The sequence below is a fragment of the Leptosomus discolor genome, chromosome 8 (genome assembly GCF_034619465.1).
Source record: "Leptosomus discolor isolate bLepDis1 chromosome 8, bLepDis1.hap2, whole genome shotgun sequence".
Lineage (NCBI taxonomy): Eukaryota > Metazoa > Chordata > Aves > Leptosomiformes > Leptosomidae > Leptosomus > Leptosomus discolor.
This window is the reverse complement of record NC_141398.1, coordinates 45,969,023-46,112,623: the sequence shown is the minus strand read 5'-3', so window position 1 is coordinate 46,112,623 and position 143,601 is coordinate 45,969,023. Positions and strand designations below refer to the sequence as shown.

The window sequence follows — 143,601 nt, the reverse complement described above, 5'->3', positions numbered from 1 at the left end:
TGCATCCTTTTGCAAAACAGTTTGATTACCGACTAGCACATTTATGCACAAAATACCCTTGCAAGCTGACAGCAATTTGCAGAACTGTCAAATTCAGCAACCAAAGTGCATCTGATGCTTAAAACCTCATGCCAAGGCAAGCCCTGGCCCCACAAATTGCAGTCGAGTAATTCCTCAATTACAATTACACAGGAGTGGAAACCTACAAGTTACTGTTACCAGCATCTCAGCACTTCACTTTACAGAACTGCTTCCAAAAGTCCCACGTTGCAGCATAAGAATCTCCAGTTTAATCAACAGGAATGATGCATGCTTGCCAGCCTCAGCCCCACAGCAGACCAGGTACCAACCACTCCCCAAAGCCAGCAGCACAGAGCAAACTTTTAAGGACATTAGTGTTGACATCACTCCTCATCACTTGTAACAAGGGACAGGCGTGTGTTTTGATGTTCACAACTGTGTTATGGTTTTGGGGTTCAGGACCACGTGGCTCTAATGACACTGAGCAAGATATAACTCTTCCTCACAGACAACTGAAAAAGCCCTTGGCAGATAAGGTTTTACTGGCAGTAGGGCAGAAGAAGGGTCTGTGCCGAGGAAAATTACTTTTCATGGGCTTCATCTGTGAAGTAAAGCTTCAGAACAGGCCAGTGTTTCACTCCATCACTGCAACCACCACGCTGTCACCAAGGCATTTATTTTGTAAGCCAACAAAGACTCAACCCCTCCTACTTTTACTCTGTCCTCATTGATCTGAAACAACCTTCCTTTAAGCCACGAACTTTCTCCCCAACCACCAGCTCTGAGGTTAATATCTTCAAGTTTGCACAAACTAATGGTCAAAACAAATCAGTATATTGTATTGCAAATCATAAATCCCACATCAGGGGACAGTCCACAGCTATGCTGGAGTTACAGCTGTAGGAATTACAGCAAGTTTCTGCCAGGCTGAACCTGAGACCTGATAATACAGCACAGGGGCCACCTGACCTGCAGATGTGCTGGCATCCAGTTTTGGTTTGCAATCACTTAATTTTAAATAACATGCATCTAAGAGTTGTCAACATTTGATACTTCTGTCAAAGTCAGTCACTCCTTTAAAGTCAGCATCGCTCCCAGTTAAATGTGCAGACAAGTTGCCATTTTGCCCTTTCATGACAGGCACACACCGATTCATTCTATTTTAGTGTGTAATCTTTCTGAATGAAAAAGGATGCACAAATCTCAGTAGTGGTTAATAATAGCAAAGCTGCTATACAAGTGAAATAAATATACAGAAAAGAGAAAAATGGTAAAATATTTTAAGTCCTAAATGCTACACACATATCCACATAATTTATGCTTGTTTTCTTCTCAGTTGAATTGGGAAACCTGTGACCTCAGAGTGCCTTTATTTATTACATCTCAATTATTTCCATGGAAACGTGTACTGTGGCAATCTACTGAGTTGCCAGCTCCCTAGACCACAAAATGTATATGACGGACTTTTTAAAGCAGATGATATGGATGAATATAAAGGAGGAAATTCTTTACGCTACATACACGTCTGAGTTGTTTCCTATTATCCAAAATTTCACCTAGATTCAGCTCATTCCTTAGACTCCCTGTTAGGCACATCATGCTAAGACCTGTAATTTACAGCCAGTTTAGGGTGAAGCTGAAAACACATTTTTTTGTGCCTAGAGACTACAGAAATATTTAGAACCTTTAAAAACTGGGCTTCACCCAGCTCACTGTTGCAAAGATGTTCTAGATATTTCTATATTACAGAGATAATGATTCTTAGCTATGACTTGCCAGTACTTGCTTCAATTCATAAAAATGCTCTTGTAAATAGTGATCAGTTCTGTATTAGAATTAAGGCCAACATTTCATTATGAAGATCAACCCCTTGCAAGACATACTGATGCCTGAAAAGTAATGAGGTAGAAAACAAATGATTAATAAACGGTAAATGCCTAACGTTAGTATGGCACGAGATGTCGATGTTTACTAACTGAGCTTCTAGAGCAAACACAGTTTTCACTGGCATAGAACTATTTCCTGAATATTAAATGTGACACTTTAGTACAGGAAAATATTTTAAACGCCAGAGGCCTGGCCACTAAACGTGATCCCCTCATGCAAGGGAAGTCACGACCCAAGGCCTGCACCTCTGTTCTCAGACTGCGATCCTTTTAGTTTCAAACAACATATTTCAGAGCATCCCCTAGAAATAGCCCTAGCTCTGCCCTTTCTTCTGCCCACGGACCGTAACATTCATCTACCAATTACTGAAGTAGCTCCTTTAGCAGAGATTGTCCGGGATTGCAGAGGGTCACAATGCCACGCTGCAAACCTGCCGACAGCACAATGCTAAAAGGTACTGGGGGAAAAGTGATTAAGGGTTTTGTATAAAGATGAAGGACTGACTTTACAAAAACTTCATAAACATTTGAAGCACATACAACTTACATTGCAATCGTCTGTTAAACAGTGGATATTTCAGAAATAATATAAAATGGCCCTGGATAGGGTTTCTGTTCATCCTTTAGCTGGTCGATTAACTGCATGTTAATTTTGTCCACCCATAAGTTATTTGATTACAAACACTTTAGACTTTTTGCTTCATCTTTTGGGCATCCGAAGTTATGATCCTTTTGTGCCTCTACAACAAAGCCCCCGGACCACTGAGTTTGCGACTTCTGCTTTGTGCAGAGGACAATAAAACCTTACCCAACATCAGCTAACCTCCTCGTGGCTGGGAGCGAAAGGCTTCGGAAATCACGCCTTCCCCTCTCGCACCCATTCACTTAAAAGTCAAAAAGCTGGCAAGGCGTTCAATACGGCGCGGGGCTGGTCCCAGCCCTCCCTTTACGTTTCGCTAGCAGCTGTTTTCTTACAGAGGTAAACAGGACGTTTTAAACACCCTTTCGCTGTGGATGGGGAAGAATACGTGAAGTTTAATGTTCAAGCTTTATTAATGCAGCTCTTACTAGATTGGGCTGTTGTTTCTTCAAGCCCAAGCAAGTTTTCAACCCATAACTATCAAATCGGTTTTAATTCTCCCCTTCTTTCACCACCCTTACGCGCATTGGACAGCGGGAGGAAACAGACGCCGCTACTATTCCCTGTCATAAAGAAACACTAAATTTCAAGCTAACCGGCTAAAACACAAGCGTGCTCCATTCCTCCCTTCCCCAGCCCACTGACGCGCCACCGCGCCCGAGCATCACCGCGAAACTTTCCTCCCTCCCCGCCTCAACGGTGCTACCGGCTTTTTTCAGCAATTATCGCGACACGTGTCGCCAGCGAGTCTCGGCCGGCACCGCGGTACCCACACGATACACACACACCACCACCCCCCCGGAACGGACGGCGGGCGGGCGGGCTTCCCACGCGGGGCATCGCCCCACGTGGGGAGCCCGCCCGCCCGCCGTCCGTTCCGAGGCGGGGGGGGGGGGGGCTCCGCCACCACCGGCCCGTACCGGGGGGGGGGGGGGGGGGGGGGGGATTTGCAATCCCCGCCAAGCCGGGACCCGGTCCTGATTGGCCGCGTCGCGGCGGCGGAGGCGGCGGCGGCGGCTGCCCGGGGCCGGGCGGCGGCGGCGGAGGATGCCTTACCTTTCACCGAGCGGGGCTTGGCTTGCTTCCTCCTGGACATGTCCGGGCGCCGTGGCTCGTCCTCCTCCTCCTCGTCTTCCTCCCGTCCCTGCCTTCCCTTCCTCTCCCTGCTTTCTCTTTTCCCCCCCACCCTCCCCCCACCTCCAAACTTTGCGAGGCGAAGCGGCAGCAGCAGCAGCGAAATCGATTATTTGATTTTCTCACTTCTTTTGCCTGTTGCAATGCGGCAAGTTCAACTCCTTTTTCCACCCCCTCGGGCACGTTCCCCCCGGGGAAAAAAAAAAAAAAAAAAAAAATAAAATCACACGAGCAACAGTTGCAGTATTTTTTTTCCTGTTTTTTTTTTTTTCCTTACCCCCCCTTGGATGTGCAAATACTACCGATGCAAAGAGCCCGGCCCGCGCCCCCACCCGCCTTTTTGTTCTCTTTAAAGTTTGCAGGCGCCCTGCGGCTCTCAGTCCGGCTCGCACTTTCGGAATAATAATAAAAAAAAAAAAAAAAAAAAAAGAAAAGAAAGGAAAAAAAAAAGCGGAGCCCTGCGCGGGGTCCCTGGGTTTGGGGTGGGGGAGGGCGCGCGGGGAGAATTAAGTGTCTAAACCCACGACGAGCACCGGCCCCGGCAATCCGGGGCGCTCCAGGGGTGCGACCTTGTTGCGATTTTCCTAAATCCTCCCCCGGCCGCGCTCGGCCCCCTCCCTCCCTCTCTGTCCGCTCGCCCCCGGCTGCCTCTGCCTTCCTCGCCCCCGCCGCTGGCCGGGGAGGGCGACGAGTCCTTTTTTATGCTGGCCGCGGGGGCCGAGGGGCGGCCGCCCCGTGTCCCCGGCGCGGCGCGGCCGGCCGTGCGCGGCGCGGAGCTGGGCGGGCGGGCGGGTGGGCTCCCCGCGGCCGGCCGCGCTCGCCGCCGCCTTCCCCTGCACGCACGCACTTCGCGGAACAAGGTAAGTGCTTCTTTGCATCGATGCCGGGGCCGCTAGCTGCCTCCATGGGTTATTCGCTGGAAGGTGGCACCGCTCCTGCCTTCATAGCTGCCGCTGCTGCCGCTGCTGCCCTGGGTTTTTATTTTCTTTAGCTCTCGCCAGCCTCCCTCTCTTTTCTTTGTCCTGGCTCCTTTTCCTCCTCCTGATCTTGCTGCTGGGGCTGCAGTGCAGACACACATAATAAAGCCAGGCTTGGCTGGAAATGTAGCTGAGTCCCAGCAGGAGGATGTGAGGAGTGGAGTCCCGGCGGGGGAGCGCTCTGATCCCGTAGGGAGCCCCGCGCAGCCTGCGCCGATCAGACGGAGAGAGAGCCAACAGCACCGAGCCATGGACGGCCCGGGAAATACAGCGGCCGCCCGCAAAACGCGGACCGCCGCCGCGGACCGGACTCGCCGCCGCCGCGCGGAGTGGCGCGGAGCGGCGCGGAACCGCGCGGAACTTTCCCCCACCCCCCCGCCCGGCCGGCGGTGGCTCCGCGGCCGGTGCCACAGCGCGCAGCCCCCCGTGGAGGCGGGTCGACTTGCCTTTGATCCGCACCGGAGGTAGGGGGGGGTGTGAAGTCTCCCCGCAAACCGACCGGCTCGGCGGCCGCGGGAAAAGTTGTGGGGGTTTTTAAACACATCCCCCCCCCCGCCGCTCGGCTGCTCCTGGAGAGCTGAAAGGGAAGATTTATTTACTTTGCCTTTCCCAACGTGTTAAATTTAGCAGGAGCTGGAGTTGCCTGCACCTCTCTGCTGGGAAGGTTTCTTCTAGAAAAATCCTAAGTGTTTTAAACTTGTTATCCTACGGAGCGCTCGGTGCCAAGTTATGAATGAAATTGCTCAAGATAAATGCTCGAGGAGTTTCTTCTCCCACTCAGACGGGGCTTGATGGTTTCACACAGTTGTTGCTGCCTTGTAGAAAATTCTAATGCTTCGTTTACCGGACCCTGACCAGCACGCGAGTCCCCAAGCGTCCTCTGCCCTGCATGTGATGGGCCTGTGCCATCATCACATCCCAGATGATTGCACACCCAGACATCAAAAGAGAAGGTGTCTTGAATGGAAGGAATACGGGGTGGGTTTTTTTAAGATCCTGTGAAAATAGCCCTGGCAGAAGTGCCCCGATCTGGCCGCCCGGGCCAGGCCCCCAGGCAGCAAGAAGAGTGCAGTGCTGTGCCCAGCTTGCGTGGGCTCGGATCAGACAGAGGGATGCAGGGGACTGTGTGGAGGCACTGCTTTCCTGCTGATGATCTCCACCTGCAAAACATCTTCCTCTTTATTTTTTTCTTTTTTTTTTTTTTCCCCCCCACCAAAAGAAACGCAAACAACTGAGGAATGAGTTTGTCATTTGACCAAGTGAATTCCGTATAGAAGTGTAAAGATTTATCTTAACGCAGCATTGCATTTGAATGGCTGTTTAGTGGTAATTTTCTGGTTTCTTAAGGTTTGACAGAAACTATTTGGTTTATTAATATCATAATAAAGGTTTACAGTTCCCTCCTACTGTACAACTCCAGATTACCACAATAGATGGGACATACAGTAAAAAAAGTGTTTCCTATAACATTGCTATAATCAAGATATACTTCCTCTACATCACTGCCCTAAGTATCAAATCGGGGGTTCAGAAAGGCTAACCCAGGTCAAGGATGGGTTGCTAAAGAACCCATGGCCCCAGTTCTGATCCAATAAAAAAGGGGGATAACTCTAGACAATGGAGATTCACCGCTACAGAACATGATGTGATATCAGTTTCCATAAAGAAATAAGCAGGGTTGACAAGGAAAAAAAATGTTGTGATACTGATATACTGAAAAACATAACCAGGATCATGGTAAATCTGGTCAGCATGACCCTAGACTCATATCCATTCAGCATCAACGTTCGATCAGGAACTGAATTACTACTGTATCCTTGTCTTATTGGAGAGACTTAATCCCCAGGCTATCAAATTGTTTCTGTTCTCTCACTGGCCCAATGAATATTTAATTATTCTTACAAAGCAGAACAGCTTCAGCAGGACAGATTCTCAGCCCAGAATGTGCCGGCGGTTGGGCACTCTCAGAGGAGTTCAGAGACCCAAATTCAAATCCCCGTGCAATCAGGCAAAGAGGGGATTTCAACCTTAGTTTTACACATTCCACTTGGCAAGTAATTCCCAAGCCCTGTTGCCACCCTGAGCCCCTTTGCCATCCAGCCCTCTGCCCCCACATTTTCTATACTTTTTTTTAAAAATAATTTTAAATGCTGCAATTCAGATGAACTGTTTCTACAACTTTTCCCCCTTTTTTTTGATTCATTAATAAAGCTGTAAATTTTCATTTTAAATTATTTTCTTTTACCTTTTCACTTGCCAGAGGGCCAGTGAGAAGATTTACTTGCAAGTCCCTATCTGGTTCAGAGCAGCTGCTGGCAAGATGAGGAGCCCTGGTCTGAGCATCCCAAACCCCTCCCATGAATATGGTTCAAGTTCACTCTCACAGCTGTCGTCAAAGCAGCAGCACCCTTGAAACCACTGCTTTCCATGCTGGCATCTGTTGAAAAATACCCCGTTTATAACAAGAGAGAAAGTGAGCGGGAAGGCAGGTTTGACATTAAAAAAAAATGAAACACATACATAAATATGTCTTTAAATTTAGCACACACATATATAATTATTAATTCATCCCTCTCTATTATCTTCAAACCCAGCAATACACAGACTTCCTCCAGGCCCTGCTCTGTAAGTACATCTCTGTTCCACAGAGTTTTTCAACATGTGCCTAAATGCTTTGCTGCCCTATTGTCACAACACATCATTTGTGTAGCTCCTCCAGATATATGTACAGGGAGTTTATGTGGTTCCCCTAGCCTCTGGTCCCGGAGCCACTCTTGAGCAAAGAAAGCCCCGTAACCCTGCTGAGCCCCCCAGAGAAATGCAGAGTTCACCCATCCAGGCTCTCTTCCCACTGCCAGAACTTAAACTCACATTGTCATTAAAATAGATACATTCCGAGAGCGCTAATAACAAGGGAAGACTTCACAGGCTTTATTAAAATATTTAAGGCAAATGACACCAGCCTGTGTGCTAATTTAATAAAAATACATTTAATAATTTAATTTAATTATGGTAATTTAAGAATGCAATAAAAATACATTTTGAATCTATTATCAATCTTGTTTTCTCACAGATGCCTTTCCTTTTTATTCTGGGGAATTTTAATAAAAGCACAAAGCCGAGAGTGCCAAAGTGCAGAGCTGTTCTCTCCGGGAGAGAACCAAGAGCCCTCCTGCAGCTCTGGATGACGTCCGTGCCTCGTCAGGTCGCTGGGGTGATTTGGATGCTGGATTCTCTGCTTGAAACCCCTTTTGGGGATGTCACTGTCCTATATTCTACATGACACAGCTCCTATACTTTACACAACGCAGCTGCTGGTGAGAGGGAACTGGCACTGAGATGCAGCAGAGACACCCAAGCTCAGCACGGCTTGTCTGAAGATGGGCTTTGCTGGTGGAGGCAACCGACAGCTTCACAGCATCTGCCACATCCTCCATCAAATTTCCCATCCGAGTCCCGTGAGGCTGACACAGAGGCACCGAGCACCGATCCAGGGGCTGTGGTGGGCCCTGCCCCTCCACTTGCTGCCATGCTACTCCTCAGAGACACCAGCGCTTGTACAAATATGCTCCCTTTTCACGTAAGGGAAAACTGATACACGCATTCACTGTTCAGGCCAACTAACTTAAGCAGATGATTTCATTTTGCCCTGCCCTCTTCTGCCACGTGCGTGCACAGTAAACATAATTTTTAAAGTTTTATGACATTTTCAGGAAGGTACTACCCATAGCAATAGTAACAACAAGGTCTTTTCTCTTTGGAAAGTGGTTACACCATCCCGCTCTCTTGGGATATTATTCCATCCACACTGGACAGAGAGTGTCCAGAATATTAGCACTTTGGCTTGAGTTTGCCCAGAACAATTGTGTTTAAGGCAGAGAGTTGACACAGACCGTGTTATCTCATGGCAGCATTATAGGAAATGGATGGTTCGGCCTTACTCTGGGAAATGCAGGCAGGACTACCAGCCTCTCTATAACATATAGATTTATTGGCATTCAATACTGAAAGCAAAACCCTATACATTTCTATATATAGACATAATTATTTCAAAAGTGTTTCAGAATGAGTTTGAAACTGCAAGTTACATAAAAATAGCGCAGTTGTGTAAAGGCAAAAATAAAAACCTCATGAAAGCTGGGATGTTCAACGAGGACTAAGGGAGTTTTAGGCACCCAATGGACCAAGCCTGCTTCGAGAAATCCAGCCTCAGTAAGGACTTAAACTTCCTAAAGATAAAAAGAGGAGTATCCTCAACACATAAAAGGACTGACCCGGTGGACACTAAATGACCAGGCAGCACAGGGAAGCTCATCTTAACTGTGGAGCAGCCAGTAACAGAATCAACCTTAAAGAATCTATCATATGCATAGACCTAATTAAGAGATGCCACATAATATCTAACAGAACATGGCAAAATGCTAATGCCCCAGAAAAACCCATACAGCACATCTGATCGGAGGGTTTATGTGCAGCTAAAAAGACCAGGCGAAATGGGAATTGGCCCGTGCCGAGACCTGGTGTCCACAGCACCTCCACCCTCGCCAGCTCTCGACACGGCAAGAACTGGCCTGGCTGAGGTTTGGCAGAGGTGGGCAAACACCTGAGCATTCTGGAGTGCAAAGGAATACAGGCACATGCACGAAACTATTAAAGGACTGGATTATTTCTTGAAAAGAGAGAATGTTTCCAAAGCACAGGGCACAATGCACTCATTCAGCGGAGTCAAATGTCACAGTGGATACAGCTGCAAGACAGTGTTGCTCTTTATTTACAGTAAAATATGTCAAATAGGGAACACAAAGGCATCGTCGGGATAAACATGGGACTGGAGCACACAAAGGCAGGCGGCATCCACAGCGCATCAGACAACCTGAATAAAAGCCCCAACTACAATACCAGCACAGTTTCTATGGTGTTCTTGAGTTCATGCGTCCGAATGCTTTACATAAATAAATAACTGGCATCCCACGTTTCAGTCATAAGAGAGGACTGACATAGCCTGAAATTTGGGCTACAGAGCAGTAGAAACCAGAGGCACTCCAGAGGGAAGATGTGCACAGAAAGGAAAGCCTTCACATGAAGAGTCATTCGTGTGTCTGCAGGCAGGATCCAGAGCACAGAGTTTACACTTTGTGAAGCTACAGTGGAAAGGGATTGAGAGCACTTATCCAAGAGCACTGAAAAACAAAGGGAAAGTTTCACTGTGAAACATATTTTACTACACACAGGACTACAAGCCTGTTCCATGTGCATTCATGCCATGTGCACCAGCATTACCATTCACACATCTCTAATAAGCATGGTGGTTTAAAATTATTTTTCACCTGCATACAGCACTTACTTCTATCAATCATTTTTCCTTGTGTTAAAAAAGACGTCCCATAGTCTGAAATCAAGGCAGAGTAAGTGGTGCGGTTAGTGACACTTTTTGAAAAATACTATCATACACTGGAGCTGAATTTAGCTCAAATATCACAAAATACCCATCTGTAGAGGAATCGCACACACACACCCCTGCACAGTTACAGGAAAACAATCATTACTGATAATAGTGCTAAAGATATAGGCCATGCAATACCTTACAAATACAAGCAGGTATTTTTCCCTTTCCATAGTTCACCAAGCAAAGTATTCATTTTGGCCTCGGTTCCAATTAGATTCTGCAGGAAACGGTGTGGGAGTCAGGCAGAGGTTCTGCACTTTGTGACAAAACTGCCTTTAGCACAAAGAATTTTCCAGGCTCTGCACCTGCCTTTTGAATATTTATGTAAAGATAACTTATAGCATTATAATGTTACTTAATAACTTACAATGTTTAGTATAAGAAAGTGTGATGAAAGTACCTCTCTGTGATTGACTTATTCTGGGTTCCTTTTGTCCGGACTGGACATGGGTCTGTACTGCTTCTCAAAGGACATGAGGAATAAAAAATACATTCTCAATTTGAATTAGTTAAAAGAGGGTGAAGCCCTGGTGTACGCAAGGTGCTTGATGGCACTGGGCCGAGCTGGCTGATGGAGGTACATCAGGGTCTCTCTCCAGCTGCTGGCTCCAGCACAAGCCCCTGGCCCTCTCCCTCTCCTTGGTGTCAACTCAGCCCTGCCAAGCTCTGAAAAGGCATTTCTGCAATGAGGATGGGTCACTGCATCTCTTTCCTCATGAGAGCAGTTCACTGTGCCCACTGAGACCCCTTCTTAGCAGGGTTGTGATCAAAGAGCTCATTCACTTTATGGGGCTTTGTTACTTGGGTGGAACCTCCCCTCATACTCAACAGGCATCTTCACTGCTGTCTGACCAGCAGCCGTGGCAAAAGACACGATACAGGATTTATGACTCTATTTACATCTCTGCCAGCGTGGCTGACTAGGATAACGTTGAGATACAAAGTCATCTCAAATGGCAAGGGCAGTGCGCAACGCATGGAGAGGCCAGAGGAGAGGAGCGACACAGTGCGAGGGCAGCACCAGGAGCTCAGCAAGGGGCTCCAGGAGCTCCAGATCAAGCCATGGCAGCAGTCTTCGGGGTTAATTCTCCACCAGTACAAAGCCATTTAAGTGCACTCTTTAAGCTGAATGCTGTGTACTTTTACATAACTGAAGGAGAACAAATACTCCATTAGCAGATAATTAGCACTTGGACGCAGAGTACTTATTTAAGGTATTATGGATCACCTCCAGCATTAGGAGTGATTCATGTCCCCCATATATTCAGCCATCCTTGTTTCTTTTTATGATCATAAATATCTGTGCCATGTATCTGTGTAATGTTTATGAGATGTTCAGAATTACACTCTAGAGACAGAAGATTTCTCTTTATCCAGAGAAAAGGTTTAGCAATGTTAATAACAGTGGGCCCATCGCCTTTCCTCACACCTTGCAGTCAAGAAGTTCCATTCAGGCTAGACAGGGATCATCTCTAGAAGTGTAAGGTGGATTTCCAAAGCCGTTAAGCCTGGTCCCAGCAGGGTATTAGGAAGTGCTGGGAGGCCTCGGGGCAAACTCACCCCGGGAACTGGACCTGGCAGCACCCACACCATGGAAACCGTCTCAAAATGCCATATCAAAGACTGCCAAACGCAAACCGGGCAGCAGCCATCTGGATTGGTCTCCTAACAGCAGCCAAACAGCAACCTGTCGCCAGGGTCTAGGCTCTCACAAGCATTTTACACAGGCAAGCACAGCTCGTCTAAAAATTCCTATATTTCCAAAGGCTTCTACCCCACTGGTATATTCCCATTAAAATAACCTCTCCTCACCTCTGTTACCTCATAAACCAAACAAAAATAGTAATCCTCGACCGCATTTCCAATCCCACCATCATTAGCCTGCCATCTACTACTACTGCTCCTTCTTAAAAAAGCATGCACCAAGTAGAGGTCCCTGCCCTTTGCACCAAAACCTTCTCACCCTCAAGATTGTCTCTACCATGAAAACCATCACTGACAGCTTTGGCAACCCGTGCCAGGAGGCCGGTGCTCACAACTGCAGTATAATGTGTCCCAGCTCAGCCCCGCCCCTGCCCGACGTCCTGTCCCAGGGGAGCAGCAGTGTCCCCTCTGCCTCTGCACCCCCAGAGCTGCTCACAAGTCCAGGAAAGCAAAGTCCAAACAGCGGCTTCACATTAAACCAAGCAGCTTGAGGACGGACAGCCAAACTGCTGCTGTCACCTCCTCTTCCAGCTCCTTCCCACTGCACTGAAGAAAACAAAACTGAAACACAAATCAAGTCCTATTCTACAAAATTAATAGTTTCCACTTGCTTTTCTGTGTCTGCTTTCACTCTGTAATTACGCAAAAAGACACGGCGTACTGTGTGGTGCTATTGATTAACAAACCCCACAGCTACACAGGCAGACCCCCAGGCAGTTTTGAAAGTGGCATTTTAAAGAAAGTTTGTTCTTTAATATCGAGATATTTATGGTCCCCCTCTCCGAATTGGTGTGATAACGTGAATGAGCTTGTGGTGGGGAGCAGGTGGCAGTGTGAGAACATGCAGTTTTTATTCCTGTGAAAAAATTCTATAGAAATTAATAGTAAATTATCTCCTCGCTATTGAATAATGTGGGATGATGCCAAAAACCCAGGGAAAAGATCTCATTCTCTATTAAATTCGTTAAGATTTGTCAACCAGTTTCTATAGAGTCTGCCCAGGTTTTCACAGATCTCTCTCGGTTTCATCTCTCCACAGGGTTTTGGAAGGGTCACATTATCAGCCCCACTGATGTCCTGTTTAAATCCTACGATTGGCAGTGTTTATTCTTCTCCTATTAGGACTCCTTTCTCAGATAGAAAGGAATAAGCCTTATCAGCGATAAGGCTTACAGTCAGCTGGGCAAAATAGGAGAGGCCAGAGGAGATTAAGAGAACTGGATTTGTTCACTTTTTTTTTTTTTTTTTTTTTTTAAAAATCCTAAAGCACATTTTTAAATGCAGCAGCGCAAATTCTCAAAACGTGTATAACAATACCACTCTAAAAATTGCCCTGCTGTTTGTTTATTTTATTTGGCTATCTTGCCCAATATTAATGTTGCATCCTCCAACCAGCCACCGAATGCCCAGGGCCCCGGTGCGTGGCGTTTCCCAGAGGCAGGCACAAACATCCAAGAGGGCTACAAAACACTGCCACCCCTGAAGCCTACACAACTACTCCGGGCAACAGCCACTGCTGTCTTGGGGTGAGCCTCTGCCGCCGGACCGGCCTCCCGAGGACTGCTGGGTGGCCCTGGGCTTTCTGGGGTCGGCACTGCCACAGGGGTCCTTGCCGGGTCCCCATGTGGCACTGCACGGCACGGCACGGCACGCTGCAGCAGCATCAGGGCAGCTCCAACACCGCCGCGCCGCTGCCCGGGGCGGTGGGCGCAGAGGGGCAGGCTCTGGCCGGCGGCAGCGATGGGCTGCAGTGCTGGGCGGCCCTGCCTGCGGCTCCCGGGGGGCAACCGAGCCCAAAGCGGCCGTCGGCTTGGGAGCCATCTCCACTTCGGGAACAGCACGACGTGACGTCCCGGCACGTCTTCTCGGGAGGGAAAAACCCGCACCGCAGCCCCACGAAGACACGCCGTGGGAACGGAGCCGCGTGCCTTTCAGAGGCCGTAGCGGCGGGACCGTGCCCAGCCGCGGGCGGCGGCCCGGAGGAGCTCCTCGGGGGCGCAGCCAGGGGCGCGGGGCCACGCTGGGAGCAGCTGGACGGGCCGCGAATTCCTGCCGGCGGCCGGCCCGGCGGGGCCTAGCAACGGGAGCCGGGGGAGGAACGCGGCGCAGCGGGGGCTGTGAGAAAGGCAGCGGCGCCGCGGGGCGGGGGCGAGGGGGGCGCGGGCGGGGGCGAGCGGCGGAGGCGGCGGAGGCAGCGGCGGCGAGGCCGGGGGTGCGCAGCGCCGGCAGCGGGGGCGCTCCCGCTGTCAGCCGGCCGCTGCGATGCGTGCCAGCCCGCACCTGGGCTCGGCCCCCTCGGAGCAACCCACGGCCTCTGCCGAGCACAAAAGCGGTTTGGTTCCAGCAGCGCACACGCCTGCTGCGCCCGGGAAACCCAGCCGTCACCAACGCCTTCCCCGGGAGAGCAGCCGACGCCGAGAGCCCGGCATGGTGCCGGCAGTCGGCAGAGCCGGCCCGGCCCCCGGCCGCGGCCCCGCTGGGCTCCGCCTTCGCTCCGGGCGCGGGCGGCCGCGGGGGCTGCGCCCCGGCGGAGCCGGCCGGGGAGGGACGGTGCGTGCGGATGACCGAAGACGGCCCCCGGGGAGCCTGCGGCGCACACGCCTGCCCGCTGCCGCCGGCTCCGCCGCAGGAGCGGCGGCCGCCTGCTGCTCTCCCCACAGAACCTCACCGCTGCCGGCCTGAGGCACAGATTAACTGTGTGGGCCCCCTCCTCCCCGCCCCCATTTTTAGGCTGTCGGTCTTTCACAGCGCCGCTTTCTTGGCCGAGGATCTATAATGGCATCGCTCCCAGGCGCAGAGCGCGGGGGTCGCCGCGCCGCTCCCCGGGTACGCAGGTTTCCTTTGAAGTGCCGTGGCACCGGGGTGGATCCTCCGCTCGGCGCAGCCATGGCTGTTTCTAACAGGGTCCAGCTCCCAAGATGAACGAGCCCTCGCTGGAGGCAGTCATTGCTCTGCCACTAGATTTCATGTCAGAAAAGATGTTTTACTGCATGTGAGTGGTGTTCCTCTGCATGAAGAAAATGTTAATCAAACTGCAGAGGAGACACAATAGCTGTACAGATACATTAAATATCTAGTTACTAGTGATGAATAATTAATAAAGTTAATCTACTTCACCATACTCTGCTCAAGTCATACCCTTACAACCAATCAATAGCAATAAGACGTAACATTTGTATGAGGCTTCGCTTTCTCCGAGTGCTGTGTGATCACTAATAACCAACAGCTGAGCACTCCCGATACCACAGGCCAGCGAAAACTTTGGGAAGTTTTGATTACATTAACGAATCTGCTTTTAGTTTGTGAAATGCCTCTGAAGTGCTCTGGCATATCTAGTAGGCACATAGGCTGGGGTTTCCCAATGAAGTTAGGGAAGCTAATTGCCGGGCTTCTGTTGACTTTCAGTGGAAACAAATTCCCAGCAAATTCAGGCCTTTTCAAACCCTCAGCCTTCATACTTTGAAAGCTACACATACATAGTGCCAGGTTTTTAACACTTTGCTAATTTTAGCCATGAACATGGTCCTCTCCTATATAAGAAAGAAAAAATATGAAAGAACCTGGTTTAGGAACTGCAGAAGATTGCTTAATTGTATAAAGTTTACAAAACTTGTATAAAGTTTACAGAACTGTCTGTTTCAGCATTGGCAGACATCTGCACCTGAAAGAGCTTTTGGGCTCAAGGCTACCACAGGACTCTGAGTCATTTCAGATGGCAGCAACAACCATCCTGCTTTCCTCAGGAGTTGAATTAAAATAGTTCTCGACACACAGCAGTTTGTTTCTTCTTCAGGATTTGTAGAGAGAGATTCGGCCCCCACAGGGTGAGACACGGCGTGTGGGGCTGGAGCTACTCCCAGCACTCGCCTGGGTTCCCTGGGTTGGAACGCACACAGGGGAAGGAGCACCAGCCCCTTGGAGGCAGTGACTGAGTTGAAGCTGACACTGTTTTCCTGCAGACCACCTCCTTCCAGCTGGTCCAGGCTGCCACTGCCACAGCTGCCCCCAGGCTTTCAGTGGGGTCAGCCAGCCTGCCGGCTGCTCCCTCAGGCAGCTCCACGGCAGGAGTTAAAAGATGGATTGTCCCCCTGAGGGTCCCTGGCACCAGCCCCGGGATGGCCACGGAAGTGTGCCTGTGGGTTTCGTCCCGCTGCTCTGGGTTCTGGGGGACTGCTCCTAAACCCAGGCCGTTGCCCTGCTACAAGCCCACCCTTCCCCTGTGCAATTGGCTCCGACGGTGCGTGTGAGCAGGCCCACAGTGTAGCCGTACTTGCACTCAGGTGCACACCCCGCTGCAGCCCGTACAGGCTGCGGGTCTGTGCTCGTGTGGTGCGGATGGCCACCCCTAGCACCGAGCACCGGGGCCACGCTGGTGTGACCGAACTAAAGAGCCGCAGGAGGAAGAACACAAGAGCTTTGTAGAAACATGTATCTTTACATGAGAGTTCTTTGTATATACAAAAAATCCCACCCTGCTGTGCTAGGAGAAAAAAATCCTGTGGGCATTTCAGACCAACCTATTTCATTAATGCAAAGTGCCAGATTCAACATGTGAGCCAGCCTGAAAAACAAGAGGCTGGGAAGGAGGAACATATCCACAGTAAGCACTCAGCAGGCCCGTCGGTCACATTGCCCCTGGCTGGGGATCAGAAATAGAGGTGGGCAAGTGATAGCAATGCAAAACAAAGATGTCTGTAATTTGGAGTGGTTTTTGCCAGGTCTGCCTGGGGCTGTACTGTACCTGCCTTCTACTTACTGTCAAATGACCTGAGTGTTCCTGGGCAAAACAGTGATAGCAAGCATGTTTTGGACATGGAAAATGTCCACGGCAACTGCTGCCCATATTTGCACACCTGAGTGTGTACACTTGAAACATGGCTGCGCACACCCCAGCTGGACCCGTCTGCAACACTATAGGCTTTACATGTCCAGTTGCTAACTGCCCCATACAGTGTGGGTGTGAAATATTCTAAGAGTCCAGTGTACAATTTCAGGAGATTTCAAATTATTTCAGAATAACCACGTTTCAGAAAACAACTGTAAAATGAACTCTCAAGAAAAGACATGTGAAAAATTTAAACCCCAACTCATTGAATATTCACAGTGATGTATTTGCTCAGCTCTAACCAGTGTCCGAAGAAGGCTGACAAATGCTGCTTACAAGCAGTTCAAACAGCAGGATGGGTCAAAGTAAAAAAGAAAGTTAAATCCCAGGGTATCAGCAGTCAGTAAAGGGAATTAGTTGTCCAACAACAAGGAAAAAAAAAGTTGGGATAAAAGACTTTCCTAGATACATACAACCAGCCTATTCTGATGGCTGTCTCTGGAGGTGCAGACACTGAAGGTCTCACTGGGTAGAGCCAGACCTCCAGATGCTCTCCCCAGGGGCACGCAGTGAGGAGGCACTGGTCTGCCCTCGCCAGGTGCTCTCATCCACCCCTCACCTGAAGAAACTAGGTGCCTTTGAGGTCTCTGCCTCTCTAATGCTGTCAGAAGTTGGTACAGATATGCACACACAGAAGACGGCTGCAGAGTCCTGTTTCACTACAAAACCACGCTGCAAAATCCTCTTGCTATTTTTAGTTAGTAGAAAATATGCCCGTGCAGGCAGGGCATAGAGGACCAGAGGAATACCGGCAGAGATGGGAGCTAGAGCAGAGACAGAAGTTAGGCTCTGGAGCTGACAGAAGCGTGACTGGGTTTTTGGTGAATATTGTACAACCTCAGGGCAGTGCCATGGGACTCAGGCTCTGTGTCCATATGAAGCGCAGTTGCCTCTAAAACTGTGCGTTTGAGCATACGCCACAAGGAAAACAAGGCTCTTGAATCACTCTGGCTCTGTTTCACCACTGAGGAAATGGAGCCGATAACTGCTGTGTCTCTCTGGGGAATGCTCCACGACTCAGGCTGTATTTGGGTCATAAGAGACTTCAAAGGTCCTTTGAGCAAAAGCACTGAAGTGCTGCAAAATACAACAGGCACTGGTAGACAGCAACCTGGCAGTAAGGTATGCCAGAACTACAAAATTCTCATCTTTCCTCCCCAGCTGATTCTGTCGGCCCTGCAATCACTCTTGCAGCTCTTCCTTGAACTCTTCCCTGTTCTTGCTATTTTGTTGGTGCACAGTGGGATGCCCAGACCTATCGTGCGATGAGATCCCCACGCATCCAGGTGGTGTCAGAGGGGTGCAAGACCCAGCCCTGCTGGCACCCCCTGTTCCCAGCACCTGTGGTCTGTGGTGACGAGCCACATGTCCCTCAGGAGCCCCAGACCTCACATGAGGAAGAAAAAAGAAAATCTGAAAATTATGGAAGACACCATCAGAAACCAAGCCATGGAAAGAGCTGGCAAAGAGTTAGTTACTAAATATTTTAAACTGCAATAAACCTGACATTTTAGAGGGCTCTGGTCCATTATTTTTGTTCAAATTACATGTCCATCTGCTGATAGATACCTCCGCAGCCATAAACACAGAACATGAGAAGGACAGTGAAAGAAAAATCTTGCTGAACAAGGGAGTTACATACTGTAGGAATGCAGGAGCCTGTGATCTGCGTTATTTCTTTGCTTAAGGCCACCTAGCAACAGCGCATAGGTTAATCCTCCACAGACTGAACAGACAGCATCAGCCAACAGGAAAACAAAACATCCCTGCTAGAAAAAAAATCAGAACAAGAATTACCCATTTGCAAGAGGGTTGTAGGAACAGGCAGCAACAAATAAGAAAGAGGTATACATGATACTCCTGCAAAAGGAAGATTTCCCTGTAAATAGAGTTATTGTCCACCTGGTTATTAAAAATACAAAAAGAGCTTTACAACATTTACAGAAAAGCTCTGCGGGAGCTGCAGGAGCCCTGCTCTGCAGGGAGCTGGGGGGATGAGCTGGACCGTGGTCAAGGCTGGTTGCCATCTTAGAGAGCACCTTTAAATGATAAATAGAGTGTCCTCTAAAATAATAAATAAATCTTTGGAGCTGTAACCCTTCTGCCAGGGGTTAGCAGCACCTGCAAGGGCAGGTTTAGATCTCTATGAGCATCTCTTGGATGTTAGGACATACCATCACCACCTTAAAGCCGTTGTTTGCAGTGTCTCAGCCTCTGCTTTGCAGCTCTGCCAGGCTCCCCCACACCAGGACATTCTGTTAAAGGGGCCTGGAAATGCAGAATTAACTCACTAGGAGATCCCCACCATGTCAGGGCTGCCCCACACAGCCTCTGTGCCCTGGAGAAGATACCCTGTGGGACTCACTGGCCCCAACACCTGCTGTGCTTGCAGTGCCTGTGTTTTGGCAGCGCACAGGGTGGCCCTGGCAAAGCTATAGCCCGGGAGCTGTGCTGTCCCCCTGCCTGGCATTGCCCCTGCCTGTGCCGCCCCTCCCACTCCCAAGGGGCAGCCACCAGCGTTGGGATTTTGGAAGAAAACACAGTGGGAGGCCACCGGTCCTTGCCAGCCTGCTGCAGCGCTGCCTGCCTTCCCTGCTGCCCCAAGCTGAGTGTCACCTGCTGCTCACCAGTGCCAGCACAGCCGGCACTGTCCCCAGGGAAGCTTCTGACCCAGCTTTTTTGAGAGACCTTTGCGGCATGGCACACCTTCCCGTGCTCACTGAGGGATGGCAGCCAACATGGTTCCACACGTACCTGTGTGTCTGGGATGTGATTTATTAAGGGGCTTGTTGTTGCTCCTTTTCTGCTGTTCACCAACAGATGGTAGCAGCACTGCTGCTGTCACGCCGGGCCAGGAGCTGCTCGCAGGAGGAGACAATTTCTGCTCTGAAACTTTTCCTACTTGAAAAGTCATGCTTGCCCATCCTCTTGCACCTCACCAGCTGTGTTTCCAGAGCCAGCTTGGAGAGCAAAGCAAGTATCTCCCAGCACAGCACATTCTCAATTCAGGGCTCTAGAGAGGGATGTGGGCAGTTGATGGGGTTGTGGCTCTGTTCACTAAGGCTGGTGAATCAAAACGTGCTGAGTACACCAGCAATCCCTGGGTAACCCAAACCTCCTGGGCTGCGTGGGGCTGCAGCAGTGCATCCTGCCTAGCTCTGCCCACAATGAGCCGCTCCCAAACGGTGAGCAACACCCAGCTTGAAGACAGGCACCAGCAAGGCCCAAATTAATTAATTCATGTATTATTTACAAATTTAATTATTGGGCAAAATCCAAGCGTCTCCTGCCACTGGCCGCACTGGCCGCTCACACCGGACAGGGCCCCAAGCCATTCACTGCCTTTGCTGAGCGAGCGCCGAAGCCAGCTGGAGCTTTGCCTAAGCAAGGTCTGGCTAAGACGGAGCTAAGTACAGACCTCAGGATTTGGTCTGCGGCGAAGCTGCTCTGTGGAGGAAAAACAAACAAACAACAAGTCTGCTCTAGAGGCTTCCCCTAATTCTGTAAAGTGCTTTGAGGCTTGTGAGCGGCTCTGTATAATCAATAACACCATTAACAAAAAGGTGGCCAAATGGCAGCTACCTCTGATTAAAATAGAGCCCTTGGTGTATTGCAACAAACAGCCATGTAGCCATTTCTCTGATCAGAAGCAGGTCTTTCCCAGTGTCATATAATTCATGTTAAAATCACAGCAATAAGGCAGACTTCCTTGCAGCTGTTCAGAAGTCTTTGGAGGCTGCCATTATACTTCACCTTTTTAATGCTTTATGTATTACAGCTTTATTTTCACCTAAGGCTGTGATCCTAAGCTTCCTCACAGCCTTATCTACAACTCATATTTCAAAGCCTAATTTTCCTGCCCCCAAACGTAGAATAAAATAGCTTGCAAAAAGGGCTGCAAGGAAGCTGCAAGTTCTGCGGTTTTACAGCCCTTCTCCATCAGATCTGTATAGGTAGTATTCCTCACGGAGCCAAAAACTTCCTGGAGAAGTACTGTAGCTAGAAGATATTTCTTGACCTGGCGTACACTCTGTCCACCCTGGCTGGCAGAGAGATTATGAAATTTTAATTGGACTGAGAGCAAGATATCACTATAATTGGAGCCCAAGTGCCTGCACGAGCCTGAGAGCTAGGACTTGCTGGAAATCCTCGACAGCCGCCAGCAGCCCCAGTGCCCAAACATGCTTGTGCCCCTGCGCGGAGGCGATACACAGCCTCCTCTCTACTTGTGCTGCAGCCACTGGTTCCCTTCCAGAAATAAAAGGTTTTGCAAAGGAAGGATGCTCAGGCCCATCTGGGTTTACGCTTCCCCTGTGGCGGTGCGAGTAGCAGCATGAGGAACCACGAGAACGTCCCAGCTCATCCTAGCACGAGCTGAAGTTTGCCTTCAGGAACACACGTTCCTCATCACAAAATGACTCTCTGCTGCAGCACTGGCAGTGGTCTCTTGCTCCACTGAGCTGCGGTCCCCTTTTCCAGCACCTGGCCAACAGGACAAGCCTGCCATAGCTGTATGTGCGCAGCAGCCCCGCGGCAGGCACAGCTTGCCCTGCAGCATGGCATCTCAGGTCTATGCACTGGCTGGTTTTGTACCACCATCTGGTAGGACATAAACCAAGCACTGACTTCCACCACCTCTGAAAGGTAGGCAGGGGCCTTTGGTTGGAAGAGATGGGCATGCTGAAGGAATGCAAATGGCGGGATTATTTATTATTCACAGAGATGCTCAGCCTGTAGCGTGTCGCCTGGCTCCATGTAATCGTACAAATCACTCAGCTGAGTCAGTGATCTAACTGTAGACCCCACAGCTCAGGGACTCAGATGATCCCAGAAGGACTGTGTTCAAACATTCATGCCCAGATGACACTTGCTCCCACGCTTACTTTTTAAATCTTTGCCAGACACGATGAGAGATCATTCTGCGTATGTCACATATAAAATAAGATCTCAGTTTTACCAGGAAGCCCACACTGAAGACTCTTCAGGAAAAAAGGACACAACTACAATATAACAGCCTGAATGCTTAGCAGAGATTGTCTTTACCTAAAGGTCAAAGCAAACCTCCCTTGCATAACATGCTTTTTCTCCTAGGTAAGTACAAATCCAAGCTCTGAGGTAGCCAAGTGCTCCCCCTTCCTAATAGCCATCTGCTAATAGAGCAGCATGCGGCTCTCCCCGCTCTAGCCATCCCTGCTGCGAAGGGCTTATCGCATTACTGCTACTCTGTGAAATCTTGACTCCTGACATTGGCGCTATGAAGGCGGCTGTTGAAGCACTGTCTTTATGGTGCAGCTCAGCAAAAGCTTTGGCTTCATTTCTACCTGTAATGCCACAAAACCTCAACAGACGAACGGCCCCACCTCAGGGCAAGGAACCAGCTTTGCTAAGTGATCTTCTTGGCAATGGTCTTCATTTATGCCGGTGCATGGGACAGGAGACCAGGACCTCCCCGACACTCTGTGGTTGCTGTACCAAGGCCTCGCTCCTCATTGCTGGTCTGTGCTATTCAGGGGACTGGCACTGCCACGGAAAGGCTCTGATGTTACTGACAGGCTGTGACAGTCATTCATTGTCCTAAGAAAAGGAGTATTTTTGGAAACGTAACAATGAACCAAGGAAGTAGAAAGACAATTTAAAGTGGTTGCATTGGGCAGAGATGTCCTAGGGGACACCTGAGCATGCTTTCTGCTGCAAGCTGCTGTTTCAAAACTGCTGGGCAAGTTCCTGGCCCTGACTAAAGGCAATTGCACAACTGGAGTTTGCTTCGGTCAGGTCTCCAGCACCAGCACTGGAGCATGCTTGGGGACTAAGGATGAAATTTAATTTGGTTTATGTGTCTGATCTCCTTCAGCATCAGGATTGCTAAACAGAAAAAATAATTTTAAAAAATAGGTACTTAAAGGATGGACTGTTTGAGATGTAGTATTCGTTGAGGCAGAGCTGGGAACAACATGTGTGACCCCAAGGGATGTCCCGTCCCATTCAGTGCTGGCCTCCTCCCCATGTTCTCTCACCTCCCCTTGGTCCACATCTCCCATCATCCCAGCAGAGCTGCAAATCTGCACCCCTGCACCAGGCACGGCCAGGCCACGCTTTGCCTGATGCCCCTGGCCAGCCTCCAGCCCACCTGTGTGGGAATCACAAAGCGAAAGCAAACAAAATAACCAGAAAGAAAATGCTTCACATTTTTGTTGCAGTTTTCATCTGAACAAAGCATTTTGCAAGCCATGCTGAATTCGATTAACGAAGCCTTCATTTCTTAATTTGTTAAGAAACAGAGTCTGCTTTATGATCTCATAATTGAAATCAAATTGTAAGGTATTGACTACATTCACTTTTTTCTCTTTTGTGAGAAAATTAATAAAAAAGAACATTAAAAACCTCAGTCTGTACTAAGTGTGAAGGGAAGGAAATCCACTGCTTTGATATAATAAGCTATCTGTATTTCTGCTTAAGCATTTTCCAGTCATGGCATCCAGCAGGCATACTCTGCAAATCTGAAGCCAGAATGAGGTCCCTGCCCCAGGAGTGCGTACATCATTTGGGGAAGAAAGTGCCCTGGAAGCTCAAATCTGCAGCCAGTGCTCCTCCCGCAGTGACGGGGTGGCCCAGGAATGGACCTGCCCAAGCAACTGGGGACCAAAGTCAAACAGTACCAACCCCTCAGTTAGCATAAATAATTGGTTTTCTAACATGAAGGCCCCCACAGTGACTTTCCCATCGAGGAACTATGTGCTACTAAGAAAATTAAAGGTTGAAGGTTCATTACTGGGACAAGTAGAGCACGAACTTTTGCAAAATGCCTCATCGATTAGCATCATCTCTTGACCTAAAAGAGAAACTCTAAGGACAGCTGATAGGAAGTTGATTCCTGCTGGGGTTTATTGCTATTAAGTATTATTATTATTGATTTTGGCTCTTTATTTTCCTTTATTTAAAAAAAAAAAAAAAAAAAAGAAAAGAAAAAAAAAAAAGAGGAGGAAAGAAGGAGAAGTTCACTGGGCTTTCCATCAGCCTGGCTCCAGGTAAGGCTGTTCACACTGCAAGGCAAAATAGAGTTGCACATACAGATGCTATTAATACTTCCTTTCTAATTAAATTGCACAAGAAATTGTGCAGGATATTTCTGTCCCCATACTCATTCTAGTCCCATCGTCTTTTGATTAACTATCCTCATGCACTAGGAATTAAGGTGTGACCTCTAACTTTTTTTGAGAGATGTGCTGTTTTTAATATTAACAGCTCCATCTTTTCATTGTTCCTTGAGCAGGGTTGGGAGGAGAAATATAATTACACACAATGGGGGTATAATTCATACATTAAAAGTGACATTAAAATGATAGGTAGCAAAATATAACAATATAACAGCTTGTCTGTCACTCTTTTATGGATTGCTGGCACCCTCCAACCCCATTACAAACATGTCCCTGGAGGGAGTGCAGCAAGAAGACATGAGCAGGATTAACACCAGTGGAGATCTCACAGTGCTCGGTGCCAGGGGGCTCCCTTGGCAGAGATATCTGGTTTAAACTCCTGTCGGGTCTCTGCTTCCCGTGGGCACCCCATCCACGAGCCAGCTGCTGCAGCCCACATCACTGGCACCCGCAGGTCCTGCTCTCCCAGAGAGGAACCGCCCCAACATTGCAGATTCCTGAAGCAGAGTCCCAGCGCTCCCATTAGGAGATAACGTTATGCAGTTTGATGTATCTGGGGCATGGGAGGCCCTCCTACATAGCACACAGGAGAGCAGCTCTGCTGTCCGCAACATTACTTCCTTCCCAGAAAAATGAGCTGGCCCTGGCAGCGAGGAAGCCAAGCACCCGTCAGCAGGGAGGCACGTCGAAAGGGCTGTTTGCGCGGAGCCAGGCTGTGGGTACCAGCCACCCACGGGGCAGAGGATGTCCTGGCTCAGCTACGGCTCTGCCACGGCGATACGCCTGGCCTGGCAAGTCGTTTGGGTTTTGCCTGCCTGCAGAAGCTGCAGCCCAGTTTCACTTATACTGCTTGTACACGGCTGCAGAGAAACTGGTGCAAACCCCCATACATGCAAATTCGGGGATTTTTTCTGCTTAGCTGCAGGGTACTCCCTGTCAGCATAACCTAAATGCAAAATGCTGTTTGGAAACTGAATTAGGGCATCATCTGCTGAAGACACCAGTGTCCAGCATCCTTCTCCTCTGCATGGCTGCCAGGCATCCCCCCAGGGTTCCTGCACGAGCTCACAAGAAGATGGATTTGTGCAAGCCAGCCACTGTTGATCTGCCCTAATGCGACGCATTTGGGCTGAAGTGAATATAGAACACATCCACGTGGGTGGGAGCTGTCCCCGAGGCAGGGAGGTACAGCCTCCTCGCAAGCCCAGCTGGCTCCAGAGGAGGATGCTGCCCATGGGCAGGCAAACTCCAGACAGTGTACGCCGCCCTCAGACCACAGAGAGCTTTCTTCTGAGTGCAAGCACTTTGGCCAATGACCACCATGCTTTATCTGGTAAGAAAATCAAATTAACTTAAGCATATGCTTATATTTAAGTGTAACTGACTCCTTGGTTAATCCCCACAAACAGAAATCTGCGACCACTCCTCTCTCGATAACCTTCTTATGACACCGGGGCCACACTGCATCAGCTGCTTGAGCTTCGCAAAGTCCCGGTCTTCACAGTCCTCAAACACAATCAGTAAATGTTGTTTCTGACAGCAATTAGCTAATGTTCAATTAAAATTTTTTTCAGGTCCAGTTTTGAGACCTGAAGAGCTTGATGGATTAAATACAAGTGCAAAAACATCAGTGGAAAATGCATCTAGCGCTGTTGCTGGGGCAGTCTGAAAAGGTGCAGCTCCACATAGGAAAAAAGGTGAAAATCCAGAAAGATACAGCCTGAAACCTTAACACAGCAGCCAGTGAAAATTCAGCAGCAGGAGCTTCACCAGACCCACAATATTCTAGTTAAAATATGCAAATCATTCATTTTTGCCTGGATAGTGAAATGTGTATTTTAAGATAGGCCTGTTTGGGAGACCACCAGCCCTTCCTGCTCCCTGCCTCCTACACCTACAAGTCTCATTTAGACTCCAGTTAATGAACAGGGAGGTGAGACTGTTGGGGGTCCCGATGCAGTGAGCAGAGTTTCCTTGCCCTGAGTTACCCTGCAAATTTTACTGCAGGATTTTTGCCATTGTTGTATTTGTTTTCAGAAAAATGGACGATGGGAGGCTCCACATCCAGGGTGCACACCTTGCTCTTTCCAAGCCCCTTCCCAGCCACTGCCCCATGCCTCCAGCCTGCCAATACAACCTGTTCCTCCATGCACAGGAGCTGGTTTCATCCCAGCTTTTTCTTTTCTTTTCTTTTTTTTCTTTTTCAAACACAGAATATTTTAGTCCATCCTTTAGCACTCCTTACCGTATAAAACGTAAGGAATTAACTGACACCAGAAGCAAGGTTTTGCTACGTTAATTACAGCAGCCCCAGTTCTTTTGGAGCTGCATGGAGCAGCGCACATCGCAGCAGCCCCTGTGGAAAACAGATCACCGACACCACGTTGCGCTTTCTTAGGCTGCGGCACCAAAAGCAACCCAAAGGAATTAGGTTTTCTTGATGTCTAAAATTAACTGGAGAAAATAGTACTTGCTATGGTGGCTACCCCAAGTAAAAGCATTGGATGCTTTTTGTGGCAGAAATTTAAACTGGTTTGATCTGTAATATCCACATCAAGGAAAACCATTGTCGCTGTGGCGCAACAGCCTGCCCAAACAGCAGCATGGGGGTGACTGCTTCAGCACCCATCCCTCCCCTGGGATCCCCATCCCACATGAGGTCCTGCTTTCACTGTTGGCTCATCCTGCAGGCCAGGGCCAAGCACCCACCTCAAAATGGGGAACAAATCTCAGTCCTCAAACACACTCAGTGTTAAACAAAATCACTTTCGATGTTACCATAACTTTCAAGTCAGCTGGCAAACGCTGGTTATATAGAGCAGTCACAGACATGCCATTTCAGGCTCCACAAACATAGAAACTAAAACAAATTTCTACCGCACCATGCTGTGATAAATGGACATCATGTTAATTTCTGGAAACCTACAAAATGGTAAATGTAAATCCGAAAAATAATGCACTCCTGGAAAATGTAGGACAGTTGGGATGTGAAGTTAAATTTTGTGATTTAAAGCTAGTTGTAGTTCTACTCAGTCTTCGAGCTACATTTTATTTTCCTTGGGTTGCTTCCTTGTTGGACAAAAAGGTAAAGGCAGGGTGGCTCTCCCCTTGAACCTTTCTGTGAGTAAGCTGCTTTTTAAACAACAAAAAATTAAAATAGTGGGTATGTGTTTATCCCAAAGTATTTGTTCTTCTTTTTCCCCGCACAGTCATACCCACAACTACCATTTCACACTTCTGAATCCTGCCCAGCCTGAAGAAAGACTCTTTAATGGTACCTGTACTACGGATAGACCTTCAAAGTGCCCTACCACCATTCAGTGCCCCAGGAAGCCCTATGCGATCGGCAGCCCAGTATGATCACACAGCATGGGGAGCAACAAACTAGAAAAAATCACCCCAGTACTCCAACTTTAAGAAGCTCTTACATTAAAGGCTAAATGTGTCTGTCTGTCTGTCTGTCTGCCTGCCTGCCTGCCTACCTAGTAATTATGACAAGATTATCACCATGGCACTCAGGAAAACAGACAGCTAGGAAGTGATTGGTAAATTATTTTTTCATACATATATAAAACTACCCTTTTATTAAACAAAATATTTACATAGTTAAGATATTTTTGAGCCTCATGCTTCCATACTCCATGAATCTCTTACCTGGATATGAACATTTTCATGCTTTATTGTTAACATAAGATTTAAGGGCATATCTAAGGGTTTAGGCAGTGGAAGTGGAAAGCTCTCCATGGAGCGTAAGTCATTAGCTTCAGCTTACAGCAGCTGAGCACTGAGCCTTTGGAGTAAAAACCAGGGGACTGGGTTTATTCAGGGTGTCCTGCAAGTGCCGAAGGGGAGCAGTGCCACGTGGTGCAGGTCTGGCCCTGATGCATGAGCCCCAAAGGGTCTGTGGTCATGCAGTGTCCTGGGCACCTAGAGTTGCTGTATCATCACCATGTTGGCATGTCACCCCATAACTTTATTTATTAAATAGCATCTTTGCATTTTTTCTTTTTGCACATCCAAACATCCTCACGCGACTTGAGAGGGCTGTTCAATATATGTGGCTTGGCAGAAAATAAAAGCTAGAAAATAAGATATAATGCCCTCTTTTTCCAAGACAGCCCTGGGTCAACCTCTACACTTGTCTGTTCATTTGGGTTTTTTTCCTATACACATTCTACTTGCAATCAGCCAGCACTCAGGCTGTTCACCCTTGGACTTGTAAGAGCAATTTCAGTGCACAGATTTAAAGGCTGCTTTTGAAAACAGGTCCAGCAAGACTGACATGTAATCTCCTCAGTAGGGCCAGGCAAAGTTCTTGCAAGCTACTGACAAGCACAAGCATTAGGCTAAATATCTTACAAATGCAATTTAAATACATCAGGCTTTCTACACAAGACAACGGCACTGGAGCTCAAGGAACGTGAGAGTTAGAGGTGGACACAACATGTAGGCTTTGTACCTATACAACGCCCCACTCCTGGTGGATGGGATCAGATTCATTTCACCTCCATGCATCTCTGAGAAGCCACCTCTATGGTATTAACACCAGCTGCGGACAAGGTGGGTCCCCTGTCCATGTTTATCCTGTACCTGGGACTAAACTGTAACACCTGCTCTGTCACCTGATGACTCCTCACCAGCCAGGGAGGGGAATCAGGAGAAGGAGAAGAAACCCATGGGTTGAAGTGAAAACATATTTAATGAAACACGACCAATACCAACAAAGGTATACAAAGTTATACTTAATCAAATTAATATGCAGCCATCACAATCAACAGGAGAGCAGTCCTCAGGAGCAGAGAGAAGCCAGAGAAGGAGTATAAGGAACCTTCCCCCTTTATAATGACCATGACATGGTGTGGGCTACACCTGTAGCTAACTCAGGTCAGCTGCCCTGCATGATTTAAAACTGCTAATGGCCTGCTTAGCATAGCTGGACTGTGATTGTGCCCCAGCTAAACCAGGGCAATCCCCTCCCTCCCTGGTGGCACAGGGTGGCAACCAGCAAGTGCCCAGGGCCTGGGAGGGTGTGCATCCAGCCCCAGCCATGCTCTTGGTTCAACTGCTGGTGTTTCCTTCAGTGGGAGTGAGGTGAGACCTTTGAAAAGGAACTTGAAGGAGGTGAGAGGAGCCTCGGACGTGGCTCCATCCCTGCTCAGCAGTGTCAGCAGCAGAAACACTATGTACCAGCACAACTGCCCACCATGAGCTGCAGAAAGTCCAGAGGAGAACAGCAAAAACCATGAGCAGCTTAAAAACATGACCTAGGAGGACAGGTTTAATTGCATGACTATTTGTCTAGAGGAGAAGAGGCTTGGGAAGGACACACTTACAATCTCCCTGGAGGTAAAGGGTTTTGCAAAGAAGAGCAAACCAGTCCTGCTCCAGGTCCAGGGCAAAGATGATGCACTCTAACAGCAGCAGGGGAGATTCGAGCCTGGCATTGAGGAAGAACTTTTCCATTAGAAGTGCAGGAACAAGTTATCTCTAGAGACGCTCCAGCCCTTTTCTCTTTGTTTTTCCCTGCCAGGTGCGGCAAGTAGCTAGCAATAGTCTAGATACACCTGGTCCTGTGTCACAGTGGGGAGACAGACTGAGCTGTTCCCAAGATCTGCTCCAAACTTGTACTCCTGTGGTTATCTGGTCCTAAATCTTCCCAAATCCTTTCATGTCAAATTTTATCAACACAACTGTTTGAGTTTTAAGTGGATAATCCGCTCAGCCCAGCCAAGCCAAGTGGTGCATTTCAGAGAGTTACAGGCTCCTTGTTCGGGAGTTTTTAAGACTTTAAGGTTTGTGTGCTTTCTGGATAAGCATGGTGGTGGAGACAGCACTGTGATGTGAGGGCGTTGCTGGCAATGAGCTCCAGAGATCACCTCACACAATTTACATTTCCCTGCAAAATTTGGGTGCTGCCCCAGGTAGCCAGAGCACCCCACTACCACCGCCTGCCAGGAGCCAAGGCTTCATGAAAGGAAGGCATTCTGAGGTGGCTCAGAAGTCACACATGCTTACAGGTGACAGACAAACATGACAAATCTGGAACAGAGCTGATAAATCCCCCCTCTGAGTAGACAGCACGGTTTTCTGTTTTGCCTTTGCAAGCTTCAGTAGCCCGCCTCTCACATACAGCATAAATGAATCTGTGTTTTGGGGAGGATCGCTGCAAATGAGCTGAGCATCTGGAGCTCCCATGACAGTAAATGGCAATCGCAGGCACCTGGCTTCTCTGGAAATGGACGGCGTTTTACCTTTCCTTTCATAACAGCAAGAAGTTAACACAGAAACCAAGAGGATAGTCCTTATACCCTCCAAAGTGCATTTACAGCCTGATGGAGAGGTAGCGGACAGAGAGCTCTCAGCCCCCAGGTGCTGGCGGAGGACATGCTGCAGCCATCACCACCAGCCCTCCTGCCCCAGTATTTCTCATGGCACATCACGTTGCTGCTGTTAGCAACCCAGCCTCTGGGCCAGCATGGCCATAGACCTATTGGACACATCCTGCAGCTTCTTCTAGCCATGATAGATCTGTTCTAAAAACACACTTCCTCTTTACAGAACTGTTTAGTCGTTCTGAGTAATTATTCCCTGTGATACTGTTTTCCATAGTTTTAAGAGCCAGTGATTTGTTTTACTGCTGTCCATCTATTAGATTTTCATCTCCTCAGGAACACAAGCGCCAAGAAAGGGGATGGTTCTGACTCCCTGCGATTGCACATGAAGCATCGGCAATAAAAACTTGCAGCAAGTTTTCATTTTTTGCTTTCTTGAGCTAAGTTTCTGGAGAACTGACATCCATTTGTCAAAAGCCATTATTATGAAGTGATACCTAAGAGCGCTGATATTGACTTACTGTCGCTGTGAAATTTCTTCTCATCTCTTTCCAACAGAGCTGAACACAAAGCTGGCTCTGTCTCCAGGGAGCAATTCAAATAAACTTTTAAGCTAGTACCAATGCCCAATGCACCTCCTCCCAGGACTGGTGAGACTTCAAGAAATTCGCTGGGAAGAGCTGTGCAAGAGCCGCTGTGGAGAGCTGTGAGATGCACTCCCCTCTGATCCGGAGGGGATGATACTCCAGGGGCCGTCTTACGACGTCTGGGCAGTGGTCACCTAGGGGGTGAGTTATCACTTTCACCCACACACAGATCTCCCAGGAAACGGCAAAACAGCCTCTGCAGCACAAAAGCATCCTCTAAATTAAGAAATTGAGCTGAAAGAAGAACACAGCATTTCCAGGACCTGCAGCTGGAGGTGGTGATTATGCAGCAGAGGGTAGGGCTGGCTGTGACCGAACACAGGTATGTATTTCCCCACTTTTTCTATTCGGCAGAGCAAACCAATGTCTCATCAGAGGAACAGAAAGCCAAGAGTGAGGCAAACCAAAGCTTGCCATCTGCCTCAGGCAGGCTTGGCTAATTCGGGTGTGTAATGCTCTGTGCCTCCTGCCACATGCTTCGCGCAGGCCATGCAGGTAGGCTGCCGTCCCAGGCAGGCAGTGGCGAGGAGCCAGTGCACCCGTGCACCAAGAGCCTGTATTATGGAAATAGCAGTCTGTGATCGTAGGCAGTCTGCTGCCGCAGGGGCAGGAAAAGTTTTGGCCGTCTTTTTCCCTTGTCATCTCTGCCTGCCGTTATCCCTCCTTGTGCTGGAATAAGGAGGTCAGCCAGACCCACACAATTAGAGGAAATTGTATAAGGTTGACCTTGTACCCTGCCAGATCCTTTCAAGCGTGGGCAGTCTTTATCAGTAGCAGCATAGAAAACACAGAAGAGATGTGCTTATAGGTGGGAGAATGAGATTGTTAAGACATTTTTTCCCCTCTACTCTCCACAAACTAAGATAGTACCTCTGCCACTTGGGTGAACTTAGGTTATTCCCACTCATATCTGGCAGCCCGTGGTTTCCTCCTTCATCTTGACTTCTGCTATTTTCATTCTGTGATGTCTGTACTTTTGCACTATTGGGAGTGGATTGTGTGTGGATCACTAACTTTTGGACAGGTCAGCTATCTCAGCCTGAGCACCACTAGATGGATACTAATAAGAGGAAACGAATAGATCAAAGAAAATTCTCTCTTTTTCTCCTCATATCCCTCTCCCAGGCACGCTGCTTTCTTCTGCTCTTGTTGTTGCTGCCCTTTCTCACTCTGCATTTATGTTCTGATTTCCGCAGATGGTGCTGTACCAAGAAGAAGTGAAGATTGACTTTTTAGGTCTGCTGGAACTACACGAATGAGCCTGCGTGGAGCCTCCCCTTCAAAAGGGATGATGTAAAAGAGATAATAGATGCTACAAACCACGCACAAAATTTAACAAAACAATTAGAGCCATGGCTGTTATGAGACAAGTGACAGTGTTGTGGGGAATGCATCAGCGGAGTGTGGAAGTGGCCGTTTGAAGGAGAGATCTAAACCCTGGAGTGCATGGGATCCTCCAGTCCAATTAAGTCATTTGACAGCTGGACGTGGCCCTGATGAATCTAGGTAAGTGTACCATGTTTGTTACTTCCTTGGCAGAAGATAAGGTGCAGGAGTCCCGTAAGAGCTGAGCAAACACCCCTTCATTTTGTATAGCTTTAGGAGGCCCAAGAATGGAAACCTGAGGGGTCGCTGTGGCTGCTACAATAGTTTTTATGAGGACGTTGTCCAAACATAAGATCAATTCCCCTTTACTTATAAGTGGTGGAAGCTGGTCCAGGGCATGACTGACCATAACAACTGTATATTTGCCCTACTTGCCAATAGACCATACGTAACTCAACCCAGTGACACCAGTGAGTTGGTCATGCAAAAGTATTGGGGACCAAAGTCTCTCTGGCCATGCTGACTGTGGCTGGAGACATGCACGTGTCTCAGCTGCATTGGCACAGCTGTCTCTGATGACCTAATTTGGCCAGCAAAATCTTCGCTACCGATGGCAATCCCTGAAAAGGAATTGCTCCAGCCTGACTGCCGGGCTAGCTCACTATGGCCACAGTTAAGAAAAAACATCCCTTTACCAGTAAAAGGAGTAAATCAGATTTGGAATTATCAGGAATCAATAAACCTGGATTCCCAAAACACTGTTTCTACAGCTCTGGTACTCTGAGGGCAAACAGCAAGTATCTCACGTGGTAGAAGGACTGGGCTGGGTGAAAGCTCCTGTTTCTGCTGCACTGGCAGATTACAGGAGACCAGGCTCTAAAGCTGAGAAATGTGGTGGTTTGGACCCGTGAACTCAAAATAGTCAGGCCCTGGGAGCTTTGTGGAAGTCTATCTGCATCAGGACTCAGGATGCTTTCCCAAAGCAGTTTGGGTTACCTTCTTTGGAAATACATGAAGTCAAAATTTCCCCACGTGGCAAAGGTTTGCCAGGCCACTGAGCATTTGGTATGGCCCATAGAGCAGGGTGGCAAATCTGCTGATTTCCAGCAGCGGAGTCAGTTTGTGGGTAGTTAAAGACACACAGAACACTTGCCTAACCCCCTCCTGATCTGGCTTTTGCTATTTCTCTTTTTTTTTTTTTTTTTCCCCCAATTTAAGCATCAGCAATAAGAATAGTGGTGTGGCACAAGGAACAAGGAAGGATACACGAACTCCACCCAGTCCAGCCCAAAGTGCTGACCCTTCCTTGGCCACATTATTAACAGGCCTGGGCACAGCAAGCAGGTGCTGTAGGTGCCATGATCTGCAAAGGAGCCCTGAGACACAGCCCACATCAGAGACATCTTCCTAAGCTTGTGATTAGACACAGTGGAGGGAAGCAAACCAGAAGTGCATGACAAATTAATGGCTTTGCAATTTGTCACTACAGCAATGGTGTGAGTTCGGGTATGCAAACCAGACTGCCTGGTACCAGCCTCAAGGCACTCTGGGCAGATGATATGTGCAACATATTCTTGAAAGACAGAGACTTTCAGAAAGAGCTTTCAAATCTGTTTTCAAAAATTGTAAGCCCTTATTAACCTAATTCTTCTAATTAATTAAGCATCATCTGTATTATCTTAGTAAAGGAGTACAGAAACACTGAGGTTTGGTGACCACTTGCTTCCTAGACTCATTTATACACAGGGTATTTGTTTAAAGCTGTTTTAATAGCCATACTTGCCTGTGCTAAGTAAAATGGAATGATCCTTCCATTAGTCCAACTTGGACACGGCATCTCACTTGTGGTTTCCATTTTTCAGATGCATTAGTAACTACAGCCCATATTAAATCCCATCATCAAGGACTCACTCCAGGTCTGGTTATTAACAAGCCAGTGGGAAGCTCTGCAGACTTCTGCAAAGGCAGCCTGACCCCAGCGCACAGAGGCAGCGGGAGATACGCCCAGGGCTGGTCCGTGCAGTCCTGTGCCCCCTGGGCCACTTCTGGGGACGGGAGCTGGCTGCCTGCCAGGGCAAGCTCAGGCATCTCCTCCTGGGGCTGCACATCCCCTTAAGAGACATACCCTTCAACAGGCAGCGTGTATGTAATTCTATATACATGGGTCAAATATACACACACAAAAGTACACATGACCTGTGGCAGCACAGGCTGGCAGGGGCATGGTCAGGGGCCAGGGCACTGGCTGAGCACCCAAGGAGAGGTTGGAGGAGCCCCACATTATACTGTGGGGCTCCTCCACCTGCCAGCACACCCCATGGCTGTACGCTAGTACACCCCAAAACCTCATACCCGTGCTGAGGCTGGCCCAGCAGCCAGTCACCAGCTCGTGCTGCGGCCACCTGCCATCACTCACTTCAGCCCAGCAGCCCCAGCCTTTGCTCCATGCTCTCAGCTCCTGTTTTCCAAATACAGGTTTCATGCGGTATTTCAAACAGTAAATACCAGTCACCCCTGACACTGCTTTAAATTCTCATTCAATATTTGCATGTGAGGCTGTATTTTCACTGGTGGCTGTACTGAGAAATTGTGGTAGATTTAAATTTTTCCAACACAACTGTTTTCCTGAGTGTTTTCTGCTAGCTGAAAAGTAGTACGTGGGGGAAAAAGCAACAACAAAAAAAAATCAAAATTCTAAATACACCGGATCAGGACCATGATCACAACATGGCAGGGTAGTCCCACCCTTGTGTCAAAGAGCTGACAACCACCCACCTATAGCAGATGTCTCAGCCCAGCCATCCTCCTTCGGTCATGATCTAACAATGATATTGCACCAAGTGTGAAATTAGGATACTACAGTTTGCTGAAGAAGGTGATGCCCACTTTGTCAACAGCACTGGTGGAAATGTTTCCACCTCCAAATTTTTTCTGAGCACATCAACCCTTCCTGCCCAAAGCAGGGAGGTTGATGCTGTTTTCTAAACACCTCTGGTGAAAGATGAGGCAGGTAGAGATGTGCAACCTGAAATTATTTTGGTGCAGGTGCCAGGGAGACCTTACAAGGACTGGACCGCGGGTGAGGACCTGCCTCTGATCCCAGCAGTACCTGCAGGAAGCACAGCCAGCCTCAGCTGTCAGTGTGCCACCAGAGCAGGCTGATGGCCACCACAGTCCCTCATTGCCTAGGCAGAGACAAGCCAAAACTCATGAAAACTACCCCAGACCACTTTGTCCCAAAGCAGCATGGGAACACTCATACGTTCCTGTATGCCACTGGGGCCCCTCTGGGGGAGGGAAGGGACATCAAAGAGTGGGAATATTGTTCCTACTGCAAGGAGATGTCAGCTTGGATTTACCCCTGTCCTACCAAGCCATAGCTCACCATTTCCAGCAGCCATTTTTGGAGGAATTGGCTGCCTCAGGGCTGCCCATAGCAAGCCCCTGCATCCTGCCAAGCCGCCACGTGGCACAGCCCTCCTGCCAGCCCGTGCTTGGCCACCCCCGCGTCTCCGAGCTCTCCCCGTTTGCTAACATCCCCATTAGCTGGTAATGACTAACATTTAGAAAACATATTTCCTCCCACATGGTTCCAGAGGGGTTTGCAAACTGAGCGACAAGAGCTCGGCACAGGGACTGCTCTGCTCTCTGGGGCAAAGTGCCGTGGTGGCTCCAGGGTGCACCGCAGCCCAGGGAAAGCCCCATGCACCAGCACTGCTGTGGGATGGCGGCGATGCCAGCAAGCGGCTTGGCACTGGCGATGGATTCCTGCATGCAGAGCTGCCCCTGCAGGGGAGGTAGCCCCCAAACCAGACCAGCATCTCCCAGCCATCAGCTGTCATTGGTGTCCCCAGGCAGCACTGCCTCCTGGCATGGTCAGTGCCCAGTGGGTGAAGGCTGCCCAGGGACCACCAGCACTATGGGGGGCTTTGCACCACCGGCACCCACTGCCCCACACCTGCTGTGGGGGCCAGGAAAGCTGGCGAGACAACAACGTGACAAAACTTCTGCTACTTTCCTAATTTTCTAAATGTCCAGCCATTAAGCGTTTATTTCAAATTCCTTGCCATGGAGTCATTACGCATTCAGGTGGAGAGGAAAGAGAACTCCACAGGAGGCTGACAGTAATTCTGCATTAGTTAAGCATTAGCTGACAGATGTACAAAGCAAAGCCATTACTCCCGTCAGCCGCTCTGCCCCAGCTCCTGTCCCTATTGTGGGGCTACTCCAACCAACAGCTTCAGAGTGCCACGTAAACGCAGGGACGAAAGCCTGGCAAGAGGGGGGGTCAGTTGTGATTAGAGATGAATGAAAGTGAGGGTAAGGATTTTGTCTCGAACACAGTTTGGCAAAGTGTTACCGTTGCATTTATGTATTTCAGTGTTTTTCTTTTGAAGCAATGTCATGGATACAAACGTTTCCAAATGTACACAGGCCATTTAGAATGGGTGTGTCAGAAGTACTGCTCACATAGATTTCAGGTTGCTAAATACTAAATACATTTGAAATTATTTGAAATTCAGCCCATTAGTAATGATACTGTAAAACCGCAAGAACTCCTTAGAAAATTTAGCCTCCAAATAGCTTTGACTAACTTACTACATACTAATCACTAAGTACTATTAACAGGAAAAGAAATACATGAAGAGATCACTGGGTACAGCCAGGACCCAAAATTGGATAAAAGATCAATGCTGCTTTTCTGCAGAGTAAACTTTAAAAAACATTAAATATATAGAAAATCAACACAAACTGCAATTCCTTATGATTACTGTTATTGGGTACAAAATCAAAGATATGTGGAGCAAACAATTAATTCTCTGTAGTATTCCTGTACCCCTCCATCATCAGCCTGTCTGAGCCCCGCACAAGCCTGAGCACTGTCCCATCATCAGAGACAGAGACCCCGCAGCTAAGAAACATGCTCAGGGCTATCAGGAAGATGGTGTCTGGTGTCTGGTGTCTCAGACAAGTCCTTGCCTGACAGGCAGACCAAGTCTCAGATAAGTCCTTCCTATCACATACTATGTAATGCAAAATTATGTCCAGGAACCTAAATAGCATGTTGTAAAGTGCTTAAAGATCTACTAAGACAAAGAAAACCCCCACAGCCCTCTATTCTTGCTGCTTACCAGATGACACCCATGGTAGAAGGTTTTGCACAAGCAAGTGCTAAGATACAGCGGCAACAGGACCTGCATTGCCTGTGTGTCACTCTGTGTAAGGTCCCCCACAAGCACAGAAAATAAGGTTCATAAAGAATTAAAATTTACCACTCTCTATGATCCTGATGAGACTCAGATGAATACTTATGTCCAAACATCTGAACAAGATCTGCTGAACTTTCAGTGCAATTAATTCCTCCTGGTACCAGTTCTTGCTATTTTTACCCCCAATACTGTCACTGCCATGCAGTTTTGGTCCTTGCCCTCTCTGTGGATGGACAGTGTCAGCAGTGAAGATGTTTCCCTCTAACACACCTCAGAACAGCTTTCGTCTGCTTTTAGTTTCTTCTACAAATGGGCTATACGACAAGAGGGAAGCAAGGATGGCTGGGGCAGCATCATAAGCCGGTGGTGCCTCGATGGCTGTGTGTGCCTGAGCCCTCCAACAGCGCCGGGCTGCCTGCAGGGCTGCTTTGGGCTGCTCTGCCCCAAGTCCAGCAGCTCAAGCCAAAACAAATCCTTTCTGTGAACTAAACTAATAGCAGAGGAGAAAAGAACAGTGAATTTTGATAACCAGAAACCTCCTATTGTATCTTTTCAGTTTTAAGTTTAAATCTAATTCACAGATGAAAGACCTTATAAGCCCATCATTCCCTTTAGGATCTGCATGGAAAGGCACAGAACAAAGCTCACACCTACTGGACTTCCTAACAGTCCTGCAGTGCTTCTTGCCCAACACAGGAAGACTTCTGCTCTCTCCCACCTTTAACTACCTGGACTTCACTCACCTTTTAATGACTGGCTTCAATATTTTATTGCCCTGTACCATTTTCTGTTAAACCACCCTTTATCTTTTCCCTCTTGCCCGTTAGATGCTCCCCCTTAATAAATTATTAAAGCATGTATTTAGATCACAGAAGCAAAGAAATTAGATTACATTGATCCACAACAATCTGCTCCCACAGTTTCTTCATGAGACCATGCTTCATTCAAGTCAGACCTCAACACCGAGCTCTCACCCCCAACATTTTCATCAGCTCAGCGTGTGGCTAACCTGGGAGTCATGGTGGGCACGTGGCAGGGGGCACCCTGCATGGTGGGGTGGCATGGCCGTGTCCTTGCTGGGTGGGTGCTTTGCAGGATGAAAGGAGGTCCCCGGGATCATCAAACTTGAGAAGGCGTGTTTCCTCCTTCTTGCATTCTTTTCCTCTTTGGCAGCATTTTTCTTAAAGAAGACACCAGACGGATTTTTAATTATTTTCAAGACTTTCATGAAATACCAATGTGTCCGTACAGCCCCGCACGCTGGCACGGGTGGCTGCGGTTCCCTCCCAGGGACAGTGTGTTGCCGCAGGCCTGTGATGGTGGTGGCATAACCTCATCCCACAGCACTGCAGTGGGGACAGGCAGCTGTGGAAGGGTCTCCTACATGCAAATGCATTGGGAAGTGGTTGTAAGGGAACTTCTATCCATTTTTATCCACAGGCAAAAATTTTTTAACATCCCTCCCAAACCTGGTCCTTCTCCAAAACACTCCAGTTATTTCATCCTGCTGTGTCACTTTTTTGACACAACTTAATTTCAAATGGAAACCAGCAAAATGGCCAGAGAAGTGTTACCTGCAGGGCAGCACAGATAAACACTACCAGTACCAAAACCAGCCTGCACCTTCAGGGAGCTCATAGTTCTGCCATCAGGAGGGGTCAAGGCACCCCATCCCATGGGGAAAGGTTGTGACTGGCAGGCAGGCTGGGGTGACCACTGGGGCCCCCCGGCTCTTTCTGCACAGGACAGAGGCTCATGCAGGCGCTGAGGAGCACAGCTGAGCCCAGCACTGGCTCTCGAGTGGGGGGACTGCCCTGCTGACTAATTGCAGACAACACAGAACATGGGCAAAAACCACTTAGCTTAACTTGCCTCTGTGGGGAAATTCATCTTGATCCAGCTCGGTGTATTCAAAGCAGAATAGCTATTTCTGACCAACTGAATCCATTATCAACCTTATTCCAAGCTCTAAAATTAGCCCAGGCTGAAAGTACAGATGAAGACTAACATTAATCGGGTAACTCAGTTTGTGCCTAAGCAGAGGAGGTGACTTTGCACACCAGTGGGACGGACGATTGTTTTCCATAGTGAAAAACGATTCTGCTTCTGAGGGGATGCAGTTCCCTCAAGACAGACAAACCCAGGATGCTGGCATGAGGCACACTGCTCTGCCCAGGCCTGCACGTGGCACACCAGCAGCATAGGAAGGTCCTGCCTTTGCGGGACTGCAGTGCCAGTGTCTCAGCCCTTTGCGAACGGGATGCTGGATGTGTCAACCTCCCCAGCAGCCCCAGCGCACCCCTGGGCCAGGTGAGCTCCCAGACACACCCATGCTCTACCCCGAGTAGGAAATTTTTTTCTTGCCAGTCTCCTAAGATTTCCCAGTTCCTCACTAAGATATTAAAAGGGATCAGTTTCTTTATCAAAATAGGCAAGAATAATAGCACAGCTGTACAAAATAGCAACAACTGGTGCACCTTGTGGCTGGATGCCCTGCATGGCACTCATGCTGCAGAGCCTGCTCACGCTAATTTTATTAACTTCCCACACCAAAGAATGAAACAAAACTCTTTCCTTCAGAGTCTCTTCTGAAGCTTGCGAGCAAAGAGCCTTTCAAGCCTGCTTTGCCACTGCTGGAAGGCAGGAGAGAGCCCGATGTGCAACAGGGGCTTTTCTAACTTGGGGAAGTTTGGAAAAAAGCAGCTGTTTAAATGCTGTTGCATCTATCAAATCTTTCAGTAACATATTTGGGAGATTCTTAATGGGTGAGCCAGCCTGTGTTTGCCATGTGTTATTGTAGTAAATCAAAGTAACACACCATTTTCTACAGATGCTGTAATGTCTAGGTGGGTGCAGTGCTTTCTGCATAGGAGGTGTGTTCCTGGATACCTGCCTGTGAGTGCCACTGCCCCAAAACACTGGGGTTATCCCTCCAGTGCGGGCTGGGGCGGTGGGCAGAGGCAGGGGTGTTTGTTTCTGATTTTGGAGCATTTTTGTTTGCTTGTTTTTAAAACTCGGAGGCAGCTGGCAAAGAACATTCCCCTTCCTGACCCAAATCCATTTCAATGTTTGAATGGAAATTTCCACCTTTTTAACCAAATTTTTAATTTAATTACATGTCCTTTTATGAACGGAAGCAGAACAAAGAAATGGCAGGGAAACCCAGAAACAACTTTTTGCCCCTCTCCTCCCCAGTTCAGCTACACAAGCTTTCAGTGGCAGAACAGACGGAGCACAGATGCAGAGATATGAGAAGACCTTTGATTTTCCCCAGATAAAACAACTTGAAATCAAACCTCCAGTTTTAATCAAGTGAAGGCTGGTGATTTTCCTAGCCTCGTGGTATTACTGAGCCTTCCTGCGCCTCTTGCTGCCGAAGCACGGGTGCGGGCTGGCCCGGGAGCGCAGCCCTCGCAAAGCTGCCCCTCTGCGCCCCGCCTGAAGGCTGCGGCCCCCGCCCAGCCCTCGCCCCCCACGCACAGCCCCGGCTGTCCAGCTGCTGCTTTCGAGCGTGCGGGAGGGGGGCTGTGCGAGACACCGCTCAGCCTGCAGAGGAAAGTCTCCGCTGTTCCTCTCTCTTCTTTCCTTACTCGTCTGCCAGAACAGGCTTCACACTGAACGATGAAAGCACTGTAGAATACCGTACGCACACAGATCGGGGTTAGTGGAACGATCTACCGTATTTTTCTGACATAAACATCCCGACCTGCATGACAACCCTCCCGACTTAGCTAAGCAAGGCTCAGACGGCTTATTTTAACTTCTCGTCTTGCCTTTTCCCCCTCGCCTCTCTCTCTTCGAAGGCTTCCAGAGAGCAAGCCCCGACCCACCACGCCGGGCTCCCGCAGGCCCGCCCCTCCCCTGCCAGCACGGCTCTCGCTAAGCTTTCCTTCCCGCGGCCAGCCCCCACCCGCCCCGACACCCTCCACACCCCCTCCCGGGAAAAATGCGGTCTCCAAACGCGCGATCTAACGCCGTGCGGCCCGGCCGGGCCCCGCCCCGCCCCCCGCGGCCCCCCGCGCCCCGCAGGGGGCGACTCCGCCCCCCGCCCCGCCCCGCCCCGCCGCGCCGCGCGCTCCCCGGTGCGCCGCTGCCCCCTGGCGGCCAGAGGCCGCGCTGGCGGAGGGGCCGTGGGGCGCCGGGGCCCGGCCCGCGCCCGCGAGGGAGCGCGATGAACCCCGCGAAGGGCAGCGCCGCCCTGCCCGCCCGGGGCCGGGCCCGCGGAGGAGCAGGGGCAGTGCGGCTCGCCTCGTTGCCCAGCCGCAAGGGGACTTGCCCTTCCCTAGGGCTGCGGCCGGGGGCTGCGGGGAGCCAGTCCACCCGCGCGCGGCTCTCCAAGGACATGGGTGGTCTCCGGGTTTCATGCAGGTACCTGCCTCCACCACAACAGCTGAGGCAGCTCAGCATCCCCGGGCTTTCTCAAGCCCCTGGAGTAAAGCCGAGCCCACGCAGGTGCTGCTCCAGCCTGGGAAAGCCTATCAAAAACTTTTAAAATAATCCTCTGGCTTCCCGCTTGTCCGAACGAGCCACTTGCGTCTCCCACTCACTTTAAAGTCACACCCTCACAGCCCCTTCCCACAAAGCTGGAAAACTGCTGCCTGGGCCCCTACGAGCCAGTGAGCTAGAGGAAGCAGAGCGCAGAGAGCTACGTTTGTGGGTGAACAACTTAAAAAGTCACGGAGCAGAGTTCAGTGTAGAAAGGGCTATTTTTGCCTTTCCTCACTCCTTACATCACTGCTTTAGGACTCAAGGGATGGGGCATCACTTCGAAGGAAAGGCTCCGCACTGGAGAAAACAAAGGCACTGAAGGAACCGTTCCGCAAGCTCAGGAGAGGCGGGACAACCCCGACAGGAAAGGCAGGAGCTGTGATTGCTAACCAATGGCAGGAGTCACTAATAAGAGCACCTCGGCTATTGCCAGGGATGTAAGCCCAAAGTCGGTAGATTATGTACTCTGCCCGTTCGTCCAGACGGTTTCTCTAAAGCAATTAACCCCTTGGAGCTCTAAACCGTAGAAAAAGCAGCAGAGAAACCAATGTATCAACAGTGGTTTCGGCAAGTCCCTATAAGGATGGAAGAAAAAAGAAGAAAAAAAAAATAATAAAAAGAGATGTAGATTCAGTGGGTAAACCCCTGGAACCTGGGGCACATTACATCCTTGTCAGCAAGGGTAAAAAGCTTCCCAGTTATTAGATGTCTTTCCTCTGCCAAGGTACCTGGACACTCATATCACATCCAATCATCTTTTTGTAAGAAAAATCAATCTCTTAAAACTTAACAGCATGAGGCTTGTTTTCACAGGTACGGCTTGTTTCTGTGGTCTCTAATAGGCTCCCAATGTATCTCCAAATCCTCCCTAAGATATGGACTAAAACCAGGCAATTCTAGTATTTTTTCTCTGAAAATAGCACCAGTAAAAGTGTTCTGCTTTCTGCTAATGGAACCAAAAGAAAAATAAGCCATGCAAGGGTTGTATTTATTTCTTTCACTGCAGCACAGCACTCAGTCTTCCAGCTGCAGCTCCAAAGCACCATCTCCCATCTGAAACACAACTTGCCTTCTTTGTACCCAGATGTGCAGCAAGAGCCAGCTCTTGCCTGTGGCTGTGTTTGCTGATTGAGCCCACTTAGCCAACCGAGTCAGACAGAAACAAAGCCTTTGTTATTTACTACCTTGCTGCTTCGCTGTTTGAAAGGTTCGCCAGAAAAAGGGTTTCTACCACTTAGAAGTGCTCAATCTATGGCACACAGACTGTGCTTGGCTCGACAAACCAACTCACCCTGCCCACAGCCTTTCTCTGCATCCGACCTTTCCACACAGTTGTCAGTAGCAGAAATTTCAGTAAGATTTAACCCAAGAGCCTAAACGCTTACAACGAAAGATGAAGAGGATTGAAGCCTCACAGCTTTCGTGAGAAGTTATCTGCTGTTGCAATTTCAATGTAGCTCACAAGGGGCAGCAGATTCATTTCCAAGAGTTTCTACTTCCATTCATCCTATTTGCATTATGTGTCTTCCTTCAACACATCTATTTAGTTTACACAATTTACACAGTCTAGCCCAAAATCAGAAAGAAGACACAAGCAGATGCTACAAAACTGTTCCACAGCTGGTTATCACTGAACTGCACAGGAAATTGCAACTAAATAAAGCAATACAGTAAAGCAATACTGCTACTAAATAAGAGTATATTTAATACATTGTATACATTATTTGCATACATAAATACAATTTAATACATTATATATACATTGTGTACATAATACAATGATGCTTCTGTTTGCTTTCCATACCCTAGGAAGCTTCACAAAGCTTTACAGACACAGAACAAACTGTTTAGGTGTCAGGACACGTCCAAGTTGAAGGTGTGTGGTCCACCACAAGGTCTCTCCAACACCCATGCGTAGTATGGCACACTCTCCGATGACAAGATTGCACATATAAATAAAGACATGCCGCTTCTCTAATTGAGTGACCATCTATTTGCTAAGGAGCAATGCATTGTTTTATTTACCATCAGGGCTTTCTTTTTACTGTAGGGAGTATAACAAAGGGAGCACCTTTGGTTAACGCCCAGCATTCAGCACACTCTGCACGCAGCCTCCTGTTTCCGCCAGCTTTTCTCTCACATTTGTCCCTTGTCACTGAGGTCAAAAGAGTCAGAGGATTTGGGGTACCCATTGCCAGCATACCAAATTGGGTAGTCAAAATAAAGAAATCCTTACACAAACAGGACCTAGTTATAGATGCTTTTTACATGGTTTGCCTAAAGTTACACCGAAAAGCTGTGACAGGCAAGAAACTCCAAGAAGAGCGTCATGATTTTTGTGATCTTTCAGCTCCCAGGCTTCATGCAGCCTTAGAGGATCAGAGTCTGTTTCTGACTTTTATCTATGAGGAGCCTTCCAACTCCTGCAACACCCATTGCTTTTATTACATAAGGCAGCTTTGATTTTAAAACACCCCAGATATACTGAGACAAACATCCCACACAAGTAAGTGAACAATAATCAAACACAACAGAGGACAACCATAACTAAGGAATACAGCACAATCATTGTACACGTCTGGGATGGGATTGAACTGGAGCCTCAGTTCAGCATCTTCCAAACATTTGATATTGCAGCTTTAGTGTCATTAATGTAGCCCCAATACATAAAACCATCACTGAACAAAGGTTACAAGCCTTAAATTGATCAGAACTCAACAGTTCTCAGTTACCGACACTTGAGTCTAAGCTTTACTCAGGAAATCAGGAATTATAATTACAGAGGATGCTAGAATTTGGCAGCGAGCATTTCTGAACGATTAGTTCTCACTGAAGGGATATTAAGAAGCTGCTAAGATATCAAAGTAGCTTAAGTACTGTTGAGCCAACACTGTACATCATTTCATTCATAAAAGACCTGAGAATGGAAATTATTTTCCCTCTACACCTTCCACTAACATCCCCAATAGTGTTAGACCCCATTAAACACTATAAAAGGATGATGAGGAAAAAGTACCAAAGAGGAAAATACCCAATAAAATACGTACTTTTACAAACATAATCAGAAAGTTTAAAACACACAAACAAGCACATAAGAAAGGATAAGAGATTTAGGCTCACACCATTTGATCAGCCCACAGACCAAGGAAAACCAAGTACCACATAAATAACTTATCACAAGAGCAAACATCTTGCGTGATACCCACACAGCACTCTTTCCTTTAGCCGAACTTGTTAAAACAAAAAAAGCAAACTAAAAACTTCTCAAAGTATTTGTGTATGCCCAACCTTAAGTATCATAGGTAACTACGAAAAAAGTTTGAGAAAGAATTAAGCATTTCCTAATTCTGCAAAGAATGGTATCTAAAAACATTAAAATAGTTAATCATCAAGCTTCTCATCATGCACTCAGACATTAAAGCAACAGCACTCATTACCCAGCAATTAACAAGCCAACCAATATTCGTATTTTTTAACATGTCTGCTGCAAAGACCGAAGTTTATTGCCACCATACCACAGTCAGGTACCTAACCCCCAGCATCTCTACTCATGCTCTGCTTTTGGAGAACACTAGAGATCACCTTCATTAACCAATAACTTTGCTTTCTCAACCCCACAGCTCACGTGAGTGCTTGAGGGGGGGACTGAGCAGACTGGTTTCCCCACAGCCCAACCAGCATTCATACCACACTTGGGCACCACAAGGCATAGGGCCCACTGTGCCCCAGTTCTACCCACAGCCTTTTAACAACAGGCGCAAAGCAAGCTGCATTAATCGAAGCCTGCTTTTACAGTTTATAAACTACTTCAGACGAATGTGTCACGATGAAGCTCTTACCTACAGCAGGGCCCTCCTCCCGACACGCTGCCAGCACAGGCAGCCCTGCCAGGTGGAGCGGGTGAGCTGCCCACCCCGGCACAAGGCTCGCGTGCCCATCACTAGCTGCCAGCTGGTGAAGCAACAGATTAAAAGAAAACACAGGCAAAGGGAGCAGCACACCTTCCTCCCTGGTCTGCAGCGGGTAGAGAGCACTCCACGCTCATTTTGCCCACGGAAATAAAAGGCAAGGCAAGGGCACTGTTTCTTCCCTCTCGGTTGGGCTGCAGCAGCTACTGGGCTTTCTGTGGCACTTTGATCTGCTCAGGCAGGAAAGCAGCTTCAGATGCCTCTTTGCCTTCCACATTTCTGTTCAACACCCAGGCTCCTGGTGAAGGGCTGGCAGCGAGAGCTGTTCCCCACCGCAGCAGCTCTGGCCAGCAAGGCCCAGTGCAGCCACCAGCCAGGGAGCTGGGCGGCCTCCGCTCCCTTCACCAGCAGTCCCCTTCCCTCCTCTGTTGCCTTAGGGGCATGGCAAGAGGGAAGGTGTCAGATTGAAATGCAGCCATGGTGTTGGTGCACTGCAAAAATAAGTTATGTGCCCCAAAATACACATTTTAAACGAGGAAGTCACTTTCTCTTGCTTTGGTTACTCAAACTTTGCCAGGCCTCCGCAGAGGGACTATAGCTCAACAGCATTTTCATTTACTTCAGAATCAACATTTAAGTTCAAAAGCAGGTCAGAATATTGCTGGTGCTTTTACAAAAAATACTTTAAATCCAAGTTTTCTGTCAGAAAAGTAAATCCAGCTAAAGATGTAAGTGCTCAAGATGAAAAATACGGTGCCTTTTAAATATATCACCACATGAGCCCTGCGGATATCTAAATCAACGGTAGTACTGATGAAAATCATTAAATAATTCAAGCACTCTGGGCCATATGTCAGCCTTAACTACAGATGAAAGTTATCTTTCCTTTTTCTACTTGATCACTGGAGCAGGATTCTGGTTAAAATCTCATCCGATAAATTTTCTTCTTTGCAAGACACAACGTTGGTCTCAAGTGACTACTGCACAACTAAGCAGTTTGGAAAATAAACAGCAGATTGATCAAAGGATGCGTTGAGAGTGATTTGGTGTCCACAACACACCTCCTGCAGGCCTCTGACACCAGCCACACTTGGTATTTATTCCCATCTTCAGGCATAATACGAAGGTTTGAAGACCAGGAGTCAGGCAACTGGTAAAGTTTCAGTCTTCTCCACTCCGGCGTCAGCGAGCTGGCTGTTTCACGCAGCCCTACACTCCACATGCAACCAGTAGCTCTGAGGAGAACAGAGACACCCCCAGAAACTCACAGGTGACTAAAAATTGACCAGCAAAAGCAGCCATGGGGGAACTCGCCTTCTTTCCTTCGCTTTTCACAATCAGCAGCCCGTTTGTGCTGGAGTGCATGCACTCCTGTGCCCCAGGACACGCCTCCCCTCCTGGCTGAGCTGCCTGGAGGGGCAGCTGGCTCTGGCACCCTGCTATAGACAGAGCGGGTGGCTCCCCTGCGCCATATTTACCTGCTCAAGGTCCAGTTTGCCTTTTCTTTTTCCTTTACTCACCTGCACAGTGCTGCACATCATCACTTTAGTCTTGCATGCTCCCCAGTACTGTGAATGCCTGTTAAGTACTATTGGCCTTTTTAACCAATTTAAAATTGAACATACCTCACCCAAACACCTCATTGAAGGAGAAACAAGAATTTTTAAGTGTCTGTAATAAAGTTTAAGACCATTTCCAAGAGTCTGCAAATAGCAGGTCAATGAAAGAAGTATATAAACTACTCTAAGCTGCTCAGAAGTTTCCTCAGGAAAATCAATTCAAAGTCCACAGTTCTTTCTACAAGGCTTGGGTTTTTGTGTTTCAATGGGATATTTTTGTGGTTAGGTTGTTTTGGTTTTTTTTTCTATATTTAAACAAGTGACATTTCAAATGTGATTTCCTTTGTGCACAAGCATGCTGAGTTTAAAACTTCTGGGTTTGATTTTTCCTCTAATTTCACATCAGTAAGGCTACTAACTTAAACCTAATTCTCTTGTGAAGTAAACATCCACAGAAATGCCCCACGTATCGAAATGCAGGTGTACACTTTTTTTGCCTTGGTTAGCTCCTTTAAACTTCCGTTTCACTTGTGAAGTCAGAGGCTCAACCTAGTTCCTAAAATGGCAGCGTAACATCCTTTTTCACTTTCTTTTACATGCCTCATTTCTGTTCTTCACAGTGCAGGTACATACCTCTTTCCCATATTATTCCTTTAGGATATTGAGTTTTAGCACCTTCTCCACAACACAGAGGGATTAGCATTTACATGCACAAGGTACCAGCTCTCCGCTCATGGCTGGAACCCACTGTGGGGCCAGCAGGAGCTGATCAATCCCTGTGTGTGCTAGGGCAGCACGGCCACTTCCCACTCCCGCCTTTGAAACGAGAGATTTTACACCATGACAGATAACTCTTCAGCAAAGTTCACCACAAAATCTCAACCTCAAGTGTTAAAGAGAAAAACCCTTAAATATTTGATACCAGTTATTACATTTAATCCCTTTGGGGGAGGTGGGGAATGATTTTGTGATTAAGGACCTACTGTAGGGCTCAAGAGAATTAGTTCAATTCCAAGCTCCGAAACAAGCTTCCACATTCCCCTGGGAAAGCCTACGCAATCTCCTGTCTCACATGGACACCGGCAGGGTAATTTATAAGTGCATGCAGCCCTCAGACATTGTACTACCAACAGCCAAATGCACAGGTAGGGGTTAGGTGGGCTGCAACGATTTTGAGGACTAGTTAGCTACCCAAAGAGGGCACTACCATTAGACTATCACTTACCACAGAAGTCGTACTTATGCTTTTAAAAATAGATATTAGAGGGAGTCTTGAAAAATAATAAGTTATATTATTACCTACTCTTGGGCTGACAGCTAGTTCCTAATGGTTTTAGCTAATACATTAAGTGAATGAAAAAGGTGCAAGATAAAAATAAATTGGCAGGTCTTGCAGAAAGACACCGCTTAGTTCTCAGGCACAGGACTATTTTCCACAGTTTGCAATGCAGGGAAATTTTGCTCAATTAAGATCTACAGTTGGTATCATTTCTTGGCAAAATTAAATTTATGAATTGAATGAACAAATTCAATAATGAAAACTCATCTGACAAGAAGTTATGAAACAGCAAATCAAGCAAGCACTACGTGTAATCTAGACAGCGAAGTGCTCCACTACGCAATCCACAGTGAAAGCCTGTCTTGCAAAAAGAACAAAATATACCAGATATACAGATAAACACACATATAGTCAGTACTTCGCTATTCACCACCAGCATGAGTTTTCTGCTACAACTACAAAAAGCAGCTGCCATACACACCAGAAATATATAAACCAAAAACGACTTCCCATTTTTAAAGACATTACAATCATTTAAAAATTTGACTCCTTTCTGAAAAAGTACTGTGCTTATTACGGTTGCAAGTAATATGTATGATGTATTTAATGCATTGCAGAAGTTACATTCAGTAACTTAATGTGTGCTTGATATACATCTAAACTATTTTCTCTATGACAGTAATTGCCTCTTTCAGAAGGTGGAAAAATCCACATGAAGTTTCAAGATCAGTGTTTCTGGCAGTGTTTTTATGTTCACTCTATAAGCAATAATTTAACCTTGATATTAAGTATTTCTGCAGAGCATCTACCATTTATTTTGCATACATTAAATTCCAAGTATACTTGATATTTCAGTAGAATGGCTGTTAAAAATATTTTTTAAATCTGGTATTTGATTTGCTTGTATGTGAATACAGATTAAGGTGGTTCGTATTAATTTACTGCTTTTCTAACTACAGCTATTTCAATATTTCATTAATTTTTCCACTGTTATAACTTCAAGTTATAATTGAAGTGAAAACAGCTGAAAATACAAAAAAAACCCAGTCACAAGTAAATTCAATATTCAAGAGATCAATATAAAACTGTTTCAAAGCTGTCAGCTACGAGGCGAGCAAGTAATACCAACAAATCTGGTTGAGGCTAAAGTCAGTCCTTTCACCTCCATCCCTCTAAGGTAAAGTGCAAAAGCAACTGAAGGACTTTACAATTAATTTAGAGAAACTCCATCCATCCCATCCAACATGTACTGAAAGACAGGTCTGACCAGACCTGACCATTCTAACTTAAATTGTCAGATGAAGTTCAACCACAAATTGAAATTGGTGACAACTGTGTAAAACAGGTAACTTTATTTTGTGACTGTTTAGCAGCTTCTGATTTAAAGTTACAACACTGACATTCATGAACATTTGTTTTAATAGAAAGCCTTTATTTTTTCAGAAGTTCTCACAGGCTGGAGTGCAACAGAAGGTGCAATGCAGGTGTGGTTACAGGACTTCCACTATCGCCAATGGCATCAGCAGTGTCTTCTTAGTTAAGCTCCTGTTGGTGCTATACTTGTTTAACATGAATAGCTGTCACAAAATACAACAAATAATGTAAGACAGTTGTAGTTTCTGTATCTGGTCACCCTCCCCACATCTACTCATATCCAAACATCAATTCCCCTCTTCCATGAGTGAAAGGCTAATTGCCATCTCAATGTTTTATTTTACTGTATTATCAAACCTAATGATTTGCTATGAACTTTTGATCGTTCCATGCCCTCAAATAGGTATTCTAATATCTAACTTCTCACTTCAATGCAAAACGTAGTCCAATATCCTATTCCTTTTAAGTGTCCTGCATACCCAAATCAGGTTTTGGGCAAAGGCCCACTGCAAAGCTAACATACTCCTCCAGCTGATATCATACCACAGAACATCGTTAAAATGAAAAGGTATGTCCTGTCCTAATGTCTAATGCAGGATCACGTATACCTGTTTTACCACTGACGGGTGCATGTCTCGCCAATTCTTGTTCCTGTCCAGGCAATGCGTTTTAGTATGAATTGGCCACACACTTTTTCCTCACATCTGACCTAAGTCATCTTTATTGCAAATTAAACCAATTACTTATTCTATCTACAGCAAACATAGGGAATAATCTCTTCTCTATAGCCTTGAAACAATCAACCCATGCCAAGACGAAGAGCTTTAAAAAAACCCCACACGATTCCTCTAATAATCTTTTATAGTTCTGATAACACCTTTCAGATTATGTCAGCTCACAGCTACTGCGCACTCTCAGAAAACCCCACAGCACTGCATGACTAATAAGCAGTAAAAATATCCACTTCCATTTCACAGCTGGAGAAGCACATCAGTACATTTTTTATATTACATGTCTATAACATACAGGGATGGCCAATTACTCACACATTTAATCATCATGCTTAGTTATTACTGTAACTCTTATCAAGGAGGAAATCCTTCATCTTTAAAAAGGCTGAAAAATACACTCAAAGCAACAATCAGCTTGCCTTGCAAATCAAATGAAATCAATATGACATGTTGCTTGTCTGCTCCTCTCTAAGCACTGGCTTTCTATTGAGTACAAGCTCAAGCTAGCTAAGCCCCTTCCCTCCTCTCCCTCCCTTTGTGACCATGGCTCCTCCAAAACCTCTGTTCTAACAAAGGCCAAATTATTGACCAAGAAACTCACAAGTACAGAAAGCAGCTCTGACAGGCACTGCAGCTAGATTATCAGAAACCATTACCTGTAAGAGATATGAGTCACTGTGGGTCTAATCCCGTTTTAAACTAGTGGAGAAAATTGTTTACAGTTTCTCATTTTCCTTTCCCCACCCCCTCAACGTCTACAAAACCAAAAGCAAAGCCCTACAGAAAAGGTAGCTAGCCTTCCTACAGGCCAGAAGGTACTTCCCCCTCCAGGTCTGCAACCCTGCAAGCAGGACACAAGCACATGCCTGCTTAGCTGGAGTCATCAAGTACTTCATTTACACTGATTGTGATCTACCTTTTCAAACCTACTCTCAGTGAACTATGGGGATCTAGAAAATGATGGTTTTTTTCCTCATTCTGGAAACATTTAAAAGGAGAACTCTAAACTCAAATGGTGATGTAAGAAAATGATTTATTTCCAGTTTAGCTTTCATTTGTTTCTCTGGCTGTCTTAGAAATCAGGCCTTCTTCCTCTCTCTCAATTAAAAAAAAAAATTTAAATCAGTATGCATTATTTTTATTTTACATCTACATCTAATAACTTTTTAATACCTATTTTAAATTCTAAATACTCTAATTATAAGTTACATTATTGTATTTCTACTGTGAATAACATTTTGCTCTGATTGGATGACAACAGTAACAGTCAGGCATCTATGTGGTAAATACCCTGGTTATTACGGATAAGCCAAAGAAATCCGCTGGACTTGTACACTTTAGAAGGTGGCATCTAATTATTTCAAAGAGAAACAGTATCCTTCAGGCTGAGACTGGCTTGAAGAAAGACGGCCATTGTTTTCATTATTTAAATGAAATAAACTTTTCCAGCTAGAATAGATGCATGGTTGTCAGCATCGTGAAGGCTTTAACTAGAAATGGTTTACAGTTATTAAACCAAACAGCTACAGAGCTTTGCCACTCTCATCTGGCACTGGCAAAAGGCCAGGAGCCCCTCCAAGCAGTGGCCATTTTGCAGGTTGATGTCAAGAATATCCCATAAGTCCCAATCCTTTAGCAGTTGCTAAAATAAACGGAAGATGATAGTTTGCATCTGCCAGTCCTGTTTGGAAGTGGCTTTTGTTTTTTATTGTCAACTGTTTTAAAACAAACTGTAAAATCTGCTTTTGTTTGCACAGGACATTCTCTCAATTGAAAAACACCAGGCTTAAGAAATGCCAGTTACCTGTCTGAAAACAGGTATAGAGACATAAAGAAACGAGCACTGCAGACAAAGCAGTGACACCACACACCAACAGCTACAAACACTCAGCCTTCATCATAGTGCCCTACTTTAAAAGATGTACAACCACTGAGCTACAAGTGTAACCTTCCTGTACATATTTAACAACAGAGCACACTGACCTGCAGTGTTACTAATCTTAGCACGAGCACACTACAAAGTAAAACTCTCCCTGATATTAATGTTAACCTCCACACAGAAGTTAAAACACAAACTGACAAATGAAGTACAATTGGTATGGAAAGTTAAAGCCAGATTTTGTTTGAGTGATTTTGTCATGACAAACATATTAGATGTCATCTGAGGCTGGTTCTAAGCAAGGATTTAATCCATGACCATAATGCAGGTCACCAGTTTTGATATAGTTTAAGCCTAGTATTCATTCCAAGGAAGTCTCAGCACTAACATTGACAGTTGTCAAGAGTGTACATGTGGTTTCTTTTTACACTACCATTTAATAAAAGCATATAATCCAATTAAGCAGATGTCACACTATTTTTTGCTGACTTCCCTATTTATTTCCATCATTAAAGCAGTATTTAATTTACAACAAAGCACCATACTCTAATCCTATGCATCCAAGAATATTCATGTTTAAAGCCTGAACCGCCCTCACTGTTTCTGCTGCCCTTTTGGTTTTCAATGAGCTTCAGTAACTCAAAAGAATTGCAACCAACTTGGTAACTAAAAAAGAAAGCTTTGTAGAATGGGAAAAGTTCACAACAGGGGAGGAAAAAAAAGCCTTTCTGAAATAGCCAGGTGTTCACCTCAACCCATACCAACTTCAAACAGATGCAAGGACAGTAGTTGAATCTGATTTCAGACTAAGGACATGAAAGATGAGCTTTATATTCTTATGTTCTGTAATGTTAGAACGAATTCATTTTTAGATAAAGAATAGTATACTCCCCTACTCTCCTTTCACAAACTTTGCTCTGAAAATAGCATAGCTGAGTTCCAGTCTTTCAACTATTATTTGATCACTGCCAAATATTTGCAAGTTCAGATTTTTCCACATCCCACCCATCTACTCGATTGTAGCATCTACTGTGTTTTGTTCTACTTTTCTAAGTAAATGTACTGTGGCAAGTGATCAAGTCAGGCATGAAAACAATTACTTTGGAATACAAAACTGAAATAGTATTGGAAGAGCAGCCCCTGACAGTCTATCCTCCAAATGAAGGTTTAACCTGAGGAAGGGGTGACTGCCCTAAGACAGCAGACCTGCTTGGCAGTGGAAGAGATGGAGGTTTACTTAAGGTATGGGTGGCAATGCTTATAACGTGGCTTTGCATTTTCATGACACCAAGTGTCTTCAACTTCAGTTGAAGGATAAGTTTATTCGACAAGGCTTAGTCTAAATGAACAAAAGTGGTAAGCAATTCTTCAAAAGGCATTAAGAGCACAAGTAGAAGCCTGCAAGAATCTCATTACCCACTTATCATAAGATCCAAGAATTTTCTGTAGAGTAGCTCTTAAGATCAAAATGGCACAGATATTCCAAGTCTATAATTTACACATATGGCTCAGTCCATATTTTTTCTCCTAGAGATGTTCTGCTGGATTTTAAACTTCTTAATTAAAATAAGTTTATACACCATTATATCACTGAATTCTGTTAACCCAAGAGTTGTATTCTGCCTAATGGACTGATGGATATTACTAACTTAAATGCATTTATGTGTACAGTGTTACTAAAACTTAAATACTCAACAGCATTAGCAGACGATCAAATAACTCACCTAGCAACTATAACCTTTAAGCAATTCCCCACTAGGGGACTTGTGTATACGTCCTTATAACATGGCTAGTTCTGTGAAGAATATATGCATCCTACTTCAGGATGCACATGCCTATTAATATACACGCTGACATTTCATACAAGAACTTTTGATCTCTAGTGCCTATCATTTATTTACAGATTATTTATGTGGAATGTATCCAAGCTTATTCATATCTGATTTAAAAGATGCTTGAAGTTGTATTTCAGTGGGGAAAAAAATATTAATACCTTCAATCATCTCCTTTCTGGTCTTTGCATAATCAATTACTGAGTTCAACTCTACCCAAGCCACATATTTCCCTGCACTTAAAAGAAATATGTCTAATGCCCAGAGGGACACTGTACATCTCTCAGCCAATATGCCAGGCAGTCATCTACCAGATCAGCTGCCTTGTGTGAAACCCTGGTACACTCCTGTTGCTCATGCTCAGCAAATATATTCCCAAAAGCTTTAACTACAAGAGCCAGTGCATCTTCCACAGGCATGTTATAATGCATCACAGAGAAGAGCTAGCTGGCTTTATCAAGCTTGTGTTTTCATCTACTTCACACATTTCCAAAAAGATAAAAAATACAGCTGTTAAGTCTGTGCAACGTAACCGAGTGAGATTTTTAAAGCCTTCAGTTCAGTGTTGACATAGCCCTCCTGTAGCTGCAGAAGTTAGTTTTGATTTAGCACCAGTACATGAACTTCATTTGAAATATAAATAAAAAGTTGTAATTTCTCCTTCCCACTGTCAAAACATTATTGGCCATTTATTATCTAAGCTAAAATTGAGATAAAGATTCCCAATTCCATACAAAGACTCTCAAACACCTACACCTGAAATAATAGGATTCGATTTGATTTTTTTTCGTTTCAGAATATTTGTGTAAGTGGAAAATAGGGCAGTTACCTTCCCTCCACAAGAAACTGCCTTTTTATTATTGTGCTCTTGATACCAGAAAAGATGCGAAACTTGTAAATTTACAACAAAAAGTTCTGAGATGAATACAGACAAAAATGTGTGATTTTTTTTTTCATTTACATAGAATCAATGCAAGAATGTGCAATTTTAGTTAAGGAAGTTCTATATAACTTCCTACCATTAATTATTATGTGACAGTTTGTTGCATGCATTTTATGCTATTCAAGCAGCAATCCAGGACAGATATTTAATCACTCCATGTATTAGGAACTATTAGAAATTAATTCAGTGAACTATTTCAAAGCTGTCTCATTTTAACTAGGTCAAATTCTGTTACCCAGAAGTGCAATGAATCAGCATTTAAAATTTTAATGGGTTGAAACAAATTTGAACTATAGTTCTGAATGGGGACTATTTTAAGTGACCTCTCAAACAAGCTAAACTTTCTTTTGATAGAATAATGAAGCATGATTATTCTGCAAGAGGAAAGTGCTACACTTGGCTGTTCAAGAATACAAACCCGCCATTTTTAACTTCATGGGATGCATGTGTGAGATCTGACTTACATAAGGTATATTATTTCCACCACAAGACCAGGTTCTTGTAACTGATTCCCTAGAACTCTAGCATATTTCCCTGAAGAGAAGCTGGTTATATACAAATAAAAGCCTGTGTCATTGTTTCCCATTGCTGTGCTGCTGTTGCCATCTGTAAGTGCCAGGAGCCACAAATATCAAGTTCAGTGTTGTGAGGTACAAAAAACCCCCACAAAATGGTCTTCATTGAACAGATATAATTTCTACAACATCAGAAAGTAACTGTGCCCTCTATTTTAAGCTACACGGAGAAAAATCTGAATTCATTTGTCAAAGTATAGTAGGAAGCTATAATATACATAAAAGGAAGTTTTTTAGTTAGTGATTCCTACTTGATCATCTTTCAGTGCTAGATTTGAGAGTGAAGTACACTAATTATTGAAATTGTTTATATTTAGCATTTGATTCTATCTCATCATCCTAGTATACTGGGAAATATTCAACTGAAAAGAATATGGTCTATGAACTATTACACTGACATTAGCTTAATTTTGTTAGCAGCCTGTTTTTGAAAAAAAATACTGAATATAGAGGGCATAAAAATTAAGAGCAGTGACCCATATGTTCTGAGGATAGATGCTAAACGTTACCCTTTAAGAATTGTACCGATATTTTGATTTTAGTCTTTTAGACCTGGAAGATCACGTTTCTTACTGACAGCAACATGGAGAGATGAAAGTCACAAGCTCCATTTGCTTCACCAACAAAAAAGCTCACTAACACTGACCCTGAAACTACCAATTGGACAGAGGACAGTCGAGGAAGAATTATGGCTTGTTTTTCATATACTATAGTATACACCTACTTCTTTTAAACAATTCTAGAAGTGTTTCATTTACATATTAAAGCAACATATTTGGGCTCAAAACCACTGAGAAACTGATTTGTAAGTTTCAATCATTTTTAATTGCTTCAAAAACTTAGTAGTCAAACACAACCTGCTCTGACTATCCCACACAATCTTTGCATTTCAGGTACATTAACCAGCCCAGCTGCAGCAGCTATAGTTCTTCTTATCTGGATTTCAAGACTCTCTGCTGACTAAACATTTCAATAGACCACTAAACTATCATAGTGGCAGAGAATTTCCAACTCACATTTGAAGAGATTATGTACCACTACAGTTCTGCAACACTCCATGAACTGAAACAGAAAAAAAAAATCTTTGGTGTATTCCCAATCACATCCCCACAGATGGGAATGTGTTAAATATGGAGGTCAGTGAAGAGGAAGGAAATTAAATATTGCATTTGCAGTGCCAGAATTCAATACAAAGAAAAGGAACTGTCTCAGCTTAAAATAATTCTGTTGATTCTGTTATTAGAAGATGTGTGAAGGCAGAACATATGGTCTGCATCTCCTATAAGTTTCAAACGAATTAAATACATAGGAAAGTGATACAATAACAAATTTGGTATAAAACACTTCATTACAGGGAGGAACAGAGAACGGGAAGCTAGAATATCAAAGTAGCAATGAGGAATTCAAAGGAGATACAGTTTAGGTTTCCAGTTCTCTAGATAGTCCTCTAAAAAGAAGAATGAATTCTGTGTATTTGAGCAGTTAATATCTCCATAATTTGACTTGACTCATTTCACCTCTAGAAGATGAGCAGCGATATAACAAAACCAAACTTTTCTGCAGGGTTAGACACACCTGTGATAGAAGTCTGTCCTGTGTTTAACAGACTGTTACTCTAAGAATTCATTTTCCCTAAGTGTTCTTCTGGTTTTGCTTCAAGTATTGACTAAGAACTACAGCTAGACAAAATAGAGTTCTGTGCACTTGAAAGTCCTTTTTATATAGCCAACTTCCATTTTTCCTTCTGTTGGCAACTGTGAAAAGAATCTTTCTTTCAAATTAGAAAGGTACCTGACATGCATCAAAACCCGCAAAGTTTACTCAGGCAAATATAGTATCTGAAACTACTTTTAGTATGTCCAGATTGAGACTACAAAATCCAACCAAATGCTGCAAGGTAGCCTTTAAAACAGCAAACAGAAATTATGACTGGATTAAGATCAGACTTAATTCTCGAGTCAAAAAAAAAAATTTAAAAAAATATTGAGAACCAAGACAGGTCCCTGACGGCTGTCAGTCCAAAGCCTGGTAGATGCGCAAGAAATTTTAGGACAAACTAGAAGTATTAAGGACATCTAGAAACATTAAATAGGCATTATCTTCAAACATTATCTACATATTTGCAGGGTCACATTTCTGAACTGGGTCACACTTACCTATGTAATTACCATCTCTGTAATAGAATTAGCTGAAAAAAATCTTAACAGAGACCTACTTTTGCTCTGTCTTGATGGTAATAGTGACAGTCAGAAGGTGTCTCATTCTTTCTGCACCTGTTGGTAAAACTGCAGGTATAGCTTCTCTACAATCATCCCTGGTAATGTCACCTGCAACCAAGTGAAAAATCAATTAAGTGACAGCACAGACTACAAAACTATATTATAACATCACCAAGCCTTCACTACTTTACCATTTAACGATACTCTCGAAAATGATAAAAACAGTTCTTTGAAGCAACAATTCCCCCCAACCCTTTCTGTTTCCCCAAGAAAATTTGTTATGGACATGCAAGAAGGTGTAAGAAACATGGTTAAACTTGGCTGCAGACTTCTCAGAATTCATCTGAGAACAGGGGCTCCTGCCATAATCGGACATTTTATAAATTTGCTGGATTGCATCCACATTATTAAATGCAACTCCTGTTCCCAAGTGTGCTGCTATACCTGGATATACCTCCCAGCTTTCCCTGGGACATGGTACTCTGTCCTACAGGCCTCAACAACCTTTTTGCTGCACTAAGAATGAATCTTTCTCCATTAGCTTTCAGAGGCCACAAAGCAGAAACATACTTATTCAATAATCTACACCACAATTTTTGTGAGCATCATGCCACAATTCAAGCCTCAACATATACCCTAGATCTACCGAAGACTGGTACCTCCTGAAGATAACAAAAAAATTATGGCTTTTCTATAAAGGTTTAAGGCTACCACCACTAGACCTTGAAGGGACACTGACAGGTATTACGAACTTGTCTGTCAACTATAAATGAAAGTGCATGCTTTAAGAAGGAACATGAGCTATTTACAATCCTTATCGTTTTAGGAGTACTGGCATCTCATACTAACCTTTCCCTGCTGAAGGCTCATATTGCTGCTCAAATAACTCTTCAAAGATAAGGAGAAAACATGTTTTGAATGCAGTCTTCTCTAAGTTAAAATACAAGGCCAGTTCACACAAAATATTTTTTTCTTCCATATTTATGGGGGTATTGAAATAAATCAGACCTGTCAATTTTCAAAATACTAAGTGTAAAAAAATGCTGCTAATTGAACATCTGTTTCATGAAGACTGTATCAATGTCGAGGACTGTTCTGTTCCCCACAACTCATACAAGCTCATTTTGCATTAGCAGCTAGTTGCTTTTCTTGCCATTCTGCATTTTCTGTTCCTCCCAGCATCTCCATTCATCTCCTCTAGTTACCTTGCCACATAAGTTCTCTGTATTTCATGGGTATATAAAGCATCCTTTCACTAAACATAGATCAAGCTAATAAAATGAGGTGTTTGGAAATCTATTTTGTGCTTTCCAATATGGGTAAAAGGCACATAAGCCTGGCACAAACCCCCAGATTTTAAATAATTTAACCTTCTTTAGAAGACTACCTTCTTCAGCATCGAAACTTTTCTTTTAGCTTACAAATTCATAGACTTGATCAAAACAAGAATATTTAAAACAACTGGCAAAATCATCCACTGTACTTCTAGAAAACGTATTTTGGCAAGAGAGATTACTCCAACACACCACCTACATCAGACATCTGTGGCCTAGCCAGTTAAATTGCTTAAGAGAGTATATATCTAAGAGTATATATACACAAGACATATAAAAAAAATTATCTTTGCTTTTGAAATTAGGTATCCTATTTTAAAAATCATTCTCATACTCCGATTGTAAGCACTTGCAAGATCTTTGGTAAACAGACAAGACAGAATGGGTAAAATATTGCCTTATATTATATCCCTGTTTTTTATATCCACATATTTTTATTCCTGTTCTACAGATTGGAAAATAATCAGCAGTAATTGATGGTTATTTGTTGTAACTACTTGTAAGAGACACAAAAATGGACAGGTATTTCATTTCATATGGTTATTCTTAAACTTAAAGTTAAATTTTGAGTAACAATTTAAGCCAAATAAATCCATTTAGAGATGTAAGATCAAAAGAAAAATACTTTATATCACAGGTGAGAGATCAAGTTGCAAACAGAGGGCCAACCTGTTAAAATTAGGTCAAATGATAGTCAGTTTTGTGCTCCGTACAATGATATTCCTGTCAAGCTATGCATTTAATTCTCTTAAATGGCTCCCTTCATTAAAAAGCCCCACTTACCTTCCCACAACAATGACTATAACGAGGGTTCTTGAAGGACCACATCATCTACTGTATTCCATCATTTTTCTAAACTGTACGAATAACAAACTAATAACATGGAAATTATTTAACCATAGCTTGACCTGAGTTAGATGTTAAAACTCTTGGGAGCTTTTCTTCAAGCTTATTTTTAGAAGTATAAATTATAAAACCCCAAAAGTTATAAACCAGTCATTTGCAAGCAATTTGGTTATGCACTCATCTTCTATATAGCTAGATCTAGTCTCAAGCGGAGAGTAAGTTTTCTTACCACTAAAAGAAAAAAATTATTTAAGGGAAGAGGTAGCTAATTACAAAATCCTCAAAAATTGCAAGATGACTCCAGAACAGACAAAAATACATTCTGAAAAAGAACAGGACAAAAGCCCTGTTTGCTCTTGAAACAAAGCATAATACGGGAAAACAAACTTTTAAAAAAGTTTCTAGAATCAAGCCTTACACCATGAAAGTTGTCCATTCAAATCATTACAAGAATATTCAGTCTTACGGCCAGACTTAAACTAAGTAGCCAGGTACCTGTAACAAACAGCACTTTGGAATTCAATCTGAAGGAGCAGAGTCTAGAATTTGGTAGGCTTTGAGGCATAAGATATTTCTTAGATATTTTACCTATTTAGATGACCAGATTATTATAAAAATTAATGTATATTCATGCTATAGCATTATAAATATTTCTTCTGTTACACACATAGGATGTTCAAAGCCTTAGAATAATTTTCATTTATGCTACTAAAACTTTCTTACCTATTCAGATCTTCAAAATCCTTTGAATAATCATCTTGGGAAGAACGATTCTTCTAACACAATTTGTAAGGATTTACACTAAAAGAGGTAAGAATATGAGGTTAGGTATATGTTACCAGAAAAGTCTTTTAAAAGCTAGAATAATCCATAAGCACATTTATTAGATTTTCACACTATATGTTTTTTAAAGAGTGTTACTGTATCAAATAAAAGTGACATACTATTTCTCCTTCACCGCTCTTTCATTAACAAACTCCAGGAAGATGTGAAAAGGTCCTTGTTCGGGTTTGCCTAACCTACTGCATGCCTTACGATACACTATAGAGCAGCTCAGTCAGTTCCTCCTGACATTGTTTAAAGAAAGCTTAAAAAAAGTACACTGACCTCGCAACAATCATTGCAAAAGTTTGCAACCACAGTGGGATATTTTAAGCCAAGATTTCTGCTTACACAAGATCCTTCTAAAGCTTTTGCTTCATCCATTTTCCCTTGAGTACAGAGGTACTGAACAGTTTACAGTACGAAGTGTCTTCATTAAGCATCAGCAACCTACAGGATCTAAAGTGACTTATGTTAATATCTCATTTATTTGCTTCCCATAATAAGATGTGGCACTTGTACATCACTTACACGTTCCAAATTAAGCACCTCTTTGATTACAGTATCAAAGATAGACCTTGCTGAAAAGCTACATCCTGAACTCACCATATGAACATGCTGTAAGAAACTTTTACATACTTGCTTACTTTGGCCTGTACCAAGAGATGTTTTTCATGAGTACAGCTTTGTCAGGAAAGAAGTCAGTCAGTTGAGGTTTTTTTTGTTTTGTTTCCCCTCTCTTTTTATATTTCTATCACAGTGGTTATAAGGATTCTCCAAAACAGAGCTGGGATACGTTGCATTCTATTTAATTGCTGGATTTCTCAAAGATCCTATGTTCTAAGACAAGAGACATACAGAGGATGGTGTGGATGAAGATTATCCAAAGCATGTATTAAGGCAAACAAACACGATAGCCCTAAGGGCATGTGTTTTGTTTGTTGTGTTTTGTTTTTAAAGGTACTGATTACATAACAGAGCACAAATAATGAAAGACAAATAATCCATTTGGCTTCTGTATTTTACCTAGAAACATTGTGGTTTTCCTCAAAAGCTCATTAACCAAAAGCCTCAAGAGAAACTATCTCCCACTTCTCTGGTATAGCTGCAATACTACAGAAAGAACAGCAAGGAAAGTTCACTTAACAGAGGGATTGTCACGTTGTTTCAGAATATGCTCTTCTGGAAACAGGTATGAGATGGAGCAGTGTGAGAGACAAGAAAACATAACCAGACTTGCGGGCTTGTGATTATTTCGTTTGTTTTTAATAAGGAGCACTTATGCTTGGAAGGAATCGCTGTGTTGCAAAGGTAGTATCAAACATCAACAGTAGACGACAAGCAGACAGCTGAATGCAAACTGCCCTCAAAGCAGCTGCTGTGAATAGGATCTCAGGCTGAACAAAAAAGCACCCAAAACCATGGTTAGAAACAAGAAACACAGCATATCCTGGCAAGCCAACAAAGTATATGGCTCATCATTTCAAAACCCAAACTTCCTACTCCTGTGTCTAGTACAAAGCAGGCTGTGAGCAGAAGAGTTCAAGCAAGTGAACTGTCAACTTCCAGAAAGCTGTCAGCCATATGAATGTAGCTGTAAGAGCGCCACAACCTGTCCTACTGTGCTCTGCACCCATCACGGCTGGTATTAACACCTTTGGGCTACACTACTCAGCAGGGGTGGCTGCCAGCCAGGGAGGGAGAGGGGTACATACCCACGGGGAACGACCAGGCAGACAGGAACAGTGGCTTCACCACCTCTCAAGATCTGCCTACCCACAGCGAAGATATGGCACTGCTACATCCAAAAGGAAAGAAACAAGTTCAGCTTTCAGCCTTGGGTTCTCTACATTGTTAATACAAACAGCTGGGTTTCCCTATGAACCTTCATTGTTATGGTGTAATATCTTCACCATAAATCTAAGATTTCAAAGTAAAACATCCTTGATCTAAACATGTAAGTTTCAGGTTGAAAGTCAATGAAAGAAAACAACTTTGTCACTCTATTATCATATGAGGAAAGACATTTGAAGAACTAAGGTACCCCTCAAAACAAGGAAAAGGCAGATGAACACATCTCTTCCCTGTCAGGTTCTCAGAAAACCAAATACACAGTGGGGGAGAGCATAAGGAATAAGAGAAGAGGCTGAGAAGACACTACTTTGGATTCAAATGGGAAGGATTAGGAACTGGAAAAGTTAAATACATGCGATTCAAGAACGAAGAATCCTATCCTAATACAAAAACATGACAAAAAAAAAAGTGAACACGAAGTTGCTGAGGGAGTTTTAGTTGATATTCTATGCCTAATACCCAAAGATTCACTTTTTTCATAAACTGTTTCATAGCAACATTTCTGTTACATATTATGCACTTCAGAAGACATGGAGTCTACCTGGGTCTATGCCTGGGCTGAAAGTAAAAAAAAATTTGGAGATTAAATAACACTGAAGACTAAAAGCAAAGAACAGCCAACACAGATTAATAAAGCACTGTGCTAATTAGAACACAGAACTTGCACAATGCTCTTTTAGGCTACCCTAAAAGTGTTAAGAGTAACAATAAACTAAAAAAGGAATTAAGTTATCTTGGATATAAGAAGCCTGTCTTCTTAAGTGCTGAAAGGAAAAAGAGGGCAAGCTTTATTCCTCCTGGCCCGAGTACCTAAAAGTACATAAAAACCTCACTCACTTTAGGTGCAGAAAAAAAACAGATGAAGACAAATTAGCTTTACAGACTACTGAAATTCCAACTATTTCTAGCACCTCAAGCTGTAACTTACCATAGTCAATGTGGCAAAACAAGTTTCATACAACTCCAAGAAGTGAAAATGAATCTTCTATTACATCAAGACACACACAAGACATGTATTTCTACACTATGCATATGTTGTGTAGAGATGACCCTGTGGATTTTGCTTGGAAGTCCAAGAAAAGGCTTTCTCTTTTCTACTGAAGGTGCTGCTATTTGATAAAGCTCATCTTTCAGGATAAACTTTGAAATATTTTCTATAGGCTTGCTATAAAAAAAAAAAAGTAATGGTGAGAAAAAATTCTGTTCAGAATTTTTTTTGTTGTCTAAACAAAGAACTCCTCAATATTTCTCCTTACAGAAAAAAAACAGTAGTTCTGTAGATAAATAACACTTCTCAGTGAAAATTAAATGGAATGAATAATAATAATAGAAAAGGGTAGTTTCTTGATAAGATTTTAAGCTTCCAAAATCTACTTAGAAAAGGAATATAAAGCATGTAAACACTATCCTCATGTCACTAAATGTAAGCTAGGATAATACTCTTCAAACTTAGAAGGTAGTTAGTACAACAAACAGATTTATAAAAATATAGGATTAGTAAATTCAAAAAGGCTGAATTTTTAACAGCCTTAAACATTAACACAGTACCTCTGAAGTAACATGCTGCATTGAGAGGGAGGGATTGTTTAGAGGAAAACGTGCAGGATAAGGCTGGAAATGCAATCAAACTAAGAAACAAGTGACCCATCCAATTATCTCTGAGAATAGTTGCTGCCAACAGATGCTCTCACATTACGCTCAAAGTACAGCTGTGAGAACCAGAAATAGATTCCAAAGATCTAAACTCTGAAAGATGCATCACTTGCACCTTGAAAAGAGATACTTGAGATATCATTCTAAGCCAACAAAACACGTTTCTTCCAATCACCTCTGCATTGTGAAGCAATCCAAACATACATTAAGCCATTTTGCTTAAGCTGTTAATTTTAAGGCTTCACAGATTTTGGCAGAAAAAGAAACCAAGGGTTACTAACAGATGCACAAGTTCTAAGAAACAGCTTATTCAAGTCACAGTTGTGGTATGATGACAGTTACGTTGTCTGGTCTCATTTACCTTAGCTAGTCTCCAGTCAACAGAATTGTACAGAGGAGAGTAAAAGCTTCTTGGGAAAAAAAAAAAAAAATCAGGGAAACAAATGCATTTTTAACTGCCCAAGAAGTTTTGCATTACAAACAATAAAGGAATTATAAATTACTTAAGTATCTCAAGGGTTATGGCTTTTGGAATTTTTTTCTTGGTGTAGGTTCAGCTTTTAAGTGTCACAAATCATGAAAGCTTGAACAAAAAACAGCTTTAAGATATCTGTATCTGTTCAGAAGTAAACCTAATAGCTAGAGCAAGAGAAAAGAGATCAGCAGGAGATCTACACATCAACAAACTCACAGAAGTATAAATAGCCTAGTGCAAATTACAACTGATACTTTCAGGATGCTAGAAACCTCTGAGGTCCATGCACAGCACTCCACTTTTCAGAGTAGCATCTTGGGGTCTGATTAATTTAAGATTCTACCAACTGCAAGAGTACAGCCATAGTAAGGAATAAAACATTACTTTCCAGACTCCAGTCTTCTGATTCAGTGAAACGTTCTAGTGCTAATATCAGCTATCACCTTTATCAACAGCCAAAAAACATACCAGGTGCTCAGCCTTTCCACACGGCCAACTGAATTCCAACCAGAACCAGTGGGAGCGTTCTGTTGGTTTTTACACTGGCAAAACAAGCGTAAACTAGCTAGGTAAAACTATAATGAACTGGTCTCATAAACACTTTGAAGAAAACATTATGCCATCATCTACATTCAGCAGACCGTCACTAAAGCAAAAGTAACTTAAGACTTCCTAGAAGACACATTTTTTTGTGATTACACTTAAAACCAACGAGAGCAAAATGACTACAAATTGTATTTTCACAACTTTTCAAGATCATTTTAGAAAGTCTCTGTACACAAGTAATGCCCTGCCCATGCTCCACAAAAGGAGATAAATGCTACCACGTCCCACCCCTGAAGGGCACTGCAGGTCTCAGTGACTACTTTTAGAGAACAGCAACACAAAAGTCTTACTGGACCCCAAAATACCAATCCAGCCTCCAACACTGGTTAGCTGAAAACGGATGACAGTGCAGAGACTCTTAGTCCCTGGAGAGATCACTAATCAAGTTCCTCTGTAACTCAGAGAGCTTTCATTTAGGAAAAATAAGAGTTCGGTTACCTCTGTACGTGAGCTGGGACCGCAGGAGAAAGCTGCCAGGGCCATGGGATCGTGATGGCTGATCTCTGTGCGTCTGATGGGACTTACAGCCTATAAACAACCCCAGCCTTTAAGCACTGCTTTTGGACATTCACCATTTCAGATGTTACCAGCCCCTAGATGACAGCTACCGCCGAAGCACAGCCAAGGCGAGCGGGACCCGATCAGGCAGCACGGCTGAGGGCCCGCCCCCAGCTATCGGCCATCTCGCCGTGCCGTGCCACGCCGCTGCCCGCCGGAGACAGGGAGACAGGGGCACGGCCGACGCCCGCCGACGCCGCTTCAGGAAAACGCACTTAAATAAAGCCGGGGGGGGGGGGGGGTGGGGGGAAGGGGCGGCGGGTGGAGGGACCTCGCACCACTTCTCCCGCCGGAAACAGCAGCCCCGCTCCCGGGGGAAGCCGCTCCGGGAAGGCCCAGGCACTGCTGGGCTGATGAGCCTTATGTCCCGAGGGGACCGACGCTCGGCAAAGCCCCAGAGCTTCCCACCACCAGCCCGCTCCACCCCAGCCCCCGCCGGGCACTCACGGCCGCCCCGCCAGCCATGACAACACCGCGGCTCCCAAGCTCCGTGCCCCGCCGCCACTGCCCTCAAACGGCTGGAGCCACGCCCCTTTCCTCTCCCTAGCCAATGCGGACTGCGCTTGCTGAGGGGGGAGTGGCGAGTGGGAGGCTGGCCAGTAGGGCGCGGCGTTGTTGCGTGGGTGGGGCCGGTTGGTGTGTGGGGCGGGCTGGGCGGCGGGCGGCCGGTGGCTGCGGGGCGGCTGAGGGGCACGGCCGGCGCTCGCTGCCTCCGCCCGCCCGCCATGAACTCCCTGGACCAGGCTGAGGGTGAGTGCGGCGGCCCGGAGCGAGCCCGGAGCTGCCTCATTGGCGCGCTGGGAGCTTCCGGCTCCGCGCCTGGGCTGCCCTCGTCCCTCTGGAGCGGGCCTTACCGCGACGCTGCCCTGAGGGGGGCGAAGCGGCCGCGGGAGGCCTCGGCTCCTTCCCCGCTGCGCTCCCGGGGCCAGCGCTCCTCCTCGGCCCAGACAGGCGAGCTGGGGCGGGGTCTCTGGGGCCACCTCCGCATCCTGAGGCTCCGGGGCAGGCTGCTGCTGCTCTCTGGCCGCACCGCGGAGACCGAGAGTGGGGTCCCAGGGAAGGCCTGTGCTGAGGGGGGGGCTCCGTGTGCGGGCCCGCCAGCCGCCTTCCTCCCCTGGGGAGGAGGGAGCTGCCCAGTGGGCTTTTCCTTTTGGTGCCCTTTCTCGGCAAGCTTCTCGGCTTTAACTTATTAAAAACTGCGTGTGCTGCGGTAACTACTCCGCTCACGGGTTTTTGTGTGAAATGCATTTCTTACAGCTTTGAGTCACATGTAGCACACTAGGCATTATGCTATATCAGGGTTCCTCTTGCATTTGGAGAACGTGACCTCAGAAGCGCTCTCTTGTCTGAGAATATGGATGGTTTGGGTTACAAGTTCTTTGTAGTTAGTTTGCAGGATGTCAAAACCCTGAAAGGAGTTTTTAGTGTCCAGAAGTAAAACTGATAGAGATTTTTAAAATGTCTCAGAGTTAGTTGGTGTTTTGTAGGAGGTACTAGAGGTAGACGTGTCAACAAAAAATGATCCGGCGTTGTCGTGGCTTTGTTGCTAGGTTTGCACAAGCTGTAGGGATCCAAGAAGTGTGGCTTGCTAGTTACAGCTGCCAGGTGTCAAGGTGATACAAACACAGAGAAGGTTCTTAGAATGTGGACATCCAAAAATAAGTTAAAACGTTTAAGTTCCTGTTTTCTGAAAGGTTTTTTTTTTTCCGGTTTTTATTTTAATGTTGTCTACACTATACATGTGTTTTCTTGAAAACTTTGTTATCAATAGCTGAATTTTATGCCTACGGGGTGCTATTTCTCAAACAGCAGGTTTTCATGTGGTGCCTCATATTCCCCCTTTCACTTCAATGAATAGTTTTAGGGGTTTGTGCTAGTCAGGGAACAGTTAATTAGCTTTAATTGCTGGCAGTGGTTTAGCTTCCCCAGAAGGGAGGTGGAGGACAGGCCATAACTACCGGGCTGTTGGCAGTAATTAAGACTAGTTAACTGTTCTGTGGCTGAAGTTAAGATGCTGTTATCTTCCCACTCGAATTCACCTGCAAACCACTTCGGAGTAAATTTGCAGTTTGGAAAACTGCATTAGTAATGATGATAATAGGTGTATTTATTCTAATCTTATACTGTAACTGTTTTATTGTGGTAAATAATTTAGTAGTAGTTGCAAGTTGAAGGAAATTTTTTTCCAGAGTGGTGCTAACTAAAACACTTTATCTGAAAGTTAAGTTTATGCTAATAAAATCTTAACTCCAGGTAGAATTCTAGCTTTAACTGGAAGGTCATAAAATATTGACCTTGTTGAACAGAAGCTTAAATCTAACATACACTTCAGGTGAAACAGCTCCTTGTAGACAAACATTAGGTGGCTAAGATATTTTTTAAACAAATGAAGAGTATGAATTTGAAATGCTGCTCTGCGTTCAATAGCAATTTCAATGGAGAGACCATGGGAGAACGATGGCAACAGGAAGAAAGATCTATTTAAAGAAAAAAAAAAATCGTTGGGCTAGTGTTTGCTCTGGGTTTTTACATATATGTGTATGTATGCATCATGGCACTAAAAGTTTCTACAAAGCAAAGTCATTAAAACCACGCTGCTACAAATAATCCTTTAAAGAGCTGGCAAATGGCCAACTTTTTTTTTTTTAATTACTGTTGTATGGATAATAGAATGTAATGGTTTCCTGATGTACTTAATACTCTAAGATGTGATACTTTTTTTCTGTGTGCAGGGGCTGTTTAAGCTATTCTAAATCTAACTCTCAACATTTAAAAATATGTCTAAAATAGTCTCATTTCTCAACTATATTGGTTTTCCTTAAGTGGGAATGTTTCTTGTGTTTTGTGTAACTCCATCATTGTACTTTTTAAAGTTCTGTGAAACTACTTTGACTGTGCTTTTATTACATCTAAATGGTCATTGCATTAGTTTTCTCTGACTGTTTATGAAATGGGTGTGCACAGGGGAAAAGTGAGTTCCTTCTATATTTTACATTAAAATTGAACTAAACAGATAAAGATCTAATTATGCTTGATATACATCCTCCCCAGATCTCAAAGCTTTTGAAAGAAGACTTACTGAATATATTGCATGTTTGCAACCAGCTACAGGACGTTGGAGAAGTAAGTTTGATGTTCCGAGGGATAAATTGTATTCTGTCTTTCAATCTTTTTAGATTTACCAGTGTGTATCTTTGGTTTCTGTTTGCTAAAGCAAAAATCTACACTTGAACTCTCTTTAAAATTTCAGTGGCATATATTGAAACACTCTGCAACAAGGTAATACAAGCTAGCAAACTAATACTTTTGCCAGAGTTAGAAGATGAGGTCAAGATTGAATTGGCTCAAGGCTGAATTATTCTGGAAATAGTAGGGACAGGAAGACGTATTTGTTTCTGTTTGGTGGTGGGTTTTTTGTTGTTGTTGTTGTCGTTGCTTTTTTTTTTGAAGGCTCAGATGTCCCAGACAGTCACTATAGTTACTTCAACTAAATATGATTGGGTAAGATAGTCCCTCTAAAATTGAAGGTGAAAAAGTTACAGCAGTGTGCCACAAGGGCAGAATGTGTCCTCATCTGGGTTCTAACAGGAAGTTTGAAGGAGGGGGGAAGGAAAAAATACTGTAGATGTGCTGCCAGCTTTGGGATCTGTAGTTCATGGTGGAAACAGACTGCTTTTTTTGTTGTGAGATTCTGCTGAAGTTTCCATAGTCAAAGAATCCTGACATTTTTTAGAACATGTAAAATAGCCTCTTTTCTCCTGAGAGGCCAGGAAGTTGATTTCAAATGAAGGAGCTGGAGGAATGGCTACTTGAAAAACCAACAAAAAAAGCCCATGACCCAAAACACAACCAACTAAACACCCTCCCCCCCCCCCCAAGCCCCCTAGTTTCAGGGCAGCTGGGAAGCAAGCAGATATTTGTAAGTAGATCTCCCCAACTTGTGCACACCTACTGTAGGAATGCATTTGGCTTCTAGAATTGCTATTTACTGTCAGATGTAATTAAAAAAAAAAAAGTACTAGAAACTTCTCAGCATATTTAAATAAGGTTTCCATAACTAATACTGTGTTTGCTAGCTAACTTTTTTCCCCTAACTCCTTGTTTTCCTAGTTTTGTAATTCATGTAAAAGAATTTTTACTTTGAATTAAATACCCCATTATAATTAATGTTAACTTTTCCTGCTGTTATCTTGCAAAAAATGTATTTATATAGAGAAGCAGCTCTGTGCTTTTGATAGATCTTTTCCAACTTTCTTTTGAAAACATAACTTGTTAGGGTTACTTTCTGATTTTGTAATGTCAATAAGGAATATGCAACTCAATAGTAAATTATAGCACTCTTACAAACCTGAAAGCAGTATTTCATGAATATCTGTGTTTTGTTTTCAGGTTCTTTCCTATGATCCTAAAGGCTCATAACTCTTTGTGTTGTTTTTTGGTGTCCCTGCCCCCAGTAAAAGACTTTATTTGCAGCCAGAACTTCAGGCTCCACAGAAAACACTCAGAACTGCTGGTGAAAGCTGCAAGGCCTTATGGGTGTGCAATAGAATATGAGCCTTTGCTAACCTTTATATTTGTTCTCTGTTCTTTTTCCATCAACCTCTCTTTCCCAATCCTTTGTAGTCTCTCAGAATCAGTCTAGTGTTACTCTCATATGTATTAGCATTATCCATTTATAGTGAATTGAGTCTGCTTCCTAAGCCGTTCTGGATGTGCAGAGGTTTTTGTTAATCTTCATGTGCTAAAGCTAACATGCCTCCTGACTCCTGTTTGAATTTTGTGGGTGCCAGCTTTCCTTGCTTGTCATTGTGTTGATTGGGGTGGGGAGCAGAACGCAACTTAGACGTGCCACTGGAACTGCAGGTGCTTAATGCCTCCGGCTGCTCTTATGTAGAGGTGCCAGCGGGACAGAAGCTTTAGTTCTACTCTGCAGTTTAATGGTGCTGCATTTCTGTGGCCCAGACTGCATGAGCTCAAACAGCGTACTGAACGTTTGGTGCAACTGTTACTCCAGTCTTGCAACTCATGTTTTTGTTAACCCCCGTGTTATTTTAGAAACTTTAATTTCTTCAAAGCATTGGGATGTTTTTACTTGTCAGAATTTAGATTTTGGTACTTAATGGTCTGGTCTAGGAAACTTGTACACAATCTTTACAGTTTCACATAGTGGAATTTTCTTTGCCTGTTTTCATTCCTGCTTTCCAAAGTAGAAGCTTTTCCTCCCTCTGAAGTGGGAGAAGAAATAAATGGTTGAGAGCTGCTGATGAAAAATAAATTTTTTGATAGGAGTGAGGTATATTGTTTATGACTCTCGTTCTTTTCTTTATTAGTGATTCTGATAGTGGTATCAGTCTGCACAGCAACTGGTGCTTGGAACTGGTTAATAGACCCGGAGACACAAAAGGTAAAGATCAGGCTGATCCCAAATGTGGTCTGTGTCATAGCTTGGTGTTGCAGTCAAGTGGTAGAGCATATTGAAAACCAAAAGGCTGAAGGTGGTTCTCCCATGAAACTGGGAGACCATTTTTGGTTAAGCTCTCAAGCTCTCTGGCATTGTTGTGGAATATGTCCTGGGACAACGCCTACCAAAATGCTACACCTTGAATGTTTACCTAAAGAATTGTTCACAAGTACTTAGAAATGGCTAGGAGCTGTGGTTTTTTTTAATTAAGTGAACTAGGCAGCAACTTTCTGTATGTTTTAGAAAATATATAGTAGGACTAATCTGATTTCTTTCCTAGGTGTCATTTTTCACATCACTTTGGAATCACCCATTTTTCACAATTAGCTGTATTACCCTAATAGGCTTGTTCTTTGCTGGAATACATAAAAGAGTGGTGGCACCATCAATGTATCCTTCGATCATGTTTGTCAGGTTAAGTGTTGCGGTTGCTGCTGTTATTGAAGCCTATGCTAATGCTGCTTTTTCAGTTCTTACTTACTCTTGTCTGCAAGTGTTGGCTGCTTTCCTTGACACAATCCACACAGTATAGCGGCCCGATGTCGAACTGTTTTGGCAGAATATAATATGTCCTGTGATGATGTAAGTGTTAGTGGTTCATTGCCTAAACCTTGTTTTTTAAAAAAAAGTGCAAATAATTCCAAAAGGCACATGGTTTTGTTTTTTCTGGACAGTACTTGTACACACCTTAGCAAATTCTGTGTGTCTGTAAAACTGGAATGTAGAATACTTAGTATTGTTCTGTAATTCTGTTGTTTTTAAACGTAGCCTGTGAAATTCAACTTGAAGTACAATTGTTGGGCTCAACTTTTAGGGTCTAAAAGTGGTTTTTTTTCTGTCTTGCAGACTGGAAAATTAATTTTGAAACCTAGGCCTCATGTTCAATAAGAGCTGTCTTCCTTCAGTTTTTTTCACTGCCATGGAAACCCAAAATGACCTGTTTTAAGGTAGTGTGACAGCAAAAAAACAAAGAAGACTGGTTGTCACTGCCTGGGAGTGAAAGTCTTACACAGTTGACAGTGAAAGTGTGCAATATTACTTTCTTGAATATTTATCCAAATTCTTTCTCATATTATCAGTGCTTTTGCTACTTCTGATTACCTCTTTTTCAGTATTAGTATCACTTTTTTACTTCAGCTAGAACAGAACATACAGGTGAAGTATGTTAATTGGCTATGAAGTTGGAGTTGAAAATCAAACCTCATTTGTGTTACGTGTCTTTGTAAGCTACTGTAAATAGCAGATGGATGCCAATGTTCAGGAAAAGTAATATTTGCAGTGTGGATTTTTTTTGTTCTCATGAACAGTATTGAAAGGAACACTTACCATTCCCATGATGTTTTATTAGCACACTTCCTCATTACAGCTGTCCTTGTCTCCTGGCCACTCTTTTTGGAACTGGTTAAAAGGCTTGAGGCCTGCAGAAAGACTGTCTGTGCGGGAGAAAACTGGTCTTGCTGTTTAAGAACTTTGCAAATATATCAAGGATCACACTTGTCAGGTTGTATATATAGTGCACCAGCCACTTTCATTGTCAGACATAGCTCCTTGTTTGATCGGGTTCACAAGACTGCTATTTTAAGGTTTTAATATTTTAAAAAATGTCTTAAATATGCCTGTATCTTCCCAATTGTAAGGTTGTACTGTACCTTAAGTCCACATGACTGTTCTGAGTGGATTTTTATGCTGTGATTAGTCAGAATATGAAACTAGTATTGCAAATGTGTAACTTCAGAGTTGGTGAAGAAAATAGAGTGCCACAATAAACCAACAAGATTTGGAATTCAGAGTGTTAAAAACAAGGTGTGGATGTTATGTGCATAAAGCGTAACTTTTGGATAGCTAAACTTGTAGAGAGTTTTAAGAGTTCATGTTGTTCAAGGTGCCTTTTTAATTGTTTCAAACTCTTTCAATTGGCTAAAACTGCAAAGCTGTTGCAACTTCAGTAACTCCTACTACATGGTAGACTGGCTTTTAAAGGCAGCCTGTTGGTGTAATTTTGTCAGTTGAGACGGTAAGAATTGTCTCCTGTAATTTTTCCAGTAAATCTTCTGCCCATCCATTATTTTTAACTGCTGTATATTTTGTAGGTAAATGTGTATAAAATAAATTCTTTGTATAAACAGGTGTTGCCTTCTTTTGTACTGTGCAAATACAGATCTCACATGAACACAGAAGAACTTCAGAAGCTTACAGCTGAAGTCTGTAACTTCCTTCCCGGACCAGCCTTTCCTGTGTTTGATGGGGTTCTCACAATCTTAAGATAGGACACCAGAGAGAGTCTCTCCCGTTTTCCGTCCTGCAGGTCAATCCTGCCTCTGTAAGTGCCGTTAGAGGAAACTGTTCCGTTCAGCATTTACCTCGCCCGAGTTTCGGACCTGGGGAGACACCCGGCGCAGAGGCCGTGCACTCTGTCCCGCGATGCGGGGCTGACAGGGCTGCGGGGCTCGGTTACGCCCGGGCCGCTGAGCGCAGAGGGTCGCTGATCCCGTGGGCGGTGCCGGGAGTGGCGTTGCCACTCGGGCGCACCTGAGCCGGGAACTCTCCCCCCGGCAGCGCCGCGGCGGAGCGGGGCCGCGGCAGCCGCCCGGGCGGAGGGCGGGCCCGGCGGCGGGGCCGGGCCGGGGCGCGGCGGGGCCGGCGCTGCGCCTGCGCGGGGGCGCACACGTGGGTGCGGCGGCGCCGAGCGGCGCGGCGGCCGCGGAGCCATGGGGAAGAGCCGGGCGCGGCGGTTCCGCAGGGCCCCCTTCTCCCCCGCCGGCCCCGAGGAGCGTCGCGACGGGGAGGGCGGCCCTGAGGACGAGCCGGCCGCGGAGTTGCTGGAGAAGGTGCGGACGAGAAGCGGGGGCGGGCGCCGGCAGGGTGAGGGCGTGCTCGGCACGACCGCTGCTGGGGAGCGGGGCAGCCCCGGCAGCTGCGCCCTGGGCCGGCGGGGGCTGCGCCCGCTGCTGCGGGTGGGTGTGGGCCGAGGTCTCGGGCCTCCTCAGCCGTGTCGGGCGAGGGGAGGAGTGCGGTGCCGTCCGCCCTCGGGCGCGGGAAGGCGTCGTGGAGCCGTGTGAAGCGGCCGCCGCCGCCCGTCCCTCCTGCCGCCGCCGCCGCGTCGCTTCTCCGGCGTCACGGCTGCGCCCGCAGGCAGCTCGGCTGGGAGGGGCGGCGGCTGCTGCCGCTCGTCCCCGGGCCCGGCACCCGGTTCGGGCGCTTGTTCTCGCTTTCCGGACCGGTTCAGAGAGCCCGGGGCAGGGCGGGAGGCTACTCTGTGCCCCGCGTCCCAGGAGAGGCTTCGAAAGGAGTACTTGCAATGCTTGGGTTCAGTATACCCGACCGGAAAGTTTTCCTGCGGGTAGCCAGAGCGGTGGCTCCGAGATGCACAGTAAGAAATAACTGATAGAAAATGCTGAAAAAGAATGGGTTTGGGCACTTGTTGGCCACATTCCTGGTTTTGGTTTAAGTATTACAGATGAAAACTACTTTAAACCTCTTCCTGTGCATGTGACTTTAGAATCAGAAGTAAAAATCTGTTTTCCTTTAAGTAAATAAATCCCCTTTGTTCACTTCACCTAACTGAACTCGTTGAAGAAATCACTGCTTGATTATTCTTTTGGGCTAACGTATTTAGTCTTAAAAATAAGAAAAGAGAGTAAAAAAGAATGTATAAATGCATAGGTGAGAATTAACTGAGAGCCCTCAGTCAGCTTTGGTGGGGCAGGATCCCATGTACCACTCTTTTCCCCTCTGATCCTCAGCAGTTGTTTTTCTTTCCGCTTAGGTTTTCAATGAACTCCATGACCTTCCAGGATAGGCACTTCAGCTCTTTTTTATTATTTTTATGGTTTGCAATTCTTACATCTCACCTAAACCTCGGTTACCGCACAAGTCAGTGTCATCTTGTGGACGTAGAGAACACTTCCTCGTTGTCTTTAAGCAGATGTTTTTAGTATAAAGGCTATTGTGGTTCTTTTTGGGGGGGGCGGTTATTCTTCAGGGTTTTTTTATGGTGGCATATGTTATGTCCGAGATACTTCTTTGATGGTATTTCCCCCCCTCCTTTTGCTTATTTTTTTAAACATGGTAATCAAAAGTAGACACAAGGTCTCACCAGTGCCAGCTAGTGTCAAATCTGTGTTTGAACTATGGCTTTCTTGTTAAACGCTCAGAGTAGTATTTATCTAATCATATAGTTAACACACATAACCCAGGAAAAGATTTATAAATTTCCATGGAAGTTAAAAGCTCTTGATTCCATTCAGGAGCTGTAAAACAGGAGCTACAGTGCTGGGCCTGCAAATCAAAAGGCAGATCAGCCTTTTCACTCAATAAAATCTTCCAGCTACCTTTTCCCTTGCCCATAATCTGCCCTCTTTGCATCTCCCCAGCTACAGCATCCAAGTGCTGAAGTGAGAGAGTATGCCTGTGCCAGTATTTCCAAGCTGTTGCAGCAGAAGCATGTAATCCCAGCCTTTCTGCAGAGAGACGTTGTCCGGTGTTTAGGACCGTTGTTGATGGATCACAGTTTAGCTGTTCGTGAGACAGCTGCAGGTGCTCTCCGGTAAGCAATGGTTCATATTCAGTTAGGATGAGGTACTCCTGGCATGGTAAAGAAGAGAGTGGCGTTTTGCTGTTAAAGCCATGAACTTGAATGCCAGCCTCTTTTGCTTTAACTCTATTCTAAGTATACCTATGTCAGTCAAAGTCCCTGAGAGAGGAGCTTTTCTTGCTCCAATAGGCTGCTATGAGACTTTAATGTCAGTAGCAGGGTTTAAGTTAGTTACTACCATTTTATCTAGTCCCAGTGGAATGCGCTGCTTTCCATCCTTATGTGAAGGAAAAAAAAAATCAACAGTAGTATGAAGAAATATAGAGAACTTGAATGCTGTCAGTATGGCATTTTGGGTCTTGATAGCGCTGTAGGAGAGGTGGTTAGTTAGAGAATGCACATAGTTGGCTTTCTGAGAAACTTGTAAATATTGAACAGCATCTTTTTGAGTTGGTATTCTGTGGTCAGACCTACAGCTTGCTTTATTTGTACAAAAATGTAATGCTGATACTTGTTAACATTCATGTTGTATCTTATACTGAGTAATACCCAACAGAAGTAATGTTTTAGTATAGACAAGCTTTCTAGTTATGCTAGCAACAAAGTTACTCTTTTATGTTAGGAAGGTAGAAGACTGAAGTTACTGATTAAGCGGATTGATTTTCAAACAAAAAGTACCATAACCTTTAGAGAAGAATACCACATGCATGGGTTTTTTTTGAAACATTCCTGGAAAGTGTTGTACCTGATCCAAAGCATTTTTTTTTTCCCAGAAATCTGAGTGCTTGTGGTGGATTTGAAGTCTGTGATGACATGGTGACAAAAGACATCATGACACCCCTCGTCGCACTTCTGAAAGAGGTGTGTTTATTTTTATTCTGATTTTAAAACTGATGTAGCCATTGAATTACCCCATTTTCAAAAGTAGATCAATTTTTGTAGCTGTTATCAAGATAAGATATTTGAAAGATCTTTTAAAATAATGTTTCAGTAGGTTTAATAGTACAAAAACGATTCCAGGGGTTTTGAACAACTTGATTCTTCCTCCTGACCTACTCAATTTGGTCTATGGTGAGGTTTGCTGCCTAGGATGATTTTTGCATAAACGGTCTGGAGATTTTGAGTCTGGAATGTCAGTCGAGGCAAATGTGTTCTGTCTGTTAAGATCCAGATCCAAAATTTATGTTGCAACATTATTCTAGTGGAGGTTTTTTTGGCAAACAAATGAAATGCTTGGATTTACAGTTGGGTAGTTACTGCTATTGTAGAATAACCTATACTGAATACCTATTCTTTGTTTGGTCCAGGTGTTGCAGTGCAGTTTGGAAATTGCATTGAATTCTGTCACCTGCTGTCTTTGTATGAGCAGCCTTGAGCAATACCATCATTTTCTGTATGTTTTTTCCCCATTTTAAAATATGGGTAATAGCGTTATTGTAAAGCACAGCAAGATATTAGCTGAATTAATCTTTGTGATTAGAAAGAAATGTTGAAAATTACATACAGACTGTATTAGAACATTTCGGATTCTAAAATTACTAAGTAATTCTTTATTAAAAACATGCTTATGAAGACTATTGAATTCAAAACAAGTACTGTGAGAGTCTTTCTACAAGAGAAAAATTATCAATGATTCAATTCCATTGTGACCCAGTTTTCATAGAGAATAGGAAACTAGTTGGGTTTTCCGGTAATAAATACTTCACAAGAGATCTCTCCATTCACTCTGCTGCTAATGTTTGAAGTTTTTGCTTTTCTTTATGGCTTGTTTGTTTCCCAACCCTGGTTCTCTTGTTTGGTTGTAGTGTAGCACTGGACTAGATGCTAACCAGCTCTCTCCAAAGAAATGCAGAGAGGTGAACAAAAATTATATTGAAGACATAGCCAATGAAGCTATTAATTTGTTGTGGAATGTATGGTAAGTGCTGCGTAAACACTGGCCTTTTAGAAGAGATAAATAGTTCCTGAAAAAGAGAACGGTAATTGAGGCAGAAAATAAATGACTGTCCTTGCGTGGGAAGATGTATTCAGTTGCTAATTCTGATTTCTGATTGTGTTTCTCTTACGTGTGCCTTGCTGAATAAATGACAAGCTCTCATCTGATCTGAAATACAAGTTCATCTTCTACCATACATTACTTTTGCAACTGAAGGATTCTAAAAGTGCACAAAGTTGGTCAAAGTCTAGTTTTAGGAGAGTGACACATTTTTTTTTCTATTGGTTGTTATTCTAAGTTCTGATACTGTTTTCTGGATGCATTCTGTCATAGTCTCCTGTACAGTTTGGGTTGTGGGGTCTTGCATGCAGTTCCTGTAGATCCTTATTATGATTCAGGTGATGGAGAAAATTAAATTCTGATTAGTGGACTTCAGTGCTCCGGACATATGAGGAGATTTTGTACTACTTCCTCCCTCTGCAGGTCATCCCAAAAGTTAATACTAAATATTTGGACAAACTGTCCCGTAGTGACTGAGGCACTGATACAAATATACTTAATTATGTGAGAAAGCATGCGAATTGTTCAAATAGTGGGTTCTGTTGGAAACACCAGGTGAAGGAAGAGAAATGGCAACACTATTAATACAGAAATGGCTATAAACATTGAAGTGATAAAAACCTGTTCTGAAAATTCTTGAATTTTATGTTCTTTCTGTTGGTTTTGTCATCATTATACACTTCGGTCCATACAGAATTTTGTTTTGTACTGCACAGTATTTCAGTGTGCCTCTATGTCTGTCTGTATGGTATGGCTTCTGGCTTAATAAATTGTGGGGGTTTTTTAGGGTTTGGATCTAGAATAGTAAAGAGACTACTTGCTCAGCACCTCACACAGAACACGTGACCCTTTGTAACTCTGACTTAATGTTTGTGTTAATTTTTAAAATTGATTTTGTAGACATAAGTGCTTTGGAACAGGAACTATAATCATTACGTGTGCTATATAAATCACCTCTGTACTTTGGACTTTGTGGCAATGACTGTGAACTGGTGACTTCATTGCTAAGTTTGGTACTGATAAAATTGGGGCTGACATTGATGCTGAGATGTAATATTTTCAAAAGTAAATTTTTGAAGACCCTTGTAACTACTTAGGTCCCATGCTTTTTTAGTTTGAATTTGTCTTGTATCAACATATTAGTTTAAAAATGGGAATAGTTGTGAAAACTTGAAGAAACACAAATCACACTTAGATAATTAAATAAAATGTCATATTTAGCTTTGATTTTTCATGCATTTCTGAATGTTAAGAGTAGTCATTTTCTGGAGTAAGCAAATATTGATGTGAGAGGCAACAGCCTGCTCTGTTGTCAGTGGGTTTGTGGATGAAGTCTTCCATGGCTGCAGAAAGTCCTGGGCTGGTTTGTAAGCCCACAGCTAAAAGCTGCCTTTCACGTTCTGGCTGGCTCTGTCCACATGAGACAGTACTTAGGCTCCTGAATGCTGTGTGTGAGGAAGCAGCTGGCAGAAACCAGCTTTCCTCAAAGGTGTCCAAGGTATTGCAGCTCCTCTTTCTCCGTTTTATATAGAGTTGATCATAACCTTGATAACGAAGGATAGCTCTTTGACTGATGTGTAATACTTGGGTAGGTTTTTAAAATGTGAGTAATAGGGAGCACATGTTACTTAAAATGTTACAGTAATTTTTTCCTGGGAAAAATGTTTTATTAATTTTTTTTTTGTGCATTAGTGAATGCAACAATACAGCAGTATACATATTCAATAAAGAAGGATGTCTGGAGGCTGTGTTACATTACATGAAGAAGTTTTCCACAAATGTGGATCTGGCTATTTCAGTAGGTATGTGGTAAGAAGAAGGTCAGGATTTAAAGATACTTTTTTGTCTTTACTGCATGAATGTAACGCTGATGTCACATCCATTGCATAATGCACCTGCCTTAGCATTACTTAAACTTTACACTGAATGTAAGACTTGGAATTCCTTTCTGAACATTACATGGTTCAGAAGTTGACATCTGTTGTGCTTGTTTTCAGTGCAAAGAAGAATGGCTTATTGGTGGTCACATGGGAGGAAAAATTTTGTGGGAAGAAAGGTCTAGACAGAGGCTGTGTTTTTCATTTTGTTTTCTGTTTGGTAACAAAGGTTTAATTTGTAGAGCGAAGGACATAGTCCATCTAAAGAAAGCCCAAACAACTCCTATCACTTTCAACATGGTTTAATTGGGATGCTGGTGTAACCTTACAATGGTCTTACAGCTATATGTGCTAGCAACATTTTTTTTGTGTTGTCCCTTGTCAGTATACAGTGGAGAAACTGAATTTTGCATAGCTGAAATTGATACAGGTAGGCCCATGTCTGATGTGGTACTGTCCTCACCTGTTTTATGTACAGGTTTGCCATAGAATATCTTTTAATCTAAAATATAGCTTGTGAAGGACAGTGTCATACCATTGCAACATGATGCTGCATGAAGTGTTTTTTCCTGTGTCTATGTTTCATTACGCCAGCTTTCAGGAAGATAACGCTTTCTCATTAAGAGAGTGAAAGCTACTATTGGGTTTGTTAATTATCTTTGTTGTTTGTTGCAGCAAACTGCTTGCAGGCAGTGACGGAAGATAATCCAGATCTTCTTTCTTCATTTAATGCTTCTGCACAACAAGTGTTGGAAACCGTGATGTTGTGTCCAGAAAGCACAATGAAGCATATCCTTCTGAGAACGCTGATAGCAGGTACAGCGCTCGAGGGAGTTCATTGCTTTGTGATGGAGAGCACGGCAGGTGAAGAAGAGTGGAAAGGACAGAAGGCTTAGGCTTCTCTGCTATTGTCTGGACATCTGATTGTCAGTGTCTGTATAGATGGTTCATGAGATTAATTCTGCCTTTCGGATTGTGTTTTGGAGCAACTAGATATTTGCAAGTAGTTTTAAAATTTCCTAAATGCTTGATTCTGAATTCAGTACCTGCTCAGTGTGAGAACCCATTCTAACTCTTCATTTGGTTTTCAACAGTGAAATGAGTCCATAATAAGTAGTACAAGAATAGTTTTGATCTTAATAGGTGTAGATTTTTACCTCGGGTTCTCTACCTTGCATTCTTTCTACCTCAAATGCTCAACCATGGTGATTTTTGATACTGGAGTGTAATAAATTAATTTTGAGAATCCTTAGAAAATTATTACCTTGTGGATTTGTTAACACAGATAAAAAGTGTCACCAAGGTTGCTCCACATAACTGTTCTGTGTATACTTCTGCTGAAATTTACTTGAGCTTATATGTAGGCATACCATAGTTACTACAGATAAGTATATGAAATGCTAAACAGAAAAAAATACAAGTCTGTAGAGAAAAGACTTGAACATTCATACTGAAATATAAGCACTGAGTATTTTAAGTAGTGGAGGCTGTGTCCTTGCAAAATACATGGCTATTACAGAGCTGGGAATTGAGTATTTTAATAACTTCTATATTTCAACTATCTCATGTTTAGGCACTATCTGGAATATCAAGGATACAATTCCACCAGGCAGCCTGGGAAGCATGGTTAATGCAATTCTGAAGATTTTTTCAGAATCGTTAGCAATAGATGCTGGTGAAACGATTATTCGTATGAATGAAGCTGAAAAAAAAAGGTTAAAACTTGCTGTGGAGACAGAAACAGAGGGAAGCATGAGTGATGTTATAGACAACTGTGTTTTGGGTGAAGATGATGACCTGGAAGAAATACCGAAAGGAAAAGTCAGGAGAGAAAATGACATTTCAGATCTACTTCCAGTAAGTGTGGCTGGTTGGCTCTCGGACAGCTTTGTGCACTTGGCTGAGCATCTGACTGGTCTTGACTCAGCATTAGCCAGAGTGAACTACCTACGAGTGTTACTCATCTTAAAGGCCAAATAGCCTGACTGTTTTAGCTAAAGCTTCGAAGATGAGCATGGAGAATTTCAGCACAGCTTGTTCCACTGTGGTCAAGTTGTACAGCATGTCAGGAAAGTGCGTTTCTAGTTTTTTCCTCTAGTGGAAAATACAGGCTTATCTGACACTTCTACCTGTAGCTACTGCAGGAAGTTCTGATTTCTACATAAGGAAAATTAGATTTTAATTGTCATAACCATTGAGTCGTGAGTGGAGGTGGCTCAGAGGTTAACAAATGCATTGACTATTATGTATGTGAAAAGCATAACAAATACATGTTTCTGTTAGGACTTTAGCTAAGGTTAGGTAATCTTTTCTGTTGCAACTTTAGTGCAGGTGGCATTTCTTGAAGGTAAATTTTGTTCTGAAACATCCAACAGAAAGATGATAGATAAAGCCTCTTGGTTTTGTGTGTGTTTTGTTTTTTTTTTTTTTTAAAGTTTTGGTGTAGGATGCGAAGAGGAAATGGCTGGATCGTGTTTTTAGCTGACCGCTTGGGTACTTTAAGTTGCAACGAAATGTTGTTAGACAAAATTACATTTGGTTCATGTCTTTATTTTTTAGTCTGATAAATGGGAACTGAAAGAAGTGACAGCTTTACTGATGGCTCAGCAGACTGCTCTGGAAATCATTGTTAATATGTGCTGCAGCGAAGGTTTGTAGGAATCTCTTTCATTGCAAGTGTTGCAGTGCTTTTTGTTTCTGGAATAGGTCATGTTCAGTTTGCTGTTTGGTGATCTTAGCTTTTAAGGGCAAATGCACATAGGCTTATTGTCCCCAATACCTTCATCTGGGGGGTGCAGATTGGATTGTAATTTCTATTACTAATTTAAGTGGGGTTTATCCCATTTAAGTAATTTCTGTTGCTTACAATTTTTTTTGCATGATGCTACATGTGCCAACATTTAAGAATAAAGAAAAAAACACTTGTGCTGAAGAGGTATTTCCTAAAAAGTATTACAGCAAATTCTTTGTTCAGTTAGAGCGTGGTCTGAGTGTTCATCTGATACAATATGGGTGTGAATCTTCTTGCAGGATGGGGGCATCAGTGTTTTTTGAGCAGATAAATGGTGTAGTTTTGATTTAGTTTTGATACTATAAGTGTTGCAAAAAGAGGAGGAGACAGCTTTTGCATGCAACTTTGGCAACAATGCAGATTTAAGCTGTTCAGAGTTCTGCCTTTATGAGCTGTTTTGGAGGAGAAAGAAAGGCTGTTACTCTGGGGGCAGTAGGAAATAGATATTCTGTATCTTTTATGAACTCTGGTACTCAGTTTTGATAGCTTTTCTCCTAATATTCAGGAAAACAAATAAGCAATTCTCAAATACTGTTTAAAAAAACCCAAGGAACAACCAAATAAAACTAAGCCCCCCTGAAAACTTTAATTGCTACTACGGTTTGTAAGCCTGATGCAAAAGTAATTGTGTAGGAGGTACCTTTCTGAGTAAATCTTTCAGGTTCTAATAAAATCCATAGTGATACCCAGATATTCCCAATGGTGATTTTTTTTCTCTCTTACAGCGCAAGGAAATTCTGCACCTAGTATATGAAGCTCTTTTCATAACTGCATTTCTCATCTAATGAGCTGTAATTCATAAGCTCTCCCCTTTAATTGGAAAATCTCTTGTGGATAAGCTGCATATTCTGCCATTCACTCAGTGTAATGTAAGGTTGATTGTGTTGTATTTCACTATAGTACTTTACCCATTCATGGGCAGACAGAAACATAGTCTGTAGAAATTAAGAGGAATCCAGAGGCAGCTGTTCATTTAATTTTCAAGTTATTTGAGGACTAAAATAGCTTTAGCCATTATGCTAAGTTCATAGAAACACTCAGCTTGCCACAGAACTGAGGGAAATAATGAGGCTGGCAAGAGACATGTTTTACTGAATGCTGGCCAGCATTTGGAAGACGCAGAGTGTTCTCCTCTTGTTGGGGATGTGGGGAGGAAGCCAGGAGACTCCAGCGTTGCTGTCCAGTCTGTAGTTCGTGGGTTACCAGCGCTAGTTAAGATGGGATTGCCATTGGAAATGCTTCTGTATTACAAGAGACTTGATCTTAGTTATGGGCTGATGTTCTAAAGCCCGGTTCCTGCTCTGCCCGGGTCACTCACTGTGAACATACGATGGCTATTGTCTTTGTTGTTGCTGAGTTGCATAGTCAGCTCATATAGTTATCATTTAGTTTTCAAAGGAGATTTTTTCTTTGCTTTGTGAAGATGCAGATGGAATTTTTTTAGAAGAGGCAAGAGACTGACTGAAAGGGGGATGTCTGCTTTGTTTTCATGCTTGTTGCTACTGTGGGTTGGTAAAGCATAAAAGACAACCATTTTCTCATGCAAAGGCTATTAACATATTTTGGCTGTAGAATTAGTTGGATATTACCATAAGCAAAAGAAGATGCCCGTATGATCAAGTTGCCACAGCCTGATGAATTACTTTGCATCAGATGAACATTAGTCATCACCTTCAAATAAATTCTTAATCTGCTGCACAGTGCAGGTGAAATGCGTTCATTTAGACCTTTCTTGCTGTATTTTAAGTGAATGAATTTACCTTTTGCCAGTTGTAGTTACTACAGTACCTAGGTCTCACATGAGTCTGTGTTGTCAGACAAAATTACTTGGGGGTGAATATGATATTTTTTCATCACGGTTGTTAAATATCCTGACTGATGTATGCAGGCAGAGTTGTCACCTGTCAGTGAGGAGGATCAGTCCAACCTGTAGACTTAGGACTTGTGTAAACACCAGTTAAAATGTAACCAGGTATAAAACAACTTTAGATAGATCAGTGTAAACGCTGCGGACATAGATACATCAGTTTAAATATAAATTATGGACTTAGTTTGTGTTTGTCAAGCCAAGTCTGCCTTTAGCCATGGGCAGATTTTTCACTTTACAGCAGCTGTGCCCACTGGTAATATGACCTCGACCCCTCTTGCTGTATCTGCCCTTACAGATCTGCTAGTAGAGTAAATCATTAAGTATAAACCTAGTTCAGGTTTATAACTATAAACCTAGTTTAATTTATTTAAAATATGTTGCCTGACATGGGTAATGAGATGATTTCGCTTGCTTTGCCTTGTTTTGCTGTTGTCATTTTCTTTCAACTGGCCTTGCTGTGGACACAGTAACACCTTCATCCAGCCGTTAACTGCCCAGTCAGAGGACATCTGTCTGTGGCTTCAGGATTACCGGAGAAAACAGTTGTCTTCAACTGATTTCAGTTAGTAAACAAGTTAAGTGAAACTGGTGTATTTGCATGCTTGAATCTACCTCAAAAGGTAAAATGGTACAATCCAAGTTAAAGTCTTAGTAAATGCTTTATGAGGTGTTTCTTCTATGCCTTTTTTGGTATCTTTAAGTGAAGCATAGTTAATATCAGGGAATGAACTACTTGTGTATGAAGAATTTCTCTCATAAGAATACTTGTTGCCTGAGTGAATATAAAATAAATAATTTGTAAAAATAAAAAAAATTTAAACAAAAGTACTATAATATTTAGAACTGTGGCTTAATGGCACTTGGTTTGTGTGGACTTCCTTAGCGCCCAAGAGCTTAAAGACTCCAAAACCAAGAGGTGGAGCCAAGTGTAATTGAGAAGTAGGATGCCTATTGCATGAGTGCTGTTACATTTACAAGTCTGTCTTCCGTTCTCAGATCCCTCTGATGATGAATGGGAAGAATTGTCCAGCAGTGATGAAAGTGACTTGTTTATGGAAAACTCATACAATGAGGGGAGCGGGCTGCTAATGTCACCCCTATGCCTCTCTGATGAGGTTAACTCAGCATTTCTGAACAACCTCATTCCAAAGAAGGTATTGTCTTTTATTTTATTTCCGACATATGGTAGTGTCTTTCCCTTGTGCCTGATTTGTATCCCGTCTTAAGCAAACTAATTACCCCAACCCATCTGGAGAAAAGGAATTTTTTTTTAAAATCAGTTCAGCTTCACTTTTTTTGGCCTAGATGTGGAGCATCATCACATGAACTGTCTTGACCTAAATGATTTCTTCATGTAAGTTCATTTGGCTTTTCCAAAATACAAAGGTTATTATTTAAAGGTTGATTTGACACGAAAAAGATTACCCACAAAATTCCCATATTAGCTAAGGGTGGTGGAAGTAATGTACGTGAATGGCAACGGTCAGCACTGAAATCAGGTGCAAGTTCCTCTTTTCCCCTGTTTTATACATAGTGTCTAAAGTACAGTATTTGACACTGACAAGAATTCAGATGTTCCTGTTTCAGAGTTGTGTTGCTCATTTATATTTGGGATTGTAGAGATGAAGTTTGTTATTTGAATCAACTATTATGCTAGTTCAGTAGCATTGCAGAATTCTGACCCAAGACATGAAGGTGTGAGATGAAAACATTCAAGGCTTTTTGTACTTAATAGCAAGCAGTCTAAGTTTCATGGCAAGGTCTTTCAGTGTTGCAGCTATCTGAAAACTCTGTAGCAGAATGTCTAAGAAGAAAGATCTAAATAAAAAAGAACAGCAAAGACCTAGAAAATCACTTTTTGTTCAGTACAGTTGGATACTTAAAACATGCTATGCCAAACCCAGTGTATAATTGCACTGTTTAAGTGATTGAGGAAGATTCTGGCATTTTTAGCAGGTTAGACTCCTGCTACCTGGAAAGCTTTGAAACAGTAGTTTGAAGTATCTGTTTGACATTAAGCTAAAATTTCAGTCTTCCCTCCAAACATCCTAAAAAAAAAAAAAAAAAAAAAAAAGGCAAAAAGCGTTATTGCTAAACATTTCTTTTTCACCTCCCCAGATTCTTGAAAAAACTGCTTTTCCGAACAGTGTTGCTCTAGACATCTGTATGCACAATCCGTCTTGGAAACCGTTAATTAAAAAGTAGGAATTTCATTGTCTCTCTTACTATTTTTCATGTATATTCAGTTGTTTTAGAACTCTTAGAAAGACTGTCCATCTTTGGGTTACTTTTAAGAACTGGACAATGACAGATTTCATATGTGATTTTTGAAGAACGAGATGCAAGTGTTTCTGTAAACTGCACACCGGATCACAGCCTTATTTCTTTAATTCAAGATTCTTCTTTGTATTTCGACATCTGTTTTCAGAGATCTACTAAGTGCGTCTTTTGTTTGTTTGTTTCAGACTGAATGCAGTGCAGTGTAGAGCTTTAACATGTCTTCATAGCATTTTGTTAGTGTCAGATGTGGATTGTCTTGGAGGAGCTTCAGCACTTCAGTCCCTTGCACAGCATCTCTCGCAGCTAGTCTTTTCTAAAACGGGTAAGAAGTTTAGTAAAGGGGGCTTGGTTGACCCCCTTTGCTGATTATATAGATATAAGGTAGCCCTGTACCTTGTTAAGTTTTAATGCCATTTTGTTACTAATTTTATCCCTTTGGCTTTCAAAATAAGGATACTGAATGTTGGAAATGTACTGACAAAACAGTGTATCCTGATAAGATGTATTTATCCAAATTGCATCCTGAGCAAGTATGCTCCTAATGCAAGAATATGCTTTGCATCTGTGTGTGCCCCTAGAAAGTGACTAAGTTAGTGGATGAATCCTGCTTTGCTGTGAGACCAGAACTGTTTCCTCAGTCCTATTTGTGGTAATAGCAGTTTTTCATCAGTCAGACAAGCCATGAAGAAGATGGGACATTTTCTTTTTAATTAACTGTGCTAACTAGCGTAAATAGGCACGTGAAAGAAAGGGTATCTAGCACAGTCTTTCACATGATTTTTTTCTAGGAATCTTATGAAATTATGGCAAAGGTGGTGGTTGCAAAAATCTCCAGAATGTACATGCTCATTACAGTAGGAAAGGGAGCAGCCACCTTGTCTCCAGGACATGCTTTATGCATATGATTGCATAGCTTTATTGAAAATATATTTGTAATAAGAAAATGTGGAAAGTTTTTATGACTAAATATTGAAGCTGCTCAGCTTCCTGTTATGGTGGTGGTTTGATTTCAATGAAGAAGGCAATAAATTTCATTTTTCTAAAAATATTATTTTAGCATATGAGATACATTCTAGTGTTTACCAGGATATATCTGCTGTAGTTCCTCTAAGGCACCTTATTTCGTAGTGATACTGTGATGGTTTCCCCATACATCTGCTCATATCAGTGTCATTGGATGGTCTAGTGTAGATATGCAGCAGTTAGTATTTCCAGCTACCTTCTGTAATCTTACACATCAGAGCAGCATCATTCCAATAATGCACTTAGACCGTTTATGCTATGATCTCTGTGTTACTGACATTAGAGAAGCTGAACTGAGATTTTAAAAAAAGGCAGAAAACCTCCCAACCTGGTTCCAAGCTGATGATCTGGTTCCCTGACAGGCTGCTTCATTCAGACTTTCTGATAATCTGATTTTGTTTTAAGGTCAGTGACGATGGCTTTTCAGAAGATAAGAGAAATTCTTAGAGGCCGGAAAAGCCTGCCAATTCTCAAAATTGTCAGAAAACGTTTTTCCTAAGACAGATCTGTTGAAGTCTAGCATAAGCATGACTTTGTCATTTCTTGTCTCTTAGAAGCATGAGAAGCTCAGTTTTCTTCCCTTCCTTCAAGTGTCTTCATTTGTAGCCACAAATGCAGTGTACGTAGTTCTTATTTGCTGTAGTGTATAGTATGACACTGCACTAGTGCTCGAAAATGCATCTCACTGCAGAACACACTTTTCTCAATGTCGTTAAAAGCACGTGATAAGTCTATGGGAACAGTATTACTGAGACTGTAGTGCTTGAAAAACTAAAATGCAGGAAATGAAAATAAATACGCAAGGAAGTTCACATAAAATATTTCTCGCACTTGAAGAGCAGGACTTCCAAGACTTCAGGTCTACATGTTACGCTTTGGAATAGTCAGAAAGTTCTTAGATGAAACTGGAGAAGTGGCTAGCTGAAGACAGAGGGTGCTGATAAATCAGTTTAATGACCCAGGTCCATTTCCGTTAACATAGTATTTTTTTAATAGTTACATGCGATGTAATGGAAACTGCCAGATAGAGATGAAAACATACCAGTACATGTGGTTAGAAGGAGTTCTGTGGTTTACAGGGTGAAAAAGGGGCATAAGGATCTAGTTGCTTATATGGGAAGGGAGGAGATATGCATAAAATAATCAAGAGGTTCTGCATCTGGAGTAGTCCAAAAAATAAGAATACATTAGAGGAAAAGAAAAAGCTTCAAGAAATATAGAACATGCGTTGAAGACGATGACTGGTATTGATGAATTTGTAGTTAAAGAAGAATAATGCAGTGTTTGAGTCATACATTTCTGGAAGGTTATTAAACCACCAGAAAACATGCATTTTATATGAATTGGGAAGAGTCCAGTGTTCTGGGACTCTAAAAAGCCTGCTTAGAAGACAGAAGAAAGGAGTTACTAGAGAAGCTGTGTACTTTTTTCTCAGTTCCTGTGTTACTGCCTCCATGTGATACATGTTGCCAGGCTTCTGTTCTGACGGCACTGGTGTGTACCATACCTTAGGTCATACAAGTGCCTTAACCAGGGATGTGCCTGGAAATGAGGACCAACTGTGGTCTGACCTCCAGGTGCAATTAATACTGAATTCAAGCAAACAAGTCACTATGGTTACAGCATACACAGTCTCTGAAAGTCTGGCTCTTTCTGTTTGTAGTAGTACCTGGAGGAATAATCAAGGGATTAAGGAATTTTCCTTATCCTTCATCTTGCTGTTTAACTTTTGGCTCTGGGTTCAATTCTTTGACAGAACTCCCTACAGACACAGAATTCCTGGAAGCCATAACCAGTGCTTTGAGGGCTCTCCTACAAACAATGGCATCAAAGAACATCTCCCAGGTAAAAGCTTTCAAACTCAAATGCTCTGGTAGGTTCAAATTCATATGAGATTGTGCTGGAAAGTTTTTGAAACAAAACCATTTAAATGAAGTGCTAAATTTCAGCAACTGTGAACACTGAAAGAACAGATTTAAGAGCATTCACTCTGTGTTTTTCATGGACCTTACAGGAATACTTTTTTATATATCTCCTCCTCAACATGTCAACAGATGAAAGGTATTTCAAAACCAAAATAGCAATAAACCACAGGTAGTATCTTTAGGAGATGGATATAATGAGAAGCACTTAGTAAATTAGCATCTTGAAACGTGGATTCTTTATTTCCTGATGTCATCAGTCTGGAGTCCTTCTGGAATCCTGGTTCAATGTGAATAGTGAACTAAATATAGGAGTGAAGCATAATTGTTGTACAAGACTTAATACTAGATGGTCTGCTGGTCCTTTCTGGCTTAAAACTGAAAAATGAGCTTCTATAGTATGAGTATAGAAGTATGTAAGGACTGGAACACCTCTCCTATGAGGACAGGCTGAGAGAGTTGAGGTTCAGCCTGGAGAAAGAAGGCTCCAGGGAGATCTTATAGAGGCCTTTCAGTAATTAAAGGGGGCCTATAAGAAAGATGGGGGCAATCTTTTTGGCAGGGCCTGTTGTGATAGGACAAGGAGTGATTGTTTAAAACTAAAAGAGGGCAGATTTAGGCTAGGTATAAGGAAGAAATTTTTTATGATGAGGGTGGTGAAACACTGGAATAGGTTGCCCAGAGAGGTGGTAGAAGCCCCATCCCTGGAAACATTCAAGGTCAGGTTGGACGGGGCTCTGAGCAACGTGATCCAGCTAAAGATGTCCCTGCTCACTGCAGGGGGCTTGGACTAGATGGCCTTTAGAGGTCCCTTCCAGCCCAAACTATTTTATGATTCTATCTTGTAATGAGTTGGAAATAGCTATTGAGCTAGGTAAATTTTAAACTTTTTCCTTCAGCTTCATGACAGCCTTGGTTATGTTCTGGAAGAAACACCTTAAGAAGTTGAAAGGGAGATTTTAACTATTTTCTTGCTAATTACATTTTCAGGATTCATGTAGTTTTCGTAATACAGGACTCTTTCTCTGTTAGGAGTTTGCCTGTGTTCTGTAAAAGCAAATGATCTAAATGTCATATTTGAAAATTTCCATGAAAATGTAAATATGTCTATCTTTTTTAATATTTTTTTTCCCCTTGCTAAACAGTGTATGACTCCTGAGCAGCTATTGGCTTTATGTGAAGCTGGTATTCACAGCAGCAATGCCAGTGTTAGAGTGAATGTAGTGAGCATCCTTGGAATTTCTGGCAGCGTCCTGGCAAAAGGACAAGATACAGCTGAAACACTAAAGGTGAAAAAGCAAACTTTGTTGCAAGCCTAAAACAGTTTTGATACTCCTTTCAATTTTCTTAAGCATTGCTAGAAAAATCAATTTTTCTCTCATTTCAGATGATTGGAAAATTTCTTCTTGAGGTTGCTATGAAGGAATCTTCTCTTGTGGTAGCAGGGGAAGCCTTGGATGCACTTTTTGATGTATTTGCAGATGGTAAAGAAGCAGAAAAGGCAGCAGTACAGATCAAGTTGCTTCCAGCGCTGAAAGAATTTCAACCAGTGTTCAAAATGAGGGTAGGCATCAAATTCAGCCAGCTCAGGGTCTCAATACAATGTGGGTTAAAGCTTTGAGATTTTGGCTGCTGGAAGGGATAGTTAAGCAGGAATGTATGGCTTTATATGATGATGGGAAAAAAAACAAAACAAAGCAAATAATTGAATTCCTGATATTCTGCTTAGAGGAAAGCAGATACACTTACCTTGCAGCTCATGGAATTGTCAAAGTAACAGCACAGGATCTACGTTGCAACATCTGCATTACATCATCAGCATTGTTGATGTCCATATCACTGTATTGTTCTGAAACCATTGTAAAAAAGAAACCCTTTAGATGTCTCTGGAGGAGAACAGACAAATTGGTGGGAGAGAAGTCCCTTCTGAAGTTTCATTGACATCTTTTGTTTTTAACTTGCTGTAAAGTAGATTGTGTATTCTGTATTTTTAAAAATCACAAGACCAAAATTCCAAACTGTAATTTTAGGTATGCCCTTGTCTTAAATAGGGAATGATCTTCAATATGTTTTTTCTTTAGTCAGATCAAGTCTGAGGAGTGACTTTCATAGTCTTCAAGCTAAGCACTATACACACGAAATACATTCCTGACAGTGCTGCAGTTGTTTGATTAGTTAGATGTGGAAGGTCTTTCATATAAAAAGCTACAGAAAATAAGTGTGTGTTTCAGATTTATGAGTGAAATAGCATGCCAACAGTAGTCTAGTTTTAGGCAGAGATGTATTATAGTACATTGACTTGCAGAAATAATTGTTACATGCACATGTGAACACGTTGGAGTTCTCAAAAGGCATGGGTAGTGTGTCTTGATAGAAGAACTGTATAGAATTACTATAAACTTTAGGTGATCTAATAGGAGAAGCTTCTCTGTTAGTAAAGCCTGTATTTTTTGGTTTTACAGATGCGAAAAGAAGGCAAAGGACAATATAGTACAGATCAACTGTGTGTTCTTGACAATGTGAAGATGAATTTGAGAAGATTCATTGCATATCAGGAGACACTAGGGAAATCCCTGACTTGAAACATCGAGGAATTTTAAACTAAGGTTTCCCTTATTGAATAACGCTTTCAAAAAAATATAACCATTTTGAACTTCTGAAATACATTGAGCAGAGCAGTTTTGCTTTCATGTTAGTACTGCATTTTTTTTACATTCGGTGTTTTTATGCTTCTGGGTTGATGCAATATGAAAGTCACATCAGCGTAAAAAAACATTGCATATATTGAGAGTAAGTGTTAGCAGTGAGTGATAAGAATGTGCTTTTGCAGTCCTGAGCTTTGTACGTAACACCACTGTCATTGTTTGGAAATCCTCATGTATCCTGGCAGGAAACTAAATTACCGAAAAAAAGTAATTTGGAGAATATTCTCAGTTATGTGCCAGATCAAGAAAAAAATATTATAGAAGCTCAAGATGTTTTTCAGGGAATCAAGCAATGGCAGAATGTTCTATTTGCTATTTGTTCTTACCTATGTCTAGATTTGCACAGGCACTTATCTCAAACTTCCCAAGAGAAGTGTGTGACAAGTGTGTAGATTACTGTCAGCACTTGCATCTGTTCCTTCATTAGGTTTTTTGAAGAGAAAACAGTTTCAGATTCATTTATGATAGATTCAGTATGATAGCTTATGCTGTGGAAATCAGTGTAAGAGGCTGCTGTGCTTAGACGCAGCTCCCTGTTTTTACTTTATTTTGATGGGTGTGTCTGAAAAGCAAGTCTCCTCATTTACTTTCTTCCTTTTAATTCTACATCAGAATGAATTTGAATTCAGGGAAGTAGTAAACCTAATAAAAAGTATCTTTTTATACTGAGGTATTATGTAAAGTAACTTTATAATTGCTTAAAATACCTTTTTCAAATATTTGTGATAGAGATTTTAAGCTGTAAAATACAGGAACTATTTTCAAAGAATGTCACTGATTCATGAAGATTGTATATGAACTTCCATATATCAAAAGCTTTGGTTTTGTTTCTGTGAATGAGATCCTCTCATACACATTTTTTTTTTAAGGAAAAAAACTCAGAATCAAACACAAAAGCATTTTGTTATGCAGATTTTTGAAACAGGAGGTTTTTCCCCCCTCTTCTCGTAACATGCTGCCTTAGCACAAGCATCTGGTGTTAGGCATGGAACTACAAAGACCAAATGTGCTCAGTTTGTTAGACTTCAGTCTCTTAGATTGGAAAGCAGGCCTAGGAACTGACTGGATAACTTGCAAATGACTGAATATATGAAATCCTGATGTACGGTATTTTGTCAAATGCAAGAGAAAGTGAAAAAAGTTTCAGCAGCTACACTGTCTGGAAGTCCTGTTACTGCTACTACTCCACAGGAGCTGGATGAAATGTGTGTGTGATGCTATCTCTGCTAATCAAATGAATGAGTGAGTGTGGGATTGGGAGGGCTCAAGGGCCATTGAGCCTGGCCTAGAGAAGTCCAGGAGAACTCCTGAGGAACACGGAGCGGTTGAAGGGTTATCCTCGGATTTGGCAGGAGCAGGCAGTGCAGGGGGCTGGAGTGTAACAGCTGAGGAAAGAGTAGCTAGGTGGATTATGGCATAGGACTGCACAGTTAGCTGCTTGCTGTACACTGAGGATAGTGTAATAGCCTGATAAAAGGTATTAGTATTTGTTTGGAGCACTTCAGAATACTTCCATGCAGAAAGTTCTGATCTTGTTTTCTCGGTGCTACATTGAATTGCAGGGTGATCTAGGTTGGAAATGATCTCTGGAGGTCTCTTAGTCCAGTCCCCTGCTCAAAGCAGGACTGACTGGCTTTGGACAGGTTGTGCTAAACCTTGAGCATCTCCAAGGATGGAAATCCCACAACTCTGGATAGCCTTTTCCACTGCTTGGCTGCCCTTGCTGTGAACACTTTTTTTTTTTTAATTTTTCCCCTTGTACTTAGTAGGACTTCCCCCTGCTGTAAAATGCACCCTGTGTCCTTCGCAGCAAGAAGAGTCTGGTTCCATCTCCTCTTATAACCCCCATTTGGTAGTTGAAAACAGCAAATATATTCTCCTCTTCTCCAGCTCCCTCAGCCCGTCCTTGTACATCATGGGCTCTAGCCCTCTAACCATCTTGGTGGCCTCCTGCTTGACCTGTCCTACTGTGTTTTGTACTGGGGGACCCAAAACTGGTCACAGTACTCCAGATGTGATCTCATGAGTGCTGAATAGAGGGCAGTAATCAGTTTTCTTTCTGCTGGCCACGCTCCTCCCAATGCAGCCCACTATTTGTTAGCCGTCCTCACTGCAAGGGCGCACTGCTGACTTCTCTTCTACTTATTGTCCACCAGGATCCCTAGGTCCTTCTCTGCAAAGCTGCTCTTTGGTCATTCATTCAAGAGCCTGCACTGTTTCATGGGATTAGTCTGAAGTGTAGGACCTTGCATTTTGCATCAACTGTAGCAGTCAGAATCTGTTTTCTGGGGACTGTTAGAACAATGAAATACGGTATTTTTTGTTTAGGGGTGAGGTTGTTTTTTTAGGATACTAATGAGAAGTGGTTCATCTTCAAATACAAATCTGAAGGTTGCAGATAAATATGTAGAAGATAGGGCATCCACTAGAAAACCTGGCTTTCTTAATATAATCTATCAGACCCTGTTTTTTCATGTCAAGTGAAAAGACATAGTGTCATTTAGATCTACTAATCCAGCAGTAGGAATGGCTGGATTATTTTTTGGTTTTTTGCTGTGCACTAATCATTTTAATGTTTTAAAATAATTTGTCATAATAAGATAGGTGCATAGTATGAACCATATAACTTGCACACGTATATGAGTTTTAGTGCTTAAAATACTTCGTTCTATCTTTTGGTACACATGCCATTTCTAGCTATAATAGCTGAAAAAGAAATGAGGACATGTGAAAGCATTTGATTTCTTGTGGGTTTGTACTAAAACCCTAACGTACAAACTCTAAAATAATTCCCTCACCTTTGTTTCATCTGAGGAGACCAGAGCACTCTAGTGGCCCTGTTTGGTTGAGGGCATGAAACACGGACAAGCTGGTGGGTCTGTCTCCAGCTCTGTCACCAGATATATTTCAGTTCATAGAGAGATAATATGTAGCTCTTGGGAGGTGTTTTTGTTGTTTTGTAAACCTCATTGCTAATATTGTCACTTTTCTATGTGCCTTCCTAACATCCAGTGTTGTAAAATCTTTGCCAAAGTCTACTGCCCTTAACAGTGGCCCACAGCAAAATGGAGCCCTTGTCTTCCTTTCGGGTTTCTATGATACTATAGTTATCTAATAATAATTAGCCGACTGCATATTTTGATGTCCATACTTTTATTTCTCTGAATGAGAAAATCTTACTCTATCACCTGCCTAGCTACCAGTTTAGTGTAACTTGCTCTTGGTGTCTAATGGAGGGCTTGTGACTGAGTGAGAGGTAATAATTTTGTAATAGAGAGAGGTAATAATCTAGCAAGCATGTACTCCTTGTAAGGGGCAAGATAGAAGATAACAGGAAAAGCATGGAAGACTTTTGAAGACTTTTGTCTATGGAAGACAAGGCAAGTTACCAGTGACTTAAAGGAGTGTCAGATCGGGACCTAAAATCAGATGACATTTCTAAGTACAGAAGAGCTAAGCTGTAAGACTGGGGCTATAAAAGTTGTTCTGACACAGTGTGGGAAAATTAAGGCAGCAGCAAAGTGATGATGTGGTGCAAATTAAATGCTTTGGGGGCTCTTTTGGCACTGGTTTATTTAAATAGGGTAAGCTTGGGACGAAGACAAGCTCCTTGACAGCCTACAAAGGCAAAGCCAGATCTTGAAGATACTTTGAGGGTGGCAGAAATTGGACTGATCTAGGCAGTGTGCAGCATAAGTAAATAGATGCTAAATAGATTCATAAGTTCATGTAATCACCCAGATAAGACTGGTATCAAAACAGGTATGTGAAACTGAATTTGTTTGCTCATCGTGGTCCCTAAGGCATCCTCCGTCTGTGCTTCAAGTAAAAACTGCAGTCCTTTGAAAGTATGGATTCCTGCTTTATCTGTCTGACACCTGGCACAACAGAGTGCTGGCTCTGAGTTCAGATTTTACACCAAACCAGGTGCAGAATTTAAGTGCGTCCATGGTATGGAGTAAAGAGTGTGGAGGGGGCTGTGGGCTCCCTGCCCTGTTCAGAAGCAGTAGGATCTGTGGCATGTGCTGCTGTTTTGGCCTCTCTGTGGCTTGCAAAATGTTGAATCCTCAACTGTGTAGATAAGGAGTTATCATTGCAATGTGGTTTTATTTTTGCTCTCTATGAAAAGACACAAATGGCAAAATTTAAATAAGCATTTGTTGTGAAGTGCTTCTTATATGTCATGCCTTGACATTCAGAAGATGGGTCAATTATTGTTTAATTATGTGGTGTGTGTTGAAGGTATTTTTTTTGCCAGTGTGTTGTTTTGGGTTTTTTTAAGATTGTCATCTTAGAGGAACAAGAATAAGTTTAACCAGTACTACATGGCTTGGTTTTACACTTGTATTTTGAGAGAAAATATTAAAAAAAAAAATAAATAATCAGAGTACAGTAAAATTACAAAATGAGAACTGTGTCGGAGTACAAATTCATTTAAAATCTGTTTGTAGTTTAAGTATTATAAATGAAATGCATATCTTGTGGAATATTAACATAAAACAACCAACCAACCAAAAATGTGCATAAACTCAAGTTCTGTGTCCTTAGCAAGTAATTTTCAATAGAAGCATTCCCAGAGAAAGGAATAGAAACATCTAGCTTTACATTTACTGTTGCAAATTCAAATTCAGGCAATGGTAGTGGTAATTAAAAAATAATATAATTGTTCCTTTCTGGCACAGATGAATTGAGTGAACAATCTACGTATAGTTTGCGCTGGACATACTGTTAAGATATATGACTTTAAGATAATTGGCAAAACCTGACAGTCACAGCAGATTGAGGAACTTGTTTTTTCCACAAGGGCTGAAACACGGTGAGCCTTTCTGTTTGAAGAAGCTTTTGCTTGAATGGTGGGTTTTTTTTTTGTCTCATTTCCAAATAAATTAAAACCATTTACTTTTGTACCTTCTGGGAAAAATAGCATGCATTTAAATCAAGTCATTCTAATTTTATTTTGTTCCTGTATTATTTCCATAATTTCCTTGTTTTTGTGAGAGGTATTTTGTCTGGCATAATTTAGTGACCACATGAAAACATAGTTTGAGACTTGCACACAAAGGATATGGCAAGACACTTTATTTTTATTTTAAAATCTGGGTGTCAGGAACTCCTTGCCATTACTGTTATATTAAGGGCTTAAATCGAACTGCTTGTGAACTGACATAAGACACCACTGTAATAATCTCTATGCTATTAGAACGATTGGGGCTGCTACGTGTTTTCAACACAACGGAAGGTCCTGATGCAGCCCTGGGGTTGAGGCGCTCACATAAATACCTGTACCACTTCTAAAGATGCATTGGGATTTCAGTATACCTTCTCCCAGTTTTGTGTTCATTCTTTCACAAAAATCCCAGTGAGGATTCTTTCTTCTCTTTCTCCTCTGAAGTGTGAATTTTTTTTTTGAACTTTTAAGGAAAATTGCATTGGCCTCTTCCCTCTTCCCTGCCCCTTGATATGAATTTAACTGAAGAATGGCTAATTGGGCTAAAAAATACATGATGTTTCTAAATAATCTTTTCTGGGAAGCTCTCTTTTTAGTAAGTACAAGAGTTAAAGTTCAAAGTAATGATTAAAAAAATAACTTTGAATGTATTCCAGTTGGTTTTGGGGTGGGGAGGTTGCCCTTTTTTTTTTTTTTTTTTTTTTTTTTAAATACCCCGTAGGTGTACTCCCTAAGCTAAAGCCTTTGTGGTACCACACCACCCATGTGTGTCCTGGCTTTATTTGCTTGGAGTAGGGTTGCAACTTGAGGAATCCTCTAAATAAACCTCAGCTGTACAAAGAAACTTGCTTACATTTATGTCCTGAGTGTAGAACAAATCATTGTTTTTTGAAAATTAGCTTTTTTTAAAAAAAAAAACAACTTATTTTTCCTGTTACTGTTACCTCCTTAAGGATAGCATGAAATCCTTTACTAGATTTATACTCACTTTTCTGTGTTGTGTTTAAAAAAAAAATAAATTATGAATTGAAACCTTTTTATTTACATCTGATGCAAGAGGAACATCAGACGAGTAATTTTCTAGTTACCTTTTTCTGGTGTGTTCATAGTTCTCAGAATAACTGAAGAATGTGGGGTTTGGAAAATAGGGTTGTTCAGGGTGTTTTTTCTACCATTCCAAGCTGTGCTTGAAGCCCTACCACTTTCCACTTGGCGTTTGATGGTAGTTTTAGGTACAGCTCCTAATTCTCAAAGCAATTAAGTCTGTCAACTCAAAACGCAGGTTTCATCCTACAGCTTCTTGCTGTAGTTGGGTTTCTCTTGGATGATGCAGATCAGACACCCTGTAACACAACAGAGGAGGGCTGAGGACAAAATGTCCTGCTTTGGGACGGGGGGGGAGATGCCAGAAATTTAGTCTCTGGCTGTCATCAGGAAGGGGTGCTGAGGCAACTTCTTTGCAAACTGTCCACCTCATGGAATACGTGCAATTGAAATGCAGCTTTTTAGTTCCAGATCCTCCACCCCCGTCTTCCTAAAGAGAAATCCTTTCCCATGCAATTCTGAAACTACGGGAAGCACTAGGCTCTCCAGCGGGAACCTTTCTAGCTGGTAGTATGTTAAAGATGTTTTAAGCCTGTAAAAAATAAAACTGAACCGGACCAGAACTTGCACTGCAAAATGTTACCGTTTATGGGTTGTGTATGTAATGGTTTTTCCATCTGCAGAAGCGTTGGCTACAACGTACGGCACCTAAGGTGCCTTTTCCTCTCCTTTGGAGCTGAATGAAAGCAGGAGGACCCAGAAGTATCCGTAGCCATCCTAAAAACAGTTATAGGATGGCAGCCGACGGGGTACGAGAGGGGTAACGCGACCGCAGAAGACGCCGCGTACCGCAGCGCGCTGGTGCGGGTACGGCCGCTGCCCTTACCTCACGTACGCAGGCACCCACTCGCCTTACGGTTGACGGGAGCAGCAGCCCTGCAGCGGCGCCGGACACTGCGGCCGCTCGGGCGCCCTCCCCGCCGCCCCAGCCCGCACCTCCCCTCCGGCGGTGCTGCCCCCTGCCGCCCGTCGGGGCCTCTGGCCCCGGCTGCACCTGCCGCCGGCGGGGCCGGGGTAGCTGGGCGGAGGGCTCCCGGCCGAGCGCGGCCCCTCCCTGCCGCAGCCCCGCGCCCCTGAAGCGTAGGGCCGGCGGACTGCCGCCGGCGGGGCTCCCGTCAGCCTGCGCCCCGCGGAGGGCCGGGCCGGTTCTGCCGTGACAGAAGCCGCCGCTCTCGGCCGAGAGCCGCCCGGCCCGGGGGCTCCGTTCCCCAGCGCCCCGGGGCCGGCGCAGCGGCAGAGGCGCGAGGGGAGGCCGCGGCCGGGCCGGGGGCGGCGTGTGACAGGCCGGGGTAGAGGCCGGGGCCCGCCAGCCGCGCCGGCCGCCGCCGTCCTCCCCCCCCCTCCCTCCCCCGCTCCATTGCGCGCGGCCCGTGTGCCGGCGGCCCAGCCGGGCCCCGCCTCGCCGCGCTCGCCAGGAGGGGCGGGGGCTGTGGAGCGACGGCAGCGAGCAGGCAGGCGCGGAGCTGCCCTTCCATAGGAGCCGCCATTAGCGCTGGGACCCGGTGACAGGGTCTCGGCGTCGGCGGCCGGCGCGGCGCGGGGAGCGGAGGCAGCCGGGGTGGGTCCCCGTTTGATGGATCCCCGGATCGCCTGGTTCCAGCCAGAGCAGCTCGGCCCCTCGAACCGCCTGTGGATGCAGATCTGGGAGACCACGCAGGGGGTCCGCAACCTCTACTTCCAGCAGCAGCAGCAGCAGCAGGAGCAGCAGCAGCAGCAGCAGAGCGCCCCCGCCGGGGCCGGCCCGGCCTCCCCGCCCGGCATGTACCGCGCCCCCCGCGCCGACCCCCAGCCCGACTTCCTGCCGCTTGAGAGCGCCAACAACCAGCACAACCGCAGCCACCACCAGGCCTCGCCGCCCCCGGGGGCCGCCGCCTGGGCCCGGCCCGCACGGGGGGGGCCGCCCGCCGCCGCCGCCGCCGCGGCCGCCAGCAACAAGAGGAAGCGCGACAACAAGGCCAGCACCTTCGGGCTCAACTACAGCCTCCTGCTGGGGCCCCCCGGGCAGGGCCGGGCCCCCGCCCTGGGGGACGAGCCGGCCGCCCGGGCCCAGGCCGGCCTGGCCGAGCCGCTCTACACCGGCACCCCCTGGAAGAAGAGGAACTACAGCCAGGGAGTCGTGGGGTGAGCGGCCGCGGTGCCGGGCCGGAGGGCGGGCGAGGGGGGCGCCGAGCAGCGGCCAGCGCCGGGCCTAGCCCCGACTCCGGCCCGGCCTCCGGAGGAGGCGGGGGCCGGGGCCCTCCCCGCCCCGGGCCCAGCGTGGGGAGTGCCGCCGCACGCCGGGGCCGGGCAGCAGTGGCGGGGCGGCGCGGTGCCGCGCACGGGGCGGCCGCCGAGGTGCGGCGGGAGACGTTGGGCCGCGGCGGCGGGGCGCGGCCCAGGCCCCGGCCGGTGGCGCAGGGTAGCCGGGACGGGTCCGCGGGCCGCCGCTTGCTGCTGGCGCGGGGAGACGGGGGCAGCGGGTGCCGGGCCGCTGCCCCGGCTGTCAGTGCCCGGCGGGGCAGCCTGTCGGATGCCGTGGCGCTGAGCGTCCTGCCCTCCAGGGCGAGCGGCTTCGGGCCGGGCTGCGCGGCCGGGGCGGCGACTCCTCGAGGAGGGCGAAATAAACGCGATTGGCGGCGGCGGGGGGCAGCGCCTGCCGTGGACGCCCGTGTGCATGCTGACGGTGCGGGCACGCCGATCCGCGGGGGACGGGAGCTCCTCGCAGGGTCTTCTGCTGTCACCGTGTGTGCCCGTAGGGCGTGTTACACGCTCCTCGCCGGGTAGCGCGCCTTGCTCCTTAAGCACAGGTGTTCCCCTGTCACCCTGCTGTGCCCTTTGCGGTCATTCTGTGGGATTTTGTTGTTGTTGTCCAGTACCGTTGCTGCTCACGCACATGCTGCGGGGCTGGATGAGGTGCTTGCTCGGCTGCCGCTCAGGGTGGCTGGGCTGGGGGAGGAAGGAGGACAGCAGGCACCACGCTTCGGCTGTGCGGGTCCTGCACGCTGCCCTCCGCAGCCGCTGTCGAGCATGCTTATGAAGCTTTGTGCTACATGTGGAACAAATGCGTAGCAGGGACTATAGCTTAAAAAATAATAATCTGCTGCTGCTAAAAGAAAGTGCATAGAGTAGATAATTACACAGGGAGCGTGTTTTCTGAGATCTGACAGATAAGGTTTGCACATGTGCTGCCACCTGCTCCCAGAAATAAACTTGCGTGCACGTATGGAGCGTTATGGATTCCAGCATGGGATTATTAATGGTTTTCATGCATCTCTGACTGTGGAATGTATGTGCTGGTTGGAGTACTTTGCCTGTAGTGTTTTTGCATTAGCTTGGGTCTCATCGCTTGGCATTACACGAACCCACAAGAGATTGAGGCAGGCAAACATCTATCTTCTATTTACCTGAAAACTATCTTGAGCCGTTCCTCCCCCGTTTTTTTAAACACGGGGATGTCTTTTGATATGGCTGATGCCCTGGATGAAAGCTATTTGATAACTTCTGTGGCTTTTTTTTTTGTTTTTTTAAGCTCATGCTTTTCAAAATATAACCTTTGCCTTCACCCACAGCACACCCCTCCTCCTCATGGCAAGAGTACACTGACGTGTGTTTGACTTGTTAAGTATGGATTTCTGGTGTGGTGTATGCAGGTGTAATACTCTTTCCAGTCCTGCCCATTTACAAAACAAGTCTGGCTTGGTTCCAGGGTTCAGGTGGCAGAGGTGCATAGTGACAGTCGGAGGCCTGGAAGAGCTCATTTTAGAAATCAATAACGATTTGGGTACGTCAGGTTTTGTGTGCCCAACTTGTACCTAAGGGTCCTTCATCCCCCTCCCACGGGGAAGCGTTGATCTCCTTGCTATTGCTACCGAATTGCTGTTCGGTAAGATTTGTCAAAATGACTATTCAGACTTGCTGGTCGCTTTGGAAAACAAACTCTTACTGCCTCTGACTCCCTGTTTTCTTGCCAGCTCCTATGTTACCTTTACAGCTGGGATTATAATAAAATGGCACTGTAGAAGTGTGCTGTTTTAAGTTCTGTAGTCACTATACGTTGGAACCTACCATAACTTTCTTTGCATGGCTTAAAAGTAACATGTGCAAAACATACCAAGTACTGGATTTTTGTAAGTTAGTTTTTGGACTCTGTTTATCTTCTAGCTTATCACTTATTTACTTGAAGGTCGAGGAGCATTTTTAGAAGTGCTTCTCTCTGTCTTGTAAATCCGTAAACCCTTTCCCTGTATTGAAGATACGGGGTGGGGTGGTGGGTGTGAGCTTAAGCAAGAGATTAATAATAATAATAACAACAACAACAATTCCTCTACAAAAGTATTCAAGGTGGTGTCTGTTGCTAGAGTAGAATTTTAGTTGAATCAGTTTCAAATTCGCAAGTGGAAGCACATTGTGGACTTTTTTTTTTTTAAGTAGTATCAAACAATACTGTAATATGTTGCTCTGCATTTGGCTTGACTGTCTGATTTCTGGCATATGTTTACATGATGCTGAGATTCTGTGTTAGCTGTTTCCTTTTTTTTCAAAGCAGAGTAAGGTAGAGTGTCTCTAGGATACACCACTACATTGCTTTTCCTAAATTACAGAAGTGAGTGGTGTTTGCTTCTAAAAAGTTATTTATTCCAAGGGTATTTAGATGCAGTTGACTAGCAAATCTTGAATGAAAAATTGTGAAGATAATTTCTAGAAGGAGCTGGAGCCTCTTGGGAAAGCAGAGAAAATGTGTAGGTCTTGTGAAGGTTGCAGTGTGACCAACTGGCTGCTGGCAAGGCCACATGAAGCTTCCCATGAACTGCCTGCGGTGTGCACTCAGGCGCTGCCATCGCTCCCGCATCTGGTTTGGTTCTTGAGACACCAGACAGTAATGGTGGATAGAGAGGTTTGTAACCTAGCAAATGAGGTTGCTGCTAAAGTAAATATTTTAAATTATTTTCGACATGAATTCCCAAATTTGTGTTGATTAGTTCTAACAGTTACTGGGGAAAAAAGATACCCGCAGTTCTATTGCAGCATTACTTGTGTGTTAACAGATACCTTTTCTTTCCCTGATTGTTTTGTTGCAAATTGTGAAAAAATAGTAAAGGCTCTCAACACTTTTCCTATATACCGTCCTGTAATTTTGTTCAGCTAATCACTTTAAATTTTTAGTCTTTTGAATACCACAGTGTTGTGGAGCAGTCCCATTTTCAGAAAGATTAGGCCTGACTTGGTAGCAAACACAGTTGAAAGCTGACATGTGGCAGTCGTATTTCCAGTGCAAGGATGTCACTTGTGTGTATGGCTGTGCAAAACCAGTTCTGAATACACAATTGTATTGATCAGCTGACTGGAAAAACAGTCCAATAATTTTTAGCTAGTTGGACAGTTTATGTAAACTCATAACAGCATGTAACTAGCTGTCTAAAGATTTGTGTAGGGTAAACATGTTGAAATAGTAGAGATTTTGTCTAAAAGCTAAGTAGCTGTTCAGTCAAATCTTTCGAGTTTTTCTTTCCAGTTTTTTATTTTTATTGAGAAACATACTTTCCTAGTTAATACTATTTATATATACAAAGAGATAACCAAATAATTAAAAAATAAACCACAACAGTGTTGGTTTTTTATGTCAAGATAGATTTCTTACAATGTGTGCACGATATTTGCCAGCTTTCACCAATGCTGAAATACTGACATTCAACATGTGGCCAGTTTTTACTCCCACAGAGTTAATACTGCTATTGTATACATCGTATTCTGGCCTATCTTTAATATTTTCCCTTATTCTAAGTGTTCAGACTTGCAGACTGACGTCCTCTGGGGACTTTGTCAACAGACAGTAGTGCTAAAAAGATCAGATAATGCAGAAAATGAAGAAAAAGTTTTACAGCATGTGTATGATGTTATCATTGACTTACCATGTAACATACCTTTAAATAGCTTGATTGGATTTGCCTTGACAGGGTACTTAGCAGTAAAACTCAGGGATGTAGAAAGATGTGTGGGTTGGGATTTTGGAGGGGATCCTGTGGGTTGTGTGTCCCAAGGGCAACAGTAAATAATATTAGTAGTGTCACAATTAAGAAGGAAGAAAAAGTATTTGGGATACTGAAATGGCTGTTCTATACCTTTCACTGTTTAGATTGAGCCTAGCTAAAAGGTGACACAAGAAGAACTGCTTAAGCCAGAAGCCTTAAGTGTAACAAAACCCAGAAATAAAGACTTGCGTGTGAGTTTCGCCTGTCATCTTGTACGTTTCTGTGATTCCTGTGCCAAAGGAAAGAGTCCATTTCATACATAGTTCCCAGGTAGGACATGTGGATTTCAGACTCTGTAGGGAGCTGGTTGGTTTTCATAGGAATCTGCAGCTGAAGGCAAGAACCCAATTAATGTGTGAGTTTATGGAGGAAAATCTGTCATGTGTACTCCTGAGGAAGAACCTGGGTTTAAATAGAAAACAGTGCATTTTGAAATACTGAATGCACACTGTTTTGAAGTACTGAGGGAAACTTTGCCATGAAAGGGAGAGAATCCTGTGACCCCCCCGGAGGAGGCGTGTGTGCATGGACAGGCACACACTCGCAGGCTGCTGAATTGTTGGCACGGAATTGAGCAGGCTTCAGCTTATTTGATATAAGGGTTCGCAGCATGTTGCCCAGGATTACAGAGGACACCAAGAAATAAAGTCATAGCTACTTTAGGAAGAAAATAGCTTAAAGCCATACGTCTTTGCTATAGAAATTCTATTATGATTTTTTTCATGTGAAGTTTGTCAGCTTCTTAGATCTTTTAATCTCTTTTTTGAAAGAAGCTAGGTGCGTTAAGGCAGGCGCAAGCTCATTCTCCGCAGGCTTTGAGCTGACCAGAGGATGTGTAGCTACAGTAGTGCAACTGTCTGCCTGAGATAACCTACACCATGTCTCTTCAGCTCTTACTTGCTGAGGCCCTTGCATGGTATGAGCCATAGTAGCATGACTTCTGCATGGGTTGGAGCATGAGCAGAAAGAGCTGGGTGTAGTGTGAGCAGAGCAAGTGTATGTACCTGCCGCCAAACGTCTAGGCAGACTGAATAGCTAGCTTGGGGAAATCTGACAAAATCCTAATCAGTTGTGTGGTTTTTCATGTGTCCTCTTTAAGTGCTTCAATCAAAGGTATGGGTGGCGCTTGATTTGCTGTTGCATTACTCAGTATTTACAAATGCTTCACATAAGTGAAACAAGCACTTTAGTGCACAGACTTCTGACTGCTGGTGAAATAACAAGGTGCGTGCATGACTTCTTAATGTATCTTCTGTTAGAGTAGTTGCATGCATTTTGGATTTAGTGAAGGCATGTATGTTAAAACATAGGTTGCAGTTGAATTCACCATGTACATCATGTGTAAAAATGAATTATTCAGGAAGAAGTCATAGACACAAGTCTACGTGCTTCCCAGAAAGCCTCTTAGAAGAGTACTCTGATCTCACTCTGTAGCTGTGTATGTAAGCTGTAAGGTGGAAGTGCAAGGATGTGACTCGAGTGCAAATCCTTTTCTTGTATCCATCTGATAAGATGTTTGTATCCATCTGATAAGATCTACCGTTGCTCTCATCCCGAGTCATGCCACAGCGCAGTTCTGTCAGGCCCCTTGTGACAGCTTGTGCAGCTCTTGAAGGGGGTCATCTGGATTTTATGGAAGTGAAATCAGATATTTTCCCACAGCCTCCCATAGTAAGAAATTACTTCTTTTGGAGGGGTTAGGAGAGAGAAACAAGTTTACTATGGGATGAAGATGTTGGACTACAGGCAGTTTGACGAAACATTTAGGAAATACACTGTAAATATTATATAACAGCATTGTTTGAACTTGCAGAATTTTGGAATGATGCCAACATTTTGGCATGTTTTGTTTAAACAATTTAAGGAGGACTTCAGAGGCCTGCTGGTTTCTACACGTGCAAGGGAACAGCATGTGAATGTATTCTTGTGGACTGTTTTGTTTTCTCCAATTCTTATCTTTTGTTTGGGACTTGGACACCTATTAACCTTGGAGTGGCTATATAAGGAACAGAAGTTTGGCAGACTTTTTTTGGTAGATAGAGGCGTGTATATTAAGTAATAGGAAGAGTATGTCATTCCCTCTTAGAATCATAGAACAGTTTCGGTTGGAAGAGACCTTCAAGATTGTCAAGTCCAACCTTTGTCCTCGCTCTGTCAACATTACTGAGAGCCAATAAGTGTTTTCTGTAGCAGTATGCATTTGAAAAAAGATCTGTTTACCCTGAATCTTTAATAAAGTTATATTAGACTGTGTTGGGGTTGTAGCTCTAATTTTTTAATTGGCAAACTGTTAGTATAAGGTCAACTTCAGGAAGCCTGAGATCATATTGTTGGTCCTAGGGAACACAAATAGATGGAGACCGGTATCGTGAAAGCATATTATTGTTCTTTTTTCTGCTTAATTTTTTTTTTTTTTAACCATCTTGTGTTTTACTTTGCTCCTGGGCAGTTTCTATTCACTTTTTTAAAATTGGAGTATGAGGTCTGTTTTTTACCTTAGGAATTTGCAAAACTTTTGAAATGCAGTTTTGAGAAGTTGTGTACATAACTTTACTGTCAAAATAGGCAATAATGTAAATACTTCATATTTCCTTTTATTGACCTTATAATACGGTGTTTCCGAATACATCTCTGAATATGGGGTATGTGCTCCCAAAATAGCACATGTGCCAAAATTTAAGAGATGGCTGTTGCTTCAAAGTTTTTTGATTATATTGCATGTGATGTAAAACAGTGGTTCCTACGCACTTTGCTGGATGTCATAACTGGCAGCAGTAGCAGCCTAGAGCCAGCTCAGGTGTTGTGTTCAGAGGTGTGTGTGCTGATAGTGATACAGCAACACAAGCAGAGCAAATCTTGCATAATAGGTATTAGAAGCAATTTTTTGTTGTTGTTGTTGCTGTTCTTAGTGAGCAGTTGGCATGCTAATTCGTTATTTGAACATGCTGAGATTTCTTAAATTATGAGCATTCATCTTTTTGAATTATGTTTTTGGATGAACTGCTGAAGAGTGCTCAAGATGTCGGTCATATTTGAATACCACTTTCTGTCCTTTTGCCTAGAAATTGAGGCTAAAGAAAATATTCCTATAAGCAAGAAAAAAGAGAGGAAAACTAGTGAACTGGATGCAGGCTTCAGATATTTTTCCTAGGCTACTAATAGCTTTACAGACGGTGCAATTTGAACTTTAATCATTTTGTAACTTTAACCTACAATAGATGACACAGCAGGAATTTTTCCAGGAATACTATGAATTATGGTGTCAAAGCAAGAGATAGATGTGGATCGAGGCAGCAGAGCTTTTGTTTGTGAGTTTGTACAAAAGCCTCTTCTACAGGTCTCTAGAGCCTGTTTGAATCTGAAATTCAATAACTTTGCATTGGTGATACTTATGTCTTGTGTCATGATCATGCATTGATTTTGCTGCATTCAGTATAGGTCTTTTGATACTAGCTGTCCCTGATGGTTATCTTTCTGACCCTTAAAGCTGTGTCACAAGATTTGTGTGAGACTGAGCAGCACAGCCCATGAGCTGGTTCTGTACCATAGCCGCCTCCGGGGCCACCAAATGCCAAGGATGGGTCACAGGTTGGAGGCAGCTGCTCCAGGGCAGTTCTAGCTCATCAGCTCAGTGTGAGGATGAACTGGATGCATGAGTGGGTCTGAGGGTGTCTTATGCTGGTACATCAGCAACATCTGTTAATTTTCTTCCTCCTGTGGTGACAATTAAGATTATTTGGCAGCCCTCATTCCAGATCAGCCTCTCTGACAGTCTCGTAATGTCCTCCATGGCATCAGAATTACATCTGAATTATTCAAAAGTGGTGTGCAGCTAAAGAGGCACAGTCTTGCTTGAGAAGGCTTTACCATGTGGAATTCACCATCACTGTACTGTATTGCATACATCTTGCAAATTTTTTTTTTTGCATTGCATTTTACAGGATTTTACTGGAAAACAATGATAGCAGAAGCTCAAATAAGCAGAGGCGTAGGGTCAAAGTAACTGCACATCTCCACTCTTCCATCTTGTCAGAATGATTTGTTAGGGGGGAAATAGCCAACACTACATGGAAAATGTTGGACAGCATGGAGTGTTGTGATTCTGTAAGTAATGGGATGTAACAATGGGCAAATGCAAGCGTTAAAGTCCTTTAGAAACTTCCAAATCGGGGAAATGAGGGTAGTAGAGGAAGAGGTGTGTAGGTGAGTAGGAGCATTGGCTTAATGTCTTCACTCAGTGTAGATTTAAGTACATACATATAGTGTCACATGCTTTCTTACAATTACTTTGTTTATGGACCCAGTAAAATCTGAAAGAACTTACATTAACCTGTCACAAATGTCAAGTATAGATAAGCCCTTAATATAATGTCATGCTGTAATTAGAGTAAGAATACTACTAAAATACAGCGTGCAGGAATATCTTGCTGTAGCCTGATGGCTAAGGTGTTGATCTTACTGTTATGTGACAAAGTGTAGTCTGAAGGTAGCGAGTCCTGAATCAAAGCTTGTTGACCTTGTGTGACCTCTAGATGTTGTGATTGATGTAGACTAAGGAAGTGTGGTAACATAACTTTCTTCTCTCCTTAAGTTTTGCCTCACTGTGTTAACTTTAGAGCTATTCACTTCCTCTGTTACTTTAGGAACAGCTGATATTTTCCTACGCATTACAAAAAGCAAGAGGTTTTTTTGTTCTGATTTTGAGGGGGGGGGATGGTCACGAAAAACATATTCCTTTATATGCATTTACATTCCTCCCTCTTCTCCCTCAGTGAGATTTTTAGCTTTAATCTAAAATGAGTATGCATATAGTTTTTTGAAAATTTGTGTGTTTTACTCTGGACTTCTGCCTTGCACAATGGCTTTGTCTGTTATATATTCAGAGGTACTGCTGGTCTGCAAGCTTTCCATAACCGTCAGTTAAAGTATTGAGTTAAACATGGTGCAGTGAAGGAACTACCTTAATCTGAATGATGATAATGATTGCAAATTACAGAGTCTTCGGTTAATATTGAGCCAGGCTGGAAAAAAAAAAAAAAGTCCTGATAGTTTTTATTCCATTTGTGTTTTGTTATGTCACACTGTTCTTCAGTTGGGTGATTCAGCTCAGGTGCTTGAGGATCTTCTATTTACTTAGCCTTCTGGTTGTGCTTTGGACTTGGTGTCTTAGAGTATTCTCATTCATCATTTCCTTGTAGTAGTCATACTTGGTAGGTACTTGCAGAAGAAAATTTTCATGTTGATTTTTGCCTTGAAGAGCTAGTTCATTTGTGCTAAGCAGCTTCTTTACCTGTACCTCTGCTTCCAGCATCAGATGGAAGAGGAGTTTGCCTTGTCAAGCTGTTGAATTTCTTCTTAAGAGATAGTTTTTGAGGTTAAGCAGAAAGGGCAATACAGTCTTGCTTTTGTTGCTGTCTTGTAATTACATTATACATCAGCTGCAACCATTTTCTTAGCTAAAATCTATATAAATTTGAATTAACGAATGATCTTCTGAAGCTACTCTTGTGGCAACTTGGCCAGATGTGACAGGTCATATACAGGTGGTAAAAGATAATGTTTCAGTGACAGTAAGTAGCAGTGTCAGCTCCCGGCGTGACAGCACCTTGGAGCAAACTAAGAGAATAACTGTGTAATAACAAAACTTCCTCTCTTATTTCTTGTATAATGTGGTATTTGCCTGTAGGCATCAAGTCACTGAACATTATGTGCTGGAATAGTTCACTTCAGGCTTTGCTCCTCTGAAGCATGCCTGCTTCAGGCATGCTGCAACATGCTTTACCTAGTTGCTCTTGATTCAGCAGTTTGCAGAGCTTGCAGCGACCCTCTCACACTTTTCTGATAGCTGGTATCCACTGCTGTGTCTTCTACTCACTTTTTTGGTACACTAGACACATCTGCTAAATCTTCAAATTATTACTGAAATGGCTTTGAGAGAGTGGTTTCAGTGAGTGAGTTGGATGAATCTTGAGTGGGTTTTCAAGAGCTGTGTGCAGCTGCTTGCTCTCTATTTGCCACATTTGTCAGAAGACTGTGCACAAATGTGTTAATGCATAATATGTGGATGACGTGAGGAGGTGTGCCATGCCGAGGATGTCCCGTCCTAGAGTGGGTTCCAGCATTCACCTGTGTGATATTAGGCCTGGGTCAGTTGTGAGGATTTAACTCTCAAACCATTAGAAGTTCATTTTTTTTCACCATATGCTGATTCTTTTGTCCTTATGTCCAAGCAGAACCCAGTAATTGAGGTAGTTGCATGAAATCTTGTATAAGTTGTCTTTCAGCATATATTGGTGTCTCTGAATTTTAAGATTTTGGACTCATGGAAGGTATTTCAGTGAAGTGTTTTCTGGGCTTATATTGGTAGTTTTCTGACAGATGTACTAGCTAAAGTTTCAGGGGAAAGAAGATAAAAAACATGATTTGGTCCACAGGGTTAGTCAGAGACTGGCTTCTCCAGATACTTTGAAGGACAAGACTGGTCACCTACACTGGAGGAGGAAGCATTTCTTCCAGTTACTGACATCAGAGCTCTTGAGTGTGCATCTCTCTCACTGGGCTGATAGAGGTGACATCAGGAAATACTTTTTATGTGATCTGCTTAGGCATTGTCCTTTTTTCACAGTTATTGTTTGCAGCTTTCTAGCCTGGAGTGATAAGCAGAGCAAAAGGAGGCTGGTGACTCCAAAATACTTTGCAGATTGAGTGCTACTGCTTCCAGCCCATGGTTTTTCTGGTACCTGGGCCTCCTGCCTTGCAAGTGGGAGTAGCTAAGCACAACAGAACAAACCAGAGTATGAACAAGTAGTTTCTCTAAGGGAGCATATTACTGCATTGTGAGTCCCAAAATGAATACTGCGTTGTTTAATCTGAACATAGTTCACTGTGCACACCCTTGCTGTAAAGATAACAAATCAGTAAAGTAAAAAGTGACCGGAAACCTTTCTTGTACCTTGCCATGGTATGTGTGATTGCTCCTCCTCCTCCTTCAAAATGCACTATGAGCGTTTGGAACTGAAGAGGGAGAACTACTTCTGGGGTTTCAGTTTTGCCTCGGTATGACAGCAGCGCATCTATACTTGTCGGCTTAACAAAGTGCAGTAACAAGTAATAAATGGGTGATGAGCTGATTCTTAACATGTGCTAAACGGGTAAGTTGGGGTCACTGTCCATTTTGCTTGAAGAATATAAATTTAATATGCAAACTTAAAATCTTGTGGTTGATAGTAAGTGCTAACTTCAGATCTTTTCATAAGAAGTTTTGTATGCTTCTAATACAAGGAGATGCAACCAAAGCAACTTGTGACTCACTTTTATATTCCTTGAATGTTCCAAAATGCTGTGCAAAATTCTCTCCTCTCAAAAAAGCAAGCCGCACAAAACTGTGTGTGTTAGAAAATGTTGGAAAGCTTTAGGAATCTGCATTGACTTTCCAAGTGGCATACTGGCACTTCAGATTTAGTTTGAAAAATGTTGTGCTGGAGCCGAAAAGATTTTAACAAACTGCAACTGTGGCTAGTTATTTGACTTAATATTTTTATGTTAAGTTATTTTAAGTTTCATCTAATGTGTTACTGAAGCAGAGATGTTTAGAGTTTTCTTCTGTTCTTGGTTCTTCTGCCACCTTAGCTAAAAAGCAGGCTTGCTGCACAGATGGACACAAGGTGGCTTTCTGGCGTTAGCACAGTGCAATCTCGGGCGCACGTTACTAATTTGCAGGGACAAGTGTGTAAGTGGTACGGATTTTAAACAGCTTTTTGACTTGGCTTTGACGTGAACAGCATAAGCTTGGGTTTGTGGTCGTGTCCCTTCTTAGGGACTGGTGTGGGCTTATTTGGGATGGATGTTTGAAAGTTTAAACCAACTCCGATGGAAGGAGACAGGGGTTAACAATTACATTGCTCTCCTTCCTTTCATTTAATTAATCTTTCAAGTAAAATCATTTATCAAGAAACAAGAATTTTTGCGAGGCAGAACCCCCTGCATGTGTGAAAGTAAAGGACTTTTCCGCTCTCTTCTGTGTCAGATAACCCTGTTTTGAGCCCTGCATGAGGCTTGCCTGGCTGCATGTCGAGTGACCCACCGCACATGCAGCTGCGTACATGGTGAGAAAGCTCTGTGCTGTGAGTGTTTAGCTCCAATCAGAGTCTTCAGATGGAGATTTTTTTTCCAAGCACACATTATCCAGTGAAGTGCACATCAGCCTGCTGGGAGTGTGTTGGTCTCGCCTCTGCCCAGATAGCAGGCGGTGTCATTTATTGGCAGGTTACAGGTTGTTTGTTTATGTGATAATATTTACTACACTAACAAAATAGTAGCAATATACTAGTGATGTATAAAGAGCCGTCCTGCTAGCCTGGCTTTATGAAGACAAACAGAAAGGTGTATTAGCTGACCTGCTGTATCCCTCTGTTCTGGTTTAATGGTAATACCGCTGGTGATCATTGCAAAACTCATCTGATACACTTGTGGGGTTTTTTTAACTCCCTTCTCCTACCTGTTGTGCTGGTACAGAAGGGGTCAGACCTACTCGCAAGTGTTGTGGGGGTTTGCTGGCTGTAGCTGTTGGTACAATCCTAACAAAAACCCAAACATGCTGTGTTGGGAAAGTTCAGCTAGTATATAGTGCTCATACTGGTAGTTACTTTTACTTCCTGTTATGCTCTTGTTTAAAAAAACCTTATAAACTGTTGCTTGGTCTTTTTGAGTGAGAGCTTTGTAAGCAAAGGGAATTGGCAGGCTGAGGAATTACTAATTCCCCACTATAGGAAATAGATACCTTTAACTTCTCTGTGGTTTTAGCTGTTTGGAAATTTACCTCAAGTTGTAATTACAGGACGTATGAAGTGCATGCTAACAGTTGCACTTTAAAGGCTTTTAAAAGCAGAGATATGTATTTTAAATTATGAGGTTACGAACTGCATAGCTGGTTTGTATATGTAACTGTTCCAACAGACTAATACTTTTCTACAAGTGAGCTAAAGAAAAATCTTGTGGTTGTATTTTATAGGAGATGCTGGAATTACTAGTGTGTTTCAAGATAATTAGATATTACTAGAGTTGAAGCCTTTTTGTCATCATGAAATAAAACAGCTATTTCCCATCTCTGCTCTTCCCACTTTGTTTTTCCTGCACAAAATCTTTATCTCCTGCTTCATCTTGTTCTTTTGTTAGTACTTTTTCTTTCAGCTCAGCTGAGGCAGCAGTTTCTCTTAATTTTTTTTTTTTTCCACTCCCTAGTTAGCAAAACATGTCTTACATTGGCAACCCATTGCCTGGGAGAAGAGAAGCAGCAGACTCTCATAGCACTTGCTTGCAGACAGGGGAAGGAGGGATGATTTGTAGATACTTTCCAGGGAAGAAATAGAAGGCTATTCCCACACATGTAGTGATTCAGCTAGACTGTTTTTATGTACAGTAAGATTTAAAAAAAAAAAAAAAAAAGGCAATGGGAAATAAAGGTACTTCTCAAAACAGTCCAGTTGGCATTTGATGTTTTGCTGGAAATGCTGTAAAAACAGAGAGCAAGACTGAGTATGCATATGACAGGAGTTTAAAAGCCAGTGAATCAGTTGCAGAGTTAGACTTCAGATTGCTTTTTGGTAGGAGTAATTCAAGCATCTGATTTATAATTGAAGTTCAGTAGGACTTTATTTCCTCTTAAAAGACAGATTCCTGTAGGAGAAATTCTAGTACATCTGACTGTATTTTAGGAAGACAAAACACACATTGCGATTTATAAATGGACAAAAAAATGCTCACTTCTACCTTAATAGGAGAAAAGAGTCTCTTACCTTATTTCTTGACTAAAGAATGTGCTTGGGGGTTTTAATTGGAAATAACTTGAAGCAGTTTAAGGAAGATAGCATTCGTCCTGATTGAAGCAAAGGATCTTTAAAAAAAATTTTTTAAATGAAAAGTTGGAGATAATTTAAATAATTAAAAAGAACTTCTTTGTCTGGTGTTTTAACATGTCTTTACTATAAACTTTGGCCATTTTCATAAGCCAGTGCTATTTTAGTGACTTTTTATTATGCAGTTAAACCCATAAGTTAATGTTAAATCCAGAACATAAATAAAAAAAATACATTAATTTGAGGGGTTTGGGGGAATGAGTGTTGGGAGGAGGAAAGCGGGGACTATGCTATACGCTATTTCTAATATTTGCAAAGCATAGAAATCACAGGTCTTGTAATGTAAATTTAGTGGCATCTTTTTTTACTCCACAGCATTTGAAGAAATGTGCATAAGTAGTCCACCATAAATTGTTGAAGTGAACAAACTTATTCCATTCAGAAAAGTGTTGTCAAACTCAGTAGCAAAGTGATTAGATTAATCCTGAAAGACATGAGTCCTGAAAACAGGATCTGAGTTTCTGAACCGTTCACGTATTTGTGGAAAATTTTGCCCTCCCTTGGTCCTAAAAGACATTTTTATGAATTACTCAGCAGACAACAATGGCTAGTCAGAAGGGTCAAGCTGTTCTTCAGTAAATACCGAAAGCTACTCAAATATCCTTTGGTTGCTGGAGGTGGTCTTCTGGATGTAGGTATACCAGTTAGAGGTGTTTCTTCCACTGGCCTCTTCGCCCCTTGCTGTCTGGGTGGAAGTGACTGCTACTGATATCCTCGAGGGGTCCGCTTCGGGCTCCCCGCTACGCTTGGGAGAAGTTGGCTGCCTTAGCTGAACTGATGAAGGTGGTGGGATTTAACTTGGCTAAGTTCGCCTTAGATGGATTAGGGAGGCTTGTGTAATCCTGTTATAACAGACCTTGTTGCTGGGAAGCTGGGGAGTGGTAACAAACACCTGGGCTATAATGGAAGGGGACAGAAATAAATCTTACTTGCCTACCTCTCTCCAAAGTGAAATTCTGCATTTGCATCTTAGGAAACTGTTTATACTGTAGATAACCTGGGTTTTAGTGATGTTTAGTAGTCATATGGCAGTGGAATACCTGTTTTTTCTGTATGTCTGTTTTTAGGTAAACTGTGTAAAGATGGTCTCTGAAGCTGTATTTCAGATGGGTGAACTGAACTGAAGAAAAATGTATGATGACAAAAACCCAGCTCCTTAAGCTTTCCTGGTTTTGTCAGGTTACTAATATGGACGTCTTTTGGGATGTTTCATTTTAAAGCTCTCATAGGGCATATGTGGCTCAAAATATGGTTAGTATGTGACCTATAATATATTGATATGGTTCAGTAACTAAGGATATAAAAAGTGATGGTCAAAGTCTCCAAGGCATTTGAAAATTGTTTGCTTTATTATGCACTATTTTATTTTCTTATGAGGGCTGATATATCAGTCACATGAAACTTAACTGCTTATTAAATCACCTGCAGATGCAGTTAGCTGTTTTTTCAATAGCTTAAACCAGCAAATATTAAAAGAATTTGTCTGCTGCAGAGACCCAGATGTTAGGGGGAGGACCTCAGCAGATGCTTCATACTTAGAGTTCCCTTCACTAATCAATTGTTTGATTTTGCTTGAATTTGTAGGTGTGAAAAGAATTTATGATCTTTATAGTGTCTGCTGCTGTTCCTTTTTCATTAGTCAACACAGGTAGATGGTAATAGTAGTCTAGAAATTATTTTATTAAGCTGCTGGGAGATTAATGTTAAAATTGAAAGTTAATTTGGGAAGCTGTTGGATTCCCCATCTTGTAGAGTGTCAATATTGCTTTTAAAATAAATATTAAAAAAAACCCGATAAATACAATTGTGAGGGGAAGAGGGAGGATTGGGCTCTCTGTCTTTCCTTTACCTTTCCTTAGTTACATTTCTGTTCAAAACCACTTCAGGACCAAGTAGGTCACAGATGGAAGAGGGAAAAGCTTTGTTTAGTTCATGAAACTTCCAAAGGATCAGAATTTCCTGCCATAATTCATTGTTTTTTTACAGTTGCAAAAACAGTACCATCTTTTTCTTAGTAAAACACCTTGGGAAACTTCAAACCTAAGTTCTTCTCTCTTCTCCTGTGCAATGCTAGCTTTTCTCTTGGGAGTGGAGGGGCGGGGTGGATGCAGTTAGGACTCTTAAGTATTGATGCTTTCAAGAAGCTAAAATACCTCAGGTTCCTCCTTCACATTCTTCCCCAAAGACAATTATAAACCTGAAATTCTACAAAATTTCTTTGTTGCCATTGATTTTTTTTTTTTTTTTCTTTCAGAGGAGACTTAAAATGGTAGGGGCAACTAAACACTGTCCTATAGGAATTACTCGTCCAAAGAAAATTCAGATACAAAAGGCTTAGTTAGTGCTACCAGGGTACACTGCAAATATCCCATCCAATGTATAAAATCAATATACTCTTTAAATCAGAAGTGATTCATCTTAAAGCGCAGAGTTTGGGAAGGCAAAAGTAATTGTGTGTTCATTGCTTAATTCTGCCCACTGTCTGCAGGCATTCTAAATAATTTAATTTTCATCATTCTGAAAATGAAGCTTCTTTCACAAAATCCTGCCAAAGAATAAATTGTAGTGCAAAAGCACTGTACCTTTTTTTTTGCATATGGTTAATATCTATTGGTTTAAATTATCCTCAGTGGTGTTGCAACTAGCATTTTCTGTGCAGAAGAATATATATGCCCAAGGCAGAGGAGGCTCTTTGAGGTGTATGAGTGGAATTTTTAACCCAGTCGTTTTCAGCCCTTGGAACAAAAGCTATGGGTAACACCCTGATGAGAGAAATTAGAACATGCATGCCTGCATAATTTCCTCTGAAATGAAGACTGAAGAAGAGCCAGAGGAGAATGGAAGTATAACACAATTCCAGAACGACAAAAGCAGAAAATTTTTCAATTTAAACTTACTACTCTGGTTAGTGTAATACTGCATGTTGGCACACAAAGGCCACACTTGACAGCTATCCTATGATTGAACAAACCAGTCAGAATTATCTTTATCTCATTGGTTGCTCTGCTTAGCAGGACTGTGCTCTACTTCTCGAGGCAGGCAGGGAAGGTCCAGGGTATGGTCCTACTCAGGGCAGCTGGTGGTCTGGCTGGCAAACACTGGGCGTTGGTTGTGTTGAGCTGGTGTCCCCCAAGCTGCCAAAATCTGTGAGCACAGATTTAGTCTGCTTCAGGATCCTAGTGCAGAGAAGTGGTGGTGTGCTATCTCCAGGTACGTTTCATAGAGTGAAATGCCTCCCAGTATCACTGTTGGTTCCAGTTCTCGGCCTACAGCAGTAGCAAGTTGTGCTGCTTTTTGAGAGCAATCCTGAAGAGAAGGACTTGGAGGTGCTGGTGGATGAAAAACAGAATATGAGCCAGCAATGTGCCCTGGCAGCCCCGAAAGCCAGTGGCATCCTGGGCTGCATCAAAAGAAGTGTGGCCAGCAGGTCGAGGGAGGGGATTCTGCCCCTCTGCTCTGCTCTGGTGAGACCCTACCTGCAGTGCTGCATCCAGCTCTGGAGCCCCCAGTGTAAGAAAGACATGGACCTGCTCGAACGGATCCAGAGGAGGGCCATGAAGATGATCACGGGGCTGGAGCACCTCCCCTATGAGGACAGGCTGAGGGAGTTGGGGTTGTTCAGTCTGGAGAAGAGAAGGCTCTGGGGAGACCTTAGAGCAGCCTCCCAGTACTTATAGGGGGCCTGCAGAATGGTGGGGAGGGACTCTCTATCAGGGAGTGCAGTGATAGGATGAGGGGTAACGGTTTCAAACTGAAAGAGGGGAGATTTAGATTAGATATTAGGAAGAAATTCTTCACTGTGAGGGTGGTGAGGCACTGGCACAGGTTACCCAGAGAAGGTGTGGATGCCCCCCCCCACCATCAGTGTTCAAGGCCAGGTTGGATGGGGCTTTGAGCAACCTGGTCTAGTGGAAGGTGTCCCTGCCCCTGGCAGGAGAGTTGGAACTAGATGGTCTTTAAGGTCCCTTCCAACCCAAACCATCCTGTGATTCTGTGTGTCAGGTAACTGAGGTAACTGAAATGTATGATCAAGTGTATGTGCTTGTTCACGTGTCTGTCTGTGTGCATATAAAACAGAAATAACATTTTGTTCATACGTGATTAGTTTTTAATTGATTGCCAGGGGTGCAGTAAGATTCATATTCCAGAATAACGACGTCTTGGATATGTGCACACTGATTTGAGAATCCTGACTTGCACATTCAAAGCCCACAACTTGTGCTACAAAATGAAGTCTGATCAAACTAAGAGAGAAATGTAATGCACTGTGTTCCATAATACTTGCATCTGCACAAAAAGCTGCAGCTTTTCAACTAAGTGGCTTGAGTCTAGCAGACTTGGGTTCCTCATGATGCATTTCAGTGATGTTACAGTGGGAAGTCCTTCTTGTGATTACAGCACTTGCAGCCATAATTTATTTTTTAATGACATATCGCTCTCTCTGACAGGTAAACATAACAGACGCTGTAATCCACTAAAGCTCTTCTCTTCTCTATAATTCAGTTCTGTCTGTGAAATTCTGATGGAATTGGCTTACAAGGGTTGAAAGCAGGGTGTGATGCAGCTCGTACTTTGTTTTAAAACATACTCAGAGGAAGTGTAAAAGACCTTTATTTTTCTTTTCCCCGTGTGTTAAGACTTCCTGAAGTACAGGACAAAGACCCACTTGTTTGCTGCTATTTACTGTAATAAAACCAGTAAATGCTTCTATGCATTGCAGAGAACTCTCTCCATGCATCCTAAGTAGGTCTTGAGTGTCGATGTATGCTTCAGTATGACTGTAAAGCCAAATGAAATATCTCTCCATAGTGAAATCAGGTTTATTAGGGTGATTTCCTTCTAAAAACAAGCCTCCTTTTAAGTACTTTTATCTAAAATAACTAATGAATGTAATGGCATTAAATAATAGAATACTGTTATGATGCCAAAAATAACTTCTTGGTCTCTTTGATCTTCATTTTGGCTAAAGATATAAAATTCCTCTAGAGACTCTTGTAAACAGACTCTATTAATCCAAATAAATTGTTTTGAGAAACAGTGACTATAATAGATGTTGATTAAGACAGTGAATAACCTTGAGTTTTCATTTTCAATACGGCTTGAGTTAACTCCATGCTAACTGAAGTCACACTTCTAAGTTGTGTTGTACTGCTCCGAAATCTGCATGTGGCTACTTCTGTTTGTCTTGGCTTTAATTAATCATGCCCGTATTTCTTGGCAGCAGCCATTATTGGGCAGGGAAGTACAGTTCCAGGTGTAGTGTTGAGCCTTTACAGCTTCTGCCTGCCTTCTGCATACTGTGGCTCTGTGCAGCGTAGGCGGTCCTAGCAGCATGGGGTCTTGCAGTAGATGAAACGCAGATATGTCTGTAGTATTTCCAACTAGTGTGCTGATGGGAACTTTCTCGAGCAGTCTTTAAGCCTTTCTTCTATCATTGAAAAAGTTATTTTTTTTTTTCTACATCTGCATTATTTAGTAATGTTCAGTGCATGTGTAATGTAAATTTATGTGTGTTTGCATGCTGCTTAATTTTTTGTTTTATCATAAAGCTTTACATGACTACCTAAGAATAAGAAGGATCCCGTGTAAAGAGATGCAGACATATGTTATTTATGTTTAGAAAATAGAAATACATCTGATTCTGACAACATTATTGTATGTGCTTCTAAAGAATGCACCAATTGATATAATTATCTCGATTAAGAGTGTCAGTGGAGTTAATAAAGAGCAGTGCCCTGAGAACTGCAGCGTATATGGCTTGGCCCTTTGTGTGCTTCGGGGACCTCATTTCTGATTACCTTGTTCTTTCAGAGTTCCCTTATGGGGCAGGGGAACAATTAACTCCTGTAAAGCAGAAGCCCAGGAGCAGCTGGGCCCACTAATGATGGGCAGTATGGATTTGTGTTGTGTCATACGTGAATTTCTCTTCAGGGATAATCCCTCGATACTATCCCAGCATGTCTTGTGCCATTAAGTGCTCTGGGACAGCCTGGTGCCGCTCCTCATGGCACGCAGTGCATGCACGCACTCGGTCGTACGTTACTAAAAACATTGCTCTGGGACAAATCTTGTGCCTTGTGGATGTAACCAGTCTGTTCCAGCTAGGCCAGAGGAGCAGAGGCACAAATGGGGCTTGATGGATTCCCCACAATGTAGCCTGCAAAGAACGAAGAATTTGCCAGACATGATAGGAAGTCTTGGGCTGACTCCCCGGTCTTCTGTAAACTGGTTCGTCAAATTACGGTTGAAAAATAATTTCTGTTTTCTAGAGTTTGATTATCAGGTTTTTGCTGCTCCTGGTTTTGTATGCTGCCTTAATGGTCGAGCACGTGGAGACTAAATTAGCAGTGCAGTATGTGTAACTGGCAGTGGGGATGGAGGGTGAACTTGGTTGTTGGAATGCTCGGTTTGTCCTTTATCATGCACTTCTCACCTGAATTCAGTTTTTGCAGTGGGAGGATAGCTGTAAGAAGATTTAAGTGCCAACATGTTTAATAGCAGTGAAGAACAGAAGAACAGGAGATGGCTGAAAAGCCAAAGCCAGAGGAATTAGTGCCTGTGTAAGGGATCGTAATGGTGGTTTGGAATGTGCGCGTTAACCCCAGGTTGTAAGCTTCCAAGGAAAAGCAAGAAAGCAGCTGTAGGAGGAGGCAAGAGATTTTCTAGCAACATCAAGTTAAATGCTGAAGACAGCATTTATCAGTATGAAAGTTGCAGGTGTGTTGTTCAGAACATCCTTCTGGTACCCGAGATGATGTGTGTGAACAGGGCTTGGTGCCAGTGTGGCAGTAGGGGGGTTAGAGGAGGGAGGTGGCACCTTGCATTTTTGCAGGGGGTCTTTGGGAGGGGGTTGTTTTATTTTAGTTTTTAGTTCAAGCATTTACAAGGCTCCCTCTGTAGGTATCAAAGGAGGAGAAGCTTCTCCAAAGGTTCATTTAGAACAGCTAAATTGAGTATCTGTCTGGACCTCCCTTTGGAGGAACTCTGTCAGAGGAGTTTTTCCTCTTTGCGTTAGCTAGAGAGAGCCATGGTGATGGCCGCCACAAGTTGCTAGGCTTTTGTGACTATTCCCCTAACAATGTGTGTGTGTGTGAAGTTCCAGTAAATGCTCAGTGAAAGGTAATGTTAATATTTTATTCCTCTGTCGCTGAGAGAAAGAAGCTTGTGTTGTTTGTAACGCTGAAGTACTGAAGAACATAATGCAGATAGTTTGAGTTCTGTCCCTTCCCTGGCTCCATTAAATACAACTTTCAGATATTTTAATCGGTTTTATTGACACCTGTATGCAGCTTCTAGTTATTAACATTTGATTTATTTAAGTGTGTGTGCAGCGGGGAAGTACTAGATTTCACATCTCATCTAAGGGCTTGCTCTTAATAAATTGCTCTCTTCTGATGGTCCCTTAAAGCTTTAAGGAGAGATCAGCTGTACTTGGTAACTAGAAACAATACATTTTTTGAAAAATAACTAGCTATTACTGTAGTGGTCATTGCAGGAAACAAATTAAATTAATTTAGCTACTCTGTGGCTGGAATTAAAGAGTTGTGTCTGGTTTCCTTAAATACATTGTTAGTCAAGACGATGATATGTTTATGATATTACAGAAGCATAGAAATTTGTGGCACTGCATGAAGACATTTTTATTTCGGCTCTAATCATAGGCAATCTAAACATAACTTACTGACTGTGAGAAGCACTTGTAATATGGTAAACTGTCAAAAAGATGGGTTAACTGTCTGTCAATCACTTATTCTTCTGAGCCTCCACTGCTGTGTGTGTACTACTTATTCTTGTTGTGGGGAGAGAGTGCCTGTTTAGTTTATGCAGCTTCTCTGAACAGTGAAAGAAGCATTTTTTCTAGCTCTAGGACTGGCACAATTACTATAAACTTTTTAAAAGCTTGGTACTAAATACAGACTGATGCCTGAAACTCCCTAGCTGGTGCCAAGAGACTGACTAGGAAGCGTTGGCTGAAAACCTCCTGTTAAAATTTTTGTGAAGTATGTACTCGGAACTTACAGCTGCATTCATACTTGAAGACTGAAGCATTTCTGTGTTAGGCTGGCATTAAAATACAGGATGTGAGTTGAAGGTGCTTGGATTTAGATTTGCTTCCACACTTCAAGCAAATGCAGTGCGATTTTGACCTGTGGCATAAGAAACTAACATGAAACTAAACCTTACTCAGTGTTGTGAATCTGGATTTTTTTTTTTTTTAATTGCGTGCTGCTCTTACACTGTCCCTTAACTAAATAAGTAAGTAGAAGCTTAAAAAGCATGTTTGATTAGAGTAGTTGCTGCTTCATTCCCCTGTGAGTTTTTTCCTGACTTTCTGTTCTTTTTTTTTTTTTTTTCTCCTTTCTTAGTCTTCATGAAGAAATCATTGACTTTTATAAGTATATGTCTCCCAGACCTGAAGAAGAGAGAATGCGGATGGAAGTGGTGAACAGGATAGAAAACGTTATAAAAGAGCTCTGGCCTAATGCAGATGTGAGTAGGACCCTGTTCTATTTGTTAATGTATAAAAGCAACATTTTGTGTCTGTTTACTTTGTGCAGTATTGAATAATGAAGGTACTGTTTATTTTTCTGGATTAAAAAAACGCAAAAGGATTTCTGCTCAAATGAGAGAGATTATTTCTAGAATAATACAGGTCAACATTTTCTATCTCACATAGGAACAAAGACAAGCTAGACCTACTGTAGTCAAAGAAAGGGCATAAGGTGTGGCAGCATTTAGTCTCATTAATATTCATTTACTCAGATGAATGGAACATATCAGGTATGCATGTGTGCTTGTAAAGTATTGTGTTAAAAAAAAAAAATCTTCTGAAACTCAGAGCTTTACTAGTAGCAGTGTCCAAAGATCTGTGGTCTTGAATAAGTCTGTTGAGGTGAAATGCCAGCAATGCTATGTTATGTAGACCATGCTAGTTTTAATGGGTAGTTAAACTAAATTGGCATGTCTTACAAATTTGAAGGAACCAGTTTTTTGTCTGTAGAGTAATGCCTCTTTCCTCTGAAGATGAGTTTTTGCTAGTACTTCATTCAGTTGAAACACGAGCTTCTCCTATGCAGAGCTATGCTTTTTAAAATAAAGGTTGGATTAAAGCGAGGCCAGGGAAGTTGCTTTTACAACTCAAGATGGTTTTATGGGGACACAGTTGGGTTTTTAGCATAATTGAATCTTGTATCAGTTGTATCACTCTACTAATATGGTGTTCATTTCCAGAATTCAGGTTTGTAGCCGTAGCCATCTATCTGAAGATAACAGTAGCTGAAAATAAGGACTTCTTAGCTGGAATAGCAAACCAAATTCAGACAGCAGAATCTTTAGTATAAGGAATGCTCTTTGATCCTGCCATGGTAAAAGATAGTGTTTTGACATGAGTGACGTAAAGTCACTGTTGATTTCAGATCTGTTTCTTTGAATGTATTTTCACAAATTGGCAGAATGACAGAATATTAATTCTGTATAAGCTATATATATGTGGTGTGTGGTTTTGTGTGTAAAATGTACTCATATTTTCAAGATGGTTCTTGTTCTTATGGCCAAGGTATTAGTGATGTATAATATGGAAGGAGCACTCTCCACCCAGTGATAGCTGCCTTTGCAGTTTTGGAGGGTTGATGGAGTCAGTACTACACGTGTCTGGTAATTTTCTCTTTGAGCAAATCCAATAACCTTTCCAAGGGAACCGTGTAAGAGACTTTAGCATGTCTCACAGGTGTTGTATAGCTAACTCAGGGAAACAGTGTGTAGACCCTAATCAAGAGCAGGAGTACTGGGCTGCCAGTCTGACAGGCAATAGTGTATGAAACAGAGCTTACTATGGTACACCCTGCCAAAGTCTAATAGTAGGGATTTCACCAAAATAACAGATTGCTTCAGCCTAGAGAAGATGCCGCTATTTCCTAGACAAGTTTGTGTGTCGCAGACTTAACTAGTGTAATGGGGTGAATGGATTTATTATGAGGGGATCTTTGTTACCATTAACACTGTGAATGGGGCACAAGAACTTAGTGTTTCCAGAGCTAGATCTTTTGTATAAAAAAGAATTTAAAAAATATATGTATGACTTTAGGGCCTTGAGAAAATAGTCGTCTTTAAGGTACTGAAGCTGGTTTTTATAGCCGTAGTCTGTTATAGAAGGGAAAGCAAATTACAAGCCCTACCACAAGTGACAGCTGACCACTGGGCTTAGCTGTAATGTGACTGAGAGGAAGCATATACCGTGCAGTTGAAAACTGAAGTTCACTTTTCAGTTAGTGCCAGTTAAAACTGCCATGACTGTCTGTCTTTGCTGTTCTTTAAAATGTTAGAGAACAAGAGTGTGCTGGTCCCTTTTTCTCAAGGCGGTAACTGCTCTTCAAAGCCCAGCTCTATTTTATCTGCTGTTACTTCAAGGAAGAATTCTCCTCTTGTATGCCCTTCTGTTTTCTGGAGGCTAGAAGGGAACTGAATGATGACAACAGCACACCAGGTTATAATCCATAAATTACTGTGGTGTTATTTTTCTAATACTTAATTTACAGATATGCTTGGGGGCTGAACTGTTGAACTCAACTGTGTTCGACTTCGACAGTCTTCTGTTGTAATGTTTCAGTTGTTTGAGTTAATCACTAACCTTCTGGAAATCTGTGTTGGTTTAGCTACTTGTAAGATTTAAGTTTTGAGTACATGCTCTGAGAAGGTGGGGTGTTATCTGGTCCAATGTCCTCAGCTTTAGCTGTAGTGTAAAGTGATAAGTTAATGTTTAAACTGTTCATTTTGAGTCATGGATGTAGTGAATCCAGCTAAAATAAACTTGTGAGTTAAACATACATATTTAGTTTGTAGTTTCTCACTAAACACATAGGTAAGACTCTATAAAAATCAGATACCAACAAAAGGAAAATCAGGCTTCATTAATCTAAATGTGTAGAGAGTGTATGGAATGTGGCTGTGCACAAGCTGCTTTTTTCCTATTCCACTTAGAAAAGTCTGAAAAAGCAGATGGAGGGGGGGTAAAACTAGGTACCCTAAACTGTTACTTTATTTATAGAAGTTAGCAATTGTGTCATTTGCTCTCTTACTCAAGGGAATGTGCTTAGAAGGAAACATTCCTGGTAAGTGAGAACTGTTCTTGGCATCAGCAAGGCTCTGACCATAAGAAAGGCTTTAATTACACTGAAACTGAACAACCCAAAACATTAAACGAAAGCATTTTAAAAGAAAGTTTTTTGACCAGTTGAATATGAAAACTTGACTATTGAACAAATAAGTACTTGTACAGTGGAATTTAGGATACCTTTGTCATAATGTCCACAGCTGCATGTCTGAGTATTATGTGGCCTCATAGATCTGAAAAGAGGTAATGTTGCATACTTCATGCACTTCAGTTATGAAAATACTAGGATTGGGAATGGCAGTAGAAAGATAAACTCTATTTAGTTTGATAAGCTTCAGAAGTTCTACTTAATGATGTAGAAGAAAGGGAAATTTAAATTGGTTACGGATAGATTTGTTTTGTTTTGTTTTGGTGGGGGGATTTTGGTAGCAAGGACTTTCCAAGCTTTTGTGGGTTTCCAAGTTCTGTGGTGCATAGTGAGGATATATTTGGTCACATACTGTAATTAAAGCTCCTTCAGGAACTTTGGAATTTAATATGAATGAGTTTGCAGAAACTTAGGGTAAATAGTATCAATAACATACAGGAGGAGTCGTCTGTTACAGTACTGTGAAGTCTGAAGTTATCTTATGAACGCAAATACTTATCTCTGTTCACGTAGAATAAAAACATAATCAGCAGTGTTGGCAGACCACAAAAACTAATGCTTATGTCTCTTAAGTCATAATTTGTATGTATACATATACATACATACGTAATTTGTATGCATATGTGTATTTGTCCTGTATTTGGGATGCTTTAAATATGTACATGGCTACAGAGCTTCCACAGTTTAAATTCCAGATTGGTAGTAAATCAAAATCCTTTAAAATTTCTGTTCTGATTTCCCTGCTCTTCCTCTTCCATCTTTCCAGATTTCATGAGAGAGGGATTGAAGTGTGGGTGTGGATTTCTTTTGTAATAATTCAGTGTTTCTTGTACTCCGAATTATTGTACAGCAGCAGATGTTGTCTCATTCCTTTTGGTAAAGGTCATATATGTTGTATCAGTAAGTTTATGAATACTTTCAGCATTGTTTGTTCAGTAAAGGCTCTTTTTTGCTGTTCAGATGAACACATTATTTTGTTTGATAACGTAAAAGCACATTTAGTTTTTTCCAAACCCATCAGTGGTTGTTTTATTGTGTGAGAGCACTTTTCAGGCAGTTTTGATGGGCGAATAAACCCCAGGTTGACTGAACTCAAACAGTTTCACAGAGGATGTTTTTATTACTATCCTGGATTAAAAGTAGTAATAATTATTAATACTGTTACATCCTTAGCTTTGTTATGGTCTTTATGCTTTTGTCAAGGTCTAGTACAATATTGATGCTAGTTCTGTGCCATCTGTTGCAGTCTTTTTCTTGGGGGTGGGAGTGAGGGGGTAAAAAGAGTGAAGTGATAGAAAATAATCAAGAGGAAGCACTCATGCTGCTGCTTAGGCTACTAAAGTATCAAGACACTTACTTGCAAAACATCATCTTTTCTGTCTCCCCTTTTTTCTTATCCTGAAGGGGAAAAGCATAAAAAGTGGGTCAGTTGACATACAAATAGGTGGCAATCGAGCTCGTGTATGAGACTTATTAAAACAGAATATGCAAGTCTGTAAGGTGGCTCCAGGAAACACATCAGAAGGCTGTCTGGTTGAAAATTAGTCCAAATGTGTAGATATTTTTACTTTGAAGTCTCATCAGTCCCCCCCCCCCCTTTGAGACTTAGCACATGAGTCTGACCTCCCTGCGAGGCTCATCTAAATTAATGAGAACGTGATTTCGGACAGCTTACGATGGAAACCTGGTTATTTAAACCTTCAGTGCTAGTAAAAACCCAGCATGATGAACTATATCTGTGGGATGTGAAACTTTCTGAAGCTTTTTTGTTTGTTGTTTCAGCAGAAATAAACAGAGTTGTGCTACTTGCTCTGTAATTCAGGAAAAAAAATGGATTGTGATTTATTTTTTTAGAAGTATGCTAAACAAAAGAAACATATGCAACTTAAACTTAGAAAATGTGTTTAAAAGCTGAAGGGTATACTTTGAAATAAGAAAGCAAAAAATAAATTGTGAACTGATTTTTTTTTTTTTTTTTTTCCTCCTAGCATTCATATGGGTTTTTGTCAGATTTGGTCATGGTGAAAATTTTTACATTACAAAGAAGGTTTTGTTTTAGAAAAGTCAAAGTTGTTAGTGTTTCATGGGTAATAACCATGAAGATCAGCCATTTATACTACAGTAGAGGTGTAAATGCTTTAACAGAAAAGAGTACTTCTGTTCAGAATGTGTCTGTTAGCAATACCAAAATCTGCCAATGGAGGGTAGCAATAACCAGCCTTTACAAGGAACTTGATAGAATTTGTTTGTCTTCTGAAGCCTGAAAATTTTTTTTCATATATCCTGTTCTTGTGTTTCAGGTGCAGATATTTGGAAGTTTTAAAACTGGTTTATATTTACCTACAAGGTTAGTAATTTTTCAGTGTAAATTCCATACAAGAGGAAAAGATAGCCTGTTGGAGCTGTACCTCTGTAGTGATTTATCTGATCTCCCAATATCTGTGTTACTTGTGTATATGCTTGTTATATTAAGAAAGTGTTAAGTTATTAGTACTCTGAAAAGTGTACAGAAATACAGTAATTAAGACTATTAACTGTAATACATGTGGTTCTATTAATTGCACGTATCAGTAAAAGATCTGAATTAACATTTTGTCAAAGGCTTATTTTGTGATTTGGCTTCATTAAATTACTGAACCAAAATAAGAGGTTGGCCTTAAAAGAAGAGTTAAATTTTATCTGCACAGGCGATTAAATTGAAACATTTAACATTACCTTGTTAATGATAATGTTAGCACTGAAGAGAAAACATTACATACAGAATTGGTTTTTACTTTAAGTCTTCATTTGTGAAATCTGTACAATAGTCAACATCTTTTCCAAATTTGTTACTACTTTTCATGAAGAAAAGGCATTACTAGTGACACTGCTATCTTCTGTGTAGAAATTGTAAATATTTTTGACAAATAGAAACAGAATGAAAGGCTTAAATGGCTGCAGGGGATAAACATACTTAAATAGCATAAGCTTGAATTGAGTTCCGTACTCTGGGAACGTGAGGAATTAATATCTAGTACTGACCGCAAGTGATGGATACCTGAGTCGTCTTTTTATCTCTTTTTGAAAAAGAAAGTATCTGGCAGATGCTTTAGTATCTGTTTTAGTCTGAGGAGTTGCAGGATAGCTGAATTGCTCAGTTTCTGTTTGGAAAGCCAGAAGTAAGGTGTACAAATACACATTGTTTTCACGTTTGGCTTCATTCTTGGCTTTTTTGTCATTGATTTTAGATAGGCTTGATTAAACTTGATTGGATGCTGATAATGCCAGAGAAATATTCCTATCCATGTGGTAGTCATGCTATCATGATTGATAGCAATAGTTCTTTACTATATTTGCTTGATTGTTTTGAATCTGATGTAACACAAACGCTTTGCTGTTGTCTGTTTGATTTCATATACTGCCTTGCCTCCGTATTTGCTACAGCTGGGTTTTTGGGGGAGAACAAATTCAGATGCTTCAAACACAGTGCATAAACCCACAGAAAACCTTCCTGTAGCAGTACTTGCCAAACTTTAAAAAAATAACCAGCATTTGCATGTTGGTAATTAATTCACTGTTGCCTTCTATCAAAGCTTCCCTTTGCCCCTAGGTTTTCCCTTCCTGTCAGTAACAGTATAGTTAATTTAGATTTCAGGTTCTGGGATTCAGGAAGACCTGCAGTGTGTTTTTAATTCTGTTACTCTGTGTTAGGATTTTCCTAATGTGCTTTTACTTAAGCTGATACTGAAGGTTTGGGCACATGATTGTTTAGCTGTTGGATCTCTGTTACTTTGCAGGCAATATCTACGCTCAAGGTGACAACAGAGCTGCTTTTTTTTCTCTTGATGTGCATCAAAAGAATATCTTCCGCTGTTAACTGTCAGCATCAGCAGTGGGTTTAACACTAATTTAGTTTAGAAGAGAAGTGTCCAGCAGCATTTCCTGCTCTCCAAGCAGGTTTTGAACATAGTGAAACTGGCTGAGTTCTGCCTATCCTTGTCAGCTAAGTGTTATGCAGCTGAACTGCTGCTGAACTTCCCTGCTGCCGACACTGCTTGTCGGCCAGAGATGTTTCATCTGACACAGATGTAGTTTCTTTGAGATTGTTAAAGCAGTCGTGTTTGTGAATCAGCGGACCTGTAGAATCTGGGCAGTGGGGGAAAGTATTCCTAAATTTTTTGTTGTTCTCCAGAAATACGCAGTTTTCCTTATCACTGAAGTGCCCTGCTAGTATAACTTTAGGGTTATATGCTCGCCTCCTTTGAGTTCCCAAGCAAGCAGGGGAAATCAAAGAAGGTGGTGAGGAACAAAGAGGGAAGAGTTCAGGATCTCAGGAAACAAGCCTTCACTGGCCCCAGTTTGGATACTAGTCACCTTTAGAATATGAGTTTAGGCATTGGATTAGGATGTCAGCTCCCTATGTAGTCAGATGAATGTGTGTGTGCATAGGAGGAAGTGTAGTGGGATGGAGACACCTCTTCCAGGAGCTGAGTTAACGAATGAAGTTAATTAGATGGTTTGATCTTATTTAACGGCTTGTTACTTCCTGAAGTCAAAGTTGCCGCATTTTCCTCTCTCCTTCCCTGTTCCCTGTTCTTGGCACTCCAGGCCAGCTGCTTACCATGTGCCCACCGGTGCTCTGATCACCCGGAAAACCAACTTCGATATGCAAAGAGGCAGGAAATTACCCCAGAATGGTTTGGGGTTTTTTTAAGGGGAGCATAGGGAGGAGTTGGTTTCTGCCAGGCCCGTTAATATATTGAATTGATTTGCTGTGGATTAGACAAACACCAGACCTAGAGCAAAGGAGGAGACAGGGCCATGCATCTGGGAGTAGTGGATGGGGAACAGGACTTTCCCTTTCAGTGACAAACTGTTAAATTGGCGCTGCTGATTAATACAGCCCAAAGGTGGTGATTCACAACAAGTTAATTTCTTGCTCTGAATCACTCTGGAGAAGCTGCTTCCTCTCTACTGGCAGTGTGGCCTGAGGAGATTAGTCTTGGGCTTTGCAGCCCAGTTGATTTGTGGGTGTATCTGTCCCCTCCCCTTGGTAACATGAAACGTCCTGTATTTCCCCAAGTATAAGAGTTCATCCCCACCCCTTTCCTCAGCAAATTAAGAATAAATTATTTGGTTAAGCTACTTTCTGTCAGCTTCATTCTAATTATGTGTGGATGTCAGTTGTATATATTTTAAGTGTGTTAGTCTTTTAGTTTGAATAAATCTGTATCTTCTTTCCATTTCAGTGATATTGATTTAGTTGTGTTTGGAAAATGGGAGACATTACCTCTTTGGACCCTGGAAGAAGCTCTTAGAAAGCACAATGTAGCAGATGAAAACTCAGTAAAGGTTTTAGATAAAGCAACTGTAAGTTTGGGGGAAGGGGATATTTCCTTGTTCTAAGCTAAATTTCTAATCAAAGGTAAATCTTTGTTAAAAGGATGAATTTTCATAAGCAGAAACTACTTTACTTGTAAATTTGAAATAGAATCAATAGAACCTTTTTATTTACTGTAGTTTTTATTACTGAAAAAATAATTGATAGTGCTCCAGCAGAAGCATTTCTTTCAGAAAATTATCTGATTTTCCATACTGCATAACATGCACTTGCTTTTAAATGAGATTGTACTAGTCACTGTTGTGAATTAATGTGATTAGACTTGTGAATTTCTGGACTGCGTTTGTAGGTAAGTAAATTGTTTATTTTTTCTTATTGCAAGTAAGCAGGCATAATACATTTTCACATCGAAGTAGTAAGTACAGCCTTGAATAAATATGTAATGGTATGTCTTGTGCAGGATAGGATTAATTCCGTTATAACTTCCTACCTTTTGCAGATTGTAAGAGTACATAAAAATGTTGGAGTTCAAACAGGTGTCTAATTGATGGCTATTACTGGTAGGGAGAGGTAATTTGGAAACTGCTCAGGTGGAGATACATCCGAGTGCTTTTGATATCTTGTGCTTCTTGTTTGAAGATAGTTTTGACCAGGAATCAGTGACCAACAATGACACGAGTGTGTCTTTTCTTAAGAGTATCTGTTACCATTTATCTTCATTTCTTAAGCGTTTGTCTCCCTCTGGTGTTTGTTTTCCCACTAGAACTATGCTTCTGCACCAGGCACTGACTAAAAAAAAAACAATTTAAAATGAATCACTTTGAAGATGAAGTGTTAAGTTCTGTTAAACAGGATAGTAAATTGAAAGTGGAATTTGTGAGTTAGGAAAGCAAAGTTTATGTGAATAGATTGACAAGGAGAGTTGAGTTCATGAATTGACAAGAGCACTGTTTTCTCTACCTCCTCTCTACAAATTCATAAAATGTTTCAGTTTTACTGATGCATATAAGCATGAATGAAACCAAATGTGTCTTGGAAATCTATATTGACTTAATCTGTCTTTCTTTTTCAGGTACCTATTATTAAACTGACAGATTCCTTCACTGAAGTGAAAGTTGATATAAGCTTTAATGTACAGAATGGGGTTAAAGCTGCCCAGCTCATCAAAGATTTTATCAAGGTTAGGCAACACTATAATAGAACTACAGAGCTGAATATTTGATGACTTAATTTGATTTTCTGTTTTACTTTGACTGCATCCTTACTAGAGATATGCTTTCACTCTGTTATTTTTTGTTACCTGATATTACTGTGACATTTCTAGATTTTAGATATATTGCCCTAAAATGCATGAAGATAGTAAAATGTACAAACATAGTATGGAGAAGTTACAATGCTACAATGACTAAGGAGAATGCACTAATATCTGTCCTAAATGTTCTGCTTTTCCAACTGTCGTTCCTTGAACTTGAAATAAGTAATAACCACACATGCTTGAGAAAGTAGGAGTAATCTTGAATACTTTTTCAGCATACAAATGCTAATTAAGTAGAATAAGGTAAATTTAGTAAGTTATTGTTTAGGGATTCTCTAATATTTGTATCATGGATACAGTTATTTTTGTTTAATATATGGGATCATTCTGTTAGGATTAATGTGCTTTTGTATTTAAAGTTTTGAAGTATCATTACACTATTTTCCTTTCCTTTCCTTCCTTATTCCGTGCATTGGACACTCACAGTAAATGTCTCATAAAAGCAGTAGAAAATTTTTTTTGATTTTCGCGTGCTGTGTAGGGACATGAAGCCTCACTTAAGTGCTTAGGTATTACTGTTCTACTACTAACTACTTTGGGTTTTTAACCAAGCTACTGGACAGTAGGAGAATCAAAGTATTTTAGTAGCTAGACAAGTAAAACTCCTTCAGAAAACTCCATAAATCTGAATAAAGTGAACACTTTACTTCCGATCATAAGGGTTAGAAATCACGTGCATCTCTTTTAATAATGTCACTGAATTGCAAGAAGTCTCTAAATTTGGGGGGATTTTCAGTTGCTGGTGAGTTGAATGTATGGCCTTCAACTTGTTCATCTTCAGTTCCTTTATGTATGTTTAGTAACAAGCATGAAAGTAGCTTAGTTTGCTTCTGCAGTCTCTATTTCTTTAACTCGTAGAAGGACACAGGAGAATATTCTCTGTCCTTAGTTTCAGTGGAACAGTCCGAGTTCTTGTCTGCATAGTCTCACCTGCGTGCATATATAAACCTTCTGCTTAAACCTGGTGCTGGCGAGGCCTCTTGCACCCGCATTCAGAGTAGCAGGTAAAATTTCAGAGACCTTTCTTCTCTCAGCCTCTATCCGGCGAACAGAAGTCAATCGTGTTGGCCAGCCCTTTGCTGCTAAATCAAGACACATAGTTCTGTGCTACATAGCTCCTCATTGGGGAAAGAAGATGCCTACCTGGAATTTTGTAGCTAACTTCAGTTTTTACATCCTGTGCGTTGTCACATTCCCTTGTGGTAGACAGACAGTCCGTATTTGTTTTTCTGTCACAATACAGGGACTGTATTTCTGTTACACTCAGCATATAAATTTATTTTTGGGTAAGTCCATAAAGCCCTGCATACTTGCCCAAAATTGCCTGTGTGCTTCTTAATTTCAAGATAGGAGGTAGTCTTCTCTTGGGAGCCTGAAGGCATTTTTGTGTGCTTAAAAAAAAAGAAACAAGTATTGGCCTGTTCCTGTTGCCTGAGTTGTTTGAAACCCTTTGGAGAGGTGGCTTTGGCCTTGGGTCAGGGCACCAAGGCCAAAGCACAAGGGTCCTGGGAGAGAGCAGGGGCTGCGTGTGGCAGCCGGGCAGGCACACAGGGCAGGTACCCCAACCCGAAGAGCAGAACAGGTCTGGTGACGGTAGGCGGGGTCAGCTGACAGTCTGGCCGGTGGCTGGCAGACAAGTCCCCAGTGAGGAGGCTGGGGCTGAGGATGCCAAAGCAGTGGTTAGGGTCAGGATTAGGGTCAGGGTCAGCATCAGTGCACAGCAGCATGGCTCAGGCAGGCACCAAGGGGCACAGCTGAGAGGAAAAGCAGCTCTCAAGCGAAGTGGAGAGGCTCCCAACAAGGCTTCCGACGTGGCACTTTCCCACACGGCTGTTTTCCAGCAGCCCAAGCCAAGGCCATGCAGCTGTGCTGCACTAGAGCTGGCCTTGAGCACGGGCAACTGAGCCTGGTGTGGCAGGGGAGAGGTGGCACTCAGCCCTGACACGCAACAGGTAATAGCTGCACTACTGTGGTGGGTCGTTTGTTTAACTTGAATGGTACTTGATGTGTACTTGCTAAGTGACTTCATTGATGTTCTTGAGGAACTCTCTATAAAACACTTGCAGGGTATTCTCTTCAGCCTTCTTTTGTCCCACGTAACTTTGAATACCTAACTGAGGCGTCGTGTTCAGTATTACCCTTGGAAATGCCTACTTCCCTTCATCCTAGCTTATTTAGGAGATCTGAAGGCAGCTGAAGCCTTAATTGAAGGTTTGCTGTTTCCTGAGAAAAAGCTTGTCTTTGAGTTTTGGTATATACTGATATTCAACACTTCAGCTTATGCCTGTAAGTTCTTAATAGTTCAGAAAAGTGATCTTGGGATCTTTGATTAGACAGGGCTCCCGATACTCGCCATAAGACTCATGCAGAGAAGTTCTTGGAGAAGTTGTTCTTTCCCTTTAATCTCCTGCAGTCACAGATACCATGATCCACATCTCTTCTGTGACACTAAGGAACTTCTTAGCTCTGTGTTGATAAAGGGAGTGATATTATTGAGCCTCTTTTGCCCCCTCCCCTGTGAGGGTGTGTTGAGAGTGCAGGTGTAGCCCCAGCCTCCACTGCTATCCAAAAGGTCCGTGTTCTCCGCACGTGCAGCATATGCACACCTCTAAGGGAATCCATGCGGACAAACCTATTGAAGGACCAGTTACCCAAAGGTAAGTATTTGGCTCCTTTGAAGATGTTATCTGGGTGTAGTAGTTTTGAAGAACTGTTTTGAACTCTGGGCATCTGAAGTACTTGCAGGACAGAAGTCTCAGTCTACTTTGGAGTATCACCTTGGTTGTAGCAGGAAGGTTTTGTACAGACGTGGGTATCTGTAGTTCTTCCTTTGCTTTCCTTTTCACTGGTATGAGAAAAGCAAGTGTATTTATATAGTCAAACAAAATCAGTCTGATTTTATGAGGTAATAACTTCTTTCTATTGTTAATATCTGCCCCCAGAGTTGAAGAGGTAAGATAACTGTATTGGTCACAGGCAGAGCACTTGGCTTCTCCCCTATTACTAAAAATAATAAGTTAGAGTTACACTTAGCTTTGAGACTTAATATAACAGATAGCTTCAGTATGCTTCTGTAGCATCGGTTGTATATATGTATCGCAGTGTCCTAACACTTCCATTTTTCTCTTTCAGAAATATCCTGTATTACCGTATCTAGTTCTAGTATTGAAACAGTTCCTGTTGCAGAGGGACCTTAATGAAGTATTTACAGGCGGAATCGGTTCTTATAGTCTTTTTTTAATGGCTGTCAGTTTCCTTCAGGTAAGCTTAATGAAATCCGTTGATGCAAAAGGTCATGACATTAAGAAGGAATTTAATCAATCCTTAAATTTAATCATTTAAGCTATCCTGTTTGTGGTTTTGCACCCCCTTTTCATTTGAAAATAGACATATCCCAACTGTCTTCTGTTCTTTTTCCCATACTGGTGCTTTTGGTATTAGAGATGTTTGGAACATCCATTGGTGTATCAATACCAGGCACGTGTGTCATTCATGGTAAAATAACTTGACTTTGTGTAACTTGCTTGGAACAAGCCATGTAGGTTAGTGTTAGATGCAGCTGTCCTTTGTAACACTTGTTTTCCAGGTCATACACCCTGTATGTGATTTAATGAATGCAACGGAATTTTGCTTGTTTTCGAGGTTTGTGAGCTGGTACCAAATAAACATGTTTTACAACTTTCTCTTAAATCTAAGTGAAGAAAATGTGTGAGCTACATCTATGTTGTTGTGCCTGGGGGAGAAAAATATTGTAGAAATATGAAGTAGCCAAGTTCTGTCTTTATCAACCTTGTTCTTTTTCTTGTACTAAATGTTATTGTGTAACTGTGTGTGTGTATATCTGTACTTTTCCAGATGGTAGTTACTTTTAAACCTGAGCCTTGAACTGGAACTCGGTGTTTGCTGAGTGCTATTGCAGTTGCCTGCTGAGCAGAAAAGAAATGAAGGCAACAGGCATAACTTTTTGAAAGAAAGCAAAATCCCTCCCAAATGCAATTTTTTCTTACATTGTCTAATAGCATTTCCATTTGCTCCTGCAAAAAAAAGAAGTCGGGTTTTGTATCTGTTACAACTATGAACTGGTTTTGTTCATAATCTCTCAGGCTGCATACTGAATGGTAGAAGGGATCATTTATGTAGCTGTGCACATTAGAAGCCTGGGTGTTTGTACTGCAAACCCAGGTTTGTGAAGTGCAAATATCTCTGCTTTTTTTACAAGAACCCTGCCATTAGTGCTAGAAGTTCAGTTACTGAGCCAAAAGTTCAAATACAAGAACATTAGTACTTGACAGCCTTATTTTTAAGCGGTAATTAGTTTATAAAAGTTTTGATAGCATCTTGTTTTAAAGATGAAAAATGGTTTTGTCAAGGGATATTACTGTGTTTAGACATGTTTACTTTATGTATTACATTTTATTATTATTTATTATTGTACTTAGACATGTTTACTGTGAAAAAGAAAAGGCGCTTAAAGGCATTTGAAACATGAAGTCTGAAGAAAGTGATTTTTTTTTTTTTTCTCTCTTCTTAATAGCTGCATCCCAGGGAAGATGCCTGTATGCCCAATGCCAACTATGGTGTTCTTTTAATAGAGTTTTTTGAATTATATGGACGTCACTTCAATTATCTGAAGACTGGTATACGAATAAAGGATGGTGGCTCTTACGTTGCCAAGGATGAAGTGCAAAAAAGCATGCTGGATGGGTACAGACCATCAATGCTGTATATCGAAGATCCATTACAGCCAGGTATCCTCATAAACCAAGATTTAGAATAATGACTAAGGAAAAAAATTCAGGAAATGCTTAATCCAGAGGAGTTAATTCAAAGAATAGCACAGAATGACCACCAAAACCCACAGAAACACCTCATTGATGCTATGAATACAAGATGCACTCAGAGCACAATGACTTTCTTTAAGACCTGTTCCTAGCAAAAGTTACCACATCACCCAGGGACAGGCCTGTTGTGCAGTCAGGAGGTAGGGTGGGAGAAGGCACGCCCAACAGCGGTCACGTGCGCTGCTGTAACAGCAATCAAGCTGCAGCAGCAGGAGCCTGAGCGCGGGCTAGATGTGCCTGTGTGTACACGTGGTCCTTTTCAGGCTGTGCTTGCCTGTATCACAGTTGCGCTTTGTAACGTAGCTATACTCCGACACACGCTCTCCTGTTTGCTTCTGTAAAGTCACGTAGGTACGTCGTGGTTTCGTTCTGTACTGCTACTGTTACGTTGAGGCTGATGGTTGACTTGATGGGTGCCTTCTGAAGTGGTGGGTCAAATGCCGTTCATAGCAAAGAGCTAACTTACTTCTGATCTAGAACAATGTCACCAGGACAGTATTGCTCTACGTGTAATATATGCAGTACAGGATTTTTTTCGTTTGTCCGTGTATTGCACTTTTACCCAGACAATTGCCATTTTGGACTTCTGTGTATGTAAACATCTGCAGGTCTTTCAAGCTGTTTCAAATATTTATTGTTCTTCTTACCCTGTTCTACAAGAGGTAACTGCAGTGAGCTGGGACTTAAAGGGAAATTAAAAAAAAAGTACTGCTGTCTCCTGTCTGAAAGGAGATAACCATGGTTTCAGTCTTATTTATTTATTTAATTATATTCTTATTTTAAGGTAATGATGTTGGGAGGAGTTCCTATGGTGCCATGCAAGTGAAACAGGCTTTTGATTATGCCTATGTTGTTTTGAGCCATGCAGTTTCCCCAATAGCTAAATATTACCCTAACAACGAAACAGAAAGGTAAATTTTATGAGTCTAAATCTCAGACATTAATTGCCTATATTTTTGTGTGTCTAAAAATGAATTGTGGTGACTGTTTTGTTTTTTTCCTGGTTTACAGTATATTAGGTAGAATAATTAGAGTAACGCAAGAAGTGGCCACATACAGAGACTGGATATCAAAGCAGTGGGGAATGCAAAGTAGGACAGAGTCTTCGTGTAATGGTAAGTTTTGACTAAGTGTGGCTGATAGTGGGAAACGCCTGCATATTTTGATCATGTAGATTTTGTTGTTGCTTTTGCCTCACATAAGGCAATGTATGCATCTTAATATGAATTCACTTTTCTGCTCAGTAGTGTTGGACCTTGTGTTCTCATCCAGAACATTTAGATCTATACAAGAGTAAAAAAGGCCATACCACATCTTTATTCTACTCCGATAGCTTTGATCAGCATAGAGGTCTGTGAAGAGTGCTGGCTTGCAAAAGGAGACTTTTGAAAAACTTCCAATTTAAATTACACATGTTGTTAATGTCACACTTCCCTTGTCCTTTCAATGTGGACAAAAAAAGAATTACTGAGAATGCTAGTTTAAATCTAAATCCTTACCCTCTGTTCTTCTATTTTTCATTTCGAAGTTTAACGTACTGTATGTGTACAGAAGCAGTATTTAAACCAGGATTGACCATGTAAGTGGAATAAGTCTTTTAAACAGAAAAATCCTGAAATATCATTCATAATTCTTGTTACTAACAAATGGAAACACAAAATCTAGCCAGAGAACTTGCTGAAAATGTCCTTTAAAATCTATTTTCATTGCCCGTCTTCTGACTTCACTAGCCAGTTGCCACCCTCTTTTGGTGCAGGTGTATCTGCTGGCTGGAAGTTTTCAAATTAAAATCAATTTGAATAGTCTGCAATTAATTTTAGAATGTTGCCTACTATAAGTCTTCTCTTGTTAGGGGTTAATTAGAGACCCAACTACCCAGTCTTTAGGCTAGATTGGGGTTTTGGTTTTTTGTTTTTAAAGCTAAAGTTTGTGATTTCCCTCGCTGTCCTTGTAAATTGAATGTGCTTCTGGGCCATTTGTGTTTTAGCAGCCTGTAGACCCTCGTGGTACTGCTGTACCCCCTGGTAATGGCAGACATGCACGGTTCAGTCCTGCAAGCCCCAGAGTAATACTTAGCTACCTGTTGTGATGTATGTGTTAAATTCTGTATGCAAATACAGCTCGTGGGGCAACAAATCTGTATTATACAAATCAGAGGTAACTCCTAGGTGTCTTATGTGAGATAAAACAGTAATTAAAAAATAAAAATAACTCTGTATCAGGAAGATAATGGTGACAGTTACAGTGGTCATTTTGTAGATTTAGTTTAGATTTAAGTTCCAAGTGTTTTTTATTTTTATTTTTTAATTAAGGTAGAAGTTAGTGAGATATGAGAGTTCTGTGTCTCGTAGTTTCAATGTAGGGTATCATACAAAGCAACCGGACTCATTTGGAGTTCTTATGACCCTAGCAGCTCCAGCAGAAGAAAAATGGGTTGCTGAGTATTGGGCATATAGGAACAGAATTTAAACCTATATATTTGAGTGCTGTGAAGTGTGTCATGAAACAATCTTACTAAGCAGCACACCCGAACTTTGTTACTACCTTCTCCTGTGTCTTATCTCTGTAATTTCCATCTTGAGCTGTGGGTCGTGCCTGGTGGTTTTCACAGTGTACACTAACAGATCTTGTCAGGAAGGCACTGCACCCTCTGCCAGGTGTGGGCTTGCTGTGTGCAGTACGTACCCATGCACACATGTGTCCATGTCATAAAAGTGTGTGCGTGTGCAGATGTCTGTACGTGTCCTGCTGGATATAGTAGATATGCCATACCTGAATGGGTATATTAAACAACAAAAAAAACCCAAACAGGCAACATATTCTAGCGGTAATGTGTGGTGATGCTTCTGTTTTGTTTTTAATAGGTAATGGAGTAACCCTGATAGTAGATACTCAGCAGCTGGACAAATGCAACAATAATCTTGCTGAAGAGAATGAAGCACTGGGAAAACCTAGAAATAAAACTTCAGAAACACTTAGTAAACATTCTTCAAATTCTTCATCAGGTCCTTTATCATCATCGTCGTCTACACTGTCCAGTTCCAGTGATGTAGTAAGTACTGGAGGTTTTCTGGGTTTGGTTTTTCAGTTTCTTCGGGGTGTTTTCCTGATTTGTGTTGCCACAGAATACATTTCGAGCGCTCTGCATCCTGATTAGTTATTTCATCCAGAATCCTAACTTGCATAAGATGTTACCTCTTATGCAATTTCTACACACCTAAGTTGCAGTGTGTTTTTGATACAACACATGTAGAAAGTGAACACAGTAGATACAAAGTCACATAGCCACCGTTTCTCTGGGAAAACTGTATTTCAAAAAAAGGAGTGGTAGTACTAAGCCATATGCTTTAAAAAAAAAAAAAAAAAAAAAAAAAAAGCCTTAAAAAAATAATCTGTTTGGGAATTCTATTTAAAAAATAGAAGGCAAATCCCAAAATCAAAATCAGGCGTCAATACATTTTTCAATCTGTTCATTTTATTCACTAAGAATTCTGGATTGAAAGAATTTTAGTATCTAATAAAATAAACACATTTTAAGTTTTGTCCGCTGCTAGCTTTATTTTTAAGGGAAAACTCACTTGTAGAAAAACTCACTTACTCTTAAGAAAAACTCACTAATACTTTACATTTTCCTGAAGGATTCTGATGGAACACCTTGCAAAACCTCTAAACAATTGAGTTGTCGTCAGTCTACCACAAACAGAGTTGGGTCACAAGAAGTGTCACTGGAATCCACCCAGTCAAGTGGGAAAACACAAAATAGCCAAACAGCCAATACATCCAGCAACACGAACAAATCTCAGGTTTGTGAAACGTTTGAAAACAACAACTGTGTAGATTATTTAAATATTACACATGTCCTCCATGGAAGAGTAGCTGTTCTGGAAAGGAAACACTATGTTTTTCACCTCCTCTTTACCCTGCTGAAGAGCTTTGAGCACTGATTGTATCTAAAATCACCTGGTTCTCTGTTTAGCTTACTCAGATGAGTTTGCAACAGTGACTTTCCCAGCCTTAAAACAGATGAAATTGGATTGACTTTGTTTTGGTAAATCTGGATTTGCCAGAAGTATACAGCTGTGCTGCACCCATTTCCTTTTTGCAAAAGGCATGTCAGTCCGGTCTTTACTGCAGAACTGAGGACCCGTGAGACTTGCCTACACTTAGTGAAAAACAGTAAAAATGTATCTTTAGAACTGTGACTGGCTGCTCTGTTAGCTTTTGATACTTGTTGAACTGTCTTTCCTTAAGGGGGATGAAGTTTCCTTGCCGATACATGAAATTCCCTCCCATTTCCCCCTAAAGGCAAAACCTTTATGATGAGACCTACCAGACCTTATGCATTTAGGGGATTTCTCATGTTGAGGAATGCTTCTGTGACAACTCAGTAATCTGGAAATACTCTTATGTCTCTATACACAATACACTGGATACATGCAGCTGAAATTTTTATACTTTTTCAGAATGTAGGACTTCTTTAATGTGTGAAAAATAGTCTGGAATATTATTCCTGAAAAGTAATTCTGAAGTCTTCCCTCCTACGTGCTGACAATCTATCTCTAGCTAGTAACAAGACAGTTTACAAACTGGGCCTTGGATATACCGTGAATGTGTGTTTGGTTTACTACGCAGAGCTAATTCTGGTGCTGCAGTGTGAATATGCGCCATCGGAGATACTCCACATCTATAAAAAGATGTGGTATAAACTTAGTCCCTGTCTTAAAAGAATGTTGTCTTAATTTTGCACAGAAGATGAGATTTGAGCAATCTTCATCTGTTGTCTTGGATTATGGACTTAATGTTTCTGTAAAACACTCTCTTGATGGCCGCAAAATGGGAGCGATAGAACAGTTCTATCCTTTCCAGAATTCAAAGTGCTCTGCACTTCTCTCTGACCTGCGTGGTCTAGAGATGAACACTGGTTTGGAACCACCAAAGTGAAAGATTTGTGGTACTGTGCTGGTGTTTGAGCAAAGGCCTAGCTTTTGCCATATCGGTCTTTCAAGTGTAACTCTTTCATGAGTCAACGTCCTTGTATCCAGAAACAGGGTTGTGTAATGGCTGCGCTTTTTTCTTCTCAGCACTGATTTACCATGTTCTCTCTTTCACAGCATGGCTCTGCACGGTTATTTCGCTCTTCTAACAAAGGCTTCCAAGGCCCAACAAACTCAAGCCACGGTACCTCAGTCACAAACAAACAACATCAAGGCAGCAAGTCACACCATCAGTTTTTCCACGGCAAAAAGAGGAAACACAAGAGGGATGCGGCCCTTTCAGACCTTTGTAGATAGTTGCCTATTTTATGACTCTTCTTCTGTGTGCAATGATCTCATGCTACAGGATAGTTTGATAGTGACTCCTTGGATCTCTTCCGGAGCTTCAGACTGTTCAGACATTGATTAGCAACTGCATTTTTTTTTCCCAGCTCGCCACGGAACGGATCATGAAGATTGATCACTGCAAAAAAAAAAAAAAAAAAAAAAAAAGAAAGAAAAAAAAGAAAAAAAAAAAGAAAAATAAAGAAAAAAATTTTTAAAAGAAAAAATTAAAAAAAAAGAGGAAAAAGGCTGCTCATTTGATAAGTCATATGCTACAACAGGGTCATTTAGGATATAAAAGCTTGAATGTAAAATAAATGTATTTCCCATCAGCTCATGCTGACCTGTAGAGGTAGTACTCAGTGTGTCTAGGGGGTGGTAACGAACAAATAAAACACAAAAAAATAGGGAAAAAAAAAGGCAAAAAATTGTATTTTGAGGGAAACCCAGCCTTTAAAGGTGAAAGTAATTTGTGCATGATTTTTTTTATTATTTTTGCATATACTTACCATTTTATTGTGTATATATAGATGACCATATAGGAAAACTGACATTTGTAATAGTGGATTTGTTAATACTTTTTACATAACATTACTGTTTAAATTGTAAACATAAATTTTTCTCAGGATTAGTTTGGAAATAATCTGAATTGTCATCTTAACATCCGTATAAAGAGACATTACTAGTTATATTGCTCAGAATTTCTTTTCTTGACATTAAAAAGATTTAATAGAACATTTGATCTGCAAAAGCTGTTCCTCTGAAAGAAAGGTTTATGGTGGCAAATGAAGTTTTTTCATTTGTGTAAAGTGTACATGT

General features: G+C 42.8%; 3 protein-coding genes and 1 long non-coding RNA gene across 7 annotated transcripts; 3 read left to right on the top strand and 1 right to left on the bottom strand.

Moving 5' to 3' along the window:
- Nucleotides 1–49,978: 49,978 nt before the first annotated feature.
- Nucleotides 49,979–66,196, bottom strand: LOC147415011 (uncharacterized). The gene is made up of 4 exons (XR_015183737.1): nt 66,178–66,196; nt 61,053–61,130; nt 58,146–58,257; nt 49,979–50,173 (listed from the first exon to the last, which is right to left on the bottom strand). It is a non-coding gene; the product is annotated as an uncharacterized LOC147415011 (long non-coding RNA).
- A 790-nt stretch (nt 66,197–66,986) lies between these two features.
- Nucleotides 66,987–73,940, top strand: CNEP1R1 (CTD nuclear envelope phosphatase 1 regulatory subunit 1). Of its 3 annotated transcripts, none has more exons than XR_015183728.1 (7): nt 66,987–67,047; nt 69,349–69,420; nt 71,628–71,701; nt 72,039–72,148; nt 72,286–72,340; nt 72,605–72,705; nt 73,917–73,940. XR_015183728.1 is itself a non-coding variant. In XM_086468953.1 (6 exons), exons 1-6 carry the CDS (start codon nt 67,023–67,025, stop codon nt 72,644–72,646), a joined length of 378 nt encoding a protein of 125 aa, XP_086325079.1. In that variant the 5' UTR covers nt 66,987–67,022; the 3' UTR covers nt 72,647–73,877. The 3 variants fall into 3 exon arrangements, 1 of the variants encoding a protein (XP_086325079.1); XR_015183727.1 differs by lacking the exon at nt 73,917–73,940 and adding an exon at nt 73,125–73,877; XM_086468953.1 differs by lacking the exon at nt 73,917–73,940 and having other exon boundaries at nt 72,605–73,877.
- Nucleotides 73,941–74,466: 526 nt separating this feature from the next.
- HEATR3 (HEAT repeat containing 3) lies at nt 74,467–92,691 on the top strand. The gene is made up of 15 exons (XM_086469251.1): nt 74,467–74,586; nt 76,132–76,304; nt 77,066–77,153; nt 78,098–78,210; nt 79,981–80,090; nt 80,841–80,981; nt 81,739–82,022; nt 82,725–82,815; nt 85,823–85,980; nt 86,945–87,027; nt 87,292–87,428; nt 89,886–89,974; nt 91,197–91,340; nt 91,439–91,615; nt 92,514–92,691. Exons 1-15 carry the CDS (start codon nt 74,467–74,469, stop codon nt 92,631–92,633), a joined length of 2,028 nt encoding a protein of 675 aa, XP_086325377.1. The 3' UTR covers nt 92,634–92,691.
- A 7,688-nt stretch (nt 92,692–100,379) lies between these two features.
- On the top strand, nt 100,380–142,927 carry TENT4B (terminal nucleotidyltransferase 4B). Of its 2 annotated transcripts, none has more exons than XM_086469589.1 (12): nt 100,380–100,929; nt 123,097–123,220; nt 128,289–128,335; nt 131,217–131,337; nt 132,381–132,488; nt 135,756–135,884; nt 137,158–137,371; nt 138,249–138,375; nt 138,476–138,579; nt 140,329–140,516; nt 141,103–141,267; nt 142,576–142,927. In XM_086469589.1, exons 1-12 carry the CDS (start codon nt 100,382–100,384, stop codon nt 142,753–142,755), a joined length of 2,055 nt encoding a protein of 684 aa, XP_086325715.1. In that variant the 5' UTR covers nt 100,380–100,381; the 3' UTR covers nt 142,756–142,927. The 2 variants fall into 2 exon arrangements, with proteins under 2 accessions (XP_086325715.1, XP_086325716.1); XM_086469590.1 differs by having other exon boundaries at nt 100,904–100,929; nt 140,470–140,516.
- Nucleotides 142,928–143,601: the final 674 nt, after the last annotated feature.

Coding starts and splice junctions, on each gene's coding strand:
- HEATR3 (XM_086469251.1), top strand. CDS start 74,467: ATGGGGAAGAGCCGGGCGCGGCGGTTCCGCAGGGCCCCCTTCTCCCCC. Junction 76,305..77,065: donor ACAGCTGCAGGTGCTCTCCG/GTAAGCAATGGT, acceptor TTTTTTTCCCAG/AAATCTGAGTGCTTGTGGTG. Junction 80,982..81,738: donor TCTGAGAACGCTGATAGCAG/GTACAGCGCTCG, acceptor TCTCATGTTTAG/GCACTATCTGGAATATCAAG.
- TENT4B (XM_086469589.1), top strand. CDS start 100,382: ATGGATCCCCGGATCGCCTGGTTCCAGCCAGAGCAGCTCGGCCCCTCG. Junction 123,221..128,288: donor AGCTCTGGCCTAATGCAGAT/GTGAGTAGGACC, acceptor CTTGTGTTTCAG/GTGCAGATATTTGGAAGTTT. Junction 138,376..138,475: donor CCTAACAACGAAACAGAAAG/GTAAATTTTATG, acceptor CCTGGTTTACAG/TATATTAGGTAGAATAATTA.
- CNEP1R1 (XM_086468953.1), top strand. CDS start 67,023: ATGAACTCCCTGGACCAGGCTGAGG. Junction 67,048..69,348: donor CTCCCTGGACCAGGCTGAGG/GTGAGTGCGGCG, acceptor CATCCTCCCCAG/ATCTCAAAGCTTTTGAAAGA. Junction 72,149..72,285: donor AGAGTGGTGGCACCATCAAT/GTATCCTTCGAT, acceptor CAATCCACACAG/TATAGCGGCCCGATGTCGAA.